At 37.5% G+C, this 138,257-nt stretch overlaps 1 protein-coding gene and 1 long non-coding RNA gene across 2 annotated transcripts; both read left to right on the top strand.

The window, feature by feature from the left end:
• Window positions 1-31,063: 31,063 nt before the first annotated feature.
• Window positions 31,064-77,200, top strand: LOC124166934 (androgen-dependent TFPI-regulating protein-like). The gene is made up of 5 exons (XM_046544647.1): window positions 31,064-31,713; window positions 56,408-56,551; window positions 68,521-68,738; window positions 75,696-75,847; window positions 77,052-77,200. The coding sequence occupies exons 1-5, from the start codon at window positions 31,534-31,536 to the stop codon at window positions 77,111-77,113; spliced, it is 756 nt and encodes a 251-aa protein (XP_046400603.1). The 5' UTR covers window positions 31,064-31,533; the 3' UTR covers window positions 77,114-77,200.
• A 10,259-nt stretch (window positions 77,201-87,459) lies between these two features.
• On the top strand, window positions 87,460-90,463 carry LOC124167041. Its single transcript, XR_006866588.1, has 2 exons — window positions 87,460-87,706; window positions 88,545-90,463. It is a non-coding gene; the product is annotated as an uncharacterized LOC124167041 (long non-coding RNA).
• Window positions 90,464-138,257: the final 47,794 nt, after the last annotated feature.

Here is a 138,257-nt window from a genome sequence, read left to right as displayed (position 1 = left end):
CGAGGATTCACGTTCGGTTTTCTTCCTCGAGCGCATGAAACGAAGGCCGAGACAAGAAGCATTAACTCACGGCTTCACCGTGTCACGGTTCAGTACGCGGTGGGCCTGAGTTCAAATCTCATTTCGCTCATGCGGGGAAGTATAACGGGTCAGAGGGAGTAATGAAAGAAATAATGATAACACTAAGAGAGAAGAGTAGTCTCATGAAAACCTAAACAAGAAGACGGAACAACCTTATAGGCCACATCTTGAGACATGATGGCCTGATGAAGACAATCGTCGAAGGACAAGTGGAAGACAAGAACGGAAAAGGGAGACCTCGAAAAAAATAAATGGAACAAGTAAAGAAGGATGTGAAAGAGGAGAAATACGTAGGTGTGAAAAGATTAGCTGATAGGAGAACTGAGTAGAGAGCTGCGTCAAACCAATCCTAGGATTGTTGACCAGTTATGATGATGATGGTGAACACTAAGTTCAAAGCACCCAATAAATGTACGTGATGCTGCATTTTTAATTATTAGAGCTGTTAATTTTGACCAGCTTTAATTTATCTATTTGGCTCACTTTTCGCTGGTACCCATTACTCCTATAGGAAGTGTAGTATATAGCAGCGGTTCTCTACCGGTGGTACGCGACTAACCTGACGGGGGTACGCCGAAAATAATCAGTAATGGCGGACGCTACGTTCCCAAATATGTAGTAGCCTGGCAACAGTGGCGCGCGGTAAGTCTTAACCAGGAAATACGTATACATATTGTGTGGGGTATTTTAAACTATTTATTTATTTTTATAATTATTATCAAGTAAAGGTGTCACCTACACGTTGTGAAATTATGTAAGTAATAAAATGTGCACGTTACAATTTTGGGGGTACATTATCAGTTATTTTATACGTATAAAGGAGTACGGGAGGAAAAAAGGTTGGGAAACACTGGTATATTGATAGATACTCATATCCGGAAGGGGCGCCCTCCATGATATTCGCCACTATGGAGACTACTCTGGGCATTTTAAAATTTAAAATGCCCTGGAAATTTTTAAATTTAATCCATTTTACTTAACTGAATAAATATTACTTATAGAATGGTGAAAGGATTAATAAAACATCCCTCAGAAAGCTGCAAAACTCACAATTTTGCACCATTTATCTTAAGAATTTTCTGGGGGAGGGTACCCGCACCTCCCGCATTCCATACCCCCCAGTATTAGTTGTTCCTAAAACCCCCCTGGCCTTAATGCCTAGCTGCGCGCCTGTGTCCAAGAGTTGTGAAATTCATTTAGGAAAGGTGGGCAACAATATAGATACTATTGAAAATGATAATACGAATAATAAAATGCATGACGGAACATCACTGCTTGTCGCGGTAATTCCCTCGCCCATGATTATTTAAGCTAATTTAGCCAACGGTACCAAATTTTTTTTCACGTTCCTATCTCCTGGGAGGGTTGGTGATTCTTCTAAATCAAAGGTATTGTTTGGTACTGATTTTTTAAATATTATAGTACAAAATAATGAATAAATATTACTAAAAAAACTCAAGCAAAGGCGAATAATTGAAGTTCTCAAACTAGTACTTAATTGAAATAACCCAGATTAAACTCATGAACTGGGTTTTATAATTAAGATTTTTATTATTAATTCTTAACATAACAGAGGCGCTCCCAAGATGAGTATTTACATACTACTCTGCCTACAGGAGTGAAGAGGAACTGCGAACAGTGATTAAAATTGAGAAATAAAGGCTGGCCAAAATTAATAGCTCTAATAATTACACGTGCAACATCATGGGCATTTATTGGGTGCTTTGGGCGTGTAAACTTAATTTTATCGTTAGTTTTTCAAAACATCTTTCGGATTCAGCTCTATTTAAGCCATAACAATTTGTGCAGCGTTTTCACACTGTTTTTTCTTACCCTATACATTTATTTCAGTCATGAATTTATGCAGGGGCGTTATAGCTTATTGTTTTCTGCTTTTGTGATCTTTTATACATTTATGCCAAAACTATGGCTGTAGGTTTCACATGGTATACATTTTATGTCAATTTTGATGCAAAAATTTAGCAAATGGACAAGTATAAGTCCTCAAAGGTAGCATCCATTTCTATGGGCTTTATGACTGATTTTTCTAAATAATAGCTATTATTGTTGGGAATTAGTTTTTGGAACATAATAATACAAATTAATGAATAAATATTAATAAAGAAAAACTCAAACAAAGGTGAATCTTGGACGTACTGATACTACAAATTGAAATAAAATAGATTTAACTCATGAACTGGACGTAAGTTTTATAATAAAGAAGTTAAAGCCGATATTTCTGCTGGCATGCAATGAAGGCAAGGGTGGCTTCAATCCCTGGCCTAATCAGAACCACCCTAACGATCCCTATTTGGGAGAAGAAAACCGTTGCGCGTGTCTCCAAAGATTTTACAGCGAAGACCTTCTTCTTCCATGGAGGCTCATTGGTACCGCTTAAACGGTTGAATAGATACTATGACATTGTGATGACCCATCGATTCTGCGTCAATTCTTTAGCAATCCCCTATAGCCAAAACGGTCGGACTTCAAGATCTGTTGTGACGGCGTAGCGGTGCAAGAAATTTCTAAGAAAAAGTCGTTACGAAATGGCTGCCTCTTTCAAAAGGTAGAGCTTGGTCACCCGATAATAGCATTAGCTCGGTTCGCGAAGAGCTACCTTATTTTACTTTAACTGGACTTACACTTCAGCAAAGTTTCATAGCAAGATTTAATATTTCTCAAGGAAAAATTAGATATTAAACAAGCGGTTGTAAAAATGGGAGTGCATTCCTGAAGTATCTTAACGAGTGAGGTGCACAACACATTGTGAGGCATTTCCTAGCTTTCAATTTTCGGCGACTTAAAAATTATTTAAAGGGATTGAAGAACTGACTCTTCTATATCAAAAGTTCGAAAGGACTTGAGGAGGACTAAACAGCGTTTTAAATGCCAATTGAAATTTATGAAGGTCCGAAGAAAGCTCAAATAAATGAAAAATTCTCATTGAGTAAAGAACGCTCAATCGAATGGTAGGGATGTGGAAGGGTATTATATTATATGTTTGCTGTAAGTCGGTGAAACGGAATAGAAACTAGCAAAAATTCAGCTGAAATTATGAAGTACTCAGTGAAATGTTCGTCAGAAATAGACATAGAAGCCTTTTGTTTGATTTTACAACTTATTTATCTACAAAATATATCTTCTCTACGGGTAATTACTTTTTACTGTTTGAGAGTAAAGATAACTATTGTACACGATTCGAGGAACAGCGTCAGGGTAAAATTACTATGATGTCGATAACAAAGTATTAATAATTATTTTCTACAGTTATTTTTTCTGTTACAATCACGGTAATAACTCAACGGTGGAGACAGCCGCATAATTTAAAAAACAATTCTATCAAAATGTTTATATTGGTGGCGTTTTAATAATGGATAACCATTCAACAAAACTAAGATGTGTTTGCCTCAAGACTACTCATTGCTTTCTTAAACATCCTGTTAGGAGAAAACTCAAAGAATTCGAAAAACGCCTTTCTCGTTAATATTCAGTGAGTATTACGTTTTCGAGAAAGATCAGCTAAAATTATTTCGGTCATGAAATGAGACTATGAACCAATATTTGTTGCCAATATATTTATTTAATAATATAATTCGATGCCAAGGCTCTTTGCCTGCACGATATTTGCTTGCTTACATACCTGCGTCATTTTTCATCATTGACGAAGTTAAAGCACCGAGGTCTAATGATTGGTTCCGTAAATCTCTAGAGCAGTGAGTACTTCGCTAAACAACGGTACGTGTCTGCGGTATTTTAAGAAGATAAGGAAACATGCTTCACGTCGTAAACGCAATACGATGCCTTGCATCAATAACTTTACCTCAATTACTCTTTACTTTGACTGCGAAATCAATTTAAATCCGCGAAATCGCCCTTGAGACTTCACCAACGGATTCCGTTTCCATCCCGAGTTATGAGACTTCCATAGTAGTTGAGCAATCTTTTGCACCAAGTTCGACTTCCGTGTACGTCTGAGGTCGATGAGGTCTGAGCAATGTATAACGTGGATAGGTACCGTTTATGCATTCTCTTTACGTTGGAGGTTAATGCTATATTTTTTTCAAGATTTTCCGAATCGGTATGTTGTACGACGAATAGGGAGGAAGTAAGGATGAAACGGGAAAGAGCATCTTGCATATTAAAATCGAAAGGAAACCAAGTTTTCAAAATGAAGCCGCTAAACAGCGGCGGTCTGGGGTGATTGGGTGCCCTCGCGGCGGGGGCCCTCCTTATCGGACGATTCCGGCGTCCTTTTCCAGAAAATTTCTAAAATTACATGCTCGGAAATGGATTTTGACGCTATTCTGGCTCTTAAAAAACTAGATAAATTTTAATAAAAATTGCAATTTTGAAAGAAAAATTACTATTAAAATTGAGAATTTCACAGCTGATAAAATTTAATAATGTATTACGGTTCTAATATATATTTACTTAGTGAAATTTTTTTATTGAAAATGCACTTGTAACATCCAATAAAAAACCTCTTAATAACCTTTTCGAATAACCCTTTCAAAAAACATCAGGTTTTCTTTTACATTCTGACACCTTTATTTTATTTATTTTTAATTTAATCTTTTTACACTGAGTACGTTGTAAATAAAGCTAATAATGAAAACATAGAATGTTAAAATTGCAAAAAATATGGTTTAAGTACTGTTAGTCTTTACTTTATAATACCTTTCGTAGACACACTTCACGATGGACGCGAGCGTTTTGGGCCCCCCCTAAGCTTGGGGCCCTCGGCGATCGCCGACCAGCCGACCTGGCCATACCGCACCTGCCGCTAAACATAAGATATGATGACAGGACAAAGGTTATTGTACATCAGTATGTCCAAGGGAATCGTTTGTAATCGGGAAGGAATCCAGGGACATAATTAGGATAAATGCTTGTTCAGATAAATTGGTGGTCCTTGTAATTAATTAGTCATAGACGTATTATCATCTAACACTCTGAATAGCTTTCCGTTGAATCTCATTTCTTGAATGGATAATTTCATTTCTTGAAATCGTATATATATTTTAATATCTTCGATGATAATTGCTCTGAAATAGCTGGGCCTTCCTTTATCAGCAGTTTTTTTCAACTAATTTCGTAAATAACATCGAAAAATTGGTATCCATCTTACACTTTCAGTTACGTGGAAGATGTGACGAATAACAATTATTTTATCAGGAATATGTTGAAGATAAGAGCTTGGAAAAAAGTCTTTTGCTTTTTGTAAAAGGGGGACTAAGTATAATGGCGGTGAAAAATATCTTGAAACGTGATAACCCATATTAAATCATGTGTGCGGTTAGTTATTATTTTAAAAATCTATATCGTATTTGTCCGTTAAACTTTTATTCGGGTCTTGGAAAATCAATGGCTTCTCAATGTGATAAGCGTTGAAAATTTAGGAAACTTGGAATATACCAGAAGAAAATTTACTTAAAGGGTAAAAAACAAGCAATGAAACTTAAAGGAATAGTTTTCTCGACGTTTCGACAGCAACCTAGTTTCTCGTTTCCAAAGCTGTAAAGGCCCTACCTCGAAGCTAGCGAGCCACCATCAAAGCAAAAATCTATCTACGTGCCTACCCCTCCTAATATCATTTCTATGCTGTCGCCGTGATGAGTGCCGACATGCGTTGACCATGACCATAATGCACGGCAAAAAGCACTTCGTGCAGCTTCAATGGTTTCACTTGTCTGGGTTTGTCCCTAAATAATGACCCCGAAATCGTTGAAATCGATTGTGAACCTTGTTTTAAATACCTTTTGTAGCTACACCGGTTTCACTTTCCTTTCTTTGTACCTTAATGATGACAATGCAATCGTTGAAATCTATTGTAAACGCTTGTTTAGCCTATTAGGCCAACAATTAAGGTTACACCATGGAATATAAGACGCAATAGTATGAAGTGAGTGAGAAAATAAAATATACACTTTTTCAATACCTCTAAAATCTTCAGAAACCTAGGAAAAATTGTCGAAACAATACATTTTCTATTCATTATAGTGTTGCCAACTGCTTCTAATTTTTAGGGGTAAAAAAATTGATTTTTCAAAAATGACATTATTTTAATATAGAACACCACGTCGAGCAAACAATTCATTCTTTTCATTCAAAGAAAAATCCAAGGCGTTTCCGGTAAATGGTATCAAGCAGTCGAATGGGAAGCTATTATATATCCGAGCAGCTGTAATTAGAACAATGTTATTACCTTCATTTTTTAATCATTCAAACTACTCTTTAATGTAGTAAAAGTATTTACGAAACCAAATGAAATCCATTCCACGCGCCGTTAATACCTTCCATAGCTAGTTATAAGGAAAATAAAGTTGAAATTTTTTACTATTAAGAAACGCTTAGCTAACTACTTTCACAATATAAAAAAAGAAATCCTTAATACTTCATAGTATAAATAGCCATAAACATTCGAAGAATTTGTACCTGATAGCCATTCGTATACTTATCAACGTCATGACCTCGTTATCATCGAAGAGTACTCTCTTCTATGGTACATGAGTTCCCTGAATAAATTACATCCACATCAAACAATTCACCTCAAACCTCTTCTAATGAGTAAAATAAATTTAAATTTTCTTCATTACTAGACTTCCTGAACAAGTACACGAGTAGTACGATGTAAATGGGGAACAAAAAATACAAAATTACTTAATACACCATATGGTGCACCTTTTGAGCATGAGATACGGAAAAAATTGACATATGTCTGCTCTGTACACACAGAAGATGCTGAAACGATGAAGCAAGTTGTCAACGATTGATTCATTGCGAAAAAAAGGCGATTGATACTTTACCTAGGGTAGGAAGGGATGATTCCCTGAATGGCTTTTAATAAAGTGTCAAAATAACTAGTGTCAAGGCCTGGTCACACGATACATTAACACGTACAAGTTAATGTATGTTTGCGTGAATGATTTTGGTGGACCGGAACGGAACATGTACGAATGAATGAACCAAATTAGAACAGGTTCCATTTTGTGTGCATGCATTCGCACAAGTTGGGTGGCTACACGGTACATTTTGGCGTTCATTCTCGCGTTCATACATTTAGACATTAACCCGTACGTGTTAAGGTATGGTGTAACCAGGCCTTCACAGTAAAGTAACACTTTTACAAAGATACCAATCAACATCACCGTAGGCTAACACTTAAACAAATGGGTTGTCAACGTGTCGTGATCCAAATGGGGTAAAATAATAACTGTATTTAATTTTCCTTTCCCCTACTTCCAGCGTTATTGGAGCAAATGGACGGCAGTCAACGGCACTCAACCCAATCCACGGCTGCGTCGGACCACAATGCGGTTTGGGTCTCTGGACTCGTGAGTCGTTTAGCAGTGCCGAAGACGCGAAAAAAAATGAAATACGCCAACGTAGAGAGCGAGAGTGCGCAAACCGGTTACGTGAAGTCACGCCGAGCCCCTCACGGCAAGAGTATCACGCTGCCCTATGTCGCAACCAGCGGTATGCTTACGCCATAGACATTCAACGGCGGAGCTAGAGTTCGACCGCAAACTTCAACCCGAAGCTGCAACGGTTATAGTGAACAGCTAACCAAAAAAGATAAAAAAAGCTTTTTCAAAAAACTGCATAAAATGCTCTTAAAAGTAAAAAAAAATCGGTAGACATCATCCGGTCGGGCTTAGGATGTAAAGTTTGACAAAATAGTTATGAAAAAAAACTTAATTTTTGCGTTTACTTAAACAAAATTTTGAATTAGATGTTTTCGTAAGGTAATGGTTTGTAACGTCTACAAATGGAGTTTTAAATTGTGTTTTACATTGTGTTTTAATTTGGTTAATATCAGTTGATGTATTTAAGTCACGCATAGAGCCTAAAATTTGCCAAAATATTGAAAATTTCACATTTTTTACGAATCATTTTTTATATTTTTAATATAATTTTTAAACTAATAACTACAGTATTTTTATATTTGAACAGCAAACAAAAATAAAGAACATTGTACTTTATTATAAAGAAGGGCATTACACACCGCAATGCACAACCTCGGCTTACCAGGACATTGAAACACTACATCTCCATAGGCGGATTTAGGGGGATGGGGGGGGGGAACGAGCCTCCACCCAGCAATTTAAAAAATAGACAAGATTTATAATGCGGTTATCAGTATGTTCGTTTTATTTTGTGCATTACGGAGCCTCAATCACTTAATTTAATATTAATAACTTTCTTATCAAAATAAAGAGAATGTTTTCTACAGTAATTGTTGTATCTTGTTTTTTAATCTCAAACATCGGATGACCTATCAGATCCTTGTGACCCCCAGAAAAAATCCTGGATTCGTCCCTGTCCATCCCTATATATTACTATGCATGAAAGGTTTGTTTTGGGTACCTAACTTAAGTAGACCCATTTGAATATGCGGTGGATGGCAGTTTTAATGATCGTGTAGAGAATCTTCTATTATAATATTCTTGATCGTGTAAATAGCCGCTGGGAACATTAAACTCAACATCGATGACACAAAATCCGCATAAGCTGGTACAATACTAGCTAATACACCGCAACGGTACTCGATTTCCGACCTAGAAACTAATAAGTGAACGCAGCATCGCAGAGATTGAATAGCGGAAGCTTTTATTTGCTTCTCAAGGACCAGTGACGTCGCACGATCGTCATGCGAGGAAGACCACTTTTTTTTTAAGAATGAAACGTGATGGTAGTGCCAACTGAAGAAACTCGTTTCATTAAAAAAAAGAGTAGTCCAATGAAAATGAATGGGATTATGCGCGGATTGTTAGGAGCCAGGAGTTTGAAATGCATTGATTACATTTCAGCAAGCGCAACGAAAGAGATTTTTTAAAAATTTGTGAAATTTTGTAATTCATAAAAGATTTAAGAGAGAAAAAGAAGTTATATCTCATTATACCTTAGTTTTAGAGACTGAAAAATCAAGAGCTGTCCATGCAAGCTTGGAAGCTAACTGGATCACTTGGTGATTCAACCCTAATGTTGGGTGCAGATAAGTTATGGTAGAGCTCACCATGAACTACTAGTAAGCCTTAGGGCTCTGAATTTCACGCATCCAGTTTCTTCGTCTGGGCCATCTCGCACCTCGAGTATTCATTTTGGTGGTGGCCAAAAGGCTTCATCCCAGATTTGAGGCCGGAACTCATCGATGAAAGGCTGCCTGAAAAAAATAACTGCAATATTACACAAAATGCGTGAATTTAAAATACATTGTATTTTTAAGTCTGTCCCGGTAAAGCGAATATTTCGCGAACAAAATTGCATTGGTAGTAAAATGGTAAAGGTTTGCGCGAACTTACGTTTAAAAAAGGATCTAAACAAGACTCCGTGTGTGTCATAAGAAGTCATTTACCTATTATGCTAATCGCATAGAAGTTCTGCCACCATTGCGTAAAGCATAGCTATTGTTCAAAGAAACATTTCGCTCCCCGTCAAGGGTTCACGACACAATTGTATTAGGACCAAGAAAGCCTACGGTGATTGTGATTGAAAAGCGCATTAATACGATGAACCTTTGGAGCCTAGAGAACAGAATAAGAATAGTGACAAAATGTATAAATGTGCAACGAATGGTTTGCGGTGTGACTTCGTAAATGGCTTCATGATGAATGGAAATAAAACTTTGTAATTTCAGAAAAAATTAAAACTGAAACGCACGTTTTTATTTTTCAAAAAAGAATGAAAGTTCAATTCACGATCAGTTTTGTCGCTGTGCCATATCTCCGTGACATAACTGATACGGGCACATAACTTCCAAGTCCAAGTTCTTTAATTCCAATGGTAAATTTACCTAGGTTCAAGCCGCTAAATGTTATTATACTAGACCATAATAGTTCACCTTCTTCGTGAAAATAAAATTTCACAAAATTAAAAATTCCAATGGAATAAAAACAATATGAAAACAAACGCTATCGTGTGAGTCAGTGTATCCGATCTATCACGTGATCACGGATTTTGCCATTTGAATCTTGGTCACATACGCAGAAGGAGAAAAAATAACTTTTTCATATTCTCTCTGAGACCGCACTGACAATAATGGACCAAATACTTCAGGGATATTAACAATTTTACTTCCGATTGGAACCACTAAGCGAATAGACAGAAATAATCGCTTGCCCTTGACTAGAATTGTTGTCAGCCTGTGGTAACCATAGCGACAACGGAAATTTTATCTAGCAGGAGCTGTTTTGGAGCTTGGGCTAACCGCAATACCCCCAGCTTGTTATCAAGCAAAGGAAATCGAATTAAGTAAATTGCTAGATATACTCTTGAAGCTTCTTTAAAATGTTTTTAGCGAACTCTCTTTAGTAGATCTGCATAGTTCCATATAAAATTGTAAAAAAAACATATGTGCAGAATTTCTCCGCAGTTTTTGCAGAAGCTTGAAGGAAGTTTTCAGCATTGTAGAAATGTGACAGATTTTCTAACTTATTTCTACAGAACCTCGGTAGAATTCCTTTTCAGTACCGTAGGAGCTCATTATAGAACTCACGGGTTGATTTTTCGCAACTTCAAGACTCCCACGCAATTATTTCGTATTTGCTCATGAAACGACTTGTCGAATAATTACTTGCGTGAGCGAGCATTAAGATTCATGATATTCCAGTTGTATTTCACGAACAGTGCAGCATAAAAATGCGAAATTCATTTGCATAACCGAATACAAATCAAGTCGAACGTTGTGAAACTTAGAATCTGGTGCTGTGCATCCGATTGGCAACGAATCGCCGTATTGATACCTGGAATTCACGCCAAGCAAGTTCACCTATGGTTACAATTGAAGCGTCAGGATAGGGTGGTTTCCTATTATTTTTTTATTGCCTAAATCGAAAGATTATTACTCCTGGAGTACGTATTTCGCGCTTTTAGATTTTTAAATGACGATATCTATTTTTCGCGATTAAATGAAAAGTGAAAAATTTCAAGCGCGCAAAAACGCGACGCGTAAGTAGGAAAGTCCGTTCGACGCATTTCTGGTTCCCCCTCTCTCCTTGTGAAGTGACCTTGATCGAGGCTCTGAGCGCTGATAGGACGCAGGATGCTAGCGGATAGCTGAGTACCTTGCTGAATGGTAGTGCTTGGCTTAAAAAAGGTTTATTAATACCTTATCAAACGAAGAAAACTTTCCGACCTTAGCCAGTTTTAATAGGTGATTATTAAGACATGTTTCCCTGAGCTCTGTGCCTCATGCATGCATTGGTAACCTCAGACGACGTATAACTCCTATCCTCTCGTGTAGAAACTAGGTCCCTGTGACGTCACGCGGAGTGGAATCGCATGGGCGCCAATCTGGCCTTTTTCAAATGAGGATAAAATTTGACCCTTGCCATTCGTCTAAACCGGTATTTCAAAAACCAAATAATTTGTGTATTATGAATACACTAATGGTGGGTAACGAATCGCAATCAATGCCTATCGTTTTATTTGATGAAGGAAACTACCCTATTAAACACAATACTTTTGAAAAAAAAAATGCTTTCTTCACCCGAAAAACTGACTGAAAATATTTCCTGAACCTTGACCGTTACCTGAAGTGAGAGATTTTATTCAAATTGCCTTGTACGGATAGGTAACGGGGAAAAGTTGCAGTTTAAATCTGAAAATGATTTGAGCTCTTCGAAAATAAACTGAATTGAAAAAAACTATAAAAACTCGAATAAAATTTTTATGGTTTCGTGGGAAGAAAGTAGACATTAAAAAGGTCTGTGCGAAGAATAGGGAAGTGCGGCACCTCAACACTACTTACCGTTTACGGTTTTACTTCCTCGAAATTGAAAATGAAAATTCACTAAGCATTAGTGAAAATTAAATAGAAAGAATTTTCAAGCATTCTTTATCACAGAGACGCTGAGCTATAATGGGAGATAAAAATTCACCACTTTTTACATTCCATTATAATATTACATTAGTGTCTTGAAAGGAAGGACTTGACGAAGTTAACCATATCTTGCGGACGCCAACGTACTACGGAAGATCAGATCATATAAATAAAATAAGAGAGATAGATTGGAGAACAGACAGATTCCGAATGTCATTTTTTCCTCGATCAATAAGAGATTATAACGGCAGCAATAGACCTCGTAAATAGATTGCATGACTTGCAGTGTAGCCTACTAACCTATGTAAAACTTATAGCATGTTTCTGAATCTCTATTATATATTCTATTTCTAACAGCATACAGTAGTATAGTTTGTTATTATACGGGACGTTTTTTGGACGGTGTGGTGTGCATGTGGGAGTCCAAATGCATGCTGCATGCTGGTGATTGATCACCCCCTGCCAAACACCCTAGAGGTGGCTCGCAGGGTATTATGTAGATGTAGATGTAGATGAATAATATTAAATGGAATTTCCGCCTATGTTCCGGTAGGTACTTATAATTTTACACCTACATCAGGGATTGGAATGAAAATGACTAAATAATTTTGACACATAAACTGACTTTTAATGGGTAACTATGAACTGTAATAGCGTAATTACTATGAATAACCATTGCAAAAAGGTATTTCAAATTTATAGTCCCCCCTTTTTTTGTGAATTTACGGTAATAAAACTATTTTCTAAAACTTTTTTTGCTGTAAAAACTTTTTTATAATCTTTTATGCTGTTAATGTATAAAAATTATGTACTCAATTTCATTCCGAGACCTGATGAAGGTGCATAAATTTATCAAAACGTTGGCAAAAATAGCATTTGAAAAAATTTCAAGGTCTACACTCCAATATATTGCTCTACTTTGCAATGGCGGGGATGTGGGACATTTTGCCGAAATTTTTCATATTTTAATTTTTTTATACCTATTTCTGAATTTTTTTGATTTTTTTGAAATTGATCAATAAATTGACCAAATTCAACTTATTGTGATTCATTTAATATGAAAAAAATACCCATGAATCCGCCAATATAGTTGATCTGAGAATAAATCTAAGTGTCGCAAATTTAAATTGGCTAACAGTTATTTATTGGCCATGTTAACTATCCTATTTAGCATTAAAAATGAAGTAGTTTACTTAAATAGTGTATAAATATAATGGTAAAATTCTTGACGAGGAAAAAATTTCCATGGTTGACAATTGACTATTGTTGATTTATTAATAATTTATTCTAAAAGAGATTGATCCAGAAAATAATTATTTACGAAATGTTTACTTTAAATGAAAATGCATTATTTGCAGTGCCATTCATTCGTTATAATGCAAAAGAAAGACAGATTGAAGATAAAATAATATTATTTAATGATAAGTAGGAGTGCCACTTTTATCATCGCACAGAAAACCTTTTCTTCCATTCATTTCTCATTAACACCTTCAACTTAAAGTAATGTGCAAATTAGGAAGTTTTTAATCGACTTTAAGTCCATAAAAATTAAAAGATTTGAATGTCATCGTCGTGTTTTGTGTGCAGCTGTTGTAGTTTCATTTTATGTTTTACTAATAAATAAATAAACAATGAACTTAGCGATCCATTGAAATCGATATATTCATGTGAAGTAAAATGCAAAGATAATGAATCAATATATCGAAACCATTAAGCGAATCGACGAGTCACCCTTATCGTTTTTACAATGTTTTCTTTAACCTTTAACTGCTTCTTGTTTATGCCTGCAGTGCCTGTTAACGAAGGTATGTCAAATTCTCAAGGCCTTATTTATACGCGAAACTCCAACATTTTCAGAGTGAGTTCGGAGAATTTTTTTTACCCGTCGCTAATTTTCGCCACAAACAGCTGAATACAAAACCTTTCCAAAATAGGATACGCGAGGTTTGTCGTGAAACAACCGACATTCGCTCCGCCTGGGTGTAAATGACGATTTGTTTTTTCCGGGTAAAGAAATGTTTATGTTTTGTCTCCGAGAAGATACGTATTCACAGAAGATACCTGCGTGTCAGTTGGGATATGCGCTTATACTATTCCGTAAGGTTTGGCGGATAGATTGAGGGGAAAGTGCCGCAGGTAGTCGGCGGAAGGGCCCCCGGCGATGACCGCGATTTTCCTCTGAAGTCGCGGAAGTGCGTCAAGTTGAACACGTTGTAGTAGAATGCACCCGTCAAAGGTTATCCTCGCATAGTGCTGAAGTTGAGACCATCGAAAATGTAACCGTGGTCTAGGCCATAGGCGTTCATTCGAGAATACATATGTTACAAAGTTAGTAGCGTAGGTACCCATTCCGGGTGTAAATTCCATATATCTGTAGAAATAGATCCTTTTTCCTAAAAATATATCCTAGTTTTTTTAACCTTTTATAGCCCAGTGTTGCTTGTGGGCAATTTAAAATTTTCAAATACGTAATTTAAAAAAGTGTGCATTTTCAGACACTGAAGACAGATAGCAACTACAGGTCATCTTTTCTTGGAAAATTAAATGGTACAGTGCATATTATAATTTTTTACGATTGAATTAAAATGGTAAACATTTTTTAAAAATACAAAAACTCAAGTTTTATTTTTCCCCTGAGTAAATTTGGGTTAGGAAAGGTTAAAATAGAGATATCAGAAAAGCGTTGAAGCTTCTGAAACGATGTTGGAGGTCAAATGGTCAATTAGGGTGAAAAACGATGAGACTTAACGAATGAATTAATGAATTAATTAGAAATTTGAATTCACTGCGATTTCTTTAATATTGGTTAGTGGAGGACATAAACCTAGCAACCATTAATGTTTTTAACTGAATTCAGTATTTTTCTCTTCAATATGTATTCCTTTTTATTGAAATCAATAAAGTCGTAATCTATCATTGAGAAAATATCATATGGTAGGTACTGCTAAGAATAGGAACTGTTTCATTTTGAAAGAGTAACACTTCCGTAAATAATTATTTTCGGGCTCAATCTTTTTCGTCTTTCATGCTTAGAATGAATTGTTCATAAATCAACAATAGTCCAATACAATGGAATTCACCGACCCCGAGTGACACCAGTGAATTGCTTATCTGGTCACCTTAGGATTGACCTTGAGTATTGCTCTCTGTTTAAATATGGACAATGAGGTTCACCACATTTATTGTTATTTGTTTTGCGGTATGGTTTGAAAACTAAAGAGACCAGTATTTTAGATTTATAGATCCGTCTCCTACCTCTATAGCTGTTCGCGAGGAAAAATCGAAGGCAGCAACCCTTTTCGCAGAAAAAGTTGATGACGTCACTCATGCACAGTTCACTGCTTTTCAGCTACTCCTCGGCCTTGTGATTGGCCTCGCGCGGTCCATTGTTGTTAACACTTTTGTGAGCGCTTTCTTCCCTCAATAACATGCTCTCCATGAACGAATAAATGAACTAGACCCTAAATGACGTCACCAACTCATGAAAATTAGGCAGCGACTTACGCGTTTTCTTATTTTTATCACGTAATAGCAGTCCACCCTGCGTTGCTCGGGAAGGATTGTACCCAGAGAAGTGGGCAACTTGGAACTTGGATTTTATGATTACATAGTTTACATGATTACATTACTTTTATGTTTACTCTTTGAGCTTTTCAAGAGGTATGTCCTACCGCAGAAGTTGTATGAAGTGACGTAACAAACGTTAATTTATTTGTTTATTTAAGGAGTTGCTCACATACAGCATTTCTGCCAATTTATAGTGACGCAGTAACAAACATAAAATGTTAACATAAAAGTTTTGAGTGTTGAAAAAATATTAAAAAAATGAAAACTTTTTAATGGGAAAACGACGCCAAGGACGCGCCGGACGCAACTGAAAGTAGCACTACGGGATTTAGGAGCATGAGATGCACCTGAGTACTAACTTCGGCCGCATGCGTGGAGCCGTATGGAAACGCATAGCGGACGGACAAACAGACATCCTCCTTTATAAATATGGATAAATTTTCATCTAACATTATGACTGTATGGCTGAATGGGAAAGATTTTTATTCCTTACCATATCTTTCTCTTCTGCCCACCTAATTTGTTCATAAAATTCGATGTCGGGTTGATAGAACGACCTCATTTTTTTCCCAGCTGATTTGTTTCTCAGAAATTTTCAGGAGGAATTCGCAATACTTTAGGAGGTGGTGGGAAAGAATATATTAAGCATTTTTTTGTGCATAAAAATGTCGAGTCACTACTCCTAAGTTACTGAGCTATGGCAATACAAACATTTTTTTGATACATGGTTGAATGAAGTAAAGGTTCGGCCTACCGCCACTAGATGCATCTGGCACTCAAATTTTTACCACAAAAAGGAGAACGGTTCAAATTTGCCATTCGATTTTTAAGGTCAATATTTTAACCTCTCCACACGTATGTCAAGCGTAGGTTCGAAACTATTCTCTCTCTCACCTCCACTCTACTTTTGGAATCGAAACTTAACTGTGAGAAGCGGAGTTTCGTTGAATTTAGTTTAATATCCGGGAGTTAACACTTCTTGGTCCGATGCCTTTTGCATTTGACTAGCCCTGGAGGCCGGCCATTTTTTTAATTTTTACTCAGAGGCTAAAAGTATACTATTAAACTCATACAACTCGAGAACTAATGCATATTTGTTGCATGAGCATATATGCGTTTTTATAATGAAAATATATTTTTAATGCATATGATTTTATTTATTCTATGCAAGAACAATAACTTGGTCAAAGTGTCCAAAATAATTCCGTAAAGGGGAGCGACCAATCATAATACAAAAACACGTAAAAATACGTGACCGGACCACTACCGCTGGATGAGGAAACACGTAATTTTACGTGAACGGACCACAATGTGTTAAGTTTCGTCCCGGATTGAAACTAAACTCCTTGGTGATTTTAATTTCGTGCGAAAGCGAAACTAAACCTAGGCCTCGTATTTTCGTTTCCTTTGCCATCCTGGGTTTATCAAGGCTGAGTCCAGGGGCAAATGGGAAGCTATGACAATCATGAATAGGCGAGCCATTAGAAAAATGGTCTAGACACATTTTTGACACCTGCAAGGTCAGATGAAAGTAAACACGCATCACTGACGTAGGCGGTTCAATTGGGGCTGAATTATTCTTCCTCTGAGCTTCGGACACTGACCTCCAAATGTGTCCTTATTTTCCGGTTATTCCAGTTCCGACTGCAAGGTTGGACCACCGCCAAAATCACGACTGCGATTATAATGTCACTCTCAATAAGATTTCGCAATCTTACGTATCGCTTTTGCGTGTCTCAAGTATTTATGAACAGGCTAGTATATGTTATACGCCACATAAATGTGGATTAATTCAAGAGAGGTATAGCCATGAAGGACAAGCCACTTTTTCTGCAGATATCGCGCAGCAGGTAGCATTTGAGCTGACGCCCCTTTATAGACTTGCTACAAAGAAAATGAACTATTCCACACGTTTACTTAAAAATATTGAATGTTGTTAAATACATGATGATGAAGCCACTTGTGTGAAGTCATCTTTGAACGCAAGGTAAGTATTAAAATTTTTGAAGACGCACACAATATATTCATTTAATAAGTCTACAACAAAACTTGGCGATGCACTAGTACTGGGTGAATCAAAACGAATAGCGGGATTTTGAAGCTTGTTGATATTTATTACACTAATCTTACAGCTATAAAGTATAATAATAGGATTTTTGTTCTTGGACATCGTACATTGCCGTTGTTCATTTCCGCTCACCGTAGCCATATATATAACTACACCATATCAACATGAATATGTAAGGCTCTTGAAGAAAAACTACGCAGTATATTGTTTTCAAATCGCTGCAAATATGATGCTTAATATTTTGTTGACCTAATCCTTATAGTTTTTTTATTTTAAAAGCTGTTATACATAATCCTTGTTTCTTAAAGAGATGGGTGCAAATCGAAATTTCAGATATTTTTCAGGGAGGAAATGGCTTAAGAACGTATTATGGTCATACCAAACGAAAGAGCTCACAATAAACGAATTACAAAATTTATAATTGCAAAATATAGGCGGAAACATTACATTAAAAAATGACATAAGAAGGTAAAGGAGAAGGAGTTTCAAAAGACGTAATACACTTTCAAAGGTTTGCATGTGTCGGAAAAATCTTTGCTTGAAAACAGATGAAGCGTCAGAAACTTTCACATCATGTGCAAAACTAAGGAGCAATTCAGACAGTTTCATATAAAAGCTTACAAAAGTCCAGCGTGAGCACCATTCGTCACACGGCAGAGGACATGCGTGTTGCGTCCCAAAACGTTGATTAGTGTCTCTCGTATAATTGTTGCTGTAGCCAGTGGCGGATACAGATGGGGGGCGCGCGCCCCTCCCTTGCGGGTCCGGCCGAATTGACAAACATTGCAGAACCACAATTGTGACTTTTTTATATCATAAGATGGCATTGTCTTATATATGTGTATAATTACTTTAATTAAAATTTTATTTTACTCTGCCTGTGACTTGATTATTTTTTAACACGATAAAGTAAAGGCAACTCAATATATCTTTTGCGCCCCCCCCCTTGAGTGTTTTCTGTATCCGCCACTGGCTGTAGCTGCTTCAATCTTGTATCTTTATTCGGAATGGTCAGCTATAAAAAACATTTCCTTAAATTTCCGTGAAAAACGTGTATTTCTTTACTTTATCTTCTTCTCGCAATTGTTTCCTGACCAACTGTCTGTATTGAATTGAATTTTCTGCACAAAATTCTTCATACTATTTCCTCTTTGAAGGTCTTCACCAATCTTACAACGATTGAGTGAAAATGTTGTTATGCCGACGTAACACCCTTTAGGACAAGAAAATTTTGATTTTTGCAAGGCAAAAAGTAGTCGCTTACTAGCTTACGTCGTAGGTCCCTATATGCTGCGTATCAAATTTGAAGGAAACAACAAAGTTATTTTTTGTGAAAAAATCATTTACTTATCTTAATTTTGAAGGGAGTTACAAGGTTTTGATCTAAAGAAAAAAATATTATGGCGCCGCTGAGCCGAGCTTCTCGCATTGCCTTGCCAACTCCTTGCAAGCGGAGGGAAAAATCTCGTGCGGAAATGGACATTTGTGTCCATCCATACCAGGAAATATGTACTCCTTCGTTACATATCCTGAACGGAGAATACTCATACGTTGTAACAACAATGTTTTTATTTCAACACATTGGTTCATTCAATACATTCAACATGAAAGCAAGCAAATTTTTTTAAGACTTGAAAATAATACGCAAATTTCGACTTGGGTCTTTCGGTCTATTCACGGACAACGAGAAGGGAAATATCTCATAATCCGTGCGAAGGACTCCCCCTTCCAGTGAATGCCTTTTTAAAAAAGGGCGCTCTGAATTTTTTCTCAAGTTCCATTGATAGGGTGCACGATGAGCGACCCCAGCCAAGGGGCCAGGGGAAGAATCAGCAAAGGGGTTCCCTTTGTCGTTGTATTTTTTGGAGTGAACGAGTGTTGTGTGTTATGCTATAAGTTTGAGATCTGGAGGGTGTTTTTATACCAATCTCTGCAGTAATGTGTCCTATCACTAAGTCCGATACAAAGAGGAGGAGAAAAGGTGAGAAACTCAGAAGCTGCGAAAGTGAGTTGGTGCTCAACGTTGTCGCGTACTTACAAAATCTCTCAGCATCACACTGAAATCTGCTGATAAACATCGAGAAAGGCAACTGGGTGCTCGGAATCCACTGTTTGCATAGTGAGAAAGGAAGGTTTCCATGGACTTTTTATGACACCTTAAAAAAATTAGTCACCCTTACAGAAATTCGAGAACAGTGATTTTCGACGATTCTGTGAGATCGGTAGTTAAAAGGAAGGTAAATGAATCTTTCTGGAAATAATCCTCCGACTTTGAAATCGATCTTAAGCTCGCTAAATAAGGACAGTGATCACTTTCACTTTTCAAAATGACGACATTATATCGTCTTCTTGAAGACATAGGCTTCGGTTACGAACGCAGAAGGAAAAGAAGCATCCTTATCGACAGGAATGATATTATTCGTTGGCGGCTAATTATTTTAGGCAGCTAAATAATAACATCGCAAAGAGAAGATCATTGTATCCACAGAAGAAACCTGGATTAATGTTGGAAAATTAGGGGAAAAAATAGACTTTCCGCGACAAAAAATAGTAACTCTGCGTCAGGCTTTCCTTGCTGGACTTACAATTAGTGCTGGGTATTCAGTCTCCACCTGCCGAGAAGGACGATTCTTAATAGGGTAGTTTCCTTCATCAAAGAGAACGAAATGCATTGATTGCGATTCCTTACCCACCATTAGTGTATTCATAATATACAAATTATTTGGTTTTACAAATCCCAGTTTAGACGAATGGCCACGGTCAATTTTAACCTCATTTGAAAAAGGCCAGATTGGCGCCCATGCGATTCCACTCCACGTGACGTCACAGGGACCTAGTTTCTATACGAGTAGATAGGAGGTTTACATCGTCTGAGATTAACAATGCAGGCATGTGGCACAGAGCTCAGGTAAACATTTCTTTATAATCACCCGTTAAAAATACCTAAGTTCGGAAAGTTTCCTTCGTTTGATAGGGGAATAATAATCCTTATTTAAGCCAAGCGCTACCTGCTAGCAGGGTACTCAGCTACCTGCTGGCATCCTGCGTCGTATCAGTGGTCAAAGTCTCGCCCCAAGGTCACCTCACTTGCGGTAGCGGGAACCAGAACGACGTCACACCGAGTTTTCCCATCATTCATACTTAGCCGTCGCGTTTTCGCGCGCTTGAAAATTTTCAATTTTTCTTTAATCGCGAAAAATAGATATCGCCACTCAAAAATCTAAAAGCGTGAATTACGTACTCCAGGAGTAATAATCTTTCTATGTAGGCAATAAAAAAATAATAGGAAACACCCTATTGCACGTGCACGGGCAGAAAAAAGGGCTCATAGAAGGAGCATCGCATGTGTTTTCATGCAAGAACAACTCAATGGATGGGCATGACGAAGTTGATGCCGAATGTTACGAGAGCTGCTTTGATCACTCAGGTCTTGCAAACCTAACCGAAGGCTCCATTGTATTGGCAGATTATAGCATTTTTCCAAGCATTTTAATCCGTCCAAAAAGTAGAATTTCGGGATCTCCTCAAAATAGGCATTATTTTGGGCTATAACATACTCCTAAGACGTAATCCTTTGTCCACCAAGCTATTTATTGAATTTGGAAAATGAGAAAAAGTCGTTGGAGGTCAAATCTTGTCCATACGGAAAGTTTTGAAACAATTGAAAAATAAATTCCATCAGCGTCTCAAGGAAGTGGACATAGACAATACGCTTAGAGTTAATTTTCATGATAAAATTGAAAAGCTAATTTTCCGTCTGATTTAGCCATCGTTGTCTTATGCAAAAATGCCTTTCATGGAATACTAGCCATAGCCGATTAATATTGCATAATGTGGAAGGAATAGAAATTTTATCGCATTCAGAAGTGGCGATAAATTTTATTATCCATCACTTAATTGTTATATTTTACATTACAGATTATTCATTATTCAGCTTGTGCATATTGAATAAGTACATATATAATATAACAAAAGACTTTACCTTTTATATTGCAGCAAAGGTATTTTAGTTTACGCTAGTAAATTTCTTAATTTACGCCGTCTTTCGAGCAATCCCAAACTCCTTTTTGAAATGCACCATTTAGGCGCTCAATTATATGTGGTTACATATGCTGTCAGGATGCCTGCCGGCGGAGCGGAAGCTTGGCAACACTGTTATCCATAAGGCCCTTACTGTCAACTAAACGTGGAACACTCTTTAGAAGACCAACGAGTCTAATGAAACTAAGGTCTTCAATCAGCAGAAACTTTCAGTGACAGAGAAAGCAAAAAAAATATATTTTCCCCAATAACTTCTACGGTGGACGAAATCAAAAAGCTATTATATCATGACAAAATTTATTATTGGATGAATCACTTAAAAATAATGACAGATAACTGGAGTTGGGAATTGCCGGGTTGAACCATTATTTTTTATTGTTTGAGTCGATTGCTTAACCGACGAAATTAAACATGAGTGTAAGAGAATAAAAAATTTATGATATCACGCAATACTAATTTTATTAATTTTTAAATGGAGCTTGCACAAGAAATATTTAGGAAAAACTGAACTCATTATCTATAAGAGTGATGATTAGAGGCCAGAAATGAAATTATATGATAAAATACAGAGATACTTTTCACCAGATGTATGAGACAACATGAAATATTGCTTAACCGACGAATTAAACATGTATATCAAAGAATAAAATATACTGTAATTTCACGCAATATTAATTAATTTACGACCGTGATATCGCTGTGAAGTGGCAGCATCTGGTGTGTTACTGCATTTCGCTACATCACTGTTACTCACGGCTAAATCACGGCCGTGAATCAAATTAATACCTATATGTGAAGATCCATAGTTCCCACCCGATTCTCTGAACTTCATGACAGTCGACCGTTAACTCCAACTACCACCTAAGTTGTCCATTTGTAAAATAAAACCTGTTCAGTGTATATAATATTCTACACCTATGTATGAATATAAAAAATAGTATCATGGAAGGCTCGCTAAGTATCCTTAAAAAATCTTAACACATGTGCATAGATATTTAACGAATAGTTTTAAATTATGAGAGTATATTGAATAATATTCTGTGTTTTACATTTCGCTTTCATCACAATCTTTGATAAAACAAATCGCACAGAGCTGGATTTTTATGTTATGGCGATTTGCGTTTTTTCGGCAATAAACTAAGGGTCCAGCCAAAGATGATATAAAAATATATCTCATTGTACGCACAGAAAATTTTTAAATCCTGAGATCATGGAAGTATGCAGAGTAACTAAAAGTGAACGACTTATAAGGAAAACTTGGCAGTTATTTTTGGCGTTTAATTAGTATATTGCACCGTGGCCACCCTTACACTTTTACACTTAATGATGTATATTTTGTGAGAAATACTGTCTCTGAAATAGGGTCACAATGATAGGGTAGCGCATGCATTATCTCTATTATTTTATGATCGCTAATATTCCATTTGATCGCACGTAGTTGCCGATTGAAATTTTTTGAATTGGAATCATGAGTGCATGAGACAGCAAAAAAATAAAGGCAAAAATCACAACAAATATTATTTTACATTTTTAATACAGCGAAAATGATTAATCTTTTGTCATAATGACATAAAACGTCCAAAAACGACAAAAAATAAAAGAAAACAATTTCGCTATTGTCGCATCGCAACAATGGTGTCTCCGCTAATAAAGTATGTTACTTCCAAGACATTGAGGTTGTATATGCAAAAGTTTTGGAATACACAAAAGCAAGAATAATAGTTTTGAGGAATCACATTTCTCGCTCGTCACGAAGGATTTCAGTACACCCCTGTATCGTTTTAACAGAGTACCCGGCAAATATTCTGACCAGCGAGCGAAATTAAGTCGAATACAGATCAATTTTGCATGTTGTAAGCTATCAAAAAGGGGCTTCACTGAGCATGTCAGGTATACCATTAGTTTCGTTTGGTTAATAGCAAAAATAATTATGCTTTAATATTACTCTTGAGATTAAACTTAACTTGTGGTAATACAAGATGGTCAATTCCTACATCTGAACAATCAATCACCTCATATATTTCGACACATTAGATTTTTTTTTAATTCCTTGATTCCGTGAAAAAATGAAGGCGATCGAAAATAGAAAATTTTGGCAATAAATTTGTCCCCCACACCGAGACTACACATACATATACTTCGTGGATATCATGAAATGAACTAAACATATCTCAAGCACAATCAGCATAACCCACCTAAGATAATATATCTACTAGATGTCAACAAAATATCTATAATGTCTTTAGCTAATATCTTGAGAATATCTAGTAATATCTTCCAGGCATCTTCTAGACATTTTGTAGATATATGTATCATAATGTCCGCTTTTCTGATATCTACGAGATATCTTTAGAAGATATTTTCTAGACATTCATATTCAAACTGGACCCACTGGGAAAATTCAAGATAAATGACTCGAATAATATCTTTCGGCATAACAAGAGTTTAGTATTCAAATGACAGCCTGCTGGTGGAGCAGGAGGTGAAATTTTCTACACATCTAGTAGATATTTAAGATATCCAGGACATGGTAAATATGCTCTAGATATCTAGAAGATATTTTGTGCTATGTGGGAGATCCCTTCAGATCCCTTCTATCACTGCACATTGCGTTATTCAGCGTTTCCATGGCAACTGCGATGTGGATCCAACCAAATGTTTGCGTTACCATAGCTCAGTAACTCAGTAACTAAGGAGTTGCGACCCCAAGTTTATCGGACAAAAAAAATACTTCAAATTTTCTCCCTGACCACCTCCTGAAGTATTGCAGGTTCCTCCTGAAATACCTTAGATTTTTTCCTTTATTGTCATTTCTCCATTTTCCCTAAACCAGGTGCATGAGACACTTCCGTACTGAAATAGGAGAAAATAAAAACCATGCTTGAGACAATAGGGTGGTTTCCTATTAAGGTTTTTTTGCCTAAATCGAAAAGTTAATTACTCCTGGAGTACGTATTTCACGCATTTGAATTTTTAAATGACGATATCTATTTTTCGTGATTAAATGAAAAGTGAAAATTTTCAAGCGCGTGAAAACGCGACGGCTAAGTATGAATGATGGGAAAACTCAGTGTGACGTTGTTCTGGTTCCCGCTGCCGCAAGTGAGGTGACTTTGGGGCGAGGCTTTTATCGCTGATACGACGCAGGACGGTAGCAGGTAGCAGAGTACCCTGCTAGCTGGTAGCACTTGGCTTAAATAAGGATTATTAATACCCCATCCAACGAAGAAAATTTTCCGATCTTAGCCAGTTTTAATAAGTGATTTTTAAGAGATGTTTCCCTGAGCTCTGTGCCTCATGCATGCATTGGTAATCTCAGACGATGTAAACCTCCTATCTACTCGTATAGAAACTAGGTCCCTGTGACGTCACGTGGAGTGGCATCGCATGGGCGCCAATCTGGCCTTTTTCAAATGAGGATAAAATTGACCCTTGACATTCGTCTAAACCGGTATTTCTAAAACCAAATAATTTGTATATTGTGAATACACTAATGGTGGGTAACGAATCGAAATTAATGCATTTCGTTTTTTTTTTGATGTAGGAAACTACCCTATTGGGATAAAACATTATCAATATTTCACTAAATGAGGCTTTCATCTTCATTGGTACTAAATAAGGATGCCGGCGGGTGGATATTTCTTGCAGCGGAGAGACTCCTGAGAATCGTAGAATCCGTTCCAAAATAGTGCTGTAGGGTGGTCTGAAGTTGCTGTCGACGGTAGAGGAATCCGCCTGAGGGGGAGAAATGTTGGCATTGCCCATAGATTTTGGGGCTTAAATATTATGTGGCCATTGGAAGAAAATTTCTCCATCGCTCGAAATTCCAAAACAAGGTGAAAGTTGATCTGATTTATTCACACAGGTCCCGTTATTTTTAACCGCAATTTGCGTATTTAATATTAATATTTAGTATTTATTTGCAATTTGCGTATTTTACCCAATTACTTCTTCTTAGTTCAGTCGATATACTCTATCTTGAAATGTTGCTCAAGTAACGATTTTTCTCGCCTGGGATACCAAGATGTCCATTTAGAATATGTGAATTAGTTGAATGATTTTAATAACAATTTTCTGATTGGTTTACATCCATTTCATGCAACGCGTTTAAAAGTTGTGAATTGCAAGAATTTCCTGAATGAAACTGTAAAGTTTAAGCCCTATTGGAGCATAGTAAAGGATATAAAGGATGCAAAAGAGAAGAAATGCGTCGCTATAAAAAGATTAGCGGCTAGGAGAGAGAAATGGAGAGCAGCGTCAAACCAATCTTAGGATTGTTGGCTAATGATGATACATTTTTCCTTTAGTGCCACGAAAATAGGTAAGAACAGTGGGTGGATTGTATAACACTAAAGAAACAGGAACGAAAAAGGTCATAGCGATGTGCTCAATTCCATCATGAGTGATGTATAGCAGTATAAGATAGTAATCTCTTCTTCCAACACGTAACCCCACACAACCTTCGTAAAACGTTATCTCTTTCTAAATTCAACTCAATAGGGGTCGACGGAATCTCAGTTAAATTCATTAAGGCCTCGTCAACTGTACTTTTACCTTTAATACTTGGTATCTTTAATGTTTCCTTATTGCCATCTCAATTTACGATTATGTGGAAATCATCACTTATTACACCAATTCAAAAAGTTAAAAAACCATCTTCTCCCAGTGATTACCGGCCAATCTCTATTTTGCGCTGTCTCTCTAAATGCTGAGAAAAGATTGCTTTTCAGCAGGCTACGAATTATATGAACCAAAACAACTTGCATGATCCATATCAATCTGGATTTCGGAAAAAATTCTCTGCGCAAACTACGCTACTCAAATTAATGGATGATGTACGTCGAGGAATTGATAAACGGATGGTAACAATCCTGGTTCTATTTGATTTGACTAATGCTTTTAGCCTTGTTAATCTCGCCAAACTTCTCCATAAGTTAAAAAACCTGAAATTTTCCTGTTCCTCTCTTAACTGGTTTTACTCCTATCTGAAAGATCGTCAACAGGCAGTCAAGGACGCGTATGGGAATACATCGGAATGGACCACTGTCCATTCCGATGTATTCCCATACTCCACTGTCCACTGTCTCCCAAGGGTCAGTTCTTGGTCCTCCCCTATTTTCCCTGTATTTCCTCGATCTGCTCAAGTGTATTATAAACTGTAAATACCTTTTATATGCCGATGACCAACAGATTCACTTCACTGCCATTTGCATGAGCTGAATGATGCCATTTCCAAAGTCAATCAGGACGTTCAAGCCCTCAATTAATGGGCTGTAGACAATAACTTTGTGCTTAACCCTAGAAAAACAAAGTCTATGTTACTCGGTACCTAAAAGCTACTCAAACATGTTGACTTTGATGTTTTGCCTAAGATTATTGTTTGTGATGCTGAAATATCATATGCAAACTCCGTTAAAAATCTTGGGGTCATATTGATGCCTAATTTGTCTTGGCAAAACCATGTTCAAGCCATCAGCAATAGGATTAATATGATCACTGTTTCAGCTAAAAACTCATAAAAACCTTTTGCCCCCTCACATCCGCAAGCAACTTGTATCCTCGCTTCCCCCATATTGATTACTGCTGTATTGTGTTTCATAACCTAACTGAAGAAATTAACACCCTGATTCAACGGCAATCAAATATGTTTTTCAGGTTCATTTATGACCTCAAAAAAATGAACATATATCCCCTTATTTTTCTAAGTAAGAATGGCTTAAAGCTAAAACAAGGAGGGAGCTCATGCTTGCTTCCTTTTCATTTAAACTTTCCAATTATAAACAGCCTGAATATATTATGCAATTTTTTCAGTCCTAAAGAGGAAAATGGAAATGTTCCAACTTGAATGTCACCAGATTTTTTAACTGTTCTACAACATCAAACCACTACATTTAAGAAATACTTTTCTGTTGCTGGGGCAAGGATTTGGAATAGTTCTCCAGAACTAATTAAACACTCCACAGCATTGATGTCTTTCAAAAATATACTTTTCAATAAAATGCTATTACACGATAAAAATTAATTTTACCAATATGCTAGAATTTTCTTTTGCCATTATTATATAATTTATTGCATGCATACAATTTTTCTGTTTACTTAAGCTCTGATACTAATGTATACCTTTGTATGTTCTTAGTGGACAAAAAATCCAAGAACAATAAAAATTTATTCATCTTTATCTTTATTATTATGATAAATATTCTTCGGCCAATTTCCATGAGCTCAGTAATTATGACAGATAACAGAGCGCAATCATGTATAACAGCGAAATACGACTAATAAACACTATTTATGCACAAAAGAATATAAATGGACAATTAAGTTGCAGGTATATTGGCTTAAAGAACTCAAAAAGATGTATTTATTTCCTCTTATATAAAAAATTAATCACGACGCGTTTCGATCTCATATACCAATATAGGCGTGAGTTACTTTCTAGCAATCTCCGAAACCTAATTCTTCATCAAAGTAGATTGGGTTACCGGGTCTCTAAATATTACTCGTGTGTTTCAAACATTTTTTGTATAATTATGGAACTTATTCTAGTTCCTATAATCCGACGAACTAGTTACAACTAGTCCACAGCGCTGCTCACATTCACTCATAGAAATTCCACTGATCGTAATTTTGATTTATTGATGCTCAACCGCTCACTCGACAAACTTGAAGGTAAATTTTTTTCCCTGCTCCAACTCCGGAGTACCTGCAGACAGCTTTTCTAGTTTTATTGTTAATTCCGCACCACATTGTTAAGAAAGAATAGACAGGATTCTAGCCATTTGAATTGCTTCCGAGGCCTAATCCAGGCGGTTACTAACCCAGATTAAATATAATCAAGGGCACTTAATGAAGTTAGTTTCTCGGAGACCAAAAGCTGAGGCCAATATTGAAACCCCAAATTCATTATTATTATGGAGATTTTCGCATTACCTATCGTAAAAATTGAGACCACAGCAATTTAGGGGCTAATGTCAGTAAAAAAAAGCAATGTGTACATCCTGGTTTGAGGAGCTATTTCGTCTGACCCAATTTCAATTCAACAAAAAGCATAACAAATTCTGCTTATTTCTACATTCGATCATGTACGAAATTTAAGAAGTCCTTTGATTAGTATTATTAATTGTACTCTAATTTATCTAAAAAAAAGTACCCGCTTTTTGAGCGTTAAATCACGCTGTCCACCTTTGAACGCTTCTTATTTTCGTAGTTTTTGTTCTCACAACTTAATTTATACCATACACTCAAAACAGCACAGTGCCATTTACAAAGGACATGGCATCATAACGGCAAAGAAAAATTGACAGAACGCAGACAACAATAGTAAACAGGACGTTGACAGCAATGAACAAAAATATTCAACAGTTTTATCAAATAATAAACAAAGCATCGTAGTATTTATAGGGTGAGGGGGCAGTGAAATGAATGAAAATTTGGAAACCAATTCCAAGGAGTTCCTAAAAGCATTTTTACAGAAAACCAAATCAAGTAATCCTTAATATGTATCATAATCGTTTTATTTCATTACATCTCAATTGTATGTGGTCATAGGCAGGGTTATTTTGGTATTGTTAACAAAAGGAATAATGTTCAAATAACACTTTTATCAATTTAGCTGCCACAAAAATTCTAATATATACATTCGTAGCCAAAACAAAAAAAATGTAATAAAATTTAACTAATTACTTGTGATAGAAACGCAGAGTAATATTTCACTTCTAAAAAAAGTTAAGGGTAGCCCGTTCCGGAACTGCTAATTTTTCCATAACGTCACTGGCCATCGGATGAGTTCCTCTTTCCCTTTCTCGGCATCAGTATTTAATCATTTATTATAATTGTGAAGCTGATGGTAAAATTATTGTCCAGAATGAGTCACTCTCTCTACTTTCTCAGCACCATCACCATATATATTATAACAAGTAACAGTAAGGTCTTTTTCAGTCATCACGTATACGCTCCGTTAAATGATAAATGATGTATCATTTTAAACGTTTAATCATCGGCGTCTGACGAAAAATATAATATCAACCTCAAATTTTACTATTTACCCATTAATTTTAGTTAAAAATTTCGATTTTTCCATGCCGATAACTCGCTTAAGGTACCTATATTGACTCCACAATTTTTTTCATTCTTAAATTCAGAAAAAGGTTTAAAAACCTGTTAAATCCATAACAAAAGCAAAGATACTCAACATATAATAATAAAGCAGGCGATAAAATAAAAATAAATCGAAGAGGTACGAAGCATTTAAACGTTCTCTAAGAGAGATATCCGTCTATAAAGAACTTAAAAGATAACATGTATAACGAGTAATTAAATATATAGTGTTGAAAGTATTAAAAAATTATTATCAACGGGAATTGAAAACAAAAATGAAAATAGTACTAAATGCATATAACGATTGCGCATGGGTGAATGGTATAAAATTGCTTCCTATAAGAGCGAGAGTTTATTATGAAATTGTTTTCAGAATTACAGAATATGATGAATTTATACGTAAAATATGAGTGTGAAATTTTCGCATGGATTATTTGGTTAAGAACAGGATGAGGTCTAACCTCGCCTATACAAACGAACATTCGTGTTGGATCACTGAGGGGGAACAGTATTGAAATGTCTTCCTTGAATCATAACTCCAAACCAATATCCTAGAATTCCGAGGTGGCCGAGAGAAAAGAACAATCCCCCTGTACCCTGAATATGTGAAATTCAAACGACTGAGGCTAGACTGGGGTGAGTTCTATCCTAACCTATCCAGACAAATCTCGTTGATTTGAGTAAACCGGGACTAGCCACGATGATAACTTTACGGAGTCACCCTCAATGCGCAAATTGTGCGACAGATCCACGGAGAAAAAAATCATTAACCTTGACCAGGATTCGAACCCAGATCCCCCGATTTCCGCTCGTGTGCTTTAGACAGTTTATCTGCCGAGGCGTCATTAACCCCTGTAGAAATTTGAGGACTATACCGGACAATGTTGTATGGCCTGCTGAGCATGTGATGCGGCAAACAGTTCAAATCGTGCGCAGACGGGTTCCGGGTTCCATTCCCGTTCAAGGCGAATGATTATTTCACTGTGGATTTTTCGCAAAATCTCGCTGAATCACCGAGGGAAACAGTATGGAAACGGTTTTTTTTACACTTTACGGACGATTTCTCGCAATCGAAACTCCAAAACCGTCAACCTATCGCGTCAGGGGTTCGAAACATTTTTTTCACAACTCTCTGAGCGCATGCCGACAGCCCTCATAACAGTTCCCGTACGTAGATAGCACGTCTTCCTAGCGTAGTTGCATCGAGCGGGTTGCCTTCGGACGGCCGTAAGACCTCCCACCCAGTCCTCCCCCACCCTTCCCGATATTGACCTACCGGCGCACCCTCCCCTCAAACCCCCCACCCCTCCAAGCTCCCTCTAACCCTCCTCGCGCAAGGTCCTGAGGCGCCCCACCACGCAGCACCGCAGTCAGACTTGGAGGCGGGACAGGTCTTGTCTCATGCGGGAGTGGGGGGTGTTCTAGGCTAGGAGAGGGGGAGAAAGATACACACACACACACACTGTGCGTGTGGTGGGGATAGACGCACGTTATTTTTTATTTTTCTCAATGGTAGTTACGCGCCCTCACGGAAGAGTATGTAAAAACGCGAAAGGGGGTGTGGTTACGAAATTGTCCATCGATCCCGGCCGTCCGGTTCCACAAACTGCAGATACATATATTCCCGGCGGCTCCGAGCCGGACTCATTTACCATCGAGTCAGCAAAGTCGCACGAGCAGGCGCCAGGCCCGTGGACTCGTACCGACGGAGACGCCGAACTGCGAGTGTTTCGTCCGCCCACACACAGCAACAGTCTGGTGCCTACCCCCGCTTAATTTCCCGGTGTTTCCCGACTTCGTTTTTCGTCGCAAATCCGCGCGACCAGTTCTGAAGGGTTTGCCGGGATAGTTCAGCGATATGGAAAGGAAAGAGTCAAGCTCGAAAATGCTCGTGAGGGCGTTCCACGGAGTAGGCCTCTCCATCTATCTCCTCCTCGGCTACTACTTCCAGAAGCACCTCAAGGTGCCGGACGGGGTCCAGCTGACCGTACCAGACCCCGCTAAGGAACCGTGGCAGTACCTGACTATATGGAATGTGGTAAGTGAAAGGATTAAAAAAAAAAAAATTCTCCAGTGATGTGTACGTATAACATGGACAATCCCTCAAGAAGCTTGGGATTCAAGATACCGATATACTTCGTGCTGAGTGCGTTGGCATGTGTTCAGTGGAATTGTGCCTTCTTTGCGGTGACCTAGTGGAAATAGTGATAGATTATATACAGGGGGATGAACATGGACTATTCTTATGGACTGTATCCTCACCGACCACAAGCAGCTAGATTGGTTGTTCATCTTACGACTAGCGATAGGAGAGCAATGATCTGTATGAGTGCATACAATATAATAAGTGCTAGATAATTATTTAAGATTATCTACCGGTTAATGTAGGCTTGCATGAAGGTTGATGGTGCGAATGTTCCGATCATCCTTAGTTAGATTTTCCCTCTTTGACCCTTAATGGGCCTATTCGTATTCATTCTATCTATAAATTCCATGCCCTTTCTCGCCTTTCTCCGCTTATGAGTAAGTAATAATGAAGTTATTGATAGAAAAAGTGGTTATTATATTCAAAGATTGACCCAATAATAGTGCAATGAATATCCGGCATAATCAATTGCAATCTAATTGCAAGCTATTAGATTATGATAATGTTTCTTGGTTCGATGAGAATTAGCTACTTCTTATGACCAAGAAACCTTAAAATTGAATAAAAAACAGTTAAAAATGAGTTAGTGACTTTTAATGAGACGATGGTTTTAAACGCTTGAATAGATTTGGGCATATAAATATATAGATATATATTTATGGCAGCCATAGGTAAACTCAAGTCTGACAATTCGCAGCGGAGCAGCGCAGCGGAATTCTCACTTGTCATCCAAAAGAGCGGTAAACAAAAACAAGAAAGCGAGTATAATAAAACGTGGTTAAATAAGAAGCCAAGAGGGGAAGCACTGTAGAAAGGATCGAAGTTAAAGCAGATGGTCTGTAAAGAATCCCCTCTTTAATGGGCAATGGATCAATCCTGACGCCTTTTTTGATTTCCAATGAGTTCGAGTCTTGGAGGAAAGGAGGTATTTCAGGGGTGCATTTTGAAGGAAGTAATTAATTACCAGAGAATATAATTATAAAAATGGTGAAGTGCTATACCAACTTTCCACCCCATTTTTAGGAAAATAAGGATTTGATAATTTGTAGTTTTCTGCAAGAGTTTGGACTTACATATATTTTTTTCAACAATACTTAAATTTTATTGAAAAATATTTTAACGGAAGTAATGTGTTCAGGTTTTGAAAAAAAATAAATCACTGAATTTACTTCAACTCAGAAAAATATCAAATTCGTCTTCTTACCCGATCTCGTTCCTTCATTTTGTTTTGCTTTTTATGTGGTATAACTTCTATATCCACAGGTTTTCACTATTTACAGTTTTTATTTACATATATTGTACAAGAAATGATTTGAAAAATGTTTCATTTGAAGCATTTAACACTGCAATTTGTTAACTATAAGATATTCCTGAATTGACTTCTTCACTTGGCATTTTGGATTTGAGCAGGCAACCAACGTTTTTGTGGAGCTAACTTTTTGAGTAAACAACTGATTACAGAACACCTTTTAGGGTCTTCCTCCTTTTTACTATTATAAAAGTAAAGCTAAGCTTTTGTGTGCCAAGAGTATTGACTGTAAATTTATTACAGACAGATAAGGTATAACCTCTTTTATCTGAAAAGACCGCAACATCCGCGAGTTTATGGTCGGTCAAATTTCGTGTCCTGGTCCCAATAACCCAAATAACGTTCCGGTCCCTAAAAATCATCTTCGATTTAACTAATTATGTCGTCAGATCTTGAGGATTCTTTTAATGTGACTGGGATAAGCAGTATGGTATGGATTACTTATAAGTAATGACATTGATTTCAAGGAATGAACGGCTACCACGTCAAGCTCTTAGCAGTTTCAAAACCTTTGAAACTAACTCACGTTGGAAATAAAGTTGCTGTGTTGAAATATAAGCGCAATTTACGGAATAAAGCTTTCTGCTTTGGGATATTCAAATGGTTCAAATAATTCCGCCTCGTTTCATGAATCTCAAATTGTAATTGAGCTCTTCGTAAAAATACTGTACCACTGACAGTCTTTCAAGGATAGCAATTTGATCGCCCATGACGAGTTCATGCATCGTTAAGCGAAAATATGAGCATCAAATTCTGCTATTACCATAGAAGCATGACTAATGACGACGAAAACAGAAGGTTAACCCACGATGATTGGCTGCAAATATGTTAAGGGTTCCAAATCAAATTGTAATAGGACATAATCACAGGAAAAAAGCAGTTTGGAAAAAGAGTAGTTTGAATTAGGAGGTAGACAAGAGGAAAGAGTTGAATAAGAAGATGTATTTGAGGATATGGCCGACGAAAAATTGCAGTAATTGAAACTAATATAGAAGGAGAATATTATAAGATTCATCTTTGGAGGTCGTGTAGCAAGGGAGGAACTTTCCTTAAGCGAAATGGAACTGATGTGCATTTTCAGGAAGTTACTTGAGATTATGAGGAGCTGGCAGTGGTAACGAGGTTTGGAAGACATGTATTTTTAATTATAACAATATATTAATGACGTTAATTTAATATTTACCTAACGGCCTATCAGTCACTTCACTAGTGAGTTGAGCTGTGCTATTTTGAAAATAGTTCAGTGGTACCCTTAAAATGTCCTATTTCACAGGAATAAATTATCATTCGTACAATAAGGGAGCAGTGGTAACGAGGTTTGGAAGACATGTATTTTTAATTATAACAATTTATTAATGACGTTAATTTAATATTTACCTAACGGCCTATCAGTCACTTCACTAGTGAGTTGAGCTGTGCTATTTTGAAAATAGTTCAGTGGTACCCTTAAAATGTCCTATTTCACAGGAATAAATTATCATTCGTACAATAAGGGAGCGATGTCAAAATGCAATGGATTGATTTTCAAAATAACAGCATTGGCGATGTGCAGACACGTGAATTATCTATTTCTTTGAGAAGTAGGGGGAGGAAAATATGGGCTGGTATATGGTAACAAAAAAATTGGTTTTCGCTATCTCCCATATGGGATACGGAACAATGTACAATTCAAGGCAATTGTATTAACTTTAACCCAAACGTGACGTTAAAAAAAATGTCAAGTATTAACACACAGACTTAACGCGACAACTTCGCAGTCTTATATTGCAGCATGTTTTTTCTACCAGAGTGGATAAAATATTTTAGATAAAAGAGTAAAAGAAGCCCTCAATAATATTTTTAAAAAATATTGATAATTTTTATAACTTAGGCAAACATAATTTCATTCAGTCAGCGTTCACAATATAACTGATGACAAAACATGACAAACTGATGGCAAAAATGACCTGAAAATATAACATTCATAATTCAACCAACTCTTACGTTATAATAGCGAAACAATTGAATGCATGTTGGGTGTGATATCGTATTGACTACTTTCCGTTTGAGTTTCAATCCTTTTTTTCATTTACCCCGATTCTCACGAAAAATCTCCTTTTTACGTTACATTATTCAACAATATCCACCAATACACTGATATTTTCACAAATATGTGGCTGATTTACAAATATTTTCCCAAATCCTTGACTGAATACTCTTCTTTCGCTAGGCCTCATTATTTTGCCCGTAGACACGCTTTGCTGGTGCCAAAACTTTTCCCCTCAGTAGAAGAAAATTTTCGTAGAAGTGGCCCATCCTTCAAGCGTGAGAAGGCAGCACAGTGAAAGTGAGAAGTGAAAATGCGACCGCTAGACCACCAATTGGAGTGCATCGATCCGATGTAGATTTTGGATGTCCCCGAAAATCATTCGGGCCGTCCAAGACTTTCACATTTCACGCCAAATCCGAAAACCAGAGGGGTTCCTTCCGTTCAGCGAGTGATAATTTTCTCAAGAAAGGTTTTAACACGTTGCGTACCGGCGTATTTTAATTCCTAGGAACGCCGATTCTGGGTGGAGGTGTTGAGATTGGAAATATGCCTTTGGTTTAAACATGGTTAAAAAGCTAATGTTTAGAATATAACTTTACCCAATCAAACGCTATGATGCATCAATTCATTATGAATAACGAACAACAACTGAAAACGTACTAACGAATACGTATTGTACGCTTTAAAATTGTTTAGGTTGACGCGCCTAAATGACGAGAAACTTCGTCATCCGTCCGGAACGTTCGGGAAAAAAATGACGAGAATTCTAGCCATAAAAAAAACAAAGAAAGGTCAATTGACATGCCATCTTAGATTTTAAGACTCGCTAATAATCGGAGAAAGTTTAATATAACAGAAAGAAATAAATTCCCGTTACTGATAAAATGTTCAATGTGTCCCAGTTTAAATTGTCGAAATTTCTGCAAATTACCGTTGGCTTATAGGGGGAAAAATTTATGTCAATGTGGAGACTTCATTTTTAGTAGCCTCAAAAGTATTACGAAGAAAAAAACATCCCAGGAAAGATAATTCAAACCGGGGAAAAGTTTTTGTCGCATGACCTTCATTCAGTGCACTGAGTATGAAATTGAGGATCATATCGTGATTTTCTTCAAAGGATCGTTTCATTTACATTATTACTTCCCTATTGCCTAAAAGATGATTGATTAAGATTGCCTAAAAGTCTCAGGGACACGCGTAAATTTTATGACGTAAAAATGAAATGAAAAAAGATCGATGACTTAAATTGACTGACGGAGCAGAAAATAACTTGATGAGACGACATTGAGAAAACAATTTTGCATGCCAAATTGTGACGGGAAAAATGGCTCATTTCACAATAGGAAGTTTCGTCGGCAACGTAGCATCAAAGATTTTCATTGTGTTTAACCATTCAGGTTTTGCATGAATTTACTGCCTGAATGTGACAGAATTAATTGAGATATTACGCATTTTGCATAAATAAGACTCTTATGAGGAACTCTGAAACGTTAATGTTGCATTAATATCATGAAAAAAGTTATAAAACGCATAGCAAGTTTAGAAACAGTAAAGAAGAAAATATTTGGCGCCAACGGATTGTAAAAGTATACCCCGCATTAGATAAAGGAGAAAAAAATGCAATCATTGGGAATTAATCAATTATTTCGGCATCCATTACTAACATAGGTAAATTTAAAAATACTGCATTTATCAAACCAGCGGGAAAGTAATCCTAAACCATCAGATTATAAATGTCATAAAATTGAACTCATGGGAGTTGTTTAAAAAAATAGATGTCACAGAAAGCCCAAGAAGATATTCGTTTTTTGAAGTCAGACGACTAATTTAAGTAAACCTTGGAAATACTTTGTCATTACCCAAGGGAAAAACAAAATGAGAGTAAAGAATTCTTTCCGGAAAAGACTAATAAAAGATCGAATTCCCCAATTCTTAACGTTCAAAAATTTCTTAGTAAATAATGATAGAGAGCCACAAGTATCAGGCCTCAGGTAATTCCTCGAAAAATAAAAAAGCCGGCAATCTCTACGGAGGTTCTGCAATGCAAGTTCTTATTATGCTAGCTTTTCGGGGGTAAGATTAGCAAAATTTTAAAGAAATGCTCATCCCTAGTTTCGCAAAGTGAACACTAATTTTGAAACGGTGATTAAAATGTAAAAAATACACAATAAAACATAAGAGATAGTGGCCAGATGCTAGGATTTATTTAAGGAGCTTAATTTACGGAAGATACACCGAGGATAGCATTTTTTTGGCAGAAATAGAACTTTTTAAACGAATAAAGCATATAGGAGCAAAGAGTATTTTTTAGGAAAGCACAAACTTACTCTCGTGTTTACCCAACTTCACAGTATCAGAATAAGCTAGAGAAATACCTTGTCCAGTGTCGTATCTACCTGCGACAGACTGGCCCACGAATCATGTACATAACCTGAGCGACTGACGCCTTTATTAATTTTCTCCGGGAAGTGCAAGCTTAGAGAGATGTCTATAAAAGTTTGCAATCCATCTTTTATCGTGATGATAGGTGAGAAAGCTTAGACTATTGAGCCCTCTAATCTCTAGGCAAACAATCTGACGCAGCACATGTTTGTCGGGGGCTGTCACGGATGATATTGCCTAGTTTCGCAACGTCGGGGCATGCGAAGGCGTCACTTTCAGCACGCCGTTATCACTGACCTACCGAAACATTCACGCGCAGCCGGCCGACTCGGTCACATTTATTTTTCGCTGACAGTCCTCAATGAGGCAGCGCTGATTTTCTTCCTGCTCACGTCCGACCAGGGACTAGGTCAAGTTCTCTCCTCAAGAAAGAGCTCGGTGGCGATGCGTGAGGGCTCCGTGAAATGTGTGTCAAAGTTAAATTTTAAGGGTTTGGTGGATTCAATTGTTTTTCCCCTCAGTTTTGGAGCATAGCAAATATTAGTACGGAAAATGTCCTTACAGACAGCGTAGGGGTGGCCGTCTCCCGGTAATTTCTGGGAAAATTGAAAAAGCGGAAATCTCTGCGGAGGTTCTCCAATGAAAGTTTTCATTTCACTAGCTCAAAAATAAGAAAAATGTCTTTGCAGACAGAGGTGGATTAAGTGAGGGGTGGTCGTCCCCGGGTAATTTAAAGGAAATATTGAAAAAGCGGAAATCTCTGCGGTGGATCTCCGATGAAAGTTTTCATTTCGCTAGCTTAAAAATCAATACACCAACAAATTAAGTTCGCCATGAAAAAATATTTGACTTAGAATATTTTTTCATGGCGAACTTCATCCGTTGGTGTATTTAATTTTGCACCCGTGCGCGTGACTGCGTACAAAGTCACAAGTTCCTGCAGTGCTTTAAAAATCAATGTTCAAACATAATTGATTAATATCATGAAGTAAATCTTCCACGCATATAAGACCTCAGATGCATTTTATCTGGAGGTATTGAATACCACCAAGGCACCAAGTATAAGTCATGAACCGGCCTGGCCATTCAAATTTTTCTTTACGTAAGTTGCCATTGGCCATTATACACTTACAGTTTTCAGTTAATTCTTTGGTAAAGATGACTCAGTACAATAATAAAAAAAATCGTTTATAGTTTCGTTTTGGAATGGAGGAAAATTTACTAAAAAAAACCAACGTTTTTCTAGAGCGTTTCATCAAAGTTTCACGAAGTTCCAGGAAAGGAAGATATAAAAAAACAGTCATACATCGGCACATTAAAAATACTGCGAAAAATTCGGACACTCAGACGAAATTATCGAAATTAGTGGTGACCCAGGTAAAGTAATGAACCAATCCTTATCTTTGATGTGAGAAATTCCTAATGGGTGAAATTGCGCAATCCCCACCACTAAGATGGAAATTCATACACCTGCGGCTTAATTCGAGGTGAGGTCTATGCTAACGTATCCGAACTGACTTTCGGGATGAATCGCTGATTGATTGACAATAAAGTAGCAAGTACAACTGCAGTCGAGGGTAAACTTCTTTTGGGATTCCCACCGGGTTAGAAACTCCGCAGCTGCCGACGTTTCGAGCTCCTACTCTGGGCCTAATGGAGTTTTTAACCCTGTGAGAATCCCGAGAGAAGTTTACCTACATGTTTCGCCGGAAGAGCATCGAATCTTCTTACGAATACAGTCTATGGAATAATAACGGGGACTTGAGGCGCAAAAATTTTGTAAGGAAAGCCTAGCCTGAATCTCAACTACGAGGACGATGACATGGTAAGGTAGAAGTAGATCACCCGACCCGCACTTGTGAAATCTAGGCTCGAATCCCGGATAATACAAAAGATTGTTCTTTGCTATATTTCATCTTTAGTTACGTAGTTACCCGTTTTCCTGAAGTCACTTTGGTGGTTATGTTGAAAGTCCCACCACATTCTCCTTAGAGAGGGGTCCGTTAATTACGTGAGGAATTTAGAGGGGGGAAGGGGTCAAGCCGATTCTCACCGAATCTCACGTGGGGGAGTAGAAGGGGTTCTGGCAATTATCATGTATTTTTTTCGAAAGAAACAGGAAAATATAACAATCTTATAAATGCGATGGTGGTTGGCGTAACATGGTGAAACTCCTTCATGATGCACAAAGGTTAAGAAAAGACTCTGGCCAGATGATGATACGCTGTATCGAAACCGGTCGCAAATATATTTTATTTTGTGAAACAGCGAAGTCTTTTCTTAACCTTTGTGAATCTTATAAATCTTAAATACTAGTCTTGATTGGTTAAAAAAAATTAAACAATCAACAACAAATTCAGCGCGGTGAAGCATAGATTAACGTAATTACACCGAAAATACAGCATTTTGAACAATCTCATGTGAGATTAGAAGGAGGGGGTTGAGCCAATTCTCACGATATTTTCTAAAGGGGTTTCAAAATTCGTCAAAATTATCTCACGAAATCACAGACACCCACTATACGACTGCCTATTCTTCAGCATTGATAATCGCCATATGAGTCGTTAATTGCTCCAAGGAATTAGTTTAACGTCAACGCAAAAGCACAAAAGGATTTTATGATTTTTTTGGTTGCTACCTATTATGGGTAATTAAAATTGTGGCGGAAGATATTTGTTCTCGTTTCGATTGCGTCCTGTTCGACATTGAACAGATGCAATTCTCATTGGAGTAAAACTAGTTCTGTGAGGGTGGTTTAACGATGGACTGTCACTTCCTAAGAAGATAAGTTCTCATACTTCCTGCTTTGCTACTCCTGGGTTAAGAGAGACACTCAGTGATTGAGTCGTAGTGTCTAAAACGGAAGACAAAAAAACAGTGAATTACCATGGTGGATATAAAAAAACTTGAAAATTTCCTGGTGGTAAATAACTCTAAAATACCACCCTTCATATTTTTACCCAACAAGTTGTGGTGACGTATATATAATTGGCATTACTTACCTATGGCATTTATATATGACTAAAAAACACTTCTTAAGCTTATTTGCCATCCTTCTCGATTTCGCCCCTTTAGACTAGAGCTTCTATATTCTTACAAGAGAGTATCATTTCAACTTTAGTACTTACATACACAAAGTAAAACATAATGTCCTTTTTTTAGATGCATCAAAACTTCCTTTTTTACCGAGCATTTCATCCATTCAGCATTACATTTTTTCAATTTGAAAACAATATTAGATAAAAATGCCGCTAAAAGTATGCTAGGAGGGATTGCCGTCTTTGTCTTTGAAATATATGTCTCGGACAGGTCTGGGAAGTATTTCTATTAACCAGTATTTTTAGATACGTATTTGAAATTAGTATTAATTAGTATTTGATATTTCAGGTACACGACCTGATAGTATCTTGTATTTCAAATACAGGTTTTTGGTATTTCCCCATTCTAAAATAAAAAAATACATTTGTAAAATAATTTTGAAGTAGCTCTGATAACGCTTCCGTAACATTTTGCTTCAGAGGTTACTTCGCTTTCGTCAGAATCGTTGTCTTCATTCGTGTTTGCAACTATCCAGAACGTCCCGAGGCATTTTTAATATCTCTTAGTTTGCATACAAATTTATTTTGTATTTTAAAAAGAATTTAAAATACTATTTTTCGGTTTGTTCTTCAAATACCCAATTCAAAGGTGTTTTGTATTTTGCATCTCAAATGCATTCGGAGCGGTATTTGTATTTGAAATACCGCTGGAAATGTGTTTGAAATGGCCTCGGCCTGTATTTTGCTCACTCCTGGTCTAGGACGAGAACTAAATGCGCTAGAGAGAGATCGTCTTTTGGTCTGAAAGAGGAGACAGCCTGCTCCCCACCAGTGGGATGACAATTTTCGAAACTAGCAGATTCAAAAGTGATAATTCGTTTCCTCTCATGTGAATATTTGCCCTCCATCGTGCTAGAAACGTCGTCGCGCTGTGGTTCTAGCACAAATAATCGCGGTCACCTTGGAGATGTTGCCTCAGGACACAAAAGACGACAGAAAAAATAATTAAGTGCTATTACTGCTAAATACACCAATAGTTGCGCAGCTTGTATGTTGCGAAGGAGTTCTGCGTCGCATGCGGGAATGAAAACACAAAAAAATTAGCCATTAAATTTTATGATACGCATAACTGCCTCTGACCAGTTAAGATTTAGTGGAGGACTACTAGTTTACAACTTTTAATTATCATCTTAAAATTTACAATGGGTGTAGAGTACTCTTTTATCATAATTTACAGTACACCAGACAAAAACTAATGATTTATAAAAATAATAACATGGTCATTCTTTCAAATTTTAGATAAAGATAGGTACCTATTTTTATATTCCTTGCATTTGTTCATAAAGGTTATTATTTCCATTCAGGGAGGTAAGAAGGCCTATAAACAATACGCCTGAAATTAGGCAAACTTATGTGCGGGTATGAAAAAAAAATATAGAACCAAAACTACTCATTATTTAGCGGACAATACCTTGCTATTCAAGTTTCGACCAGTTCCCGATTAGATAGAGCGCTAAAATTTCCAGGATAGCTCAGAAATGGATGACATTGATTCTTACTCTTTCATCATGGTCGTAACAGTATCTCAAGTAATATTCAGGGATAAAAATCAAATATGGAGATTTTTGGAAGAACACTTCAGAAGTCATAGTCGAAAAAAGTTGTGCGTATTTAAGATTATAATCGCTTTCCCTAGGAAACAAGTATGATGTATATTCCAGTGGCGCAGCGAGGGGGGTGTTTTGGGGGATAAAACCCCCCCCCCCCAGAGCTCAGAGTTTTTAAGTTAAATCTATTTTACTTAATTGGATTAATATTGCTTATAAAATAGTGTGAGTAATAACAAAATATCCCTCATAAGGCCGTAAAACTCAACATTTTGAACCATTTATCTTAAATTTTTTCTGGCGGAGGGCCCCCGCACCTACCGCTTACCCTTATATATACCAAAATGTTGAGTTTTACGGCCTTATGAGGGATATTTTGTTATTACTCACACTATTTTATAAGCAATATTAATCCAATTAAGTAAAATAGATTAAAAATTTCTCTGAGCTCTGGGGGGGGGGGTTTACCGGTTATACCACACCCCCAGGCACCCCAGTATTAGTTGCGCCTCAAACCCCCCCCTAGACTTAATTTCTAGCTGCGACCCTGGTATATTGATCTGCAAATGTTAAGCTTAATATCTTACACGCGCACCGCGTACCGGCCATTTTACACCGGGGTGTTCAACAAATGTAACAAGTAAACGTACACAAACGACCATGCCCTGGATCAGGGAAACGTACCCAGGCGGGACTCGAACCCGCAACCTCTAGTTTGGCAGGCGAGAACGTTACCCCGCCGCCACCAAGGCCGGTAAAATATTTTCGACCCTGCCAGGATAGGAGGATATTTGAAATTTTCAATAATTTATGGGACCGTAGGCCGTTGTTCCTTTATTCTCACTTTTGGGTTTGTTTGTCCTTCCGGGCATCTTGCAACTGAAATTTCGGCCACTTCCTGATTAACTAGAACGCTGTTATTTTCAGGATAGCCAAGTACTAAATGACGATGTATGGTTCTTACAATTTGTGCGCATGTTAAATTAAAAAAATTAAACTTAAAAATACATTAGACGGGTCTCTTAGCGAAAGAAAATATATATTTCACCACGTTTTTCATTTTTGATATCTGAAATTTTCTTCTAAAACGTATTTTTAACTTTCTCATCAATCACATTTGAAAATTCGTATAATTTAAGGGACCGCAGGCCGCTATTTTCTTCTTTTTAATAATACTTGTTTTTTTTATGAAAATGTTTTATATTGTAATATTTTTTGTGCTAGGCCTGCAGCGCGACATGCTGCTATCACTACAGAGAGCAAACATTCCCATGAGAGGAAACGAATTATCTCGTTTGCATCGGCTACAGTATCGAAATTTTCACTCCTAGTGGTGGAGAGCAAACAAAGAAGTTCGGGCGTTTACCTGGAAATACATTTTCCAAGGGTATCCGCCACTCAGTATGGTGGGCATAGCATATAATAGTATTCTTTGCTCTTTGCCAATGTATAATATGTTATACTTTTCTTTGCTCGGCTCATAAACCAAGGTCTGGTAACGCCCGAATTGCTGTAAATCAGTGTGGGATGTGTAGTTTATGTTTTATTGTGTATGTTCGCGAAGGAATATGCTGTGGTGAAATTATTTTTATACTGGATAATGAATTGTTAAGAATTATTCACATTTTTTTAAGGGCAAGGAGCTCACGATAATAGATGAATTATTATTATTAGAATTAAGAATAACGGGTCAACTACATGGTAAAACGCAGAGCTTATTTGCGAGGTATCTAAACATTTGAACAACGAAAAGCTTTTCCGCTCCAAAAACGGCACTAGTTAGACGAAGCCCGGATACTGAGAATCGCTAATCGTTCAAGGCTATGCAAAATTAAAAAATATAACACAGCACGACCCGGCGTCCTTGAGCCCAAAATACGATTCAGGTTTTTGATTTAAAAAAATGTTCGCTCGGCGAAGTTGGGTTGCGACTGCTGTTTATTTGCGTCTGAACTTTTTCTGAATAATTCAAATTTGACAATTGTAAGATTGGGTCCTGTTAATATTCTGCTATACATTCAAAAAATCATTAAGATCATCAGCCACAAACAATTTTCTCAAGACATTGATGTTAATAGTGTGTCCAAAATCGAATAACTAATGTTTGTTTCTGCTAGGAGAGCAGTAAATTATTCTTTTGTTTTGTAAAACGTACGTCTTTTGTTTTTTCAAGTACGACGCAGTAGTCTTCTCCCAGTTGTATGGAGTACATGTAGTTTGGTGTGATAAGTCGTAATAAAGGTGTGTAAAAACTACTAGTTTGAGTAGTCATTGTGAAAGAACAGAAGATAATCAACAATTGAAAGCGTAGAAATAAAATTTCTTAATCGAAAGAGAAAAGTTTTTTTCCAAAATTTTCGTTTATCTAAAATTCACCCTACACCTCATTTTTAACCCAGCTCCCTTACGATTCCATCCTCATGCTCCTTACTTAAAGCCAAGTGTAACTTTTCTCCTTGAGTACTTGAATGCAATAACACACTAGCCAACGAAAAGCCTGATTACAATGTACATTCCTTATCATCACTCGTTTTTTCTTGTCTTTCATTCATAGTTTGGTGTTTTTATTACAATACTTCTGCGGTAAGCACTGATTCATTTATTGCAATTTCGCTATAAAGTGTCCACTTTGTCCTTACTTAGTTAAGGCAATGTGGAGTATCTTTTTGATTGCTTATTATTAGGGATGTACGGACACAGAATTTTTTTCAGTTCCAGATCTGGATTTGATACTTGATTCCAGGTGTCGGATCTTAAGATATTTTTGGATCCAAATGCATTTTTAACTGCCCGCTATAAAAATGAGTAATTATTCCAGTTTTTTTCTGGGTATATGCAATCAAAGGAATTGTATTTGGATTGTCATATACATTTTACCTTAAGACCTGATTACAATGTACATTAACACGTACTAGTTAATGTGTGGATGCATGAAGGATTTTGGTAGACCGGAACGGAGCACGAATGCATGAACCGAATAAGAACCTGTTCTTTTTTCCGCTCATGCGTTCGCACAAGTTGGGTGTTTACACGGTAAATTTTTATGTTAATTCACGCGTTCATAGATACATATTTGGACATCAACTCGAACGTGTTAATGTATCGCGTAACCAGGTCTTTAGAATCTGCCCTTACTTTTCTCCTCTTCGATACTATGAACTAACGAACAAACTGTTTCCATTTCTACGCAAGTTGAAGTTGAATTTCCTTTTACCATATCAGATAAATCTATTTCCAAATGATTGTTTACGTCATCAATGCTCTAAACGACTTTCATCGATGATCGTTTGACTCCATAGGAACTTCCATGTCTAATTTATACGCAATTTTACATTCCTGTTTCATTTCACTCTTGTAACAAAATTGGAGCACTAAATGAGAGGAAAAAGTCTAGGAAATCTTTCGAGAAATCTAAAGCCAATTCTAGAAGTTTTGCGTTTGTTGAAAAAAAATGAAATACGATATACTTGACAAAGTGTATGTGTGAAATAAACGACAAACTTCAAAGAATTTTGCGACTGTGTTTGATGCAAGCCTTTCCCAGTACCGCGAGAAAGATGATATCTATTGAAAATTATAATTTATCTTCATCTATTTCCATTTTAAAGCAATTTCTTTGTGTGATTTACAGAAAAGCTGAGGGAGCGGCTCGAAGCAGCTGCACATTTTGTATTTTGTATCGAACAATTTCTTTCCCGCCCTCGCCAAATTGACAGTTTATACTACCTAAACATTTTCACTTCCCTGAAAATAAAGTGGGAGAAAAATATTGCTGGCTAAAAGAGCAGTAGCACAAATTTAACGCAAGATTAGAATTTAAATAAGGAGCGTGTGGGTAAACTAATAACGTTCATCAGAGAACTGCCTCAGGAATATCATTTGAAATAGGGGAACTTTCGCTGTAATTATCGTATTCCATCGGTTTTAAGAGTTAATTCAGCCTGTTATGAAAACCGTAGGCTACGACAGGAAGCATTTGTTGGGTACAGAAATATTTTAATTCTTCTATCGATGATAAAATTAATTCTGTCAAATCTAGTGTAAGATGAAAAAAACGAGTGATTAAGAGTAAATATTTCGACAAAAACCCCCTTTGATACATATTCTACCAGGAAAGTATTTACGTAGCACAGAACATGAGGACAAAGGTGGTAGTTTTGATACATTTATGGCATAATTAGGATACAAAAATATCTCACCACACGATATCACGGGGAATTGCCTATTTATGTGGTCATACATACGAAATCGACAGAAACATCATGAACAAGCTTTTGGCACCATTAGTATCATCAAATCTATGTTCCATTATTAAATATGATTAGTTGAAATCCACAATGATATTTTTCATGTGCTATTCTTTCATTGAAGTAACCTTCTTCGAGCTAAGAATTATAGTTACTCTACTATAATTACTTGAAGAGTCCACAATTTGAACTAGCAATATTCTTGACATCATCAAAATAAAGGGAAGATTTTGTAAGAAAATGTCTTTACGGATTCGCAAAAGTGCCCGCAAACGATAGGCGACTTCAAAGGTTGTAGAAAAATCTGGACTGTCTTGCAAAATCTGGAGTGGAACAAGCTTGGACACAACTCTTCCGAGAATAAGAGTAAAAATTGACATACGAAGGTAAACAAACGAGAAAAAAAAGTTAAGTAGGCTCACGCTGGAGACCTTCATATCACAAGAGGGCACTTCATGAGAATGAAAACAAACTACATGCACGCCGTTAAGCAGGACTCGTATTTTGTTTCCACTCAATATTGTCGATGCTGCAGTTTCTTTTTAAACCTTACCTTTTCCTGCAAACATCAGCGGAAAGGAACAGTCACTCGACCCGGCATTTTTGACCTGGTTTCTGAAGCACACGCCGATGCAGAGCCTCAATCGACACGTTTGAACGAAAACCACGGCGTTTCGAAGTTGACGATTTTTTTCCTATATCGTGTGACCTCGAATTATGCTGAACCAACGTCAATACTGCGAGATGTTTAAAAAAATCTATTATCATCAGTTTACGCCTAGATTTAAAATAGACACAAACATGAATTATTATGGCTTCACAAAAAAAAATTGACGAGAAAAAAGAAGGTTTCATAACGTAAGAAAGACAGCGGGTTGCTGCACTTAAAACAAGGAGAAGAAAAATCCTGATATTTTTCAATAACGTTTTTGCCGACACAAATTACGTGTTGGCACATCATGCTTGATTTTGGAGATGAAAGATTGGATACAAGTCATTTTTCTGCCTGGGAGAGTTATGTCAGATAAGAAATAGACCTATAAGAATATATTTTTTATGGTAAGAAGAGGGAAGGCATTACAGACGCGTTAGAAGATTTCGGAGTGGCATTAGGGAAGTACCCTATAAAATTTCAATATTTTTTTCAATACGCAGCACAAAAACGTTTTATTAAATTTTTGTAGGTGATTAATATTAAAAAAAAAACTCTCAGAAATGCATAATTCCGATGATTGCGCGCCCATATGTTGGCATCTTTGACGCGAAGTTGTAGAAGACACTGGTTTGGTGCAAGTGAAAAATATGACTTCAACTCAAGACTATTCATTTAATCAACATCTGTATTGTTGCACAGAGTAAACATAAAGAAAAATATTTGGTCGCCATCCAACGGACATCTGAAAATTAGAAATAACAACAACATATATCGTAGAATTTAAATTCGCGCGCGTCGAGGAAATAAGATATAGCCCGAGAGATAGGGGTTAGTATTTAGAGAAATCTAAAGACTAAATAAAAATGCTTTAAAGCGATCTCAACTATCAATCTCTCGATACCAATTACGACACAGACATGAGCATAACAGCGCGTGGACGGGAACTGTGTAGCGTTTGTTTTCACGTCCTTTCACTCGAATGGAAATTTTCTTGTCATTCAATTTAATACTCACGAATCAGGAGTATCAGGATTGATAAACCCTATTTAAATTCAATGTGCTGCCTTTTTTTCCATCATCATCATCACCGGTCAATTATCCCAAGATTGGTTTGACGAAACTCTTTCCACTTCCATTCTCCTATCAGCTAATCTTTTCACACATACTTATTTCTTCTCTTTCGTATCCTTCTTTACCTGTTCCATATATTTTGGTCGAGGTCCTCCTTTTCCGTTCTTGCCATCAACTTGTCCCTCGACGATTGTCTTCATCAGGCCATCAGGTCTAAAGATATGGCCGAGAAGTTTTTAAGTCTTTTTATCAATGTTAGCCTGAGGCTTCTATTCTCTTCTTCCCATCAAAATAATAAAATTGGGAGTTTCAATGGTGGCTTCGGCTTTTGGTTATTACGCCACCACCATGAGGTCTCTTGTTTTACCCTGAGGATAAGAGGGTCAAAACAAGAAGGAATTGGTACATACATATTCCCCTGAGATAAGCATGAAAAGAAAGGAACTCTTTTGTACACTGCCAATATGATTGTCACTTTTGTCCTTCCCAATATATTTCTCCTTTTCCATCTCAATAAAAAGCTTGACGTCAACCAACCCACTAACACCGCTACCGGAGTAGTGCATACGTAAGCAGAGTTCCCATCTCTCTTGTGCATTCAAGCTAGCGTCATGAAATTTGCCGAGTTCGCAGAGGGCGAATCTATAGAGGGGAATGAAAAATTCATTGAGCGGGACAGCTTTAAATTGCAAAGTGATCTATCCATTATGACGCAGTCAAACGTGAATCACAGTGCATGCCTCTCTCGCCCTGTCATTTATGCCGAGCAATTTCACTCACTTACTATTGTAAGGTTGATATACAGCTCGATATTGAACTGAATTGTTTTAAACTCATTTTCGCACAACGCTGAAAAAAAACAATTGAGGCTACAGCGCCTCTACCGGGTCCCATAAATACTATGCCAAACGTGAGAATGGTAATGCGGAATAAATTTCAGAACAGTAATTAATGGCACCGTCTTCAGATAACGGTAAAAATGAAATCACTTTTGTGCATCGTGACCCAGAAAAACTTCGTACCGAACGAACGCAATGACACCGTAAGCGTCGAAAAAAAATCGCAAGTTACAGTTTAATTAGAGATACCGGGCTTTCTGAATGAACATATGGATTTTTACGCCTATAATGCCATACTAAAGGAAACTGAATGATTTTATCGGTCAAGCTTACTGATGAAATGGAAATTATGTTAATTTGATGGTACAACTTTCTGTCACTGATACATATACGAATTTAGCGGTTAGGGGCGGTTGCTAAGAAGATAAAATAAACCTGAGGGGAATGTAACTTCACCCCAAATAGGGAGAGGTTTCCGGAAAAAAAATTATTCTCCCAGAATTCAAAGAAAACATTATCTACAAAAATTATCATATTTGACGGATTGAGATTTAAAGCTGATGCTAAAACATTCTATTTTCGCGCGAGATTTTGGCGCGGCGCTGTCAATATAATTTTTTCTCAGAGTGTGGGAGGGTCCTCGCTCCAATTAACCCGTCCTTGCATTGGACGCAAATTTTCGGCAAGGAATGAATCGTGGGCGACCTTGCACGGGTTGTCCTTCCTTGATCTCATTCTTCCCCGAGATGCCAAGGCCTTGATTAAAATTCGCTTGCGGAAGTAGGATGTTTACTAGACTATACGCACCCGCATTGTCAGAGTAAACTACAAACGAAAGCGATTTTCGGCCTGATCACACCTTGCCATGATTGTGACGTGGAAATATCCCAGATCATGTGGTACTCAACTAGGAAGTTTGATGATCGGCTGATTCCGACAATTATTATTAATCTACCGATTAAGGTAGGTTTCCCTGGAGTACTTCAGAAGAATTCTGGGAGCCTCCCTTTCCATCAAGCACTTCAATTCACAATAAAGCCTACTTCCTTTCATTCTGTCTAAAAATCACATTCTCTTCCTTCCTCACCCTCGTTTACCTAATATATTACCCTCTAACACAGTTTTCAGCATCCCCTCCCCGCTAAGTACTCGCTCCATCCAGCCCTTCTCTCTCCTCCGTATCTCATCTAAATGCTGCCTCTCCTCACCCACCATGTCCTACATTTCATCGTTACTCCTCCTCTCCGTCCACTTCACCTTCTCCATACTTCGCCACACCCACATTACGAATGCCTCCAGTCTTCTCTCGTCTTCCTTCCTGAGTGTCCACATATTCGCGCTGCAAAGCGCTACACTCGAGATCAGACTCTTCATTAACCTTTTCTTTAAGCTCTTACATAATGATCCTCTCTTGAGCTTCTTCCTGTTCATGATCGCCTCCGTTGCTAGTGCAATTCTTTTCAAGATGTTCTTCCTACTGTATCCGTTTTCCTCTAACGCGCAAACTAAACAGATGAATAGCTCTGGCGTTTTAATAAATGTCGTTTATTTCGATTGTTAACTTTATATCGTTAGAATTAAACTATCATGACCAGCTGAAAACAATCGTGGAAGTACAAGTGGAAGGGAAGAAGGGCAAGGGACGGCCCCTATTGAATAACATTGGTCATGTTATTCTGTACAATATTATTCAATAGGGGCCGTCCCTTGCCCGTGAGGGGACACGTGCTTTAAAAAATAGGCAAGATTTTTAATACGGTCCCATTATAGTTGCGTTCGTTTTGTATTACGGTGTATCCTTGTGCCCTTCCCCCTTGAACAAAATCCAGGGTCCGGCCTTGCATCTTCATCTACATAATGTCAGGGATGGCAAGTGAATCGAAAAGATAATGTTTCGTCTCGCACATGCACACCTCACGGACATAAAAATGTTATGCACACAAACACATTATACTTCCACATCCATCATCATCATCATCATCATCATTGGTCAACAATCCTAGGATTGGTTTGACGCAGCTCTCCACTCTATTCTCCTATCAGCTAATCTTTTCACATCCCTGGTACCATTAAGGTAGACCATTTAAATGATACCAAAGCCTGTGAAGATACCGTGACTTGGCGACTGGGGGCCGCCAACAATTATGCCTCTCAACACCCGGGGAGAGGGTAGCAGCTCTTCCTCACATGTGCGAAGGTGGAGGCCATACTGGTCGGTACAGCGACGCACATTCCACTACGGGCGTGGTAACATTTACTTTAACGGCTGTAGCACTGCGATGTGGAAGGCAAGGGGAAACCACCACATTATCATCCCGAGGAGTCGCAGCTACTCCACTCAATTTATATAATGACATGACTCCACATCCATACGAAGACAAAACTTGCCAACTACTTATGAAGGCAAATTGTCAATAAACCCAGAACACACAAAAAATACTGTTAAAAATACTAAGAAAATTCAGAAACATGCATTAAGGTATACACAAGTTAGTAGACTACTCTACAAGTCACTTAACCGATTAGTGAGTCATCTCGCAGCCGTTATAGTCTCTCATTGATCGTGGAAAAAATGACTTTCTGAATCTATCTGGAGAGAGTGTCACGGCCGTGTAAAGCAAGAGTACAGGCGAATCATCCCGAGAAAGCCGTTCTCACGGCGATGGCATGCCCGTCGATGATCGTGTTACATTGCCCCAGACATCAGCAACTTGGACGGGAGAGCGTGCGCGACTAATTGGATTCGCTCGATCGATTTTCATTTGTTTACCTTCCGTCATGCCCTCCTCCACATGCGATTTCTTCGGAGACGGAAAGTAGCCCACACGCGGTAATTCGGTGTGTGTCAGTTCCATAAGAGACAGGCCGAGAAATCTCTCGCTTTGACCGCATAATGGGACCACTCACACGGCGTTCGCGTGTCTAATATGGCGTCACACAAGCAAAGTGTGCTGAATCATCTCCCTCATACGTAACACGGCTCATTCACCTCAACACTTCCATCATTTGCTTCGGCTCTTCATTTACCTTCTATCCCGCAGGCTGACGTAATAGGCATGTGCAAGGGTGTTAGGACGAGGGATGGCAAGTAAAACGAAACGGAAATGTCTCGTTTCACTTGCCATCGACCTGGAGGGAAACGAAAATACAAGGCATAGGTTCCCGCAAAAAATTTAAATCACCAAATAGTTTGGTTTCGTCCCGGGATAAAACTTTCCTCCAGGAAAGAAACTAAATTAATCGTAACTCCGCTGCTCATAGTTAAGTTTTGATCACAGAAGTTGATTAGAGAGGGATAAGAGGGAATAGTTCCGACCCAATACGTTTGACACACGGGTAGAGAGGTTAAAACGTCGAAATTAAAAATAGAATGGCCAGTTTGCGTTCACCGTTCTCCTGTTAGTGGTAAAAATATGAGTGCCCTATGCATCTAGTGGCGGTAGGCCGAACCTTTATTTCATTCAACTATGCATCGTTCTCGGTGTGTGGGTCGAAACTAAGCTGTTCAAAGGTGAAGCACGTGGTCCCTCCGGTGCGAAACATTATCTGCGTTTCGTTTCGTCGCAGAGTTTTAGTTTAGTTTCGACCCGAAGTAATTTTGGCTCCGATTTCGTTTTGACCCTTAGTTTAGCTCCCCGGGTTAAATTCTTCATCGCTTCGTTTCTACATTCCGCTCCCGGGAACGAAACCATTGAAATTTTACTGGTTTTGCGTTTCCTTTCGTTTCAATTGCCTTCCCCGCTTCTATCCCACAAGCTGACGTAATGGGCGTGCGGAAAGGTTGTTAGGACTAGGATGAAACCTGTTACAAATAAAATTAGGTGCACGGTGTAATTTGTCTACACGAGCTTGACCTTATTTTTCTTTAAAAGTATTCTACAGATTGAGGTAAGTTTCCAAGGAGTATTTAAGAAGTATTCTTGCAGTCTTACCTCCCTTCATGATAAGTCTCTGCAAGGATTTCGCATGTTGTCGACCTGAGGACCTTGCCGACCTCGCTTCCGTGAAAGACACCTGCCCTTTATGGACGGGTCCCGTTCGATGAATTTCCGAGGCTCATTTGATTGTACTCCATGTTTTCAGGGAAGTGATAGTTGATAGGGTTTCCCACTTCCATTACAAAAGGTTTTTTTACGTGATTTCATCACGTGGGTCACCTTTCGTACGGCTCCTATCCTTCGACCTGTCTGGCAAGGGTGGCTCTACCGAAAGAAATTGCAATTAAACTCGCCAACGCAGCAGTAGAGGTTATAGGAACGCGCAAACCTTTCCACCGTGGCAAGATTGTAGCCCAAGGGAAATGTGAGATTGACTAACCATCTATTAAACTTCTTTGTTACTCGGAGGAAAAATTTAGTCCCATACCTATCCGTTCGCAAATTTTCTCTCTTGTTTTATAATTTCGGTTGGACCTGGAAATATAGTGCGGCTCTAAAAAACGCTCTCCGAGTAGCTCTGTAAGATTTATGTTCTAATTGAATCAACAATTTAAGACTAACACGAAGTCTCCGATTCTCAAACGGCTCCCAAGCTAATTCTTGACACTCATTTTATTATATCCTTTCGAGAAGAACTGATTAATATCTATATAGGGATACACGCTTCAACTGATAGCATAACATAACATCTTTTGATCGTAACTAGACCATCGATTGAGATATGACTTGAAATTCATGAAACTTAACAGCCGGAAGCCGTCATGTTCTCGTTTTTCTTAGGGGAATCCTGATCAAAGGCTTACCTATTACCTAATTATACAAATATGACACCACATAACACCATTCAAAAGATATTAAGGGGGATAGACCGTGGGAGCTACTTTTCCCACGACCACACGCAAGTTTAAGGAGCTTAAATACATCACAATAGTAAGGGGAGTGGATCATCGATGTTAGCAGGCTTTCAGCGCCGGAGCTAAGGAAAAGAACACCAGCTTAGAAGCCATGGCAAATCAATTAGTTGTTTCATAACGCATGCGTGTTAGTTATAGCATACATATAAGGCAGAGGGGGGGGGGAGCTAAAGTAGCAATTTTAATGAAAGAGTGGATGGTTTTCGATTGAGAAGGATGAGAAGAAAGTTAGAAGAATCCTCTCAAGGCAAACTTTGGGGCAAAGTAGGTCTTCCAGAGTATTTTAAACACCACAAAACGATAAGACTCTTAACGAACATAAACTGAAATTTCGATAGGCATCATATATTTTCATGGCTTCACTGCTTTAGGAGCAACCAAATAAATTTCTAAGAGAAGAATGACACGTCTTCACATTCCTCAGCCACGTTTATTAATGCACAATGCAATAAACTTATGCGGGGACTGCATGTAGCTACTTGCTCAGTCAATCGAATGTCATGACCGCATAGAACAAGAGTACTGGAGGTTACAGTACTGTACTTCACAATTTAAGATTGCTAGTGCAAAAAAGAAACAGTGTTGAAGAAATAAAGATAAACTGAGCGACACTACACCTCAAATGTTATAGAAGTGAGCAAAAGTAATCCATTTTAATGTAATGCAAACATTGAATTAGTTACAATAATTTCTGTAATAACATAATTTGACAAATTTTAAATCGATGGAAATGAAACTGAATTTTTTTCTATTTTTCTTTTTTGTTTGGTCAAAAAAGAAATCTGTAAGGTATAGTGAAATACATAGTCTGCATATTACTTTTAGCAGCTGATGGTAAAATTTTTGTTTTTGGGTAAACAAAAACATATTTTAATGGCTTATATCATACACACATACACGATAACACTGTATCTCCCTGCAAAAACTTTGATTTTGTCAGGGTAACAAAACAAAAAGGCAAAAAGAAATTTACACACTGTGCCTAAGAAAATGCACAAATATTCGTGTTTCTATCCAATTAAAAACCAAAATGAAACAATAATGAAAGCAATAGTATGTTTTAAACAAAATTCAGCAAGTCAACGGCAAGGAACCAAATAAATGTCTAGCTTTGTTAGATTGGCGCGGGGTGTCGTAAAAAAATTGAAAAGAAATCTGAATGAGTATCGTGCTTATGAAACTGACTAGTTATTATCCACAAAAAAAAATTTTTGAAGAAGTTTATAATTTTAAGGGAGAAAAATTATTTAAAAAATAGTACCCAAAAAATGTAAAACTTTTTACAAAGACTTGTCGCTCAGATTTCTAAGGTACAAAGTTTATATACTCCAAATCGGAAGTAACCGCAGTCTTCAGCTTCACTCTCGGCCAATTGTTAGATGCGACTATAGGATCTTAGATGATATATTATATCTCAGTTACTTTCCAATGAAATTAATGATAACAATTCTGGCACCTATATAAGGATGGTATTATTTCAAACAGCAAAAACGAAAGTATACGAAAAAATCAAATTTCTCATAGATTTCCTTCCTTCTAACAAGAAAGCGCTAATTACTAAGTTTTTAGTTACGTAATGCCGCAGTGTGTATGCTAATTAGCATAATTTCACTTGATTTCCGGCAGAAATAACTAAAATATCTAATGTTCGATATTTCCTATCTCATGCTACAATTAAACCGCGAAGGCCATCTTAATATCAATCGTTTAAAATAGAAATAAAGGTATTAGTGGTGATTTCAACTAACTGCGATGAATCTGCTCTCCTCTGTCATTGCTTACACTTCCTTTCGCGATAATCGTTCCTCCATCAGCACAAATTTTCACGGCCAACTTCCAAGAAGATATTCATTTTATGATATATATGATATGATATCCATCTATTTACAACTTAATGAGCCAGAAATTTTCCCTATCCGCTATAAACCAGCATTTACCGTGGAAACTCGTCTAATCTAATGATAGCCCGTTTTTTAAGAGAAAACTATCCATTATTTTTCTAATTATTAGTAATTAACGCAAAAATTAACCATTTTTTACTTCTTTACATTTCCTCCCATATGAATCGAATTATTTACCTTATATAAGTCCGTGGTACAGACTAAGATTCGGGAGCTAAAAGTGTGCACTCTTTATTTTCTATGAAGAAGAAAGGTTGGTGAGGAGAACATAGAAAGCTGCTGTTGATTAATTTAAAATTATATTCATTATATATAGCACTGGGAGAGGAAAACTGGCTCAGCTGATCACGCGTGTTTTGCCAGGCATTTTATTTGTCAAGTTCCTCTCGCAGCATTAACCATAATAATGTTTAACATCTAATATGCTAAGGTCATTACTAAATCCGCATAATCACGCGACAGTACTAACCTAAAAAGAGAAACGCAGAATAAAGGTCTTCACTACCCTGATGACAAAGGATGTTTTGCTCCTCGAACATCACATCAGTGCACCACCTCAACCGGTTGATTACCCGCGAAAATTTCACTAAAATTTTACTTTTTCATTTTTAGTTGGCAAAACTTGTGGCTAACATCTGCTTTCTCCAACTTTTCAGGTGTTTCAGGAGGTGTATTTCGTCCTCTGCGTCGTAGAAGATGCCTTAGAATTTACACAGCCGAAAGCATTGCGGGACCTGAAGGCACTCATCAAGAAGATGAGGATGTTCTTCTTCGAATCGGTCTTCTTCCCAACTGGAGTCGTAAGTATACGACACTCATTTACAAATAGTGTTTGCAATTTCAAATAACAAACGAGTATAACTAGTCGTCTTGGGCGTGATTTCATGGAATCGACTTGACATAATGAAGTGTGAAAAAAACTTTGAAATTCCACTTAATATTCAATTCACGAGGGGAACACGTTGGTCTAATTAGAAGACCACTGTTCGGCCGATCACAGAATCACGGGTTCAAATCTTGAGTGAAACCCTTGGACACCACCTAGCAAAAATGCCAAGGGTGACCCAGGGAAATAAACTGCCCCCCCTCCTACTATGATTACGTGAATTTACCCCCATTGGCGTTTTCAGGGGTGAGCTCTACCCTCACCCATTCCAACTGTAGGGTTGACATGCTACGTGAGTGAGGCGAAAAAAATCAGACAGAGCTGGACATTACTTTTTTCACAAGGCTCTTTTCAAGGCTCCTTGATACGTCGGCCAAAAACTGCGCTGCAGGTATCTGGACGGATTCGTCTGAGGCCTCTGTTATTCTATCCGCAGAACGTTTTAATGTTCATTTGCAAATAATAAACATCGGTAGTTAAAACAGGTGTCACTATTTTTCAGTTTTCGTTTTTTACGCTGTGATATTGTCCACGGAAAAACAGTAATTTCGGCAAATCTAATGATTGTCTTTCCAGGAGCATCATGATCAAAATCACCTTACAGGTATTTATACATATTCTCACGCATGATATTAAATTTTAACTATGAGATGCAAACTCTGACGTAAAGCAATCAAAACATCATAGTAAAAATTGAGGGTGAATATTCCGCCATCTGTCATAAACGAGTTCCCGCCTCGTTGTAATCAAAATCAATAGGTATAAACTTCGAAATGGAGGATATGGCTGAGTGATGATGTGTTGTTTCGTTAACCATGTAAAAAACGCAGTTTGGCACCCTTTCCGGGAATGAAAGTGTTATTTCGTGCACGTGTTATGTCGTGCACGTATTATGCTATGTTATTATGCCGGGCAACAATAAAAATTTTAATATAAAACAATGGAAAGGCTAACACAATAACTGAAAAGAATGACAGAGCTCCGATAAACAACAATTTATGTAGATAATTTCCATCTGTCTTTAATTTGCAGTGAAAAAGGTGGAGGAAACTCACGATATTAAAAGATGTAAAAAATTCAAGAGCATACTTTCTTTCATACTTAGATGAGGACTTACGGTCCTATTAATGAGTCAGCCATTATTATGCAACTTTTTCCAAGCTGCCTATCGAAGAAGAAGCTCGAAAGCCATGGGCAAAATTGTCACTGATTCAACCTAAATGCCCTCTGATTACAGCAAGAAATTACACCATCTATTCTTGAAGGTGACATTAATACCTGTAACTTGCAATTTCAACTGAAAATTACCTTACACTAAGAAGTATTGATTATAAGGTTAATTCAAGAAAAGAGTCACCTGAAGAAAGCACTTTCCTTATGATTGCTCACTTAATTCCATCACTAAGAAATTCAATGTTAGTCCTTGGAATGTTATCCATTTTCCTGTAAATTGTGGATAAACAACCACATATATGCAATCGTATAACTGGTGTAATAAATGAGACTCCACGTGGCATAATGCATGAATTATGGATGAAACTCCCAGCTTGCTGCCAATAATTCAAGAGCTTAACGATGGTTATCGTGACTTTAGATTCACATTTTAATTAAATCTCCTGGGAAATCCTGCTTCGTAAGTGGTTGAGAACATGAAACAAAAATAGTTAAGGCGGCAGGCGGTGGAAGACTTGCCATTCATTAAATGCACGCCGGCCGAGTTATCATTTCAGAGGATGTACTGTGATGATAGCGACGGTGATCCTGGAGGCCAATGTCAAGGTTAATAATTATGTTGCGGGTATCTTTCTGAGAAATTGTTGCATGATATTGTCATCATCAAGAGAAAAGTCAAGTCAAGTGATTAGCACTCAATAAATTGTTGAGCTGTTCACTGAATTAAATGATTCATCTATGTTGAAGCGCCTCGCGGAATCACTTTTTGATCACGAAAATAGCCTTCTATTCGCTTTCTGATTGCGTTTCATGGCATTTAATTGATACTTCTAAGGTAAAATCATCGGTGTTCGTCTCTATACGTACGCGCTCCATTAAGGCCCGTGAACTTCAATCAATGTTAAGGACCAAGATAAAACAATATAAAACTTGATTGCGCACAACTGAAATATTGCTCGATTCACTGCGTATAAAAAGAGAAGATCATCCAACAATGGTTATTCCTGTCTCATTAATAATGGACAAATACGACCGTGTTTTGGCCTCAAAATTTAATGATGATAAGTGTTTTATTGGGGTAAAGCATTAGTTTCAACGCCGAAGGGCTGAAATTGTAATATCGTAATGAGGTGTATTAAGTGTTGTCTTCACGTGGGTAGTTACTTCATTTATAATTTTCGTAACAGACGAACACAAGATTGATTATGGTGGGCTTGTTCTTTATCCAACAATACATTTAAAAAATATATAGGTGCCCCGAAAAAAGGCCATGGAAGAGGCACTAACTGGAACCTGGCGTAGAAAAAGAAACAGTTGTTTCCGCAGCATGGAAATCACAAGACAACAGTGCGAAGTTTTAGAAAAATCACGAAGGATCAAATGAGAAACACATAAGTGCTTTAGTACACATGTTTGTAATCTAAGAGAAATGTGACGCTTTGCTTATGACGATTGGGATCAATCTCTTGACTATGACCTTCGGCGCTCAGGTTAAATAAATACATCTATGATCCGTTACAATGGAGTGAGAATAAAATTTTTATAGGCGTTGGCATATTTTGATAGTACTTACGACAATTCGGGTGTTTCTTGGGAGTAATATTTGAATTTTTTTCCAAATCTCCGCAATAGTTACCCCGTTTTAGTAATTCCTAACAAGTAATTAGGATATTCTGCAGATTGAATCGATATTTTTAATATATTTCATCAAAACCTAAGTGAAAATGATAACGTTGGGAATTTCATAAGCCTACCTCATTTTTTTGCTGAATTTTGGAGCATGAGAACAGAATATGACAGTAAAAAACATTTCATGGAGGAGGAACATGGTACACTATTGATATATTGCGTCGGGAGAGTTTTTGTACGTGTCTTGGTAGAATTGCGGCCGTTTGACAATTCTTGTTGTAGGTCATGGATGTGGCAGTGCTGATTATAAGTAATAAATGCTCTAAATTACCGGTAATTATCGGCATAAAAATTACTGATGCTAAAAAATATGTTCTTCAAAGAAAAGCCGAAGCGTGAGTTAAAAAGCAAAATTAACTTCCGTAACGCCACGGTGCCTGGAAAAGTTCGAGTTTTCAGGGCAAAAGTGATTATCTAATGTTATTTCTGAAATGAATTATGATTGTGCTAATTATCTAAAAATATGTGGAATAGAAGAAAATATGTGTAAAAATATGAAAAGAGCAGAAACATACTCGGAAATAAACTACTTTGTTTTCATGATATCCTTCGACGGAAATCCATTATAATAATAAAACATTAAATATAATAATAATAGTACAAAATTAACGGGAAATAAAGAGGTAAGATTCATGATGAGCTGCCAGTCTGATCGCTAAACAGAAGAATTTCATCTCGGAAGTAAGTTTAACCCGCACAGGATGACCTCTGGTATCCCTTAGCGAGGAATCAAGTCCACCTTAGTTCTTAACTATAATTAATTCATTTAATGCGTAATTATTTAAAGCATTGTTTACTGAATGTGACAGGGTCATTTATGGAAAAACGGCAGTATTGATGAATGAAAGATAATGTTTGGACAATAAGCTGTAATGTCGCCCAAACGTATCTGACAACTTCATGTGTCTTGAAATAGAAGTTAATAATAACTATGATGCACACATTGATTTTGTTTATTGTCTCCTTGATTAATTCTTTTGCGCCCAAGGGCTGAAATTTGGGAGGGAAACTCCATGTTGCATGGCATATTATCTTTACGTATCTAGGATTTGTCGTACTGCCTGGCTCGTGAGATACAGCAAGTGTATCTAGGAATTAAGCGTTCATAATAGGGAGCAATGGTTGAAAGTTAACGTAGAGTTGAAAGTTTTCTTTCTTACGTCAGAAAATAAGGGATGACTTTGTATTTTAATGCATAATATCTTTCGATCTTGCTGATTTGCACAAGCTATTGGGCGCTGAGCTAATAATGGAAGTAATTAGGAGGTCAATGCTGTGCAAATCTATTCTCCCTCATGAGTCAATCGGAGTTAGAGGTGATATGATATTTATTATCTTCTTGCATTTTAGAACACGGTATGTTCCCCTCTCTTTCGTAATTCAATCGTAATCAGTTTAAATTATCTGATACACATGATTGCGACACAATCTTTACGCGTTAACACATGTTGCTGCCCATTCATCATCTAAATCTACTTCCATACAGTACCCTGAAAACAGCTTCGACAGGCGCGTGATTTAAGACATAAGAACACCAGTCTTTGATCTGCGCGAGGAAATATTATTAATGATCTAAAATGAGTACTACTCTAGGTGGACGTTGTGCCATTTTATTGCCTGAATTGCACTTAGCATTCATTTTAGTCCTCTATTTTTCATGATACGATCCATAAAAAAATCTTTGATATGGAAGCGCTCAATATATTTCTGTAAAGCTTGGGCATTCTTTGGGCCTTATAAATGTGTATATTTCTGACATGACGCCAGAAAATGTGTTGTAACCACAAATCACTTCCATTTACAGTTGTTTAGTATCGCATTATTGAACTGCATTTGGGCAAATAAACCATCACCTGAGATACAATCTATATGAAATTACTAACTTATGACCATTTTAGCTTAACTTGGTTTTAATTACGTGCGAAGACTTCTCCCTTGCTTTGAGTGCCCCATGTAATTGCCCATCCGGCATCAATTATCCAAGAGCGCAAAACTCCGACCAATCCATTTGTTTTGAATCGTAATTTCTTTCAGACAGGATAACATAGTCACGCGTACCATCCGGCTCTCACTTGCTTCGCTTTGTGACTCATTTTTGTTTTGAAAACTGAACATATTGTGCTTTCATTGGTGTAAATAGCTAGTTCGCCTGAAAGGGTCAACAACGCTCAAATGGCTATCTTAGATAACATTTACCATTCAATTCTGATTCTTTGTGACGCCGATACACATCAATGCCATTGACTATGCTTTCTTGAAATTATCGACTTCGGAATCCTATCTCGTAATAGCATTAAACGTATGCTCAGTCTTTGTGGAAACTCATCTCGCCTCAGAGATAGTGCGCAGAGAGGATTATGTCGAAATATCAGCATGCGCGCAATAAAAACTCTACCATTCTTGAAAAGCTTAGCTCTGCGTTGCTGAATCAAATTCCATCGCCTAAACACGCAGGCATGTGTGTGCGCGATCGTTAAATTGCAACCGGCCGCGGTGTAGCCACTCCCGGAGGGCCTAATTTCTCGCCATATGATTGTGGCGTAAGATCATATGGTTGCGTTTGCCTGTTGCTTGGCAACCATTGATTTTCTCCACGATATGCGAGTTTCTACTGCATTTTTGTTTCTTCATTTACATCTACATAATACCCCGCAAGCCGCCTAAAAGGCGTGTGGCAGGGGGTGTTAGGACACCAGCCATATACTCATAAAAAATGAAGTGCTCTAACGAAGTTGGGACTAGCGTTTATGTAAGTCCTTTATGTTTCGGGGAAAAAACGAATTCCCATATCTATTTGTTCGGCAAAACATCTCTCTTAATTTATCGCTTCTATCGGACCTGGGAATATAGTGTGGATCTAATATTATGTTCTCTGTGTCGCTCTTAAAGATATCCATTCTCGATTGTTCAAGCAATCTAAGACTAGCGCGCAGCCTCCGAGTCTCAAGCGGCTCCCAGCCTAATTCACTTAACATCTGAGTAACGCTGTCTGTACGTCCGTAGCGGTTTTCTTAAGACTATATAAGGAAAAAATTAGCGAAAAATATAAGCAAAAAGTTAAGGTAAGAAGAAACACGATTCGTCGGAAAACACGGTTAATGGGACAGCAAAGTTATTCGTGGGCCATTTACCTATGAAACGTGAAGTAGCGAAAAGAGGCAGTATTGGAACTGTGAGCCGCCAAATAGGCCTTCACCTCGCACACAGCGCGCATAAAAATGTACAAACATGGCAGAGTGAATGGGGATATTATCGGAAGGTGGGAGAGTAATCAGAGGTTGAGGAATGGTTGCCAGGTGGCCCTGAGCGCACTTTCAGGGTTCGGTAATGAGAAAACGATGCAAATGACACGTCGGACGCAAAAAAGTTCCTACAGATAATTTATTAGCACTATGAGCTTCGGTAGCATAAGATGCACCTGCGTACTAACTTTGGCCGCAATCCTTTCAGCTGTATTGAACCGCATGGTGGACATACAAGCAGACATCCAATAGAAATGATAAAATTAATTGAAATTATTCTTTAGTTTTGGCATATAGTAACTGCATCTAATTAAAGTTAAATTTTAAGTGCCATAATGGTGCACAATATTTCCAGGTAGGTATATCATGTCGAAAAATTTTTCCGGAACCCCCATAAAGATCCCTGGGAGAGGAATCACCCCCCAGACCTCTTCTTCCCCCTCAAAGCATTCCCTAGTTACCCACTGGATCATATCATAAGTCAAAAGAAAATTACGTGTATCAAATCCAATGTCATATATCCAATTAAACGAGGAAATAGAGTAATGTCGTGAAAAAGTAGAAAAGTGCACGCTAACACATTTTTTCATTAGCAGAATAAAATAGTCAATTCATGAATACTAGTGCATTGCAAGCTTGATAATATTCTAGATTAGATTGGTAAACTGTTTTCTTTTCAATTCGCTACGGTAACTGCTGTTTATCATGGAAAGGAGAGTTAGGTATATTAAATTTTATTTGATTTGAAATCGAGAAAAATGCGGGATATTTCCCAATACATACTTTCCATCTCTCTTTAATTGTCATTGAAAAAGCAATTTCGCATATTCAGCGTTTTCCTGCCTTTGGAATTTTAGATCTTTCTAAAGGGTAGCCATTAACTGAAACCTAAGGGTAATCCAGCCACATACTTGCGGTTAGGAGAGAAAATTCCAGAAATACTTTCTGTATCGGTATAAAAAATTTGAAAGGAAAAGATATAATTCACTCTAGGTTAAGAATTAATCGGAAGGTTATTATTATGTTGTATAATATACTAAGCAATAAGAGGCAATTTTTTCCATTCAATAAGAATTACCAAGATTATGATACAATTGCAGATAATCTCTCGGTTAAAGGAGAGGGTACGGGTCAAGTACTTTTTAACCATAAGAGGAATTATGCATCGAACGGCGGGCAGATATTGTCATTCCTATATTGCATTTTCTAGTACTCTATTTAACTGATGGATCGAACAAAGTGCGATCTTGGTCGTCAGGATGTTCGATAAAAGTGATTAATGGAGAGAAATCGAAACTGTTTTCCATTTTCAAAACTTTGTATGCATTCAAGTACAAATCCAAAATGGGAAAGATGGTAACAATGAGAGGAGGATGTTTCAAAGTTTTTTCACAATGTGTGATACCAATTTAATTTAATTAATTTGACAATTCCCAAGAATTAATTAGTTTGACTTTTAATTCATTATGACATGATAGAATCAAAAATGAACTTAGTTATATTCCACAGAGCACTTATTAAAAATCCACCGTTTTCGACCTTTTTCAGGTCATTATCAAGAGGTTTAACATCTTGAACCTCTTCCTCCGGATAATTACCCAAAAAGTTCGAAACCGGTACAAATACTGTGTAGAATATGACTTTGAAGTTTGTTGATTTTGGAGCTGTACTTGATTACATACAAATTTTTGAAAATTGATCCATCATTTGAAATAACTCTGCATCGTTCATATCTCATGTGATCTAAAAACGACATTAACCTTTGAATATCGCTGCAAAGTCACGCACATGAGTAACAATGCCATATTCAGGGCCGTTTTAAGGTCATCGTAGGCCCTAGGCACTTTCAAAGTCGTAGTAGGCCCTCCCCGACTTCATTTTTAATATTTTTCAAGAATGCACCCACACTTCTTTGCGATTTGAAATCTAAATGAACTTTCCGCATTGTTAATTTTTCTATGCAGACTCTATGCAGTGATGATGTAGTAATTCCGGTGTTACATCATGCGCTTCGCATTTGTTGTTTATTGTTAATCGTGTGCTTCTTCTCTCTTTAATTTTTAAAAAAGTTTTAAAGTAAATTTCATTTTCTAAACTCAAATTGATAAAAACGTATCTTCGGTCAACGATGGGACAAACACGACTATCCTCCCTGGCATTACTTCCAATTGAAAAGGATTTGATGAGGGAAATGACATTTGAGGACGCCATATGTGACTTTGCTAAGACAAAGAGCCGAAAAGTTAACATACTGTAATTTACAGATCTGCAGCTTGACTTGATCAGGTGCTCATCTCACATGGCTATATATAGTTACTTTAATACAAACATTATTAAATTTTTCTGGCATTCTAAACTCGTTTTCACTTGATGGGCCGTATTCTTAGTCGAGCCTGTAGGGTCAACCGACCCTGGATACGTCATCAGCCCCTACATAAACCGATCTCGCCCTACATACGCCAAATCAAGCCCTACATATGGCCGTTTTTGGAACTAAACGGGCCCTACTTGATGTAGGGTACCCGAACCAACCCGTAGTTCTGGCTTTCGTAGGCCCTTGAAAAGTCCGTAGGCCCTAGGCACAGTGCCTATTGTGCCTAATTGATGAAGCGGCCCTGACCATATGGGATGGTTAAAAGTTCATAGGCGTGTTCCGAAACGATCAAGGGAGGCGATCAGTCCGTGAACTCGTATTACGGCACCGCAGATAGCTCCGTCTCCAACTCGGCAGTGATGTAATAAGCCACCGATAGTGCAGCGCGTCGAGCTTGGGATAGGTTAGGAACTCAATGACTGGTGTGAGGCATGCCATTCGCCGCAATAGCCCAAAGAGCGAGAGAGTATAATTCTCGATGGAGTAAGCCCTTTCCCTCTCATTTCGAAATGGCACGCATAGTTAGGTACACATGTATGAAGAGGCTGGGACCTCAATTCGCATGAGGAGATAGCCACACTAACAAAATAAAAAAAACAAAGACTTTATTCAGAGTTTTAGTAAGTATGTTGATAAATATAACCAATATATTCTTCAATGTGAAGCTGTGGCTGAACAACTCTGAAAAAATAACATTCTTATTTTAGTAAACAACTGTTTGTTCCCATAAATGACCACCATTGACAATAAAAATAAATTTACATGTATTTGGAAAATTAAAAAGGAATAGTACATACATTGTACCGATTATACCACCGAAAACATGCATAATGCATAACTCACTTTTAGAAAGCCTAAATACCTTCAACCTTAATTAAATCATACATACATATATTTCAATGAAGCAGCGACATAAAATAAGCGTCATATCGTAAAAAAATCATACTTTCCGAGTACGAAATAGGTAACATAAACTCTCGATAAAAGTAATGTGGGAAGACACATACCTAAGAAAGAGGTTTTGTTATAAAATTACTTTTGTGTTGTAATGTTACCTTCATAAACGCATTACATACAAGCAGGCGGAGAACAACTATTGAAGCAAGCGAGAAGCGTCGACCGTATGTAAATATTGGATCTATCCACCCGTCAAAACACGTTAGGGCATAGAAAGCGGCCCGCAGCTAATTCTCGGATGCCCTAGAAAGAACTTCGGCATGACGGTAAATAACTTCCACGAGTCAAAAAATGCCTCTACCGAAGATTATTTTTCCAAGCATAACTTTAACAGATGGAGAAATATTTCATGAAAAATATATATATATTCATATTCAACCTTGGAATCTATTAAAATACATATTTTTATATTTTTCTTTATTTGAAGGTAAAACTTGGGGATTAAATTAAGGGGTGGTGAAATTAATGATCATGAATCAAGGAGAACATGTGTGAGCAAAAATGAAATTTCTATTCCTCTATGTCCAGAATCTTAATCAACTATATGTATGCTTTCATTTTGAGGCACGGTCATGAAAATATTAAAAATTCTCCTGTTGTTTAAAATAACATAAATTTTTTGATACAATGCGAATCTATAAGGTAAAAATAAAATGTAGTCACTCACGCTACACTTATCTTCGAGCTACTAGTTTCTTGCGTCGTCCATCGTTGGTAATCAGGCTTCCTAACTAACATAACTCTTGAACCTCTTCAAGCTTTTGTTTTTCCTAGCTTAATGTTTGCGCTAGCGTCCTATCTTTTTTTGGCATGCAGAAATTATGAATTTTTTAAAAATTTTGTACTTTTTAGCGGTGAATCATGTAATCGATTGAACCAAAGGCGCCAAAGAAATTTCTGCAAAAATTTATAAATAACGTCACCTTTAAGAAAATTAAAATAATATTTTTTTGTGTGGAAATTTAGTTAATTAATTTTAGCACAAGGGAACAAAATTTCAAATGTCTGATTATTGAATATTGTATTGCCATCGGATGCAAGCAAATGTGCAAAAATTATGACCGACGAGGGAAAGTGGTTGAAAAATCAATATCATGATTCCATCGATGAAACAGATGTATAGACGAATCAAGTTAAGAAAAAGCATGTAAAGAGTAACTGTAACTGAACCCAGTTACTTTTTATTTGGGCGCTCCACCCAGCTATGATGATATTTGAAAGCTTAACTATATTTTAACAACACGAGAAATATTTATTTTTTTGAGTATCCGTCAAGGCGGAAGGAACCTCCTTGGCCAAACATTGATCAACGCGTCCTCCGAAAACGAAATCCTACCTCGCCACTCCCTTTCCCACCCAAGGTTCGCACATGTGGTGAATCGGGACAAATAAATCCTCCTCAGAATTTCGTTGTGGTAAAAAATACACGATGTAGTTTTTCCCATCGGGGCCAAACTTGACTCAAAGTGTAGTATTCAGTTTTTTTCTCGATCCCACAGAGAAGGTACGCATATGTCTCATTTAACGATGTGAACTAACTTGCATCAGAGGAAATTTGTAGCCTTTTACCTCTAGCGGAATAACGCGCCGAAGAACGTAAATAGCAAAAACAGGTCGCTCAAGATGGCTGAATCCACATAGGTTTACGTACGTATATCTCAGTGAGTTGTATCCTAATAGACAACCTATGTGAAGATAAGGCATTACGTACTCCATTCCATTATATTTTCCTAGATAACTGACACAATAACAGCGATGAAAATCCACATCACCATTAATCCATGCCTGATGCTGGTGTCTATATCTGTCATCAGATAGATTTATATTATTTCGGACATTTACCCTTATGTGCAATAAAACAATGTGAACAGTATTTTCAAAGGTTCCAACTGACAGTTTCATTAACGGTATTACGTCCTCATTAATTCACATGTTGTTATGGTAACCTTAAAAGTTTCGTCACGTTCAGCACCCACAGTGAATTCTATTTTATTGCTTAGGTAGCTGTAATTAAATTTCTTAACTTGGCTATTGATCAGAATATGAACATTACAAAAGGAAATATTTTATTCAACAAAGGAAAAAACGACTTCGTTTTCTTCCGCGGATATATTTTTCGAAGAAAACGAAGTCGTTTCGTCATTTGTGAACTTAAACTTCCAGAAAAATGAGCCGGAAACCATTGAACATATAGAGAATATTTTTATCAATCGCGATGTGGTAATCAAAGGTAAAAATTAATTATATATACTATGTCAGAGTGATACTGCCCATGCATATGTTTTCACAAAGTGTCCCCATTCTAATTTCCTCGGAGCATAGTAGAGGCCTTTATGTCGTGAATGCCGTCGAGCGAGCTTTGCGATCGCTCGTAATCACGCTCCCAAATTAAATGAATGATTCTACGCAGGGATATTGATAAATTTTATTTTTCCTTTCTAATTTCAGACGGTCTTCACCCTCTTCTGGCCCATGTTCTTGACCAACCGGTCAATCATATACCCAGTGGACCTCGACCTCGTGGTACCCAGGTGGATGAACCACGTCATCCACACCAACATTCTAGTCCTTATCATTCTCGAAGTTATCCTCTGCCCTCACGACTACTCTCCAAGGTCGGAATCCTTCCCTCGGATGTGCGTTGTTCCAGTGTCATACATCATTTGGTAAGTCTAGCGCAGGAGCGGATACAGAAAAAACTCAAGGGGTGGGTGCCCAAAAGATATGTTGAGCTACCATTGCTTTTATCGTAATAAAAAATAATCAAGTCATATATAGAGTTTAAGAAAGTGTTATTTAAACTGATTATTTCGCATGCACAGAACCAGTGGCATAGCTATGGAGGGGGATGAGCGGATGTATCCCCCCCTCAAAGCCTCAGAGAAATCAAAATAATTATTTAAAAATCTTGCCTAGATTTGATTCATAATAACTGCCTCTGCTTAAAGTGCCAAAATGGTGTAAAATACATTTTTAGGCGTGTTAGTTTTCAAAAATTCTCCCCGATTCCTGGGGGGGGGGGGGTTCCCCCACTAATCCCCATCATCCCCCCCAAAGAATATCTCTAATCACGCAACTGTACCGAACAATGCCATCTTATGACATAAAAAAGTTACAATTGTGGTTATTCAACATTCGGTAGTGGGGGCGACCCCCAGGGGGGGGGGGGTCGCGTAACCCCTGGGCCCCCATATGTATCCGCCACTGGTATAGCGATATAATACAGTCACGTAAATATAAACATGGGAGTAAAATCTTCCCATTAGGTAAATTATGTTTGAAACGATGTGTTTGTGAATAAAATAATTTCCTGAGAACTTTCCGGCTGAGAAATTTCTCACCATGATGATTGTGACGAGTGAAAGCGTTTTTCCCTGCGTGATGATGGCACGAAGCAATGAAGGATACTTTCCGTAAGAACACGAGAGAGAAGCCATCGACCATGTGACTGCCAGTGTCAAAATTTTATGAAGAAGACGGAAGAAAATTCCATCAATTTAGATTAAATCTATCGTCTGGCGTGTTTTTAGCTGTGATTAAAACCACACGGAAATTTCATTTGAAGATGTTCCCACAGAAGTATTACATATTAATTTAGGCAATTAATTTTCATGTCAGATAAGACAATTTAGCGCCTAATGATTCCAAGGAATTTTCAGGACATAAAGACGACTCGGTGGCCATGTTCTCGCTCCTTCACCACTCGATTTCGGGAACAATGGAATGCTAACATCCCCTCCTCCAGTTATGCCAAGATATTGCGCATCTGGCCATCTTGCTCTATCTAAATAAATGGGATTTGAACTGAGATTTATTCCTCAGCTCATATAATTTGGCTGAGTTTGCGACTTGGAGTTGCATTGCACGTTAATTAGGGACCCTTGAATGCCGAAAAACAATGATTTCGTGGCAAAATTCCCCACCTAAAAATATAGATTCCCTTCAGAGCGAGTGAAAATTAATTTTTGATATATTAAAGAAAATTATGATTATTTATAATAATGAAATAATCAAACAAATAATTACTGTAGAGGAAATTCAATTGTCATGATAAAAATCTTCATTGTTTAATCCGTCTAGCAATGAAAATTAAGAACAAATATCCCAAAAGAACGTAATTTATAAGAAAATATTAAAAAATATATATTAATAACAATCGATCCTTAGAACACTTATCCAGTAGAAAACTAATAATTACATTAATGTGATAGCATGGACGATCTTCTAAATACCCTTTACGAAGTGATAGTTTTGACTGTAGAGGGGTTCTTGGCGACAATTATTGGGTATAGTGACAAATTTCCTGTTAAAAAAAAGCAAAAAAAATGTTCCTACTGCAGCATAAAGGGTGAGACATAATCTCAGGAAAATATGTCCCTATTAGTCTTTCATACGTCATCACTGAGCAGACAAAATGACGCGACGGATGATGCTACTTGAGTGTAGGAAAAAGACAGACGTGCTTGAAAGATTTGGACTTTTCAGAAGAGAACACCCTCATATAGAGTACCCTTGCACGCATCGGCCGACTTTATAGCAAGGAAAACGGCTTGGAAGTCTTTACGCAGTGCGATGACGCCGGTAGACACCTTGAAGTGCACAAAAGAGACATACGTTTCTGCACTGCTTGGAGGGCAAGTCCCTTCTCGGGTAGCATTTGTTAACGTGTGAAGTCATCGCTTACAGCATCAACTACGACTCAATGAGGAAAAGATATAGCGCAGAAGGGTTGCCAATTTTAATGAAATACACGAGAACAGGTGCCTGTTGCAACTTAAATCACGATAGTTAGATTGGTATCGCGACTACCCTAAGATCGCGATTTCAAATTCCGCCTGAGAAATCGATGATGCACTTATGGTTGCGATGATAGGACCTCATTAAGTCACATAGTAACCTTAACAGTTTCGTCACGTTGAGCGCCCACTATATAGACAATTTTATTACACTGGTAGTTGTAATCAAATGCCTAAACTTGATTCTTGGCCAGAAAATGAACGTTAGGAAAAGGAATTTTTGGTTAAATCGCGGTGTAGTGAATTGATCGGCCCTGCCAGCAATGGTAGCGAATTGCATCTGAAAGCGTTCTTATTTGCAAAGGACCACAAAAACGGTTGCAGTTCGACCAGTTAGGCAAAAAGCGGCAAATGAAAAGAAGCGGAAACGATTAGGTCTCTATATTACAGGCAGTTTTGATAATTGAATTTTGATGGAAGGTTGTGCAAAAATTAATATAATACATAGAATTCCATGAAATTCGAACATGTTACAAGGTAGAGTATCAATTCATCCACGTGAATTGCAAAATTAGTGTGTAAGTTCAATCCATATCATGATTTTTTTCTTGATTTAGAGTAATGTACAAGTGAGTAAAGCAATAATTCGAGCCTACAAAAATTATAATCTAAACATGTATGGATCTCGAGTTCAACCATAGTTTGACTGATTATAGTGACTTTCAAGACCTCAAATAACATCCGTAGGGAAGACAGCTAAACGCTGACTTAATTTTGGAGGTGTCTCTTCAAAAAGCTCGGTCAAGTTTCTAGACTGATGAGGAAAAGGCCTCAGTCGGGAAAGGGGATCTAACAACCTCGATATTAGTGAGTGACCATTCATTTTATTTTTTACTCATTTATTTGCATTAAATCCAAAAACAGTCTAGAAGATCTTTTACATTGGCTTATTTAACAGGGATTGAATAATAAGTAAAAAGTAGTTGATAAAATGGATTGAATAATAAGGTACAACAAGAAATGGCAAAAACAAAAAACACGCATTGAATACACCCAGATATCGCGTATTATTATTTTAATTTTATGACTGCCTTATCTGCTCTTATTATACGGCGGTTCTAAATGATGAAATTGACGATGTTTTACCAACAGAAGGAGCTTTGACGGAATTGTAGTCAAGCAGAATTGTAAGAGACGGAATTGTAGAGCCGGTAGGTACGGAATCTCTGAAGTAGATGGAAAAGAGACGAGTTCCGTGTTTTAAGGGAAGTAACAGCTTATGTCGTAACTCTATCCCCTCTAAATGAAACCTTCCCTGAAATACACCCAATAAACCGCCAGGAATGCACAATATGAACCCCATATTTTTTACCGAAAACTTTTTCTGGCTTTGGTATTCCTCCAAAGAAACTTTTATGTTAAGATTAATTACAGAATGTCACTTAAATCTACCTCCTAAAGAATAAGGCTATACACAACACTAATGGCAAGAAAAAATAAACGTAATTAAGGGCACACCTAAATTATGTCCAAGATTACATCAATATGAGTACACACGGAGATTCCAAGGGCATGTTCCCAGTGCAAGAAGTAGTTCACTTTCACCACGGGTCATGCGCAGCGAAACCCTTTCTCTTTCCCTCGCGAGAGTGACAGGACTTGCGTAGATCTTCCTCAAACGAAGGTCAAGCTTCTTCCTTGGCTTCAATCTAAGTTCAACCGTTGCGTCACCTTGTTTTCTATTAACACAATGGTCAGCCGAGGATGCGAATATCAGCTCGAAAGGCAATGGGAGAAATGCATTTTTTCACGGTGGCTCATAAGGAACGAGAGCGCTGTATTCTGTTTACAAATTGAAAGGCAGCAACTCGTACTGGCCATTCGATCCTACGTTCTACGATATCAAGGGGGATTGATCCCCCCCCGAAATGAAAAAAATTAAAAGGATACTTTATGGTCGCTTGGTGCTCACACGACGATATTATATAGCGGCGCAGGGACATCTAGTAGTCCATTGCGACTAAAGTCAATAATTTAGCGAATTTGTAGGTGCAGTGTGTGTAGTTGTAGTGTAGAGTGTGAAATAATAGTGCTCTGAATTAGTAGAGAGGTGAGTGACTTATGAGCCTCCTGAGGGACCGCAGAATTGACATCGACACCGAGGAGTTAATTCATTTGGTCGCTGCAAAAAAAGCTGGAAGGCTAAATTCAATTTTATAATAATATTTTTATATTTTCCTTTAAGGGTTTATAATAAATATGTATATTTAACCGTATACGCTATTTTATATATCTTATAAAAATAATTTTATGTTTGTCTACTATTCCATAAACCCACCCCCGAAAATATTTTCAGACTACGGCCTTGCAAGTAGCGGAGTATATTATATCATTTACTGATAACTGTTACATTTAAGTTGAATTTTACTATTTTTTACGATTAATTTGAATTTTAAGCTTTCGCTATATTTCTTGTATGCTAGCGTTTGAGTATTAAGACAACATCATAAAAAAACAAGAAATAACAGGCATAAAGGTATTAGCATATTAAAAAAAATCGAATTATTTTCGCGAATTAATTTAACAAAATCATTTCGACTGTTTCTAGTTATACACTGGCTATTTATGGCTTTTATGAAAGTTGTGAAGCAGTAAAACCTACGATTAATTTTTTGTTTAATCCCAGGCCATGTAAAGAGTGAGCAAGTTATTTGGGAAAATTATTGTCAATTAAATTAAGACTGAGGTTAAACAGCAGCAGTTTTTTTTCCAAGGGATATGGATTTTCTTTTGAGAAGTATAAAATATTTTTCAAATTGAATTTAATTTAAAGACACAAAGGTGTGCCAAAAGACTCGAATGTCTTAAGGAAGGGGTAACTCATGTCACAGTGCCGGTGTAATTTTCTCTATCTAGATAATGCTCATGTCCATTTCCGCGATAGAATATTTGACAGTTCCCTTGTTAACCTTTCGGAGGGCTTATCTTAGACGTAAAATCCACATGAGAGCTATCATTCTCCCAGTATTGTTCATCGCAGCCATAATTTTATTAATACGATGTTTTTTTCTCACGGAAATCACTGTAAACTCAGTTTTTCTATTTCTCCTTTGTTACACTAACCTCCTAAGCGTTTTTTCCGCCGTCGTACACAATGGACATGGAGCAAGGCCAACGGAGGACCTTGACTCTGAACGCAAACAGCTGATCGCAGGAGCAACCACCACCACCTTTGAGCAAAGCATTGGGACAAGGTCTTGTCAGGGAAGCAACACGAGCAGTTTTCAACACGAAACGCCATCTCCTGAGGAAAAGTTAAAGCTCGTGCTCAGTGCGAGTCCGTCGCATTCGGGAAGTATAAATCGATCGCACGACGGAAGAGTATTCGTTATGGTTTTATAAATAGTTATGCGATGAAAGACTGATTTTCACACATGCTATAACGGTATAAAAACATAAATGCGTTAAATAACAGATTACTAGCAAATTTGAAAGGTAAATGCAGTGGACATTTGTTCAAGATTGCTGAACGTGATAAAAAGTTCGGTGAAAATATTCCAGATTATCTTTCAATCCGAGTGCGAAGTGTAAATGAGTGAACTAAAACTTGTGTAATCATTAATAATACCAATTATTTCTTGTAGTACAATGTTTAGGCTCAGATCACATTGGCCTGTTCTATATTTCATTTCCACCTCGCATGCCAACTCGATTAGGGTGTAGCGGGAGGTGTAAGGACAACTTACAACCTGCACAAGAATACTAAAAATAAATTAGGTGTACGTTGCAAGAGATTTGGTTGCCTTTGTTTGACCTATCACTCATTAGAGACCTTACACACAGTAGGGATATACAAAGGGGACATTAGGTGGCTCTTCCATGGGTTTCTCTGTAATAAAAAATGCGTACGGCAGCCATATTGAAACAAAGTAAAATTATGCGGTAAATTCTACATAGTAAGGAACGATCACAAATTCAAAATCAAGTTCAAGAAAAGATACATTTTGTAAAAATCCTTCCTACATAGAGGAATAAAGGAGTGGAACTACCTACCTGGAGTAATTTTTAAGATCTTCCCCGCAAATGCGAAAATTTCTAAGAATGAGTGCTCATCAATTCTCGGTTGAGGACATTGTGGTTTATCATGGAGAGTTTGAAATTGGATTATTTGGGTCAATCTTCATTTGTTAGCTGCGTGATATTAGAATTTATGTATTTTTTATGCTATAAGTGCATTGTTTGTTTATTTACTTTGTCATTAGGTTAGTTGACTTGTCATTCATTTAAAAAAATCTAATCGTATCACCAGGCAATAGATTACTAGCAGCAATATGAAATAAATAAACATGCTCAAGCATTTTTGTCTAGCCCATAGCTTCTGAATCTTTAGCGCTTCCCCACCTAATACGCATAAAAGCCAAGTAAACACGTTACGTTACGGCAGAGTTAAAAATCCCTCGTACCGCTCTTTGTAGGCATGTATTTAAACCTGGATACTTTAATATGCACTCTTCTCTTCAAACTGCCATTTTTTTATAATTTTCAACAATTATTTACTGCCGTAACGCCGGCGCGCCGCTCGAAACATTCCAAGCTTGGATGACTGGGCCAGTTGCAAAGATACTATTTGAAAAGAATCATAATACTCTACTGATATTGTTTGAACCAATAGCCAATGGCCTACTTGTAACAATTTTAATAATAATAATAATACGCCTTACGGTGGACGCGATCGTTGATGGCCCCCTAAGCTTGGGGGCTTACGGGCCATCGGCGATCGCCGACCAGCCGACCAGACCAGACCGCCTCTGAGTAAAATTAATCCTACCTTTATGTTAATAATATCTCAGCTGAAACACTAAAGTTTGGTTGTCACTTCTTTTGCAGCCTTCTCACCACTAATGCCATCCGTGGAACGTGGCCATATCCTCTCCTCGGCATGATCGGCCACCTTGGAAGGTTCCTCTTCTTCGCCTTCTCATTCCTCGTCGTATGGCTGTCCTCATTGGCTGGAGAAAGGATCAACGCCAAACTATGGGGTAAGTATTACAAAGGGGTTTGACATAAACATACCTTCGTCATTCCACGCCACTTCGGACTGGAGTTGACCATTGAGACCTCTCAGATTGTGATGAAAATCGGAGAAAAGGTTACCTCCCACAAAAAGTGCCTCATACTCACTTTTCATACCCAGCACAACTGGTTTCGTGATTATCAGACGCATTGGTCAAATATTTGAGTACCTGGTATAACTCTTTTTTACAAATAAATATAGATACATGATAATCCATCTTTGGATTCGGTCGTATTCCTCAGTGGCAGATCCAGGATAGGTATCAGGGTGAGACCTGGGGGGTAACCGCTCAGCAGTAGTGGGGGCCGGGGAGGTAACGAAAATTTTGAGAATTTCTACGCTTCTAACAACACTTAAATAATGCCTCAATACTGTCGAATGACCAATATAATCAATAAATGTCAAAGAACCAAGAATTAAAAACAAATATTTACGTAAATTTGTAGTTAGTTAACCTCATGATAAGTTTCTACAATACATTGCGTTTTTATTCCATATTATAGAACTATATACATTCTACTACTGAAAAAATAACCACGTTATCTATAGTGTAAATTGGATATCCAAGCAGCGGCGGATCCAGGATAGGAACAAGGGGGGGGGGGGGGGCAAGTGGGGGTTGAAATTCCAGCAGTATTGGGGGTCGGAAAAAGATTACCGTTCTATGTAGTGTAAATTAAGTATCCAAGGGCGGGAGGGGGCTAAAGCCCCCCAACCCCCCCGATAGATCCGCCACTCTATCCAAGGGATATCCAATTTACTCTCTGGATCCGCCACTGATATTCCTCGGTATAATTCAGGAAATTAAAGGAACCGAATTTCATTGATACACATTTGAATTTATAGCCGCATAAATAAAACAGCTGTTGGAGTGCAAACTCATACTTCCCAGTAATATGAGATAAATTTAAAATAAACGGAACCAAAGAAGAGCATGCATGTTCACCCGAATAAAACGAATAAATACAATGGGTCACGTTAAAAGTCACGGTATTTCTTCTGGTGATAACCACTCACCTTTCCAACTGGTTCTATTCTCCCTTTTCCACTAGTTAAAATGAAACATAAACCCAGCCTCATCTATGACTCTCACAGTTAAAAACTATTTCATCATTTTCCTGTGATAGAATCGTTTGAGATTTTAATTCTGTACTCTTTTTCTTTCGCAGGCGAAAGCAGTAATAGCCAGGTTGCACAGCAAAAGGATCGTGAGCAGATAAAGATACACTAATTTTAACGAGCAGATTTTATCAATTTTTATACTATGTATTTTTTTAATTATTTACACATAAAAATAATATGTTTTTTAATAAAAATAGAAAACTACTATCTCATATTGGTGTATATTTATTTTTCCTAAAATTAAATTTATCATTGTTATGTTAAATAGTAAAGGTCCAATGATTTTATTTCAGCCAGTTTCACGGCAATTCTGATAAACAATAAATATGACTAAGCGGAGATTTAAGAGAGTCATCTAACCTGGAAAAAAATAATACACAAAGAGAATTGGGTGGTGAAAATACTTTACAAGTTCGGTTTAATATTTATATAATATAATCATACTTTTAATGAAATAAAATAGTTATTTTTACTTAAATTTTAGTATATTATAAACAAAATATTTTGAAAATAACGATAAAATTTTGTTAAACATTTCAACATGAGTTACATCGACAATTACCCAGAATATTTACACACATTGTTCTAAGAAAAGGTACCTAGAGCCATGACTGCACACACCTAGTTTAATGGTAATCCTGGTAAACAACATATTTACATAGTAAATGAAACTAAAACATAATGCTCAAATGTCAGTTTTGAAAGATGGTCTGTAGTGGAGAAAGCGAACTAAAAATCCAGTAGAAATTCATTTTATTTAGACATATAGGAGATTTCAACATTTCGCATATTTCTGCTAGGTCAACATTTAAGGGCGTTAACTTTAATAATCTATTTAGGTTGTATACAAATTAACAATAAATACAACGGACACATGCCCGGTTTTCTAAACAGATATAAAATCGGTTCTTTCAGTGAAGAGCTAAGTCCACTAAATTAATTAGGCCGGCTTCGGACAGGAAATGTTGGTATCGATTAAAAAATCCCAGCGCACTAACACAAAAAAAACAATTTAGTCATTTAACAATTTGAGTGAACTGCAGGAAAACACTAATGGGTGTTAAATTATCAACGCTTGAATGACCTTATTTCAGTAAATTGACACCTGGAGCACAAGCACACAATACTAAAACGCTGATAAAAAAAAGCGGAGACGTGACCACAAAAAATTATAATGAGCGTTCAAATACCGGACGTTCTCCGCCAACAATTTTCTTCGTGGCCAAATATATACTAGTCATCGTCTTCATCACACAAAGAGGGCAGTCCATTTTCCCTAATACACACGAAAGTGGAAGGAAATCACCTTCGCGGCGGACAGCTGAGAAATTAACCGTCCTCGGGTTGATTTTGACGATGGTTTGATCTTCCATGCCCAACGAGCCGTGAATGGCGAGGCAAGGCATTTCTCACAGCGGCACAGCACGCGATCCCAAACCTTGCACGACTGGCTGGGCCTCTCCAAAAAGCGGGCTCGGGCTTTTTATTTCTGCAACACGAAGAGGGAGAGAAATTAATCATGGTCTGGAAACAAGGATGGTCGGACTTAGTGACAAAATCGCACCCCGCGGTCGAATGAAAGAGGGATATTGCAGCTTGAAGCCACGTCCTTGCTCTCAGAAGAGAGAGGAATGTACAGTCACTTTCAAAAGTAGGTCCCCACGGCCAGCGCGAGCAACTACGTTTTTCTCGGAGGTCGAACTTCGGGTATTGGCTATGCCTTCTGTGTCTTGAACGGGCCAGTTTGACTTACTCTCACCGTCTGCGCAAGTCTTCCCGAGGCAGTCTTCACCAGGGAAGTTCAACAGGATAGGGGAAATTTTTCCGCAAGCATTTGCGACACCTATTCTTGTAGTTGTTGCTAAATATAATATTTGTAGTCATAAAAATGCATAATTCAGCCATGAATTTCCAATTTACGCTATATTGCCTTTCCTTATGATAACTAAATGTCTATTTCTAATTATTTTTATTTTCGGTCGAAGTGCTAGGAAAACAAATGAAGATGACTTCCGCGTCCTCTCAAGTGAACTGTGTTGTTGTTTCGGAGTTCTGTAGTGAAATCGAAGAATGTCGGCATTTGCCAGCGTGTATTGCATCGTAATAATCTTCAAAATTTGGAGTATCGTAAGAAATACGTTATTGTTGCGCAGTTAAGGACTGCCCTTTCAAGGGCTGTAAGTTTTTCTGTTTTCCTCGACAAGTAGCCAGGTAAGTCACATTCATTTTTATTGCATCTGCTGTCATGTGTTCTGAAATACTTCTCAAGAACGTAGTTGTTGGATGTTTAAATTTGGGTAACTTAATCCAACTCTATAGAAAAACAGTGACATTTCAGTTTATTTCCTCTCAATTGATAAAGACATATCTTTCCCGTGGAGTAAGTATAGGACTGTGAAGAATGATCAATCCAAATGTAGTTCATCTGCTTGAAGCGATTATTATTAAATTCCAAGGATCTCGAAAAAGGAATGCATAATTTTTACTATGCTTAGTTAACTTCCATCCTTCGCTCGTCACATTGTTTTTATGCTTCTATGTGCTTGCTCCAAACATCCAAACTCTGTGGTTTGAAGTTACTATGTATTAGAATTAGTTTAAATCTATTTAATTAAGTTAAATCATTTTTAATTAATGCCTTTATTTTTCACTTATCTACACCAAATTGTTTTGTTAATGAAGTTAACTTTATGAATTTTTGTGTTGGTGTCATGTGAATCTTTCTTTAATTTTAACCTGGTATTGAAATACTCTTTGCAACAGTCTAAGATAATTTTCTTCTAAGAAGTTACTGAGCTGTATTTCTAGTTCCTTAGAAAGTTTTGAATCATCGCATCATCCATGCTGCCATTCAGAGGCGTCACTAGGACTATGTTTTTGGGGGAGGGGATAGCCTGGGGTGGCGATTCTCCACCTTCGTTGGGGAAAGTTTTTGAAAAATAGCATGCCTGGAAATACATTTCACATAATTTTCGCACTAAAAAATTGACTTTAAGCAGACGCAGTTATTAATGTCAAAACTAGACAATTTCTTTTTGTTTCTCTGAGGCTTTGGGGGGGATCTATCCCCCTTCCCCCCCTATAGTTACGCGTCTGCTTCCATTTTTGTCTTACATAACTGATTTTTGTGGATATCGTCTAAAAATTGTTTAACAGTGCAATACTCAGTTATGGCCAATTTACTTAGCTAATTTTGTTTGAAAGTCCTAGCTTTTCTCATAACTTTCTTGTGTTTTTCATAGGGAGGTGTAATTTTCCTTTAATTTCTGAAACATTACAAGTGATGTACTCTGATTGTGTTTCTTGCTCTTCTTTCTTTATCCAGGAGTTGATGAATCATTATTCAGAACTTCATCATGAAAAAAATATGTAGCACAGAACTATTTGGCTAAGTTTGTTATTCTCATGAATAATGTACTTATTGACAATAAATATTATTTTTGTCTTTTTACATTCGATTTTAATTTATGTGCAATAACCTAAGAGAAACAATAACCTATCGCCCTGAGGCCTTGATGGCTCTTTCCTCCAAATAAAAATGATATGAAACTACCCATTCGCTCCAGAGAATCAGTTATTTTGTGCGTACGAGTGTGCGGGCATTTTGAGTTGAAGCAAATAGACTTGAAATAATGGAATGGGAAGGGAGGTCGTGTTTTAGCGATTTGAATTTGGCGGCAGATGCCGATGCTGCTGCCATCTTAACTTATAGTAGTAAAACTCTTAACTGTCAAAGAAGTTTAGCGTGGAGTTGGACATCTATGGTCTTCACTATTCCTAAATTCTTCGCGACTTCCCCGACTCCCAGTGCCACAACACAAGGCGAAGCATATGTTCTCAGTCATGGGATTCCCACCCTGATAGTATTCTGAGATGGATATTCCGAGTAGTCTGCCTTGCACTAAAAAATAACGAGACGTATCTGCGTCGCAACGCACATATGAGGAAGAAACGAAAATTGGAATTTACGTCTGAAAGAGTATTCAAAAAGTTTCCTACAAAATAACCTTCTAGATATTCCTTTAACACATTATTATCAACACCATCAATATATATTGCTCTATGTTTAAGTATTTCAAACACACTGTTTGGCGCATTCATTATTCCTAACCATTTCCTTAGGTTACATATGTTTACCATGGTTTATACTACATTTTTCTACGTGTCTCATCGCGCGAGAAATCAAAAATATTAATGCGCGCTAAATTGTAATGTTTAATTCTGTATCATATTTATTCCAGTCGTTACTAACATATCCCATATGAACAAATATTTAAATAATGATTTATACATTCGAGGTATCAGGAAGTAATTAACCGGCATCTTTATGTTCATCGAAAGTTCGAATGTCTTAATAGTTACCATAAATATACTTTCTATAATGAAAATACCAACGGAAGCATTAATTAAATGACTTGTGTGCCTATTTATTACCATTTAAAGGCACATTAATGCTAGGGGAGACCGGGGCACGTTGGCCATAGGGGCAGGATGGCCCAGTCGAGTTAATTCGTACAATAGACATTGAATCGTGCTAGGAATCTATCATAAGGTTGGTAGCACACTTCCCCTTTCTCCACAACACCATTATGACTGGCGGAGCAGTTTTTGACAAGTTATAGCGATTAATTGTATTTGCGCGTGTTTCAGTAAAATTCTACTCCCAGGTTAAATGTGTGTTATTTAAGTTTTGATCAATTTGGGCCTAATAGTTGAGTACTATAATTAAAGCTCATAGTTAAAGGAAAACTTCTGTGTTGCATACAATCTAAATTGCTTCAGTGAGTTTTGTAACGAATAGAATTTATTGTAAACATGGCGATGGGGCAGGTTGGCCCAGCGACGACGGGGCACGTTGGCCACCCCGGCCAACGTGCCCCGTCCTATGCATTTCTTCGTCAAAAATGGCCTAATTTTGAATAGACGGTCACTTGCATCATCAATTGAGCTGTCATTCAGGTGTAAATGACTTAATATTGTTATAAATCGGTTACAATGCATGCTTGCCAGTAAGAGTGTGGGGAAGTACCTTTTGTTAAGTTTTGTTACCTTTTTGGACCAACATATACGTTTATTAGGGAATTTATCGTAGCATGACATTATCTATACATGTCATATTACCTGACTTTATCATGCCATACGTTCCTCCTCCTCCTAAGCTAGATTTACATTTTTCTGGTTAGCATATATGTCACTGTTTATGCAAATGTGCTTAAGCAGTTTATCCGAGGAAAATGAAAAAAAGTCGAGTGGACGTACGCATTTGATTACCTCTTCAGTAGGAAGAATTGGATTACAATTTAAATTGAGCTCGAAAGCTGGATTACCCTTTCCTCACTTACATGGATTATTTTCTGCTACATTTGAGGGTTAGCTTGCATCAATAGTCAACTCCAGAGGTTCCGCTGGGTCTGCGATTAGTCGTCTTTGGGAGCGTTGGGTTGCGTGTGAACTGATTAGACACAAAGACTCAATTAAATTCAAAGAGGCTACTAAAATATAAGTGCAGTGGTGAAGACAGACATCTATTTGAACGTAACATAGTATCACAATGTAACGCATTTCAACTGGAGCTAAAAAAAATAAAATACGCGCGTCCGATATAGAAAGATGAAGATTCACTGTGCCTAAAGTGTGCCTTTTTCGACGGTCAGCCTGGAGCACAATGTATTAAGTGCACGAATTGCAAGCGTTATTCTCATTAGACATGTGTGAACAATGGAATCCGCGTAATATTTCACACGAGCAATAATTGTGCTGATCCTTTGTATCTGGACAGTCACAAAAGTCAACTGGTTTGCATTAGCAAGCCAGAAATCCTAATAATTTAAAGCCTTCCCGTTGTTTTAGTAAAATGGTTACATAAACTGAAATATATTTCTTGATTACTATTAGTTTTATTTTGATTTCCTAAAATCATACTAGTTCAGCTTATCAAAACATACATGGGCCAACGTGCCCCAGCCGCTGGGCCAACTTGCCCCGATGTAGGGGCAGATTGGCCCACCTGTCATATGCCCAGTATTTATTAATTTTTTTAAATTTATAACTCATATATTCAAGTTTATTTATTGCCATCCAGATTTAGAAAGACTGTTCTAAAATTTAGCAATAATTTCATAAAGTTAACTATGCATAAATAAAAAATATTTAAAAATGTAAGAAAATCGGGCCAACGTGCCCCGGTCTCCCCTATATGTTTTATCTTTGCCCCTTCATTGAGAGGTTAACCTAAGTCTTCCCCCTTTTTCGTTTCCTTTTTTTCTGCGAAAACCAGTCGTAATTGGCGCCTGCTGATATCATGCAGGGCAATATCCTACACATTATTATGTATAAGTGGTTTTACATCATAAATAGAACTTACACTCATGTAATGAATACCTTGAGTCAGTCTTACGTGCGAACAAATACTGATCATATTCCTACTGACACTAAACTACGCACGCATAATATTCATCCGATAAAAATATACCGTGTTGGGTACCTAATGACTATTTCTGCATTATTAATACAAATTAAACTTATGAGCTGCCAAATATACTGCTTGGGATGTAGCGTTTGACGATGTGGAAACTTAGGCGACGACAAAAGAGGGACAAGAAAAGAATGAAGGCATCCGAGATGTGAGTATAAAAAAGGCGCAGGCACGGTGATTCGTAAAATCTTCAATTCAGAAGGGCAGGTAAATGATGTTTTTCTATGACCACCATAACTGGTTGACTCACCATCATAACTCCTCGCACATGTTGCTTGTACTGTTTTTCTTAAAAAAATGAACAATATTAATGTAAGAGTATTTCCCATAAACAGAAGGACAACACTTCCTACGACGCATTATGGTCTAACAGCCTGTCATTTCACTTGATGCCAATAAACATCTCGCTGCTTCTTTTAGTGAAAATTTATGTTTACCTTAAAAGCAATTCAATAAAATTGAAAGACAATCCAATTGCTTATTCGAAAAAATAATGCAAAATTATCTTCTCCCATAAAAAATTGCCGTACCGGTAGTTTTGACCGGTAAAAATTTAAAAACTTCTTCTGATTTTCTATTCACAGTATGGGAATAAGTTGCGTTATTCAAAATGTAGGCAAAACTTGTAGTCCGAATAACCTACTACTTGGGGAGTGACTGCTATTTAACTTGTAAACATTGAAAAAAATGTCTGAAAATCTTTAACCACCGGCATGGATGAACGCGATGACGGATGGTAACCGTGACGCAAATGACAATATTTACATAGGCGTATATATTTACGTATTTTTCACCAAGCGATGTGAAGAAAAAAATATTGGAGTAACATGCTCGAAATGCTCCGAAAATTTTTTTGCACAATATGTTTTGTGTGAGTTTACCAAACTACACAGATGTCTCCTCTCTTCCTCGTGCGATGGGTTACTTGCCGGAAAAACCCATATATTCTTCTCCGCTTTCTTCGGTGGTGGAATTGTTTGGCTGTGTGTGGGGGGGGGGGGGAGGTTCACGCGGCCTTCCTACCTCTGAAATCGTGCGTGGGGCTCTTGACGACGGTTAAAGTAGTCAAGTTGCACCATTTGTACTACCTGATCAAGTCGAATCGATCCCCAGTGGACAAGGAACGTGTAAGCAATACGCGAAGGTCGACTTCGGAGAATAACGGAGACGGCTGCGCCAGGTATGGGGACCGACTTATGAAAGTGACTGTACGTTGCGACGCAAAGTCATGATTCAAAACCAATTCTTTAGTCGTACGATGTGTAAAAAGGTTTTGTTTTCGTATAAGAGGTTTTTATATGCCAATAGGCAACGATAACAAGAATAAGTAAAATTCAATGCACATAATCCACAAATTTAATACTGTTTTCAGCACTTTATGCTATAGACGTACCCAGCGGGGGACAGGGGCGGCCTAAGAAGTGTTTCTATCAATTTTATTTTTTCACTCGGGGTAAACTGTTGGAATAGTTAATGCTTGAACATTTTCGTTGTTTTACCAAAAAATATGCGTTTAAAAATAAGCAAAAGCTATTTCATTAATCTACATTAATGTACGCAACTTATTGCGGAAGATGATTGTTGTAAACGAAGTAGTTTTCCCTAGGTTGAGTTACAAATTTCATAAAGTTGACAAAACGGCTACCTAATTTTAAGTTGCGCGGAGTCATTCATTGCACTGGTGTGTCCACATTTTCGAGTTTTTCATAAAACAAAAAACAAGGCAGATTTGAAAATAAAATTTCCTTTAAAATGACGTATTATTCATAATTATGACATGCACTGAAGTTCGGCTATACATTAGCAAAGTACAGCGGCACAGCATTTTGACGCCGACAGTAGGGAATAGTGAGCAGTACTTTTTGTTCACGAGTCGAGTATTGACTCGAGTTGAAAACTACTCGCGAGTATGGAGTCGAGTCGAGTATATAATGCCTGGACAAGGCTATACAACAACGCATACTCCAACATAATCTCATTTTTCCAACCCCATTGTACATTTTTTTTTCTGAATGTTTAGCATGATGTAAAAACGAAAAGTTAATGAGGAATGTTGAAGGTAACTGTCAGAATAAGGAGACGATGACAATGTATGTGTCTTAAAGAGTTCCTCGAGCACAATTGAAATGAATTAACCTCTAGTAGGTAATGTGTCGAAAATTTAATTAACATACGTATCCAAACTGCTGTAAAGAGCCCCGAGTATAGGAATTTGCACCATTGTAATAAAGATTTAATTAGCAAATGAGTCATGTAATATTTGATCCTTTCAAATTCTCATGCAGAAATACCAATTGTCTCTATGCTCTGCCTCATATTTTCACGTCTCAATGTTACGGTATTACTACCTGCATAAAATTGCCTTACGCTACACACTTGTGTGGCTGGACAAACACAACCTAGAGAAAATTGCTAGATTTGAGAACCTCTCAAGAAGATTTGTGATCTTCTTGGAATCTAAGTGGACGAAGCGAACGAAATATAGAACGTAGCTTTGGCTTTATAGACAGAAAAATGTTTTATAATTTCTCACTTCGTGTAATCAGCCTTAGCGGCTGTTGTTATTTAAGTTCAAGAGGGAAAATAAACGCATCAAAGGAATAAGGATCATTCCATTTCAGATCACCCAATATAAATAAAATTTGTTGCTCGACATATTTCATTATTCTGATGTTTTTTATTATTTGTGCCCTACAAATACACGATCTCAAAACACTTTTGGAAACCAATTTTCAAGCCATACTTTTTTGGCAGCCATTTTTAAAAGGGCAGCTGGGCAAATTTGGATGAAAAACGTGGTTTGCACAAAGTTTAATTTCGAACCTATATTTAAATATGTCAGAATAATTAAAAAAAAACAGTGTGTTCAGTATTAAAACAGCTTCAGGAAACCATTTCTTTTCTATCACAAAACACAGTCAAAATCTTTCCGTAAAAACTCTGGAAATATTTGTCAATAACAACTTTCTAGCACCATATATTTTTACGAAGGACACGAGACTCACTAATAAAATGTTATTTCTGAGTTGAATACTTAAAAAAACTACTTGCAGTACAAGTTTTAGCTTTGAGAATGCACTCCTTTTTTTTAATCTTTTCTAATAAAGATGATAAATCACTTGTGATATTAAACACCGGGGAAAACCGGCATTGTCAGCAAAAACCTGAAAGTTACGTATTTTTAATAGAAATTTTAACAATATTTACGTATTATCTCCGTTTTTGAGTAAAGAAGAAAGGGTGGGGTATAAAAATATCGCATAAGGAAGTATGAGCGATTCAGCGGTCCATTCCGATTACTTCGGATGCGCTGCCGGGTCGGAAGACGGTCGGCAGCCGCCGCTAACGAAAAGGCATTGGGCGCCAACGACTACTGTAGTGGTTGACTGCTATGTAAACAGCAAGCTGAAACTCCCAAGCCATGGCAATAGAACGGGTTAACAATTTTAAAAGGATATTATTACATGAGTTTCATGATAGAAGTCCCCGTCGGCAGATTTCTGAACCGTCAAACCTCAACACTCTGCAACCGAAACAGCTCGACTCGATATTCGCAACGCTACGCGAAAAAGTCGAGTCGAGTACCGAGTACTCAACTTGACTCAAATTTCCGAGTACTCGCACATCCCTACTAACAACAGATATTGCAGAGATGATATTTTAACAATTAATTTTGAGTTGTTTTGAGTTGGATGTTGGTGTGACGATTGACGGGAGGAGGACAATGAAGTGGGCAATAATGAGCAGCAGAGGGGAATGGAGCAATTGTTGTTGACGATGCGGGAGGGAGAGTATGGGGAGTTAGGGCCGTATTTTTAAACAATACTCTTATCGCCGGAGTGGGATGAGAAAGAGTTGTATCTCCACCTACTATTCGCAGTCAAGAACGTTCCTACAGCAACACCAAACTCTTCCTCTTCGAAGTAGTGGGTGTTGAGTTGATCGCTGAAATTCTCATATCTACGTCATGCGTTGTGTGACGTTTGCTGCCCACAGTTCATTGCGGCAAGAACGCATCAACAAAAAGAAGATCGCTTTTATTATTAAACTGGAGGACAACAAGATGGACAGACTTACAAGGGAAGAGACGAAGTTGTTGATTGGCGTCATAACTAGCGTCTGGAGGTGTTGGAAAGCAAGAAGACGGATGCATTATGGAATGCGAAGAAGGCGAGAGCCTAGTTGAATGTGCAGGACGAATTTAATTCGAACGAATTTGTTCGGAAGGTAAGTATGTTTGTTTGGAAGTATGATGGTGATAAATGCATTGTCTGATAGTTGAAAAGATTTTTGTTTCAATGAACAATTAATTATGGAAAATGGTTGCTGACTGATCGCTAACTATTTATCAAAGTCATAATTTTAAAACTATCTATAAATTCGGAGACATTTTCATGAAGAGCCATTCTGCGATTGCGACTATCCATGCTCGGCAGTTCGCGAGACAACTTGCTCATTTTCAACAAAAATCTAACATAACTCGTGTAAGTCTGTTGGTAACATCGACGTAGCTCATTCTAGGTTCGTAGCTAGTTCATTGGTTTTGGGGTTTAAAAACCGGTGAAAAGCTATAACTTTTTTTTAGATTCTTTGCTGAAATCCTCATAAAGTGCACTTTGGTGGTAGATGGTAAAAAACCTTCGTGATTATGTCGCGGCCAGAGATTTTCCACGAAACGTATTTCCCTTCATTTCCAATACAAGATTAGACGTGATTCGCGCCATGCGATACAAGTAAATCTTATTTTCCTGCGCCGAAATCAAAAGCTTCACAACAATAATTCCAAGTTAATGGAATGTTAATGGAATTATTATTGTGAAGCTTTTGGTTTCGGCTTGTAGCGGCGGGGTAGGGGTAACAATTAAAACGACTCCGCAATGGTGGCGGAGTTGCTGTAATTGTTATTTAGTGGCAAAGTAAATAAATTCGTGAATATACGTAGTGTACGTGTAGCATTATCAATTGTGGCTGTAGTGATGGATATTTATTTTTGGTTTGGTTACAAGTCCAGTGATATATTTTGTCGTAAATCTCTAATGTAACGGATAATTTTTCTATCTCACAGCGTACCGCCAAGCAATTGAGGAAGAGTTGCGATAATATCAAGATGAGGAAACGGGAAGAGCTGGCGAATGAAAGGCAGGAGATGATGAAGAGTGGTGGCGGACCAATGACACCCACCAGTAAGGAAGATTTGCCACCAGAGATGGAAATAGCCTCGCCGTCCGTCTCCTACTCTCCGGCGAATGCTGGGGACTCTGATGCGTTGGCGGTCCCTAGCGTTTCCCCGGTGGGTAGGGATGGGACCTTGGATTGTTTGCTTCCTCTCAACATTTCTGAGATATCAGGCAAGTTGATTAAAAAAACGGGTATGTTCCTATCATTATTAAAGGGAATTCCTTAGTGTTGCACTGAGATTATTATCAAGTAAAATATTATCATGTTGCATCTGTCAGTCAAAAAATATAAAATGTGTACAGTACCATGATTGTGCTTAAAGGAATACAACTTCGTTAAAGAGAAATTGACCTGCATCATACTAGCCTTTGTGTATTGTGTGGTTATTTTTCTGTGACCTTTATAAAATGTCATTGCATATCCAATATAATCATCATGGTTGAAGTTAAGTTGAGTTACTTGATGCTATTTCCAGGAATTATGTCACATGATTTTCATTAATCAACGTTATACTTTCTTATTTTTCCTCTGAGTTAAATGACCACCATCGAGAGGAAGCATACACTCCGAGGATGCAATCTGCAGGGACTTCTTGCAGTACAAAAAGGGCATAATTAATCAGGGAAGCGGCCATTGAGAAGGAGATGGAGGCTAGGCTGGGACTCACGGCATCTTACAATGAAAAGTAGGATGCCATCCAGCGGATCCGGAAGAGGGAAGCGGAGATTGCTTGTGCTATTAAGGAGCAGGAACTTGCCAATGCCAAGGCTGCTGGAAACATCATCCATATGGAGGAGGAATTTAAGAAGTGTATCCAAGGCATACAGCTTCAAACAGAGGAGGCGAAGTTGAAGCGTGTGGTATTTGTTATGATATATTTTGCTTGGTGTTGCTTGTGCTTTCATTTTAAAATTCTCCATTATCTTGAAGTTTTTAAAGTCATTAGCAAATGATTATCTGATAAAGGTTATTCAGGGAAAATATATTCATTGCAATTACCTAATTTTAGGGATAATGAAAACAAAATAAATGTAGTTAGAAGTTTGATGCACGTTTCAGTTTGAGCCTCTGCAGAATAGGCAAATTAGTGATGGGAATTCAAACTTAAAATACTGGTACTAGCCTTAGGCTCAGTTTATGGAGGCTTTCAATTTTGAAACCCAGTGTGATAAAATTGAATCCATGCAATGCTCTCTGAAATGAATTATTACAAATGAAGATATTAAAAGCATGTGAATGATCATTGTGTTTGCATATGGATATTAAGGTATAATGCATGCTTTGAGAGACCTAATTATGCCTGTATTATTGCATGGAGTTTATATGTATCATATGCTTATATGCCACTTCTTTGCAAGCTTTCAGATACTCCTCTATGAATTCCTCCTCTTCCTTGACATTGGTCAGCTCCTGCTCCTCTCTCCTGGGCTGCTGGATACCTCGATGTCATGAAAGATGCCATAACTCTGCTGCCTGCTTCTATGCCTTAACCTGAACCATTTCCTGTGGTGATGGTGCCCTCTCTGTAACTGGAATGAGAACTTCTGCACCTGCATGGCTTTTCCCCGCCTTCATTACTCCTGCCTTTCATGAGCCATATCCCATCTCTTCCTCATCTAATTCTGCACATCCAACTAGCAATTTTGCCTTTTTTGCATTAGATTTTGCATCGTCTTCTTGCTATCGGAAATGTGTTTTGTGATTTTAATTTCAGTGCCAGCCAACAACTTTGTTCTTCCTTAGTAAATTTCTCTTGTTTTTGTAAATGTGTTTAATTTTCATTTAATAAAGCTAAATTCAATTGAACCTGTATAATGTTATTTAGCTGCATTTCCCAATCCCTATATATGTATATCTTTCTTTCAATCTTTTCAGGTAAAATGATGACATAGGTAAAGGCAAGATGTAATGTAGTATGCATTCTTTTCATACAGTGAGTGGTCAACATCAAACGTGCAGTATGAGGTTCAAAATGAAGCAATTTTTTGGATAATTTTAACATGTTGGTGAAGGTAACACGAACTAATGGTTGGAAAAACTTTCGTTTAGCAAATTAAGTGAGTAATATTTATGTTAACGTGTAAGTTATTACTGCCTCCAGGTCAATCATTGCTGCTTTATCAATTTTATAGTTGCTTTCATGTAAAATTGTAAAAGACGTTTATTCATACCACCCATGAGTGAAAATAATTTAGTACTAATCAAGTAGTATGCTTGAACAATTCCACTAATTAGTCATTTCACTGCTTACTCAAGGCATTACTGCCTTTAAAGGATCAAAGTTTTTAAAAATTCCATTTTATATTTTAAGTAGTATCAGTCACACATATCAATCGTCACTGAATATGAAGGTTGATTGAGTATGCCTGCAGACTTGATTCTCCTATGTACTAGTGTTCCATTGCTGACATAGAATTCCTTATTTACATTCTTGATTACTTGCTCCATGTTGTAAGATATTAATAGCCAATTCAGAATATGAATAACAGGGGTAGGCCTTCCATTACCTTACTCTGTAATTCCTTCCTTCTATCAGCCCTTCCATCAGACAGTCATGTTTCATTATCTGGCTGATTACCACTCCATTTTTTAATTAAAAGTGATTCTGCTAAGGTTAGTTCAAATATTTATAATTTTAAAAGAGAACTGTTTAATTTTATTTATTTCTTGAAATTACATTGCTAAAATCCAATTTTTTGGCATAATTATTATTATCACCCATGCATTATTAATGATTATTTATGCATACCATTGTATTTACGTCCCTACAAATATGAAATGGGTACTTTGAAAGGGCCTAACATAATGAGATAGGGTATTAAATTAGGAGAATGAAGTACCCGTGACAAGAGATAACTCTACCTATCTTCATGTTGTTAACTGTATTTATACATTGTAAGGGACATGCAAAGGAAGTGGGAGTCTTGGGCAGGAAAGGAAAATGAAGGAACTACCTATATGGATTTTCATTGGAATAATATAATTTTATTCAAGACTAAACAAGACCCATTACAATGGAACAGTACAGTATGGAGGTGTGTTTCGGAAGAGCTTTATGTATCAGTTAGAAAAATACACTAAAGGGATAAGCAGAATCCCATTTATTAAGAAGTAGAATTACTCAGCAACCACGGTTTGCCTCAGCTTGATATTTTCAAACCATAATATGCCTTGAGATGAAGCTGCCAATTTCAACATAAAATACGTTGTGATATACTTGGTAAATAAACATTTACATACCTTTACGTTTAATGAAAACCATATGATCTATTCCGGTTTCCGTACAATTAGCCTAACTCTCCCCCTGAACTCACAGTCGGAACATAGGTGCAGTCGATACCACCCAATACGTATACTCTAGGAAATCAACCTTTGTCATAAAAAGATGTCTTACATCTAGCAGTATTTTCCTCTGAAATTGGCAACTTATGTTTACATTTGTAACGAGGTATCAATACCACCAGGTCATTACTGATGCTCTGTAACGGTTACCAAATATTTTGAACTCAATACCTTATAACACTTCCCCTCCAAATGGAAAATTTTCATTCATACAATTTCCAAACTAAGGAGAAATCATACCTTAATTATTCTCAACACCGTCCCCTGAGCAACTCCGGGTAGATCGCCACAAACGAGATTTAATACTGTGCTACATAATCAAAGCGATAATATAAATCTTGCGTAAAAATACCACATACCTGGAATGACCCGGAGGCATAAAACCTAAAGGCAATTAGCAGTTTTAACATATACGGAATCGTCAGAACACGATTGCTTAAATGTTCACTCCATTCAGAGGGTAAAATAACGTCTGTTACGGTTCATATTGTGAAGCGATACCTCTGGAGAAATTCCTTTCTGAATAGTAGTACTCAATGATATTCTACCTATCCCTTAAGTGTATTCGTCCAACATAAATATACGACTCTTTCAACTCATACCTTGAAAATTCAGCATCCATTTCATAACAACGGTTGTTTACTTACAGACTTAACGCTTTTTTCGTTCTTTTTATACGTTTCCTCATAACAGGCATATATTATGAAAAAAATAAATATCATCACGTTAAAAAAGCGTAATTTTTATGGAATTTTGATCGCATACTGCAAAATGTGTCCGGAAAAAAATGACAAAATCCGGAGGTTAACAACGCATTCCGCCATATTAGGCCTTGAAACAGTTCCTACAATTTAGAAGGGTGGTCTGATCCATGCTCAAAATAGTAGGGAGAAATTCGGTAAGCTTGTAGATGGAGTTGATTCTACTAAGAAGGAGGTACGTTTAAAAAACGCTTGGAGGTTGATTTCCCCCTAGTAACGCGTCACACAGGAAGAGTCGTTCCTCTAGGAACGTCTTAAAATACGGCCCTTAGAGTGTAAAAGTTGTGGCGTGTGTCTTTGCTCCCGAGTTTTTATTTATAAAAAATTTTAATAAAGTGTAATAACCATATTTGTGAAGTTTGAAGAGGAAATAAAAAAAACGTTACAATATCCACATCAGTGGCGAAACGAATGGGGGTTTTAGTGGGGGTTAAAACCCCCACTAAAGCTCAGAGAAATGATTAAGTTTAATCCATTTCACTCAATAGGATTGATATTACTAAGAGAATAGTGTAAGGATTAATAAAATATCCCTCAGAAAGCCGTAAAACTCACCATTTTGAACAGCTTATCTTAAAATCCCGCAATTTATTAATCTCGCACCTACCGCTTATCTTAGTGGGTATTCCATACCCCCACACACCCCGGTATTAGTTAGCCCTAGCCTTAATTCCCTAGCCTTAATTCCTGGCTGCGCCCCTAATCCACATTATAGTTGCAAGTATGAATTGCGGCAGTACAGACGAACAACACAATACGAGCCATATTATTTAAAATTATCTATTAGCCATTTAAGTATACCGGAACTAGCCACGGTGACAAATGCAAGGTGTCACCCGCAATTCACAATTGGTGCAAAAATTCCACAGAGAAAAAATCATTTGCCTAGACTGGGTTCTTATCTTGAGAAAAATTCTGCTATTTCTTGCGATTACAACCACATTAGAGCCAAATATCATATTGCACTCATCACAGCGCCTTGGACAGTTTTGAAAACGGATTAAAATGCGACCGAAGTGGCAACAGAAATCTATGGGATGGAATTGGGCCTCTTCTATGCCGTCCCCTTGCTTATGACTTACAATGACAGTCACATTATTTCTATTTTAAAAATCATTCTTAAATTATCATTGAAAAACACCTCTTGAAATCAGCCACACTCGTGACTACATTTGACCGCTCAAAACATTTGAAATTGCACACTTCCTTTCTCTAAAAACAATGTATCCGCATAAATTGCTATAACCGTGAAACATCCGCACAATTTCTCACTATCGTATCAATATTTACATAAAATAGGAAATTGTAAGTTTTAAATGTGAGAATCAACAAAACGTAATATACATATAAAAAAAAAACAATTCGAACGAAAGAATTCTAGATACGATTAATAGGAAAAATGCCAGTTTTGAAACAAAGATGTATGTAAGGATGAAATTCAGAATAAAAAATTCATTTTTTTGGACCGAAAATCAAACGCGGTTCTGCTGATTGTAAGTCAGAAATTCCACCAATATATACTACCAAAGTAAGCTAGTAAGTAACTTACCACTTTTTTTCCAGAGCGCACCATTGAGGCCCACAGTCTTCCCGTACTGCTGCTTGTAAAATTCATTGAACATTACATAGAACATGATGGCTTGAAAGAATATCCATGTTGCAAACGACTTAGGGTAATTACAGTCACTGCGCAACAGCATCTGAATTGAGTGCAGCATAATGATGAGGAGGTGGGACTGCATTGGAGAGAAGGAGAAAATTCGAAACGGTTGATCAGTGGTGCCGACTCCATGGGGCCTGAGGGGGCCCGAGCCCCCTCAAAAATTCGTTATGGGTGTGAGGAAAAAATGTACTAGGCTCGTCGATTTTCCCCGGAGTGTCCAGATATCGAGATTCGAGTTATCAGGGTTCTAATATTGATCATATGACTCTTATAAAATACTTAAAAAACTTAAAACTCACTACTTATAAAATTTCCCGGGGCAAGATCCCCGGTTTGGGCCCCCCCAATGTTTTTTGTAAGTCGGCGTCCCTGCGGTTGATATATATTGTGACGGGTGGTCACGATATTTTTTTTCTTTTCGTCCCATGTCAGCGCGCCTCACGCGGCTACGATCTTCCCCGTGGAAGATTACGTGGATCGGGCGAAGTGACTCTGACCTTCATGTAGTATAAGACGGTAAAATACCATGGTTTTAGTTCCCATTCAATTGTACCCATAGGATGTAAGGCGATCACGCCACTTGTGCAGTGACGTGATTGGCTAAAATTCAAAGTGAGTGACGTGTGTCAGCTTTCCGTAACGGAAAAATCGGGAATAGCGAGGTTACGTGGTAGGAGGAGAAGTGGGGATGAAGTCAGTTGGTGAACGGACACGGTACTGGTCTGTTGGTCGAGAGGGAGACAAGCCTGTCTCGAGGTACCAGCAGAGAGAGAGCACATAATTGGGAGCTGGCAGTCAATGCTCAGCTGTGAGAGGGAAGGAGACCCAAGAAAGGCAACGGCTGTGATTGCAGAGGTGTGTGACGGAGAGCGACCGGGGGAAGTGGAGCAGTTTCTGATTCCGGAGCACGGATAAAGGTGCTGGCCCAGGCGTTTGAGAAGGCGACATCTGTGCCGAAAGTGAGGCCGTCGCTGCGCTTGTGGGCCGTTTTCATCCGGAGCAGCCAAAAAGCTCCCCGAATCGCTGGCGACGGAGTCGTCGGGAACCACAGACTGCCATGCCCATAAGTATCAATCTCCAGTAATTATTCCCGTATTATCACATTCCCAAGTGCTTCAAGCAGTACCAAGAGGGTAAAGATTACCACTCTAAAGTCCGTCTACTTCATCCAAATACCGGTGATTCATGTAAAGACCAATCAAGTCACTTTCGCAAGAGTTCATGCGAGACTGCAAAAAGTCAATAACTGCACCGAGTTTTTAAATAGTTAATTGAACAGAAAAGGACTATTGATTGCACGTCTTACGCCCGTAAATAAGGGCAATTTAATGTATCATAATTTCCCGTCTTTCCAGGAGGCAGACGAGGAACATGTAATGGCTTTTCAATTCTTATTTCTTTGTGTCATCAAGGGTATTTCATCTTTTTGCTTGTGTTCATTCATCCATCATTAGTTTGTAGATTAGGCTTAGTATTGTTCAAGGGTGATTTTTCATCAGTGCGTTGATGGTTTTTCGTTGTTTTCGCCAAAGTCTCAATAATAAATGGTGATTTTTGTGCATAATGTAAAAGGTCAGTGTTCATTCGTCGGATCCTCAAACCCTTGTCCGTGCGTGAGTCAAACAACCAGTGTCCGCATTGTCATATTGTCCACCCGTATTAACAATTATTTAATCCTGGGAGTTTGGAACGTCCTTGCTTCTACCGGCAAAGCTAGTTCGTGGGCCGCGGTTTTGGGTGGCGCCCTAATAAACGATCTAAGATCGTATTCTTCTGCAATATTTTTCCCAAAATCACATTCTACCGAAACCAGATTTCGGAGTGGCGAGCTGTCGGGGAAGGAAAGAAGGAGGGGGTAACACTCGGGAGCGTGAGGGCTGAGACGGGTCGACGGGCTGGCAGGGAAACGGGCCTGTTCCGTCACAAATATAATACATAAATCACTTAAGGTAAAACATTTGCCATTATGTCATGTTGGAATCTCCTGGTATAACGAAATTGAATTCAAGAGTCTTACCAGGTTTAATGAAAGGCAGTTACACATTTTCTACAACTATTAAATTGTGGAAATGATATATAAGAAATAGCTGTGGAAAAATAAAGCTATCTTTTATTTAAATATGTCGAAATTCCACTACATTCCGCCCGAATCGACTGATGTTTTCGCAGATTTTTGCATTGCAATCAATTTGTTTCGAATTATATTTTGCCAGTATGAGGTCGTAAGTATAGTTGGAATTCCTGCTGCAAGAAATCCTTCTGGCTAGAAAAATTATATGAATCAGCACTCATCATCGTTTAGGAGTGTAAAAACAGGAAAGAAAGGGACAATACCCAACTGAACAGGACTAATTGTCAGCAGTAGTGAGTGCTCAACTCGCATAGTATTAAATCATTCATAGAATAATTGAAATAAACTAATCGCATTTTATTTATGAAGCTGCACGCCTCGTATTGTCCTCTTCAAATTATAATTCGAATTTACTAGGAAGAATTAAGACCGGTAGTCGAAAAATGGGTGTAAACTGCCAAGAATAACTTCTTTAAAAAACAAATTCTCGAATTTCCGGGGAATATTTACTGATTCATGTTTGCGAATTCCAGGTGATTCCTGGTTAAACGCCATGAATCAAGTTTATATGACAGGATAGCGGAAATATTATTTTAGCGTAAATGAAGTTTCAAGTATTAATAAAGAAGTACAAGTTCGTTGAAAAATTGTTTAAGTGGTACACTCTCGGCAGCCCATTCATTTAAAGGTCTATTATCGGTACATAATATTTCAATGCTTCACTATGTGTACAGCACATATGTGATTGAAGAGAAGTAGCCGATCACTGCCGGTGACTAAATCACTGAATACTCGAAATCACTGCGACTGTGAATAGGGTGAAGATAGCTTCGACTGCAGGAATGATGAATAAAACATATCAATCACCAAATTGATCCACAAAAAACATAAGTAAAGAATGCCATAGTTTATGGTGACAAGAAGTTTACATCAATTAGAAGCTCGTAGCAGTGTTTCTAACTTTGTTAGAACGAATGTTTAAGTTCTTTACCATTTGAAACGATGTGACATGCCTCTTCCAGAAGAGTTGTTTCTGAACCTCCGGCCCTAAAGTGGACAGGAAGTAGTAGGAATACATAACGACGTGGACTCCAGAGTTCAAAAATCCAACGAAAGTTGTGTGGCCACCTGAAAAACGACGGAAAAAATTACATAGAAAAAATATACCAATACTTATATAAAATATGTGTTCTCGAATTGTTCCTGACTAAACGGATTGCTTTTAAATACAGAGTCATATTCCATACGTTATACCTGGCATACACGGTATAGTTTGGTTGACATACTAGTTGATAGTAAAACTGATGTTGTGATAACAAAAGTCTCCAGTCGAAAACAGTTTCCCATGTTTGTAAAGCCTTCCTAACTAAATAAAGAGAAAATGGCGGCCGCATTCATGGGTAAGCAAATGATAAGGAAATGTGGAGACAAAAGAGAAGTGACACCAGTGAGTACTTCACAAGGTATTAAAATATGTGTAGTAAAGAAGCGAAGGAAGAAAGTGGCGAACCTTATTTTAGTAAAGGAATAAGACAAAAATATGGTTCGGGTTGACAGGAGAGACGATCTTATGAATCAGGCCGGACGACGAAACGATTTTCGTTTTAGCATCTACCGTCACAAAAGCATACGCTGCCTAAAGGCCTGTTTACACGGTACACTAACCCATAGAAGTTAATGTCTAAATTTTTGAACGCGTGAATGAACGCAAAAATGCACCGTATAACCTGTGCGAATGCATGTCCAGAAAATAGAATTTGGTCTAATTTGGTTCAGGCATTCGTACATGTTCCGCTCCGGTCCACCAAAATCATTCATGCATTCACACATTTACTTGTACATAGTACTGATCGAAATACCTATCGCTAACTGTGATTGAAACACCATCGCTTAAAAGTAGCAGTCACTGTCGGTGACTTAATACTCGAAATCACTGTGACTGGATCAATGGATTCGGTCAAGGTAGCTCAGGCTGCTATTAAGTGATGAGCGATACACCGCTACCCGTGATTGAAGAGCCGAACACTGCCGGTGAATAAATCACTAAATACTCGAAATTACTGCGACGGTGAATTGGGTGAAGATAGCTTCGACTGCATGAATGATGAATAAAACATAATTACGAAATATACATCTAACGGTTTGAATATAAAATATGTTAAAAAATGCCGACGGGATTTTAATGATTGCCCTTATCCATTCCTTTACCATATCAAATTTACTTAATTATCGTAACATAAACTCAGAATCAGAAATATTCCCTCAAAAAAATAAATTTCCAATTTTAAATAAGTTTATTCATTCCTATTTATGATAGCTCATTCATTGGAATAAGACAAAATAGCAGGAATAGCCGCGACGCAAATCATGGCTGACTTTCACGAGTGATTCTCCTCGGTGATCGCAATCACAGTTAAGAATCAAAGTCACTGAAGACTAGCAGTCACAAGTAACGAAGTGATTGGAATATCACAGTTCCGCTCAACACTGCTTGTACTTGTTAATGTATCGTGTAAACAGGCCTTTGCGGTCCAGGAGTTCGTGTCAGCTGGGAGTGTGTTAATGTCATAATAAAGATCACGGTTTCCAGGCAAATGCTAGGTTTTCTGGGGAAAGTTTGGACTCGTAGTCCAATGGCTCGATGATCATCATCAATTCGATATTTGATCTTCGATGAGTGTAATCTTACTCACCAGGAACGAACTTGGCTCCAGCCCACGCACTCATCGGCATTACGCTGTGGTGGATAACATGCAGGTTACTCACGTGGCTCTTTTTCTTCCTCAGAACGAAGGTTATCTGTAGAAATTAAGAAAGCGTTAATTCCACGCATAGGATTAAGTGCCATTACAAGTTGGAACGAAATGTAAATTTCGTACTATATTTCTCAACTGTTAGGTTATTTTTTTTCCGTAAAATCAATGTACACCCGCTGTGAATTTAATGCAAGAAACAATAATTAGGCCCCCCTCTATACCAAATACTTAATATTTTAAGCGAGTTATACTGAATACGAGCTTGAAATCCAGAGCATTTAGAATATTTTTACACTTTAGAGTGAATTCCGCCCTGTAATCGGTATTCCATATTTATATCAGCTAACTTTCCTTGAACCCTTTATATTGCCGTCATTAAAATATTTTTTTTGAATAAATTTTCTATTTTGTTAAAGACGTCAGATGTCAGGTCCAGGTTACGATGAAATTAACATGGAAGCAAAAATCATTTTCAAAAAGCAGAGCATTTCGAATATTTTAACACTTTCGAGTAAAATCTATTCTGTAATCCGTATTCCACGTTTATATCAACTATCAGCGCATTAAGTGACGTAGGTGCGTTACAGCTGTCCCGGTAAACCAAGTTCACCCTAACCGTCCAGTTTACAATATATTATACATATTGTGCGCATTTGTTTGTGATGAGAGTATAGTGTTGTGCTTTCGTGAGCAGAAACTAAAAACTAATAATCGTGTTGAGCAATATGAAATATTATAAAGACAGGATTTATAATTTTTTCTCTTTTTTATAATCACATTTTTTCCATTTTTTAATTTTTGAACTTTTTCTATTTTTATTTTTGATAGTAAAAAGCATTTCTTTTATTTTATCCTTTTTTGTTTGTATTTGTTAAAACAAAGCTATAAAATTAATAGTGCAACATATAAAAAAAATATGCATTAATAATTTAGTTACTAAATCTACACGAAGGAAAGACATAGATGAGACTCTTAGTCGAGTAATTTATTGAGGCAGTTCATACGTAGCTGGAAGTGTTGGGTTTTAGTTCCATATGTTTGTGAGGATCGTGTTCTGGGTTGTCCCGAGTCTCGATTTGAAGTATTTGACTAGTTTGGTGATGAACTCGTTAACTGTGGGCAGCTTGCGGTTACAAAGGACGTAAGGCATGCAGACAAGACGTGGTAGGTTTAGGAGTAGGCGAAGGGATTTAATTTGGAAATTTTCAGTTTTTCCCTAATGGATTATTTTAGCAGTGTCTACACAGCGGAACTTTTCGCAATTAAGATGGCTTTGGAAGCTTTAAGTGACGATGGTGGCTTCTTCGTCATTTGCACCGACTCCCTTAGCTCCCTACTGTCTATTTCTGGCTTCTCGCCCATGCACCCAATTGTCCAAGATATTCACTCAACGCTGCTGACCCTCGAGAGAAAGGGAGTCATTTTATGCTTTCTCTGGGTTCCGGGACATGTGGGGATATTGGGGAACGAAAAAGCAGACGTCTTGGCCAAGGAAGCTCTAAGCGACGAAGTGCACACATCAATGCTAGTTCCATACGAAGACTTGAGAGCGTCCCTTAGAAAATCTGTGCTTGAACAGTGGATGGAATCGTGGAGGACCCTGAACGATAATAAATTGCGAAGAATCAAAGCGACAACTTCAGCTTGACCCTCCTCGGCCAGGAACAATCGAAGGGAGGAAGTGGTAATTACTCGGCTGAGGATTGGGCACTGTCGATTGACTCATTCCTTTCTCCCTACGGAAGAGAAGGAAGTGCCTCAGTGTGATGAGTGCGGATGTCTTTTAAGTATCCGACATATCCTGACAGGGTGAGACAAATGCTGTGACGCGCGGATTCGGCTCCATATAGGGGAGGACCTTGAATCCCTCCTCGGAGGCAATCCGACTAATCTGAATGGTATAATTTTGGTCTGTTCAATCAAATTTAAATTTTTATAAATAATGTCTGATTGTTTCTAATCTATATAAATAATTATGCAGTGACGATCCTTCTAATTTACGACTTGAATCTAATGACTGAGTAGTGGGGTGCAGAATGACCTAGCCGTCGACGCACCCTAACGATCAATACTATTACTACTACTGATTATTTTGAATTTGGAAACATTTTGCAGGCGTACAGGAGGGAAGGACGGATCATAGATGAATACAATTTGGTTCTGCAGCTGTGGGATAGTGGAGAAGTGCGGGAGGATAATGAGCTTAATGCTTGCCTGACTGATGTTGACTTTTCCTTGAACCTTTTATATTGCCGTCATTAGAATAATTTTCAAAATAAAATTTCTACTTTGTTACAGACGCCAGATGTCAGTTCAAGATTACGGTGAAGACAATATGGAAGCAATCTACATCTATCTACATCTACATAATACCCTGCAAGCCGCCTAAAAGGCGTGTGTCAGGAGGTGTTAGGACACCAGCATTTCATACACGAAAAAGGAGTGCTCTAAGGAAATAACGACTTTATTTTTTAAAGTCCTTAATGGTTCGGGCGAAAATCGAATTCCCATATCTATCCGTTCGGCAAAACATCTCTCTTAATTTATCGCTTCTATCGGACCTGGAAATATATGTGGGTGAAGTAATTATTTTAAGCGAAATTTTATACATATTGCAGATTGATTTGAATTTAAAAACAATCTATAAACGAGTCCGTTCACACTCGGTTACACTACACACACACGCTTAATCGCAATACAAGACAAATAAATTAAGCTCTCCTTCCCTCGAAAACAACCATTTAAACCAAATTATGTAACCTGCCAAACGGCAACGCTTACAATAAATAACGCCAATAATACTAAAAGCGAAATAACACAAACATCATTGTATGTTATTTATTTCCACGAGACGAGGCGAAAAATAAAAGTTTGTCTGTGAGCGAATAAATTTCCCTACTTTTGATTTAAAATATGATTTGTACAGTTACATTAGCATACTAACGTTGAAAATTCTTGAAAAAAATGACGATGTACAGCCGTGTTATCACAAATTAATGATATAACTGATAACTTCAGGCTTTCTGAAACCTCTCCATACTGGAAATAAAGCATTGCAAGGTTCACTGTTATTTAATTATGGGCACGTCCCGGGTTTCGTAACTTGGTTACCTGACGATGTACAAATTAATGATAGTGAGTAACCTGTTTTATAATTCTACTTCACAGACAACTTGCAAAGAGTTGGCGATTTTTTCCATGGTACTCACCGCGTCTGTTAATTCCGTCACCTTCAGGAAGAAGTACCACCAAACTAAAGAGGCCACCTTCAAATGAAAAGGAAAATAACATCAATTTCATTTTGGAGCGAAGGTAAGTAGGGGTTCTCGTCGCTAACTAAGTACCACTACCGTTGTGGAGCACAACTTCCCCAGCATTGATTACTTCAATAACAAAAACTGGTAAAATACAACAGGGAGAACAAATTACTGCTTTAATTAGGAACTCAGTAAATTTGCCCTCCATACACCAAAATAAAAAGGAGGTTTACTGAAATAACTATAACGCGTTTAATTTTTCTTTTCCTCAGCTCTATATCAGCTTAATATGAAAATGGATAATACATTATTATTTATACATTAAATTATGTATCCGTTTTTAATTTCAAGCTCTGAGTAAGGTTTTAAAATAAACCGATACTGTCAGAAACTGTCTAAATAGTAAAATTTTTTTCAATGCCTACAATCTAAGATAATGATTGAATAATAATTATTTCGTTACATTCATACACCAAATGCATCACTATGTTGCACTGGAAAAAGAACTGTCTTCGTGACAAAAAATTATATATATTCCTTAACTTGCTCTTCATTATTATTCCTTTACATAACGTTAAATCTCATTGAGGTTCAGTGATTATACACTTAATAAAATATGCGGTGGATACAACAGACCTTCATAGCGAATGGTTGACGGCTGTAGTCTACAGGAACACAGGCGAGGGGCTGATAGTTTGATGACCACAGAACCAACCCCTGAAAAGTTAATACAAAATACAATTAGTCCATTCGTACAAATTGACACTGTCGATACAAATTTTCTGCGCTCGCATGGTTTATTTGCTATTTTTTACCCAGCATTTTCTCTAACTAATGATTTTTTAAAATTATGGTTTTAGAATTAGTGTACAATTGAAACATTAGCAATAGCGAATACATTGAGTATTTTCCCGCACAATTTTGTCCAAAAGACTATCAACTAGGGATGGCCGCATCGGATACTTCGGATCCAAATATCCGCGGATATTGCCCTTCATCGGATGCACCGGATCCAAATTCGCGGAAGGCATCGGATTTAGATCCGAAAATTTAAATAATAGCTTCAGTGAATGGAACACCCCATAAGAGTGGAAAGAGTTCCGATTCTCTCTTCGAATGCGCCGTCGCATGCATTTCTTGTCCTAATCATGAACCGATTTGCTTGAAAGCTCTCGCAGAGGTTATGTAAGAGAATTTCAGCCGTGGAAAATAAAAAAGGCAAAATACAACCGGCAGATAGTGTGACTCTTCCTAAGAGATTGAACAATCATTGAACATTGAAAAGTGAACATTGAACAATCTCAGCGTCAGGAATTTGAAAATGCATTTGGATCCGAAAATATCCGATCCGAAAGATCCGACTCCGAAAATCAAGGATCCGATCCGAATCCGGATCCGAAAGAAATCCTGGATCCGTCCATCCCTACTATCAACAAATGATCTCGGAAATTAGCGAATATTCCAATTGCTAAGCGCAACCTGGCAACGGTAAAATTTTTGAAGAGTTGTACTGTAGCCATGCCTCATAAAAGAGCCACCCGTTGAAGCACACTTGGAAAACGTTGTAGAACTGGAGAAACCTCCTTAGGTCATAAGGCTCCTTGTTCTCCATCCATTTTGGTCCGGCATACCTGACGAACCAAATATATGTGGCAATTATACTGGCTAGCGGAATAGGACTGCTCATTAGAAACCAGTCTTCAACTCTATCATCTGAAAGGAAAGAAGAAGGAAATGAGGATTACAATTGTAGAAGAGATTGATTTCAACGATGCTTAGTCTATAGACGCAACCACTCCCTGTTAACTTGACCATCAGTGATGCCACTGATTGTAGGTAAAAACAACCGATTTACCGGTGATGATTACATTTCAGTAAGCTGTGCTGGTAATCGTTAACTTTAAAAAAATAATTATTGTTAATATTTATATTTTAAAACAATATTTCCTTCATGTATGCGCAAAGGAATACGATGAGTTAATTAACAAAGTGTTCCAGAATATGACTGATCACCACAAAAATAAAAAATGGTTGATTGAGCGAGCACTCTTAACGGCCTAGAACATGAATGCAAAACTTGTAACTGTGTAACAAACGAAAACGAAATCACCAACTATCTATCGGAATATTTAAAGCCTTTGGGCGTGCCTAGCTAAATGTAGGCTCTGTGTTCATGGTCTTTCGAAACCTAAATCAACCAAAACTATCCAACGGAACGCGTTTGTTCATTTAAAAATGTGATAGTGAATGAGATTCACGCGACTTAACGCAAAGGAAAATTCAAAGATACGGAACTTCTCATTCCGAAGATTCCATGATCCCAACTTATATACCATTTTGAGCTTTAAACGTATTCAATTTCCAATTCGTGTTGCATTCGTGATAACGATTAACAAATCGCATGGTCAGTCTTTCAGTTTTTGTGATGATTGTTTAATGAATACCCATGAAAACTAATCCATACTAATGAAAACCCCACGTTGCCTGATCGCCTGCAGTGTTGCCGGTGTCATTACTTTTCTCACACACATCGTAGAATGATTTAATTACAAATATTTTTGAGATCTTACGCGCAAACTTCTAAACTCATGAACAAGAGATTTCCTCAATTAACATAACAACAGTTTCTCTTTTCTGAAAGTATTTGAAAAGACAAAAATATGGAAAAATTTATAATGCATTAATGCTACACCTGTTCTTATTCATTAAGAAAAAATTATCTGTAATATTACTAGAGTACTTTATCCTAGTATCCTATTTACTATCTGGCGATGGTTCAACTGCAGCAATTTGCCTTAAATAAATAAAATACGCAAAAGCTTCCTCCGTCGGTCGTGCATACACACCAGGCTTATCAAAATAGCTGTGTGAAAAATTAGCGAATCGCGTGAAAAGCGTTGATATTTTGCTAGATTTGAACTGTTCTTTAACTGTAGAATTAAAAAAATAACCCGCTAAAGATTCTCGTAGATTAACCTCATAGGTAATTCCGTAAGGGTTAATGAAACGTATCTGTATTTGTATTTTTAACTCATTACTCAATTTAAAATAATTAATGCAACTCATCATATGATAAAAAAGTTGTTAGTAAACACTTTTTACTTATTATCGTCATTTAAAACATTTCCACTGGCTGACATATCTCGTTTAAGTATTTTCTATCTAGATAATTGTCCATAATAACAACTATTCACAATTTGTATTGGGAAAAATACATTACTGAATAAGTTACAAGGACTTGAAAACTGTATTGATATGCACTTCCATCATCATCATTCAACTATCATAAGATTGGTTTGACGCAGCTCTCCATTCCTCTCTCCTATCCCTTTCATTCTTTCTCTCCTATCGCTAGCCTTTTCATAGCGATGTATTTCTTCTCTTTGCATCATCTATAACCTGTCCTATGTAACTCATTCGAGGTCGTCCCTTGCCCTTCTTCCCCTCTACCGGTTTCAGTGTTGAATTATTGCAATTGTGCAAAAATTGAATTGTGCAAAAATTAAATTTAAAGTTTAGTTGGCAAAATCTATGACGCAAACAATGCATATGAATAAATAGAATTAAAGTAAAAGCCACCCGCGCAACACAACTCATTTTTGCCTAGGTAGGGTATCCTTTCGAAAATTCTATTTTGAGGGCTAAACTGAATGTAAAATAATATTAATTTCGATTGAATTTCATTTTTTCGGTAATTTTAAATTTAATTTTGTTAAACTATAAATATGAATCCGATCTTAATATTATCCATTATCCCATATGTACATAAAATTAGTCTTCATAATCGATTGATTCTGAAATCAGCCTGATTTTTCGCAAAATTTTTAAAACTTTAGAGCCCGGGCGGCAGAGGTCAATATCATCCGATTAGAAAAAAAATTGTGTGCGAAATCCTGATATTTCGCACCTTCGCAGAGATAATGGGACCCTGCTAAGGATGACAAGTAACCAAAAAAACACACTCACTCACTAAAAAAATTAGCGCTACGTAAAGGAAACCTTTGCTAGGCTATAGGAACTTCGCTAAGGTACCTAGGATTGTAACCTGAGAGGCTTCGAGGGGCTGTATTGTATTGCTTAGAGGCCGTTGAACTCAATATCACCTTATTCAAACTTTGACGAAGAAAAATAACAGTTTCATTATCATCATAAAATAATGCAGCAATAATAAAGCAACGGATCATGTAACTCCATATCCAGGAAAAATTGGCAAAATTAAAGGGTGTTTCAGGATGAATCTGAAATTCTTCATGAGGTAGTTGGGGAGACAATTTTGAGCATTGTTTTGTCCGATAAACATGGGGTCGCCACTCCTTAGTTACTGGCATGGTGAATATTTTTGGATGCAGGGCAGTAACCATGACAACTGTTTCTCTTGGGTATCCAGCCTTTTCGACATTTTATTAAATAATCTGGATTGTTAAAGAAATTTAATTATAGGGTAGTTTCCTTCATCTAAGAAAACGAAAGGCATTAATTGCGATTCGTTACCCATCATTATTATATTCATAATATACAAATTATTTGGTTTTAGAAATCCCAGTTTAGACGAATGGTAATGGTCAATTTTATCCTCATTTGAAAAAAGCCACATTGGCGCCCATGCGATGCCACTCCACGTGACGTCACAGGGACCTAGTTTCTATACGAGTAGATAGGAGTTTTACATCGTCTGAGGTTACCAATGCATGCATGAGGCACAGAGCTCAGGGAAACATCTCTTAATAATCACCTATTAAAAATGCCTATGGTCGGAAAGTTTGCTTCGTTTGATAGGGTATTGATAATTCTTATTTAGGCCAAGCGCTACCTGCTAGCAGAGTACTCTACGCTACCGCCATGCTCGGAAGCAAGCAGCCTGCATAGCGGCGTTCATAGCATCGCACCCACGTGGCCTCAAACAGCAACAGCCAGACGTCACACGGGCTTTTCCCAGCATTCACGTTTAGCCGTCGCGTTTTCGCGCGCTTGAAAATGTTCACTTTTCATTTAATCACGACAAATTGATATCGTCATTTAAAAATCTAAAAGCGTGAAATACGTACTCCAGGATTCTCTTTTTTTGTTTTAAATCTTTTGATTTAGGCAATAAAAAAATAGGAAACCACCCTATAACGATTGGACGAAAATGTGCTATTATAATTGTCTAAAGGCCTGGTTACACGGTACATTAGAATGTACAAGAATCTGTACATTTTTCTGAAAGGTTTTCTGAACGGATTCTTGTACATTCTCATGGACAAGATCCACGAGTAGGTGGTTACACGGTACATTTTTTCGGACATTTTTTCGTACATTTTTAAGTGCGCAACAAATTATTTCAACTTCAAATATAAACCGATGGGGAACATGCAACCTTTTTTAAAAGTACTAGAATAATAAGATCCTTGCCTCAAATGTACTTGCCGAAAATTTCGCGGATGAATAATGTTTTATAGCTGAGATATGAGTCTTTAAAAATAATCTTCATCGACTGTTTGAAAACACGTGACGGAGCGTGCGCGCGTTACATCACGGCCTGGAATCCACTGATGACAGACTGAGGAAGTGGATAGAAAAACTGTCTATGTGGGGCCTCAAACGCAAATTTGGCGAATATAATTGCTGCTTTAACGTCAAACTTCGGATTGTGAATATATTGGGTTGCCAAGGCGTTGTTGAAATAAAGAAAGGCGATTGATTGTTTGGGGGGCTTTGGAAAGATTAAATTAAAATAAGTTGATTGCAGATTGTGATCTACGTTACACACCTACATCATTTGCTTAAAGCAGTAAGTATATTGCAGCATGGACATTCAATAGAAAAACGTGTGAAAACCATATAAATCGTGTATCCCATAAAACCATATAAAGTGCCCCGACGTCTAGTACCTCTATTTACTCGCCGGAGAAGTTTTTTGCTTGTGTTCGAAGGGACAATAATAAGAGGAATAAGTGGTTGATGATCCACAGAATGGAGTCAAGTACATTATTGTCAACGGTACAGTACAGTATTGTCAACGGGATATCCTCAACGTAAGTACACTCTTAAATCAGGGTTACCGCAGGATTTTGTCAAATTACTTATTTCACTTTGTAAACAACTCTATAAATGTACCCATCACTCTACCCATTGTAGGATCAAATTATAAGGAAAGTGGCTGTTTACGAGAATAAATACTGATTACGATTACACCACGGTGAAAAATAAGGAATGTAATGGGCGGCCGGCCTCTCGTCATAAGGAGCCCCTAACAAGGAATATTCACGAAGTGTCTTTCGCCGATATCGTTAAAATTTTGTTGGATAGTAGTGTTCCATAATAAAAGTACATTTTAAAAATTTCTCGTGCCCTTAAGCCTTGTGATATAATAAACAGGACATAATAATGGCAGTTGAATTTTAGACTTGAAAGCGAGTGTGTCGTGATTTCTCTCCATCCTTCTCCTGTGAATCGGCGCACGCTACAGGAATATACGAGAAATATGAGGATTTTGGCAAGGTAAATTCAATATTTATTACTGCGATGCCCGTAGCGTTCGCTGCATGTCAATGCAATACCTAAAATTTCGACTCGTTTTGCAGTCGGTCTTGATTCAAAAACAGGAACTCGAGTAAATACAGCGTAAATAGTACTTGAAACTTATTTCTTTGCCTATCACATGCTTTTTTATGACCTTTTAACGATCATTTGGATCTCATTCTTGGACAATTCTCGCGGTTCATACATTAATGGCCTTTCCATCTGATCCTTCCTTTTACCCATCCCCTTTTCTTGTGTTCCATTCTTTCGCTACCCATATCCAATCAGTGAGATATCCAAGTCCAGCAAGGTCATATTAAATCCAAATTACTATCGGGGCCGTACGTAAACAAATAAGTCGCCTATACAAGCCAGATGAAATGAATGTGTCGTTTTCGTAGTCTGCCACCAGATGACTCTGAGTTCAAATTGTATGATTGTCTGAACGAAATTAGAGCAGGCGTTCAGAAATTCATACATTCTTACATTTTGCGTGGTTACACGGTGCATTTTCGCGTTCATTCTGAGATTCAGACATTCTCACATTTTCTTGTACATTCTCATGTACCGTGTAACCAGGCCTTAAGACAATGTCAAAATGAATGAGTATGCACAATGTTATTGTTTGATACTCGCACAAAGCTCTAGTTTGATCAAAGATGAATTGTGATAATTGTCACATAGTACTTGTTTATTGCTGTTTCTATTACGGTTTTCGTGCCCAAAGAACTTCAATAAAGCTTACCACCAAAATAAATAGGATTATACCTCAACGTAAAAGTTGCTCCAACGTCAACAGAATCAAGGTCAGGTGGGCGGAAGAACTTACCGGCGCGCCGCGGCGCCATCCCAAGTTTCAACTTACCTTTCCATCGCTCACCTCTCCCTCTACCCGAATATTTTTCCAACACCATTGAAATTTTTTGCGCATCCATGTCAAAGTAACAAAAAACAAAATGATAGATTCTGGAATAGCCTATCACTGAGTTGGTCCTAGCTAGAAGCGCTATGGTTCCCCAGTGGAACAGCGTAGTATCCATGTTCAAACCACAACGTCCAGGGAAGAATCACAAGGCTACTCAGGCTACATTGGCAAGATGGGAATTGGGAATAACTGGAATGACAAAAAGTAGGAGGTTGTCGCCCTCAGTCGCACAATCAACGCCATTATACCTGTCAATTAAGAATGCCATGCCGTTTTTATTGTTAATCACATAAGAGTCTGATACCGATAGTGCCTTACAATGGCGTGGAGAACACTTTCCGGTTTGCTCACCAAACAAGTTTTTCTATTAACGCTGTAAACGTCCAGTCCTCTCTCTATCTAATTATCACAACGCTTTAGATTGGCAGTCATTTATCGAACGACTATGTCGCTTTTTCTGTGCCTGGACATTTTATTTCATTTATTTGGCGGGTCACAAACGTGTGAGTGTCATGTATGGTCGAAAAAACATCACCCTTTTTAATCAAGTTCTTTTACTGTTGAGTTACACCAAGTCCATGTAAGTAAAAAAGTAATACCACTTCTAGCTTGTACCTTTACTGAGCGAGGAGAACAAATAAGCCAAATGTTGAGCTAACTCGCGTAAATCTCTTTATATGTAAGAAAGTCGAAAATCGTGTTAGTTAGAACACTTATAACTCGAGAACGGCTGCATTAATTTTAATGATATTAGGTTCTTTGGATTGGTATCAGTCCCGGATAACATATAGAACATTAAAAAAATAGGAAAAGTTCACAAAAAATTCATTTTTTCGTAGGGATATGTTTTTAGGAGTTAGTAACTCAACAACAATTGATAAGTCGCTCAAAACTACTGATTAAATTATTTGTTTTGTTTCTACCAATTTAATAACTGAAATTCGTAACAATAAAACATTTTAATTACTAAATATATTCAAAATATTGAAATTGTGCTTAAAAAATTTAATTCGAGCTAATTGTAAGCCAGGCTCAAGTTGACACTTCACTACAGTATTTGTAAACAAATCTCCAAGCAATTGTTGACAATCAATAATGTTCGTGTCCCTGTGGGGGAATTGAGAAGTTTGATTTCACTTCCTCGGAATGTTGCAAATTAGTTTCATCGGAAGGTGAGCTCATTAACAAAGTGTTCCAGAATATGACTTATGACCACAAAAATAAAAAAAATGGTTGATTGAGCGAGCACTCTTAACGGCCTAGACCGAAGATGTGTCCTGTGAGTGATGGAAATTGAGTTCTCTGGGTCATAGTTCAATTGCTAGTAGTATGATATTAGAATTAATGTATTATTTTTTACTATAGGTGTCGATTGTGTTTCTTACTATGTTCAATAATGTTGATGATGGTAATAATCATAATATTTCAATATGATTGAATTAAACTACGATTTCTTCTGGAGAATATGCGTTTGTTCCTATTTGCTGACATCCCTATCGATGCTTAACGGAATTTCCTATTTGCAAAAGTAAGAATTTTTAATGACAAAAATTAATTGACATTACTTATTATAGTACTTAACAATAGAAAAGGAAATTAGGAGCTTATGGGTCTTATTTTAAATGCCCTGCTTTTGAATCTTAACCAGGTCACCTTACGTAATTCTACATCAGTTTAACTTTCAGTGCACTGAAGTATGAGTTTCTTATGGCTTAAGCGACGAAAATATTTTATTAGAATGGAAAATACAATGCACAAGGAAGAAAAAAATCGCCCCCTCCAATCCTTTAAACCTTCTTACCCTCCTTTAGGCACAATGGGATGCATTACTACAACTATAAAATTAAATAAAAATTCATATTCGCAAGGCATATTTAAAAAAAAATTCTTTATATATAGGTGTAAAAGAAATGTAATGAGTTAGCAACTATAATTTTACGAACTTTCCGCGAACGTCGAATCTATTTTCCTTTTGAAGAGTTCCCAAATTAACCAATGGCATCATTACTTTTTTGGAAGAATTTGAAAATTACAAAAATATAGAAGCTTGGGATTAATTTTATATAGCATAATTGGATGCCTGCGTTTATTCACTACATCAACAAACCTATCGTACTAACCAAGTATTTACTTAAGAGTCGACATCAGTTTAGCTTTATGTGCACTAGTACGAGTTCTTAGTACCAGTCCCTTATGACTTAAGCGCGGGAGAGATTTTAGTAGAGTATAAAATACAATCGACGAGGCAAAGCTCAATATCATTGTTACCATCGGGCGATGGTTCAACTGCAGTAATTTTCATAAATAAAATACGCCTTGGCTAATACCGACGGTCCGTCGCGATGGTCGTGCGAACACACAAAGCTACAGAAAAAATCTGTATTACTCCTCCTGAAAAATGGTGCTATGTATCCAGTATTTGCTATCAATAAATTGTGCCTAAACTGTACATTAATAAAATCAAACTATTCGTTCTCGTGGATTAGTCTCTTAGGTAATTTCCACGAGGGTAAATAGTAAACATGAAAGTACTGGTATTTCTTATTTATTCCAGGGACACAAATTATTATTTTAACACTTCATAGGTTACAAATGTTACAAAGCATTTGTATATAAGCACTTTAATTTATTATCGGTTTACAATCGGATCGGATTTTTTCATCGGATTAAAAAAGTAATACATAGATTCTAATGGATAGGTAATTCCTCCATGGTTTATTGAAAAGTAATAATTACTGCTGTGGCAACTCGTTAGGTAGTGCATATCATAAAATTTAGCCTCAATTCCTCGCGCTTCCATACGGTTTGGGACGAAGACACTCACCAGCCTTCTTCATCAGCTCACGATAGCTCCGAATGAAGGCAGCGGCCATTCCGGATGTCGTTTCGATTTGTGACTTTCAGCAAAAAAAACCTAGTCGATGTAGGCGTATTATGTAATGCTTGATCACTCGTTAACACGGAGAAAACAATAATGAGGGGTCTTGAATTCTAGGCCGAATCACAGTCAAAGCTCTTCCGTCCGCCAAGCAAACACAACGTGCGGAGCGAAGCTATAATGATAGACCTTGCCCTCCACGCGGTTAATATACTCTAGTGGTAGCCCATTCTCACGAAATGCCACAGCGATTTGATATTCTTCCTCGCTACCTCACCCTCCAACATTCATCGCAATCTTTAACCTTCCAACCTGCCCGTCCCACAGTGGGCGGAAATCGGAAAAAACAGGTTTTTTTTAGCTTTAAACTTGAAACTTCGCAGCTATACTAAAAAATAATAGAAATTTATGGATATGAACTACATTTGACATATATCCCACCCGTTGCTGAGATACGGAGGCTCAAACGTGAGCAAATTTCCATAAAAACGCCGTATTCAATTTTCTCTGAAAATCTTCCGAAGTGAGTAGATGTGAAGTTATAGGTGGATTCTTTCGTAATAAAAACCCACATTATCTGATGGCATGGTGCTTTTTCTTTAATTTTCCGTAATCTTAAAGAATATAATCGATAAGTTCCTACAGTGCAGCTACAAAATGCGGACACTGTTTTTTTTTACAATGTTTTACAATTGGGTGCTTTCTTTTATTTTTTTATGCCTAAATTGAAAGATTATTAATCCTGGAGTACGTATTTCACGCTTTTAGATTTTTAAATGACGATATCTATTTCTCACGATTAAATGAAAAGTGAAAAATATCAAGCGCGCGAAAACGCGACGGGTAAGTATGAATGCCAGGAAAACTCCGTGTAACGTCGTTCTGGTTACCGCTACCGCAAGAGAGGTGACCTTGGGGCGCGCCTCTGAGCGCTGATACGACCCAGGATACTAGCAGGTAGAGAAGCACCATGCTGGCTGTTAGCACTTGGCTTAAATGAGGATTGTCATTACCTTATCAAACGAAGAAAACTTTCCGACCTTAGCCAGTTTTAATAGGTGATTATTAAGAGATGTCTCCTTGAGCTCTGTGCCTCATGCATGCATTGGTAACCCTAGACGATGTAAAACTCCTATCTGCTCGTATAGAAACTAGGTCACTGTGACGTCACGTGGAATAGCATCACATGGGCGCCAGTCTGGACTTTTTCAAATGAGGATAAAATTGACCCTTGCCATCCGTCTAAACCGGTGCAGTGAAGTTTTCTCGGGTTTCACACCGGGTCAGGTCCTCCATTTCTCCTTCGGAGGAGAAATGGAGGACCTGACCCTGTGTGACACCCGAGAAAACTTCACTGCAATTTTTCGCCGGGAAAAAAACAAAAATTATATTACGTCTAAACCGGTATTTCTAAAGCCAAATAATTTGTATATTATGAATACACTATAATGGTGGGTAATGAATCGCAAGCATTGCCTTTCGTTTTCTTTGATGAAGGAAACTACCCTATCAGGTAGAGTTTCAAATTGGTTTTCGGCAAAGTCACGCGGAGTAACTCATGTGAGAGTATTGTTTGAAGATATATCGAGGTGTTTATGCAGTCTACTTTGAAATAAGTTTGCGACGTCGGAAATAACATTGATTTTTCGATCGCGCGGCACGTATTGTCTCCGAGCGTCGGGAGTTGGATTATCCGCGACGTGGTGAGGTTATTGAAGCTGTATGGGTTTTAATGCTCAGCATTCACCGTTTTTATGTTTTGCTTCAAGACATCGATTCTCAAATGGGCTATGGTGAGGGCAGTGATGGTTTTACAGCCGAGCTAAGATGACGTTTCATTGAAGTTCATTTAGTTTTCTTTGAATACGATCAAAGACCATGCTTCTATTAAAAGCTTTCAAACCTCGATAAAGTGAGTTGTTTTCCTGGGATTCATACAAGAAGACCTACCAGAAAGACACCAGCTGAGACCCTCATACCCTCTTTATTCCGCGATCCCTGACCTCCAGGATTCTACTGCGAAAACGCTCGTTTTATGACACCGCGGAGGGGAGCCTTTGACCGTCTTAACAGCGTATTTCCACGGGAACCTCTAGCTTTTTTAAGATGTGTATTTTGCCTTCAGTGCTACTTTGACTGTGGTTAAGAAAAGTTAAGTTCTCTAGAGTGCGCAGAATATGTGAAAGTGATTTGAACTCGTTTGCGGAACGTAGTAATTTCAGACTTCCACGTGCCTGTAAGTACGTTTTTGAATAAATTCCTGAACATCGTTTTGACGAACCCTGCCGCGCGATCGAAAAATCAATGTTATTCCGGTGTCGCAAACATATTTCATAGTTAACTGCAGAAACACCTCAATAAATCTTCAAACAATACTCTCACATGAGTTACTCCGCGTGACTTTGCCGAAAACCCATTTGAAACTCTACCTAATTGTAAAACTGTCGAAAAAGTATCCGCCATTTTGTAGCTGTACGGTACGTACTTATCGATTATATTCTTTAAGATTACGGAAAATTAAAGAGTAAACACCATGGCAACAGATTATGTGGGTTTTTATTCCGCAAGAAACCATCTATAACTTCACCATCTGCTTGCTACGGAAGATTTTCAGAGAAAAATGAATACGGCGTTTTTATGGAAATTTGCTCACGTTTGAGCCTCCGTATCTCAGTAACGGGTGGTATCTATGTCAAATGAAGTTCTTATCCACAAATTTCAATCATTTTTGAGCATACATGCGAAGTTTCAAGCCCACTGTGCGTCCCGCCCAACAAGTAGGACTGCGAAACAGAATCACTTATTCCCAACCACCCGCATATCAGTTATATTATTCTATATTTTTTAATGAGTCAATTGTAGCTTGAATTTTATCAAGCACGTTTGGGAGGGGGCTGGGAACATATCTGTGTCACCTGTGTTCGAGTATTGGGTCCACAAGTTGCTTAATAAGCGAAAAAACATAATATCGTTTAAATGGATGAGATAGACGGAGGGTACGCTCCACCGCCATAAACAATACTTTACGTCGTCTTAGCAACCACAATAATATAAGCGTTGAGACATCGTTTTGAGTAGAATATTTACGCAATGGAGAGAAATATGAAATTAATGACGGATGAACTTGTGAAATATAGCCGGGTTTCGTATATTAGCCCTTACCCTCGGATTGTACCTCCTCCATTTCTGATAATGAGGGTTTCAACCCAACAAACTTAAACAAATTAAAACGGCATTTTGTTTTAAATAAACGGACTGAGACCAATAAATACCAATACCAATCCGCTCAAGTTGATTTCGAAGACATAATCCAAAATATCGAGGATCTATTATATGCTATCACCTTACAAGTGAGAGAAGACGCCACCAACGTTCTGTCCCCAAAAATCCAGCATCCGCATATTCCTTGAGGTATATTTATAAAAATTCGACAATTCATACACATGTTCATCTACACATAACTATAAGGCAAGGGATGGCTACATGAACGCGGAATAACTTGAAACATATCTATCACCTTGTCTGAAATTAATTTTCACAAACAGCCATAAATTAACTATTCTAAAACCTGTTCTTTTTTTCTGAGATGAGAGATAGCAATAGGAGCGTCGCAAAAATATCACCAGGCACGTAAGTTATTTTCATTAACATTACGCATAACAATAGCAATTCTAAAGCATGTGTTTAATGTTCCCGTATAGATTGCGTCACGAACGAAAATCAGCGTCCGACGGTTTTCACAACCAGACGCGATACTTTCATAATCATTATATATTAGGGCAGTTCCATGGTGTCGGACGTAGAATTTGTACAAATATTCTCATTGTTTTGTAATGTTTCATTTACTTCAAAGTATTAAAATTAGTTGTGAGTTATATCACTTGAAAGACCAGTTTTCTAGGAACATTTTGACATATAATCCATTACAAAAATATGTTTAATTATTAGTGGAGTAAATAATTTCTTTGGTGTCGGACGTAAAGTGTACAAGTTTCACTTTATTCTTTTTCAAACTTTTATTCAAAACTCTACGATTTGTGAATGCCTATGCAAATGACAAAAATTATGATTATTAAATGGACTATAAGCTTCAAAATGGGACCAATTTCACCTTTATTGATTGAGTAGTTTTACTTCAAGAAATATTTTTCTAAGGTGTCGGACGTAGGATTTTTGGTGTCGGACGTAGAATGTACGCATATTACATGGATTTTTGAGGAAAAAAATTGTAAACCCTTATTATATTTTTATTTTTATAATATAGTACTTATTAAAACAGATTATTACACAGAAGTAATTGGTATATCAATATTTAAACCCTAAAATATAATTATAACGTACTTATAGCTAGCCTGAACTAAATGAATCTGGTCCTATAATACTTTTGAATTCATATTGTTTTCTTGTTCTTCCGTATGGTTCAGGAGACACAATTTTCTTTATAATGTCTGTTTTTTAAGACTAATGCAGTCTTCATCGGCAGCCCAGAAGTAGTTTGCACCTGACTTGGAACAGTGCATTACTTTCACCACGGCTTCATTTTCCAAAACAGATTGAACTTCGCCCGGATAGTAGGTATCATCATACCAACAACCCAGTCCTGCATTGCTACTAGGTCCTTAAGACTTATGATTGTGATGAGTGCTGCGAAATCTTCACAAACATTTTACTGTCAGAATCAAGACTTGGTACTAGTCTTTCTTTGCGCTTCATAGTGTCGTCACTTGTTTCGCCAACTAGCACTAATTAGTTTGAACCAGCTGGTGTCGCAGAGTGCACTTTGTGTGTATTCAACATCGGAATGGCTGACTCCCAGACATGTTGCACTTCATGTGCCGTTTCTTGCACATCCTTACTAGACAAATGAATTATCACAATGTTGGGGTTTCTTAAGGTTGCATCAGCAAAGTTATCTGCAGAGCTGAAAACGATTTCTGTATTATTTGCTTTGGCATTATTCCAAACACCTCTCTTCATTGTTCCTCCTATCCAATCTACTACTCCTTTCCCATGGGAGGTTGCGAAGTAGTACCAGTGTAAATTAATGTCACACTTACTCTGAAGTAAAGGAAGAACAGAAAAAATGAAACGATTCTTGAACTGGGCTGATGTTTCATCAGAAAAATTGTGTACCGTCGAAATATCCGCATAAACAGATTTCAGATGTGCCAGAAGAAAGCTCACATAACAATAAATTTGATTTTTTGTGTGACCAAGGTCATTGGATATAATAACAGAGGTCTGGCTGATTCCTTCAGAGATCCAAGCGTGTGTTATGAAAACTGTAGCCTGATTGTGAGTCCAATGGGCCGAATGAATTTTGTTTTGATGAATAAGGGTGACATATTCCGAAAAATCCATCTGTATCAGTATTTTACTTCCATTTACTTTTGCTTTAAGGTTTTGAAATACATCAGCTTGTCTTCCTTTGATGCATGTGTAAGAATATATTTCGTCTGGGGTTTTAACTCCTCAAATGCTTCATTAACTGAACTAACTATTTCAGCTTTCTGTATCTGTCCATCAAACTTTTGCCATTGAATGTACTTCAAGGGTTCGTTGTCACCGATACGCTTGAATAGATATATCTATCTGATTTACGCAATCATTGCATTTTCTTGCATACAGGTTTTAGATTCTTAGTTACAAATAACAAGGCATAAAAATGTACTGTATTTTGTTGATAGTCCTGTATGTGGCTTTAAGGCTGTTAGCAACAAGCGAACATTCTCGTGATAAGAGCAAACACAAACGTTATGTGGAATGTTTGAGAAACATTTAACATGTTTAGGACGAAGGCTGCAAAATTTTAATAGCCCTATTTTAACATTTGGGTTTTTATCTTTGAAAATTGTCCAAGCTTGTTTTAAACTCACAACTAGGTATCGAGTGTGATCGTGTATTTTAATTTTTTTGCTCATATTTTTTTCTGTAAATAACACGGTCCTTCCAACCCGGAACCTGCCAGGTCACAACATCACTGTTGTAAACTTCTACAACTTCTTTATAATAAACTTCATTATTATCTACAACTTTGCAGGTTGAAGGTTTATTTATAACTGGAATACCAACATGCTTGGCTTAACAATGTGAGCCTAATATGGTTTACAACATTGCTGTTATAGTGAAGTATTTTTTCTTAGAGTATAATAAATTATTAATACCAGATTTCACTTTTAGGTTATCCTTTATGGATTATGCTTAACTTTAGTTTAAATAAACACAATTCCTACCAATGATGATAATAGTCTAATAATTGAAACTTAATACAGCCAATATAAATGAAGTTTGCAGCATTTAAAGGCTGGTGTCGGACGTAGAGTCGGACGTAGACTTCTTTTTCTACGTCCGACACCAGTATAAAAACAAAACTGTGGGACATAATATTTTTCAACTCCAGGATCCTTTAGCTATAAATAAACTCACTTTAAATCTTAACTTTCATGGTTTAAAAAAATTTTGTGTGACTGCTATAAAACTAAAACTCCTTTTTTGGTGTCGGACGTAGAACGAATTGTAACTCAAAGTTAAACTACTCTGTCATGGTAACTAAGAGAGTTAAAAAGTTGTAAATGGCAAGAATGTTTTATTTGGTTCCTTAATCAACCAAAAAAATTAACTTTGGTTTGATATGATTTTTCTTTTTTATTCCATTTATAGTAATATGACGTTATTGCAAAAACCAACTAGAAAAACACTAAATAAAATTGAAAAACAAAGTACCATATCTTTTTATTGTGGAAAATTTTCCTAAAACAAATACTAGAACTTTATAACTGGTACTTTAAGCTTTCCAAAAATGTATAATACATAGGGGTTTGCAATAAAAAAATAATAGTGTTGGTCTTTGCCAGGAATTTTCAATTTTTTGGCTTTGGCATTCATTTATTGTGACGCCTTACACGACATTCATTAGACATCGATTCCCGATTTCTGAAATCCCATACAATTCCCGCGTAAAACATTATTAAACCATGAATTACGAGAAGAAATGGTTACCGTTACTATTAAAAGTCAGCATTGTTAAACAAATTAAAAACAGCATTAGGTGAATTGGAGTTGGATAACCAGGCTTCAACAATCACATCCCGCCTTAGCAACCACAGCGAAAATGTGAATTCAATCGTATGTATAATGATCACAGCATTATTTCCATTTACTTTCCACTGAATATAGGTATCGTTATTATATGAACACAAAAAGGGGCCCAAAACATAATGGACGATTATTTATGAAATATTGACAGCCTCTTAATTATCTGGTAATAAAGGATACGTGTCTAAAATACTGTAAGAGATACTTGATGGTATCATACATATTTTATGGTATCATGGTATGATACATATTTTAATCAATATATCTTAACACTTTAGCAATGTAGGTAATGATAATTGATATGTACCATTAATATATTGCTGTCCAAGTACACTGGATGAATCTAAGTTCCATAAACATAACAGTGATGCTGCTGTGTGCAACTATCAAGTGTACCAATTTTTAGGGCCAAAACTTTAATTGCATTACCGCTATTTGCAAGATTTAACGTTAATTTGATTGGATAGCCTAATATTAACATTATATGTGAGTTTCAGCCTTGTATCTCATGAAATGAAAAAATTACTAGCGAAAAGTCGTATCCAAAGAAAGTCGATCAGATCTTAGACACATAAAAATTGATTATTTGAAACGACCATCATTCACAAATGTGACAAACGCGATAAGGATTATGCCCTTAAAATTTCGTTCGTCACGCATAATAGAATGGTATTGAGAAGGATTTGACGTTTTCCCCCTTTACTTTGCATTGATGTTAGATATCTATATAAAATGAAAACAATGGTTGGCGAGGAGACTAAATTTTCACTAAATAATCATATTGTGAACAAGGTATGACACTGATAGTTTCGGACAGGTAAGGTCAATATCATAGGAGAAAATGAAACCTATCGATAATATTTCATATCGAAATATCTTCATAAGGAAACGTAGCACCTCAAAATCTATATATATAAAAGAAAGTCGAAAATTGTGTTAGTTAGAACACTTATAACTCGAGAACGGCTGCACCGATTTCAATGAGATTTGGTTCTTTGGATTCGTCTCAGGCGGGGTTAACATATAGGCTATTAAAAAAAGGATAATTTCACCAAAAAAAATTCATCTCTTTCTTAGTGACATGTTTTTAGGAGTTAGTAACGCAACAACAATTGATAAGTCGGTCAAAACTACAAATTAAATTATTTGTTTTGTTTTTACCAATTTAATAACTGAATTTTGTAGCAATATAACATTTTAATTACTAAATATATTCAAAATATTGAAATTGCATTTAAAAAATTTAATTAGAGCTGATTGTAAGCCCAGCTCGAGTTGACTCTTAACTACCGTGTTTGTAAACAAATCTCCAAGCAATTGTTGACAAACGGTAATGTCCGTGTTCCTGTCGAGGCGAAGACGAAGTCACTAACTATCTATCTGAATATTTAAAGTCCTTGGACGTACCTGGGTTACCACGATCTACAGCTAAAGGTAGGCTCTGTGTTAATAATCTTTCGAAACATACCCCAACCATAACTATCCAACGGAATGCGTTTGGTGATTTAAAAAATTGATAATGAATGTGATTCACGCGACTTTACTCAAAGGAAAACTCAAAGATGAGGAAGTTCTCATTCCGAAGATTCCATGATCCCAACTTATATGCCCTTTTGAGCTAAACGTATTCAATTTCCAATTCGTGTTGCACTCGTGATAACGATTAACAAATCGCATGGTCAGTCTTTCAGTTTTTGTGATGTTGGTGCTCACGTGCTAATGAAAACCCATGATTTTCTCATGATCAATTAAACGTGGTATGTTAACGAGTCGGTAAACCATCCGCTGTATTTCTTCCTTCGGTTCTAGGGCGCAGCTAGGAAATAAGGATAGGGGGTTTTAAGGGACAGCAAATACTACGGGTCTGTAGGGTATAGAAAACTCGCTTAGGTAAGGGGGGGTTTTAACACCAAAAAACCCCCTCGCTGCGTCACTGCTTCACTTCGCTATATTTATTTAGCTTAATCCGCTTTATCCTGCGCCTGATAACAAAACAAAAACTGTAGTTTATCAGAAGGTGCTTGACGCAAGACATTAAACTCGAATGTGTAGGGCACACCGTGGTGCGTTTACGCATGCAGCACGTTTACGCAGTGCATTTCTTCCAAACAGAGATACTATACCTGGCGCGCCTAAAGTCATTTGATACGAATGTTGCTTCATAGGGGCATTTCTCACACGATTTTGAGCATCAGTCAAGCTTCGGTCTGGCGTTGTGTTAGCCTGCCCCGTGAACGGGCCAAGTTTACGCAACGGACTTGGACCTAAAAACATTTTTTTTACAGTTAATTACACAAATAGCCAACAACTGAATCCGTATAATTTTTATTTCATTAACTGCTTTTTGAAACCACAATGCCCAAAATCTCTTAAGCTAAAATGTAACAAAATTCATTGAAAAAAATCCGCGTAAACGTGCTCCGATCCACCCTATGTAGATTCAATAAAGAAAATGTCTTCCTGACAAACAATTTTGATACTCATTTACGTAGTTTTATTGAATTTGTATCCTTATTTTATTATAATAAATTAAACATGATTAAAAACGATACAGCCGCTCTTGATTTATTAATGGTGTAACTAAACTGTAAGTTCATTGATTGTTAGGCGTTACGAAGTTCGCCGGGTCAGCTAGTAATTTATATATTGAACTAGTTGACCCGGCGAACTTCGTACCGCCTAACAATCACTGAACTTAGTTTAGTTACACCATTTATAAATCAAGAGCGGCTATATCGTTTTTAATCATATTTGATTTATTATAATACAATAAGGATATAAATTCAATAAAACTACGTAAGTGAGTATCAAAATTGCTAGTCAGAACGACATTTTCTTCTTTAAATCTGCATTGCGTTGATCGGAGTACTTTTACGCGGATTTTTTTCAATGAATTTTCTTACCTTTTGGATTAAGAAATTTTGAGCATTGTGGTTTTATAAAGCAGTTAATGACATAAAAATTATATGTATTCGGTCGTTGGCTATTCGTATTATTAACCGTAAAAAAATGTTTTTAGTTCTAAGTCAGTTGCGTAAACTTGGCCAAAACACGGGGCGGGTTAACGCAATGCCAGACCAACGCTTGACTGATACTAAAATCGTGTAAGATAAGCCCCTATGAATCCTAAGCCCCCATTCGTATCAAATGACTTTAGGCAGGCCAGTTATGGTATCTCCGTTGGGAAAAAATGCACTGCGTAAACGTGTTGCTTGCGTAAACGCATCACGGTGTGCCAAACACATCCGGGTTTAATGTCTTGCGTCAAGCACGTTTTGATAAACAACAGTTTTTGTTTTGTTATCAGGCGCTAGATAAAGCGGATGAAGCTAAAGAAATAAAGCGAAGCGAAGCAGTGACGCAGCGAGGGGTTTTTGGGGGATAAACACCCCTCCCCCAAGAGTTCAGAGAAATAAAAAAAAAAAAAATTTGTAACTAATATTAGGGGGATGGATGAGTCACAAAAGAAACATATTAACTATTCACACAGCCGCAAAACTCACCATTTTTAACCATGTGTGCCTGGGGGAGAGCCCCCACACCTCTCGCATACCTAGGCGGGTTTTCTATACCCTACAGACCCGCCAGTATTAGCTGGGCCTAAAACCTCCCGAACCTTAATTCCTAGCTGCGAAGGAAGAAATACAATGGATGGTTTACCGAATCGTAAACATTCCACAGATAATTTACCATGAGAAAATCATGGGTTTCCATTAGCAATTGAGCACAAACATCACAAAAACTGAAGACTGACCTTGCGATTTGTTAATCGTTATCACGAATGCAACAGGAATTGGAAATTGAATACGTTTAAAGCTCAAAAGGGCATATAAGTTGGGATCTTGGAATCTTCGGAATGAGAACTTCCTCATCTTTGAATTTTCCTTTGAGCATAGTCGCGTGAATCACATTCATTATCAGTTTTTTAAATAACCAAACGCGTTCCGTTGGATAGTTTTGGTTGGTTGAAAGATCATGAACAAAGAGACTACATTTAGCTGTAAATCGTGACTTAGTAAGCCATGTGCGTCCAAGGACTTTAAATATTCAGATATATAGTTGGTGATTTCGTCTTCGTTTGTTACACAGTTAAAAGATTTGAATTCATTCAGAGTACCAACTATTTGATACATTATTAATACATTAATTCTAATATCATACCACTAGCAATTAAACTATGACCCAGAGAAGAGACCCAGCATGGTGCTCTGCTGCCTGCTAGTATCCTGGGTCGTATCAGCGCTCAGAGGCTCGCCCCAAGGTCACCTCTCTTGCGGTAGCGGTAACCAGAACGACGTTACACGGAGTTTTCCTGGCATTCATACTTACCCGTCGCGTTTTCGCGCGCTTGATATTTTTCACTTTTCATTTAATCGTGAGAAATGGATATCGTCATTTAAAAATCTAAAAGCGTGAAATACGTACTCCAGGATTAATAATCTTTCAATTTAGGCATAAAAAAATAAAAGAAAGCACCCAATTGTAAAACTTTGTCAAAAAAACAGTGTCCGCCATTTTGTAGCTGCACTGTAGGAACTTATCGATTATATTCTTTAAGATTACGGAAAATTAAAGAAAAAGCACCATGCCATCAGATAATGTGGGTTTTTATTACGAAAGAATCCACCTATAACTTCACATCTACTCACTTCGGAAGATTTTCGGAGGAAATTGAATACGGCGTTTTTATGGAAATTTGCTCACGTTTGAGCCTCCGTATCTCAGCAACGGGTGGGATATATGTCAAATGTAGTTCATATCCATAAATTTCTATCATTTTTTAGTATAGCTGCGAAGTTTCAAGTTTAAAGCTAAAAAAAAACCTGTTTTTTCCGATTTCCGCCCACTGTGGGACGGGCAGGTTGGAAGGTTAAAGATTGCGAAGAATGTTGGAGGGTGAGGTAGCGAGGAAGAATATCAAATCGCTGTGGCATTTCGTGAGAATGGGCTACCACTAGAGTATATTAACCGCGTGGAGGGCAAGGTCTATCATTATAGCTTCGCTCCGCACGTTGTGTTTGCTTGGCGGACGGAAGAGCTTTGACTGTGATTCGGCCTAGAATTCAAGACCCCTCATTATTGTTTTCTCCGTGTTAACGAGTGATCAAGCATTACATAATACGCCTACATCGACTAGGTTTTTTTTGCTGAAAGTCACAAATCGAAACGACATCCGGAATGGCCGCTGCCTTCATTCGGAGCTATCGTGAGCTGATGAAGAAGGCTGGTGAGTGTCTTCGTCCCAAACCGTATGGAAGCGCGAGGAATTGAGGCTAAATTTTATGATATGCACTACCTAACGAGTTGCCACAGCAGTAATTATTACTTTTCAATAAACCATGGAGGAATTACCTATCCATTAGAATCTATGTATTACTTTTTTAATCCGATGAAAAAATCCGATCCGATTGTAAACCGATAATAAATTAAAGTGCTTATATACAAATGCTTTGTAACATTTGTAACCTATGAAGTGTTAAAATAATAATTTGTGTCCCTGGAATAAATAAGAAATACCAGTACTTTCATGTTTACTATTTACCCTCGTGGAAATTACCTAAGAGACTAATCCACGAGAACGAATAGTTTGATTTTATTAATGTACAGTTTAGGCACAATTTATTGATAGCAAATACTGGATACATAGCACCATTTTTCAGGAGGAGTAATACAGATTTTTTCTGTAGCTTTGTGTGTTCGCACGACCATCGCGACGGACCGTCGGTATTAGCCAAGGCGTATTTTATTTATGAAAATTACTGCAGTTGAACCATCGCCCGATGGTAACAATGATATTGAGCTTTGCCTCGTCGATTGTATTTTATACTCTACTAAAATCTCTCCCGCGCTTAAGTCATAAGGGACTGGTACTAAGAACTCGTACTAGTGCACATAAAGCTAAACTGATGTCGACTCTTAAGTAAATACTTGGTTAGTACGATAGGTTTGTTGATGTAGTGAATAAACGCAGGCATCCAATTATGCTATATAAAATTAATCCCAAGCTTCTATATTTTTGTAATTTTCAAATTCTTCCAAAAAAGTAATGATGCCATTGGTTAATTTGGGAACTCTTCAAAAGGAAAATAGATTCGACGTTCGCGGAAAGTTCGTAAAATTATAGTTGCTAACTCATTACATTTCTTTTACACCTATATATAAAGAATTTTTTTTAAATATGCCTTGCGAATATGAATTTTTATTTAATTTTATAGTTGTAGTAATGCATCCCATTGTACCTAAAGGAGGGTAAGAAGGTTTAAAGGATTGGAGGGGGCGATTTTTTTCTTCCTTGTGCATTGTATTTTCCATTCTAATAAAATATTTTCGTCGCTTAAGCCATAAGAAACTCATACTTCAGTGCACTGAAAGTTAAACTGATGTAGAATTACGTAAGGTGACCTGGTTAAGATTCAAAAGCAGGGCATTTAAAATAAGACCCATAAGCTCCTAATTTCCTTTTCTTTTGTTAAGTACTATAATAAGTAATGTCTATTAATTTTTGTCATTAAAAATTCTTACTTTTGCAAATAGCAAATTCCGTTAAGCATCGATAGGGATGTCAGCAAATAGGAACAAACGCATATTCTCCAGAAGAAATCGTAGGTTAATTCAATCATATTGAAATATTATGATTATTACCATCATCAACATTATTGAACATAGTAAGAAACACAATCGACACCTATAGTAAAAAATAATACATTAATTCTAATATCATACTACTAGCAATTGAACTATGACCCAGATAACTCAATTTCCATCACTCCATAAAATACATTAATTATAATATCATACCAATGACAATGAGCATTGATTCGATTATCCCAATTTCAAATTCTCCGTAATAAACCACTATGTAATTAACCAATTAATTATGAACCCTTATTCCTAAAAAAATTCGCATTTGCGGAGAAGATCTTAGAAATTACTTCAGGTAGGTCGTTCCACTCCTTTATCCCTCTATGTAGCACGGATTTTTTCAAAAAGTCGGTTTTGTGTTTTTCAACCTAATATTGACTTTGTGATCATTTCTTCCTATGAAGCAGGGTGAGTCCAGCTTTAGAGCTATTTTTTTCCATCCCCGCTCTTTCGTAAAGGCTTTGTACACCCTCCAACGGAAAAAAAAGATTTGATTAAAACTATCGAACTGGTGTGGTAGGGAGTATTTTTGTTAAATATACTTCAACTTTGATGCAAATTATTAAGCACTTGATTTATTTTACCGAACGCTAGCGTGAGCTCTTGATATATTTCATCAAACATTTTGATATTTTATGATTAGGTCAATTGCACGGATGAGTTTGGTAAAAATAACCGAATTAATTCAATATGATTCTGAGTTTGGTAACTTTTATCAAAGTTACGATTAATTTTACGAAGGTGATTGCTTGTTTGGTAAAAATTATCAAACTCTACATTGCTATGCTAATTTGGTTTGATAGAATTTACCAGGTGTTTCGTAGTCCATCGAACGGTCTGTCGTTCCTCTTATGTTTATACCAATACACACTTGCAGTTGAAAGATTCTGAAACAGGCCTTACGTATAAGATAGGTGGGTAGAAATGATTTTTTTTTCATTATTTGTTATGGCGATAACGTTTTAATTTTGTTTACGTTCATTTTTCTGTTTTTTTCCTGCTTTAAATTGCAATGCTATCCGTTAGCTGGTGCATCAAACACAATGATTGAATAGCGTATTATCATAGATATTAAAGCTGTAAGGAGATGTTTCTGTATTTAGACACATTAAAACTGTAATAAGAGGTATTCCTGAGGTATAATAATTCGCGATCATGTTTAATAACATGTGATAAAAGTCGACATACTAGACCCAACTCATGCTAAGGATATCACCCAGCACTTAAAAGTCATCTCTATATCGATGTAAAAAGTCTGCAAATAAAGTTTTCTTGCGCATCTGCACTAGATATTCATATGGAGTAACTACGTAATGCAATTGAGTGCATCGAGTATTCCTCTTAAGCTTAAAAAGGGAATCTGTAGTCACACCTTATTCATATTTCAAAAGAAAGGTTGATTACTTACATAATAATACTAGCTGACCCGGCGAAATTCGTACCGCCTAACAATCAATGAACTTACAGTTTTGAACGTAGGTTTTCGCAGCGAGGGGCATCGTTGATAATGGCTTCCGGGTGCAGCTGCGTGTTGCGCTTTGTCGTGCAAGCTTTCGCGACCGTTGCAGGACGCATCATCAGGCGATGAATGAAATTACGGAAATCGGTGGTCAATTAATATACTCGTCCACCTCCCCCATCCTCCGGAGTAGTGGGGGAGGGGGGCGGAGTTGACGTCAGCAGAACTCTCACCCCTGTCCTTGAGCGACGAGCGGACTCTTCTTGTCTAGCGAATAACCTTGTTGGTAACATATTCGTCGTCTTCTCTTTCGGAAAATCGTTTTCCACGTCTGGCTGAGTTTAACGCCGTCCACTCTGTTGAAATTTTGGGGGAATTTTTCAATTTCAATATCCTCCCGAATTAGTCGTCGATGATAAAATTTTTCTTGGGCTAACACCTGCGTCTCGTCGATTAAAATTCGATGTCCATCTTCTGAGTAGGCATGCTCCGCTATCGCCGATTTCTCCGTGTCACGATGTAATATCGCACGGCTGTGTTCTTTAAGACGAGAAGTCACGGAGCGCCCTGTCTGCCCGACGTAAGATTTCCCGCATGAGCACGGGATTCTATAAACGCCTTCCACGTTGAGGGGATGTAGTCGGTCCTTGGCAGATGGAAACAAGTCGCTCATCTTCTTTAATGCTCTGTGGCGCGTCACGATGCCTGCTTTTCTCAGCACACGCGAAATTCTCTCAGACGTTCCAGCGACGTATGGGATGGTGGCATAGGCCACTGGCTTGTTTTTCTCTCTTCTCTCCGCGCAATCTTCAGGTAGGCGTTTACAGAGCATTAAAGAAGATGAGCGACTTGTTTCCATCTGCCAAGGACCGACTACATCCCCTCAACGTGGAAGGCGTTTATGGAATCCCGTGCTCATGCGGGAAATCTTACGTCGGGCAGACAGGGCGCTCCGTGACTTCTCGTCTCAAAGAACACAGCCGTGCGATATTACATCGTGACACGGAGAAATCGGCGATAGCGGAGCATGCCTACTCAGAAGATGGACATCGAATTTTAATCGACGAGACGCAGGTGTTAGCCCAAGAAAAATTTTATCATCGACGACTAATTCGGGAGGATATTGAAATTGAAAAATTCCCCCAAAATTTCAACAGAGTGGACGGCGTTAAACTCAGCCAGACGTGGAAAACGATTTTCCGAAAGAGAAGACGACGAATATGTTACCAACAAGGTTATTCGCTAGACAAGAAGAGTCCGCTCGTCGCTCAAGGACAGGGGTGAGAGTTCTGCTGACGTCAACTCCGCCCCCCTCCCCCACTACTCCGGTGGATGGGGGAGGTGGACGAGTATATTAATTGACCACCGATTTCCGTAATTTCATTCATCGCCTGATGATGCGTCCTGCAACGGTCGCGAAAGCTTGCACGACAAAGCGCAACACGCAGCTGCACCCGGAAGCCATTATCAACGAACTTACAGTTTACTTACACCATTTATAAATCAAGAGCGGCTGTATCGTTTTTAATCATGTTTAATTTATTATAATAAAATAGGGATACAAATTCAATAAAACTACGTAAATGAGTACCAAAATTGCTTGTCAGAAAGACATTTTCTTTATTGAATCTACATAGGGTGAATCGGAGCACGTTTACGCGGATTTTTTTCAACAAATTTTCTAACGTTTTAGCTTAAGAAATTTTGGGCATTGTGGTTTGATAAAGCAGTTCATGAAATAAAAATTATACGCATTCAGTTGTTGGCTATTTGCGTTATTAGCTGTAAAAAAATGTTTTTAGGTCCAAGTCTGTTGCATACACTTGGCCCATTCAGGGGGCAGGTTGACACGACCCCAGACCGACGCTTGACTGATGCTCAAAATCGTGCAAGAAAAGCCCCTATGAAGTAGCATTCGCATTAAATGACTTAAGGAGCGCCAGTTTTAGTATCTCTGTTTGGAAAAAATGCACTGCGTAAACGTACTGCATGCGTAAACGCACCACGGTGAGCCCTACACATTCGGGTTTAATGTCTTGCGTCAAGCACCTTCTGAGAAACAACAGTTTTTGTTTTGTTATCAGGCGCAAGATGAAGCGGATGAAGCTAAATAAATATAGCGAAGCAAAGCAATGACGCAGCGAGGGGAGGTTTTGGGGGAGAATTTTTTTATGAAAGATTTTGTTATTAATATTTGGGGGACGGATGACTAACAAACAAAACATATTTAACTATTCACACAGCCACAAAACCCACTATTTTGAACCATTTATCTTAAAAAATTTCTGGGGGAAGTGCTCCCACACTTCCCGCTTACCTTAGTGAGTTTTCTATACCCTACAGACCCGTGGTATTAGCTGCGCCCAAAACCCCCTATCCTAGCTACGCACTTGAAGCGAAGGAAGAAATACAGAGGATGGTTTATCGACTCGTGAACATAGCACGCTAAATTGACCATGAGAAAATCATGGGTTTTCATTAGCACATGAGCACAAACAAAACAAAAACTGAAAGAATGACCATGCGATTTTTTAATCGTTATCACGAATGCAACATGAATTGTAAATTGAATACGTTTAAGCTCAAAAGGGCATATGAGTTGAGATCATGGAATCTACGGAATGAGAACTTCCTAACCTTTGAATTTTCTTTTGAGTAAAGTTGCGTGAATCACATTCATCACCAATTTTTTTAATGATCAAACACGTTCCGTTGGATAGTTATGGTTGGTTTAGGCTTCGAAAGATCATGAGCACAGAAACTATATTTTTCTGTAAATCGTGCCTTGGTAAGCCAGGTACGTCCAAGGACTTAAAATATTCAGATAGATAGTTGGTGATTTCGTCTTCGTTTGTTACACATTTAAAAGATTCGAATCCATGCAGAGTACGAACTATCTGAATTTACCTCGTTTTAGTCATCCACATATTCGTTCTTGCTCGCAAAATCAACCATCTTTGATTCTTTTGGTGATCAATCATATTCTGGAACTCTTTGTTGATGAGCTCCCCTTTCGCTGAAACTAATTTGCAATCATTCCAAGGAAATGAGTTAAAACTACTCGATTCCTCGACAGGAACACGGATATTACCGTTTGTCAACAATTGCTTGGAGATTTGTTTACAAACACGGTAGTGAAGTGTCAACTCGAGCTGGGCCACGGCTGGGCTTACAATCAGCTCGAATTAAATTTTTAAATTTAATTTCAATTTAATTAATATTTTGAATATATTTAGTAATTAAAATGTTATATTGTTACTAAATTCAGTTATTAAAGTGGTAAAAACAAAACAAATTATTTAATTTGTAGTTTTGACCGACTTATCAATTGTTGTGTTACTATAACTCCTAAAAGCATGCCCATAGGAAAGAGATGAATTTTTTTGTGAAATTATCCTTTTTTTAATGGCCTATATGTTAACCCCGCCTGAGACGAATCCAAAGAACCATATCTCATTGAAATCGGTGCAGCCGTTCTCGAGTTATAAGTGTTCTAACCAGCCCCATGACACTTCCTATCCCACTCCATTGGGAACCCATGGTCTTTTATTGAAGTCGTTTCCTCAACCTGCCGCACGTTTGCCGGGGCGGCGCCACGTATTCTGGAGGGCAAGAATTAGCGGGTAAGTTAATTTCCGTATTGTTGAGCGCATACTACAGGTGAGTGGAAATAGTCATTTTTGTAATTGATTAAGATTTAGTTTTAATTTATTTTCGAATGTTAGTCTTCTGCATTATTTCCTTATTGTTCTACATTAATATTTCGCGGATATATATCGCGGATTTACTGAAAAAAGGAAAATGCCGTGGACGTGTGTGGTACCGCGTTGCACCACTGGTTATGGCCACAAGACTTCGGGGATTTCGCTTTTTAGAGTCCCCAAGGACCCTGAGAAGCGATGAAATAGCTGTACGATTCCTATTTTTGGTGTGCTAAAGCTCCAAAATTTATACATATTTTAAATTACAGGTTCTGCTGTTCCAGTGTTCAATGTCATTCACAGTGGAGGAATGAAGTAACACTGAGAAAATGCAAGATGTGCGACGGCTTTCATCAATTATTCATCATTCTCTCCTACTAAATTGAATCTCTTAGAATGATTGGTAATTAGAAATAGAAATTAGTAATAGAAAGAATTAATAGAAATGTTAAATTGTGAGTACTTAAAATTTATTTTTCATGACATTACCTTGCATTGATTGTATAAATAATCTCAGTTTCAATAGCATTGTGTAATCATTCTGGAAATGTAGATTTGATGTGTGTGTACATTATATAAGTTGGAAAAATGTGAATCGTTTTCATTCTTAATACCTCTTTCGATGATTTCTTTTAATGCAGCTGTTATCGATGGTGCGTGCAACTCTCATGAAAAGTACATTTACCGCGTATTCGCAGTATTAGCCTGTGGTTTCTGTCGTACAGTGGCGCCAACTCCATGGGGCCTGAGGGGGCCCGAGCCCCCCCAAAAATTCGTAACAGACGTGAGGAAAAAATGTGTCAGGCTAGTCAATTTTCCCCGGAGTATCCAGATATCGAGATTCGAGTGATCAGGGTTCTAATGTTGATCATATGGCTCTTCTAAAATGCTTAAAAAAACTTAAATTTCACAACTTATAAAATTTACCGGGGCAAGGTCCTCGGTTTGGGCCCCCCCCAATTTTTTTTGTAAGTCGGCACCCTTGCTGTCGTACTACTCATCTTATTTTTGGGTGAGGGATAATATTTCAGATTTTCCAGCACCTGAAAGTGATCAGACATCCGCGAATCCCTCGGATTATATCCATTGCACTGTTTTCGTGGAAGTTTATTCGGAAATTATTTGCAAAATCACTTTCGTTCTTATCTTTCATATGGTATTTTACTTCCTTAAATCTCAAATTATTCCTTTGGTGAGTAGGCAAGCATCGTTATAAAATAGCCTTTAACGGTAATAATGGTACTTCCGGAAATTATTCACCCCGTTCAACGATTAAATATGCCTATTCTATACCCGCAAAACGTCCCTAGGATAGAATCATTTTTTAGGTTTGCTGTGCCCTGCCATTATTATTATCACTTGATCGAGACTCAGGAGATTAAAAACATTAACACACGTCACTTCATAAGAAGTATTTCACTTCGGCCTTGGTAAGAAGCCGTTTGCGTTTCTGATATTATATTTGTTAATAGTGTTTGAAAGCAAGGAATAACATCTATATTCTTATAAGGCCGTGGAAACATGCCGATGGGCTCAGAGGCAATGGTGCGTACGTAGCTTCTATGACAACTTATATTAACGTTTACCACAAGATAGCTATAAATAATTATTTCCTTAAATATACCTTTCCTCACTACATAAGGTTTTAACTGCTGACAATCTTTCGTTATGGCTGTAACTGATTTTACAAAGGTATGGAAGCAGACGAAGCTGAAATCCAACGCCTTCCATTTGATTAATACTCACGTATGAGAACGATTTCTAGGTATTTTTCGCTATAAGATGTTAAGTGCATATGAACTTGTTAACTAGTAACCATTGTCGATGTGTTTATATTCATTTTTGCCATAAATTAGTTCATAATTACTGAAGTATCGTATACAGATACGTAGGAAACTTGCCCTTCAGGATAGGTGGCGCCCCTACCGGCCTCAACGGGAAACGGCTTCATTAAATGACCATGCCTGAACGGAGAGTGTCCAGACCTTCTCATATTCTAAGACCGTGGTTCTAACTAACACGATTTTCGACTTTCTTTTATATATATATATATAGATATTAGGGCGTTTGAGTTACCAATGGTTATGGCGACTGGTATAGACTAGTTGTTAGAATCCGTGGCTACCACGCGGCGGTACCACGTATAATGCTTCGTGCAATCGTAATATTTTTTAAATTATTTGGCTGCATTTATTTTGCAGAAACTTAAGTTAAACTCCTAATTTTATTATTTTAAATCAGAATAGTGTTTTCTAAATAGAAAATCTTTCACGTGTGCACGCTACAACGGTTTTATTATCCATTCGATTTTGAAAGTTTTTATCGAACTGCTGTGGCCATTTCGGTAACAATTAACAAACCAGTTTGATAGAATTTATCAAACTGGTTTGTTAATTTTTACCGAAATTTGATAGAATTTATCAAACTGGTTTGTTTGATAAATTCTATCAAACTGGTTTGGTAATAATTACTGAATTTTTCAATGTGCCATATGAACGCAAAAGTTTGATAAATTTCATCAGAATTCGATAGTTCTAACTAATTTTTTTTCCGTGGCATAACCTATGTATGATTCTTCTCATTTTTAGATGTTTTCATCCTTAATGACCTAGCATAGCTTTTGCACTTTCCCTCTCTATGAATATCTATATACCTGGCTGTCTTACGGTGAACTTTTTCAAGCTTTAAAAATTCTTTTTTACAGTGGGGGTCCCACACTGAAGTAGCATATTTTAGTATAAGTCGAACCATAGCCAGTTGGCTATTTCTTTGTTTTCTTTTTTACTCCCTTTTATATTTCTCATGACCCAATGCAGAGTTTAAAATGATTTACCCACCACCGGATCAATATGCATTCCCCAAATCAAAATTGGATGTGAAATTAACCACCAATTGTTTACAATAGTTAAAGTTGGAAATATTTTCCCCGATCAATATGCGAACTAGAGGAGGAAGTTGAAATTGAAGTAATACGAGGCTAGTCATACAGCATAGCGAGATTTGAGGCTGTTAACCGGTGCAGTGGTCAATTTGTGTTTTTTTAATGATTTCTATAATCCAGGTTAATGAGGATGTATGGGTGTTTCAATTTAGATTAACATGGGGTCATAACTGCTTAGTTACTGAGGTATGGCAACGCAAACATTTTTTTACATTTTGCAGATACCATGAAAACGTCTGTGCTTGGTATTCAGATTCTTCGACATTTAAAATAATAATCTGGATTTTTAAGAATATGAATAAATAAACTTGGACGAAAACGTGCTATAATAATTGCCTGAGTCGATACATGTGCAAGTGAAATGAATCTGTGGAAGGAGACCTAGTTACTGTGTCATTTGTGTAATCCAACTAAATGGCTGTTGAACCTTCAACTAGTAAACTTTTTTTCTTATAAGATGTATTCCATGATTTAGTAGCGGACGTTTTTGATTTATCAATAACTAGCCAGCCGGATGCTAGCTATTCAAAAAGAGGACATGTTCGGTCATTTTCAGAAGCATGGAAGCTCTACACTGTCATTTGAAAAGCATTAATGCGCCTCAAGTGGAGCCAATCGATGGTATATTTCTGTCAAGTTTCTAGTTGTTTTCTATTATAGACTAGCTGAACCTCGAATTTCGTGCCACCTAATAATCAATGAGCAGTTTAGCTACACCATTTATAAATCAAGAGCGGCTGTATCGTTTTTGATCATATTTGATTTATCATATTAAAATAAGGATATAAATTAAATAAAACTAAGCAAATGAGTATCAAAATTGCTTGTCAGAACGACATTTTCTTTATTGAATCTACATATGGTGGATCTGAGCACGTATACATGGATTTTTTTCAATGAATCTTCTTACGTGTTAACTTGAGAAATTTTGGGCATTGTGGTTTTATAAAGCAGTTAATGACATAAAAATTATACGCATTCAGTTGTTGGCTGATTGTGTTATTAACCGTAAAAAAGTGTTTGCCCGTAAAAAAGTGCCCGTTCACGGGAAGCTAGACCGGCGCTTGACGGATGCTCAAAATTGTGTAAGAAAAGCACCTATGAAGCAGCATCGAAGTGAAGCAGTGACACAGCGAGGGGGTTTTTGGGTGATAAACCTCCCTCCCCCAAGAGCTCAGAGAAATTTTTTTATAAAAAAATTTGTAACTAATATTAGGGGGACGAATAAGTCCCAAACGAAATATATTTAACTATTCACACAGCCGCAAAACCCACCATTTTTAACCATGCGTGTTAAAAAATGCCTGGGGGAGAGCCCCCACAACTCTCGCTTACCTAGGCGAGTTTTCTATACCCTACAGACCCGCCAGTATTAGCTGCACCTAAAACCCCCCTATCCTTATTTCTAGCTGCGCCCTAGAACCGAAGGAAGAAATACAGCGAATGGTCTACCGACTTGAAAACATACCACATATACCTGACCATGAGAAAATCATGGGTTTTCATGTGCACATGAGAACAAACATCACAAAAACTGAAAGACTGACCATGCGATTTGTTAATCGTTATCACGAATGCGACACGAATTGGAAATTCAATACGTTAAAAGTTCAAAAAGGCATATAAGTTGGGATCATGGAATCTTCGGAATGAGAAGTTCCGTATCTTTGAATTTTCCTTTGCGTTAAGTCGCGTGAATCTCATTCACTATCACATTTTTAAATGAACAAACGCGTTCCGTTGGATAGTTTTGGTTGATTTAGGTTTCGAAAGACCATGAACACAGAGCCTACATTTAGCTAGACACGTCCAAAGGCTTTAAATATTCAGATAAATAGTTGGTGATTTCGTTTTCGTTTGTTACACAGTTAAAAGCTTTGAATTCATGCAGAGTACCAACTATTTGATCCTGATTTACCTAGTTTGAGTCATCCACATCTTCGGTCTAGGCCGTTAAGAGTGCTCGCTCAATCAACCATTTTTTTATTTTTGTGGTCATAAGTCATATTCTGGAACACTTTGTTAATGAGCTCACCTCCGGTGAAACTAATTTGCAACATTCCGAGGAAGTGAAATCAAACTTCTCAATTCCTCCACAGGGACACAAACATTATTGATTGTCAACAATTGCTTGGAGATTTGTTTACAAATACGGTAGTGAAGTGTCAACTTGAGCCTGGCTTACAATTAGCTCGAATTAAATTTTTAAGCACAATTTCAATATTTTGAATATATTTAGTAATTAAAATGTTATATTGTTACGAATTTCAGTTATTAAATTGGTAGAAACAAAACAAATAATTTAATCAGTAGTTTTGAGCGACTTATCAATTGTTATTGAGTTACTAACTCCTAAAAACATATCCCTACGAAAAAATGAATTTTTTGTGAACTTTTCCTATTTTTTAATGTTCTATATGTTATCCGGGACTGATACCAATCCAAAGAACCTAATATCTTTAAAATTAATGCAGCCGTTCTCGAGTTATAAGTGTTCTAACTAACACGATTTTCGACTTTCTTACATATAAAGAGATTTACGCGAGTTAGCTCAACATTTGGCTTATTTGTTCTCCTCGCTCAGTAAAGGTACAAGCTAGAAGTGGTATTACTTTTTTACTTACATGGACTTGGTGTAACTCAACAGTAAAAGAACTTGATTAAAAAGGGTGATGTTTTTTCGACCATACATGACACTCACACGTTTGTGACCCGCCAAATAAATGAAATAAAATGTCCAGGCACAGAAAAAGCGACATAGTCGTTCGATAAATGACTGCCAATCTAAAGCGTTGTGATAATTAGATAGAGAGAGGACTGGACGTTTACAGCGTTAATAGAAAAACTTGTTTGGTGAGCAAACCGGAAAGTGTTCTCCACGCCATTGTAAGGCACTATCGGTATCAGACTCTTATGTGATTTACAATAAAAACGGCATGGCATTCTTAATTGACAGGTATAATGGCGTTGATTGTGCGACTGAGGGCGACAACCTCCTACTTTTTGTCATTCCAGTTATTCCCAATTCCCATCTTGCTAATGTAGCCTGAGTAGCCTTGTGATTCTTCCCTGGACGTTGTGGTTTGAACATGGATACTACGCTGTTCCACTGGGGAACCATAGCGCTTCTAGCTAGGACCAACTAAGTGATAGGCTATTCCAGGATCTATTATTTTGTTTTTTGTTACTTTGACATGGATGCGCAAAAAATTTCAATGGTGTTGGAAAAATATTCGGGTAGAGGGAGAGGTGAGCGATGGAAAGGTAAGTTGAAACTTGGGATGGCGCCGCGGCGCGCCGGTAAGTTCTTCCGCCCACCTGACCTTGATTCTGTTGACGTTGGAGCAACTTTTACGTTGAGGTATAATCCTATTTATTTTGGTGGTAAGCTTTATTGAAGTTCTTTGGGCACGAAAACCGTAATAGAAACAGCAATAAACAAGTACTATGTGACAATTATCACAATTCATCTTTGATCAAACTAGAGCTTTGTGCGAGTATCAAACAATAACATTGTGCATACTCATTCATTTTGACATTGTCTTAAGGCCTGGTTACACGGTACATGAGAATGTACAAGAAAATGTGAGAATGTCTGAATCTCAGAA

Source organism: Ischnura elegans, chromosome 10 (genome assembly GCF_921293095.1).
Source record: "Ischnura elegans chromosome 10, ioIscEleg1.1, whole genome shotgun sequence".
In the NCBI taxonomy this organism is placed as follows: Eukaryota; Metazoa; Arthropoda; class Insecta; order Odonata; family Coenagrionidae; genus Ischnura; species Ischnura elegans.
The sequence above is the reverse complement of the archived record's forward strand: the minus strand, read 5'-3'. Positions and strand labels throughout refer to the sequence as shown.

Bases quoted from the DNA above. Each gene is read 5' to 3' on its own strand.
- LOC124166934 (XM_046544647.1), top strand. From the start codon at position 31,534: ATGGAAAGGAAAGAGTCAAGCTCGAAAATGCTCGTGAGGGCGTTCCAC. The intron at 56,552-68,520 runs GTAAGTATACGA...TTCTAATTTCAG, and splicing joins TCTTCTTCCCAACTGGAGTC to ACGGTCTTCACCCTCTTCTG. The intron at 75,848-77,051 runs GTAAGTATTACA...TTTCTTTCGCAG, and splicing joins GATCAACGCCAAACTATGGG to GCGAAAGCAGTAATAGCCAG.